At 39.9% G+C, this 144,179-nt stretch overlaps 1 protein-coding gene across 1 annotated transcript; it reads right to left on the bottom strand.

The window, feature by feature from the left end:
* Positions 1-31,797: 31,797 nt before the first annotated feature.
* Positions 31,798-109,436, bottom strand: spartin. Its single transcript, XM_067143646.2, has 8 exons — positions 109,042-109,436; positions 104,339-104,469; positions 88,839-89,131; positions 82,540-82,677; positions 82,282-82,452; positions 51,583-51,777; positions 40,491-40,743; positions 31,798-34,745 (listed from the first exon to the last, which is right to left on the bottom strand). The coding sequence occupies exons 1-8, from the start codon at positions 109,162-109,164 to the stop codon at positions 34,439-34,441; spliced, it is 1,611 nt and encodes a 536-aa protein (XP_066999747.1). The 5' UTR covers positions 109,165-109,436; the 3' UTR covers positions 31,798-34,438.
* Positions 109,437-144,179: the final 34,743 nt, after the last annotated feature.

The raw sequence follows: 144,179 nt of genomic DNA, 5'->3' as shown, positions 1-144,179 counted from the left end.
CAGCTAGGTTCAAAATGCTTTGAACAAAGTTTACTAAATTTTGATGGCTGAAAACCCTCTATCTTCATATTCATGACCCATTTCTTCAGCAATTTGGGGTCTGAATGGAAACTGAAATAAGTTAATAACATAATCAGTTATGCTTAGAGGGTGATATACAGCAATGTATCCCACAATAACCCACTGTTATTCCCCCTCCCCAAACATTTATATCTTACATTTAATAAATGATGATGTTACTTCATTTGAGTGGCTTGGGACATATTGGCCATCATCCCCTTATCCTCAGGTGTTTGTTGAATTTGTCTGATAACCTAGTGTGTGTGACTAGTTTTTAAGGTCTAGGATTCAGGTAGGTTGGGGGGGGGGGCTTTAAACAAGGTACCATCCTGGTATTTTCCTGGAAGGAGTATTGGAAAACCACTACTCTATGTATGGCCAGTCGACACCGGGATTCGAACTATCTCCGGACATCCGGCTCAGCCGCGTAGTCATGGTGCGCGACTTACGGCTGTGCTGTGAGGTCCAGAAATAAATTTAGGCTACCAGGTAAAACGATTATGTCAAAAAAGTTCAAAGTAAGATATGTCCACGATGTAGTTATAAGTCATAACTAAACTATATGTACCAAGGCCTAATATTTCATTTGGTCCCAACGGTACAAGTAAACGTGTTAATATCTATGTATGGGAGAAGAGTACAAGTCATTTTCTGACTTATACTCGTTTTCCCTGGCAGCCTAGATACTGTACGAAATCAAGACAGTGTCTTTTCAGTTACAGATTTTAATCTTTACCCGTGAAAAGATATCTTACTCCCCTTTTCAAATCTCTGACTGCTATTATAAGCAGAGCAAGAAGTGACTATTTTTGCTATATTCTTTCAGACTGGTGTAATTCACTTATCACATAAACGAAAATACGTGTTTTTTATGTTTGTAACACATCAAAATTGCATAGAAGAGGTCTGGTTTGTCGACAATGAATCCTTGAAATCTCCCCGCTTACGCCGATGGCCCGCGCAATTTACGATAGGTGCCCAACATCAGCTGATTTGTATCTTGGCGCCACGTTCTGCTGGCAGCGCCCCCTCTATCTATTTGTATGCTCGAAGATCCGCGCCCACGTGGTTACGACGTGTTAAGATGGCAGCTGTCATCTGGACAGCTGTTCAAATTCCGCGCCCATGTAATTAAGATATTAGCAGTGAGGTTAGGGTCTGTCAAGATGGCAGCAGTGAGGTTAGCGACGTTTACATGTTAAAAAACCCGCGCCAAACAAGTGCACGTAGTTAGGACCTGTCAAGATGGCAGCTGTAATCTTGACAGCTGTTTAAATTTCGCGTTCTCCACATGATTAAGTTGGCAACAGTGAGGTTAGCGACAATTTCTTGTCTAAAAAAAGTGTGGTTTGGGTCCGTCAAGATGACAGCTGTCAAAAGCTCGTGGCCATGATGTCATGGTGTCAATGACCGTGCTGACTCAGCAGAAAAAAAAAATGCTTACGCCAGTGATTTAGTACCCCTTGCTCTTCTACTAACCTTCTTCTTGTCTTACGACAGATTATACGAAAGTGGGATCCCTTGTTTCGCGAGAGCAATGCTTATATCAGATTCTCGAGATTCTCGCTGCCGCCCTCATGTCTTGGTCTATATTCTGCTTTCCGTATTACTCTGTATACATAACATTTCTTGTTTGAAACAGATTTCTATGTATGTCTTCTTTCCAAGATATTCCACAAGAATGTCGTCCTCCCTTAGATAAATCCCGTCTTTGACCCCGACGGTATCAGGTTTTTGAGGCCTAGGACATCTGCCTTTCGTGGCCCTTTCCTTTCTTTTGCAGATTTCCTAGATACCAGTACTTCATTCTTTGAAGTGTTGGACCTTTCTCTTTTAGCTTCTGGTTAGTGTTAAGGCAGTCAGGCTTTGTGGCTAACTGGTTAGTATTCTGGCCTTTGGCCCTGGGTTCGATTCTAAGCCAAGTCGAGACCTTGAATCTTCCTCTGGCATGGCGACTGGATGTGTATGTTTTTTTTTGTTTTTTTTACCATTTGCTTTAGGTTGCAGTGACACAGATAGGTCTTATGGCTATGCCATCTTCAGCATTATAATTCATCCCAAATAGCACCATATCCTCACAGACGTGCATAGTCACCTATTAGTGTCAACACGAAAGACCTGCATCAGGACACTCCGGCAGCCATACACCTAGTGATGACAGCATGGAAGAAGGTTAAGGGAGCAGAGACTGTTATCACCGAGCTCGATAGCTGCAAGAAGTAAGTATAAATAACCACCTAATCGATACTTGATTAAACATCGATACGGTCATGAAATGGACAACTTGTAATATCGATAGCTGCAGTCGCTTAAGTGCGGCCAGTATCCAGTATCCAGTATTCGGGAGATAGTAGGTTCGAACCCCACTGTCGGCAGCCCTGAAAATGGTTTTCCGTGGTTTCCCATTTTCACACCAGGCAAATGCTGGGGCCGTACCTTAATTAAGGCCATGGTTGCTTCCTTCCTTTTCCTAGCCCTCTCCCTTCCCATCGTCGCCATAAGACCTATCTGTGTCGGTGCGACATATAGCAAAAAAAAAAAATGAGGCTAAGGAGTGGATATGAGGGATAATGGGTGCACAGGACGTAGGGGTCTATGCTCAGATGACCTTCACTTGAACCGCAATAGTACATGTAAACTAGGGGGTTTGTTTAGAAGGGTAATAAAGAGTTAAGTTCAAGGAAACTGGGTGGACCAGGGAGCGGTGATGACATTATAGGAAGCATGAAGTTGAGTAAGGATGACAAACTTGTGTTAAACTGTAGAAGCATTGTAAAAAAAAAAAAAAAAAAAAAAAAAAATTATAATGAAGTAACTTAATAGATAAGCTCACTGGACGAAAAATTATTCATCCCCTCGAGGTATTATTACAAGCATCATTTAATACCATGTAACTCCATCTCTGGATTGATAACAACCTGGATTCAGTTAGGAAGTGAGTTCACAATTTTGTGCAGGTACATTGCATCCAGGTTAAGCTACTCGCTGAGGATTTGATACCGCAGTTCCACCAAATTGCACGGATGCTGATGTTGGCATTTTTACCACTGTTCCAACATGTCACAGATTTTCAATGAGGTTCAAGTCAGGTGATTTTTGCAGGCCAATCAAGATGTACTAGGGTGGGGGAGTTTTTGTAAAACCAGTCACATGTGTGTCCAGCCCGATGAACTTTGCTGTTGTCATCTTGAAAAATCGGAGTATCAATAGCATATTCATCATGCAAATAGACATGATATAGGCTTTTGGGCTTATGCCGTGTCAAGAAAATAAGGTGAAATTCTTTACGTTTCGAAGAGAACTTTGATCCACGCCTTCAGATGAAAATCCGACTGTTCACGAGAATGGCTTCTCAAACAATGAGGTTTGAATTTAGATGTTATAATAGAAGTGGAAGTGGTACGTTCATTTATCACCAGATGGCTCACCGGATCGGTACAGCGCTGGCATTCGAAGCGGAAGCTGATGGAACATCAGAATCAATCTTAGAGGGTCACATAACATAACAGGTGTACACACATACGAAAGTATGACATTGACACAAGCCTGGAATGAAACATCTGGCGATGAGGAACGTACGAATTTGGAAAACACCAACATATAAAATTAAAAGTTTAGTTTAACAGTTCCACCTTTTCAGTACAAAATTTTTGTAATGCAGGTTACATTACAAATGTAACATTTATTTGGTACTAGTTTCAACCTAAGGTGAGGTCATCATCAGCCAACAACACAAATTGCACAACATATTAAATAGTCCATAAACAATGTACATATATCGCAGAAACATTATGGTTTGACGCTATAAAGTTAAAATTTGAAGATGAAACAGTCACAGTGGAGATAAAAGTTTTAAATTATGCATAAATTGGATTAAAGTAAGGCTGAAGATTCTTGAAAATTTGTGTATACTTCGCTACAAAGTTCTGATGGCTGTAAGTCATCATATGGTAGCAGTTGCATTTAGAGAACAATGTAGAAACATGGTACGTTGATGTCCAAAGAGCTTCTAGTTTAATGTCCTTAAAAAACTGAAGGCAAAAGTTCCAAATTATGTCTGTGAAGAAGGTGGAGAAGATTTGCAGTTATGCAAAAACAAGTGAACTGATTAATAATAATAAAAGGCCAAATTAGTTCAAGGGCTGTTGGAAAAAGGGGGCCAATCAAATAGTAAAAATAAATAAAAAATAAGTAAAAATAAAATATGTGACTCACCTTGCGCTGCGATGTGTTGGACATATTGCATAACTGATATGAGGGGAAGGAAGATCAGGAAAGGAGGGGGAAAAAATGGGGTAGGGCAAATTGGAGAGAGCGGAGAAGGGAGAGGGAAGTGAGGAGGGGCTATTTTATGGTGCGGCTGAGGGGTGTGGGAATAGGGTAAAGGCTGCGGAAAGGTACCATGAATTGAATGGAAAATCAATTTTTGATTTGTGAAATTAAAATTTCTAAAAATAATAGAATGAATAGTTTCTCAAAATCAGGAGTTTACAGAATCAAGTGTAATAATTGTTGTTAACAACAGAACGTATCTCAATAAGACAGAATGGAAGAGGCTCGCCAACAATATCCGGAAAACTGGAACTGTAAAATGATGATGATTTCAATTCAAACCTTAATGACATTTCAGAGGAATTCAACATTCTGTTTGACCTTATTATTATTTTTATAAATTTTAATTTCACCAATCAAAAATTGATTTTCCATTCAATTCATGGTACATTTTCGCACCTTTTACCCTATTCCCACACCCCTCAGCTGTGCCATAAAATAGCCCTTCCTCACTTCCTCCTTCCTTTCCCATTCTCTCCAATTTGCCCTACCCCGTTTTTTCCCGCTCCCTTCCTGATCTTCCTTCCCTTCATATCAGTTATGCAATACGTCCAACACATAGCAGCGCGAGGTGAGTGACATATTTTATTTTTATTTACTTTTTATTAATTTTTACTATTCAATTGGCTCCTTTTTTTCAACAGCCTTGAACTAATTTGGCTTTTTATTATTATTATTATTTATCAGTTCACTTGTTTTCGCATTGAACTGCGAATCTTCTCCACCTACTTCACAGAAATAATTTGACTTTCAAGTGCAACTTTTCAGTTTTTTAAGTACATTAAACTCTAAATGCTACTGGTACCATATGACGACTTACAGCTGTCAGAACTTTGTAGCGAAGGATACACAAATTTTCAAGAATCTTCAGCCTTACTTTAATACAATTTATGCATAATTAAAACCTTTATCTCCATTGTGACTCTTTCATCTTCAACTTTTAACTTTAAAGCGTCAAACCGCAATGTTTCTGCGATAAATGTACGTTGTTTATGGACTATTTAATATGTTGTGTAATTCGTGTTGTTGGCTGATGATATCCTCACCTTAGGTCGAAACTAGTACCAAATAATTTTTACATTAGTAATGTAAGCCGCATTACAAAAATTTAGTATTGAAAAGGTGGAACTGTTAAACTAAACTTTTAATTTTATATGTAATCACAGTTCAATACGGACCATTCAACATGAAGTTTAGATCTCTTAAAAAAACACCAACATGAAATAACAATAGTGAAGGGACAGGGATGAGAACTACGTACGTAAATCCTTAATGGCTGGTAACCACGTATTACTTAATTGATAGCCAGTATCCCTGTTGAAATTGTTAGGATTTCTATGTATTTCCACAGCTTTTCATATAATCCTGCACCAGTAGTGTCTAGTGTGGGTAAGAGCTCGAGCATCTTGGAACACGACATCATGACCCGATGATAGAGCGTGCTCAGCTATTGCTGAATTTGTCTGGCTGGTTGAGACGAATATTTTGTTCATGTTCCTTGATATGAGTACCACTGAACCAGCATGTTTGGCCAATGTATACCTTACCGCAAGTACAGGGAATTTTGTATACCCCAGGATGTAAAAGTGGGGACAATTTTTTGATGGGCACCGAAGCAATAGCCTCCTCCTCAAAATGCTCCATAAAGAAATTAGCCACTACGGGGGAAAGTGGACTTACCATAGCCACTTCGTCCGTCTGTTCGTAAAAATTCCAATCCCACAAGAAATAGCTGGAAGTCAGGCAGTAGTAAAATAGCTTAGTAATGTCCTCAGGGAACAGATGTTCAATGAGAGACATGACTGAGTCAATCGGTACTTTGGTGATCAAGGACTACACATCAAAACTCACCAAAAGTGCATTAGGTTGAAGGGTTATGGTTGATGAAATACCGAGAGTCTCTAACGTATGATTCAGTATGTCCTATGTATGGCTGAAGCAATTTGCCTAGGTATTTAGCCAGAGAATACGTAAGAGAACCTATCGCACTAACAATAGATCTGAGAGGAACATTTTCTTATTATCTTGACACGGCATAAGCCTAAAAACCTATGTCATGTCTATAAGTACGGGCTGTGAAAGCATCAATGGCATCATTATTCAGATGCTGACTGAAAAGCAACACCTGAACATCCAGCCAGAATGTTTAAATAAACATGCTGGTTCAGGTTAGTGGTCACCTCAATGAGCAGGCCCAACCATGATATGAAACACACTCCCAAAACATCACAGACTCACCTCCAGCTTGAACCTGACTTTGCACCCATCAAGGATGAAATGTTTCATTTGGCCTTTGGTGCATTAGACGATGTGTCATTGGAATACAGGCAATAAACGTGACTCGTTAGGCTGTAGTAATATTTTCCGCCACTCAGCTACCGTCCACATTCGACGATTTCTAGCCCATTGAAGACACGCAGCTTTATGTGCCTATGTGAACAATGGCCTCTTGCTAGGTGACAGACTCTAAATGTTTATTGCATGCAGTTCCCGTCGCAATGTTCTCTCGCTAACAGGTTGGGATAGATCTTCATTCACTGACTGCAGCAGTTCCTATCGGGTTTGAAAGCGATTTTGATTCACAAGACGTGAAACGTGTTTCCGGTTCCTCTCTTTTTCAGACCATAATTCTGATGTCATGTTTCGTGGCCATGTGTAGCACACCACTGCTTGTAGACACGTTGAACAGCCGCCGTGAAACACCAACAAATCCAGCAACTTCACACACCATATGGCCATGGGCAAGGCCAAACACAATTGCCCCTTTTTGCCACTCTGTCATATCCTTACACTGTCCGTTGAATCATCATTGTCTTACTGATCGCTACTACCTTATACTCACGTAGATGCAGTACGCGTGTGGTTGAGCACGGGGCTATTTCGCTGTGCCACCTGTACATGCTTAAGCATCCATCTGTGCGTGCGCACTAGGGTGACTAATTTTTTGTCCAGTGGGCTTATACGTTTACCAGATATTATAATAGGTGTTGAATCATGGTTGAGAAGAGATACACTTAAGATAATGGAAATTGCAACACCATGAAGGCATTGGTCGTTTGTGTTGATTTTCAAGATATGGAACGATGCCATGTAGGTATGTAAACGATCAAAGTTTCAGACCCATTGGATTGTTGCTACAGGTCTCCCCACGTGATTGGTCGCAGAGGAATCAACTCCAGGATACGGACTCTGGTGTAGTGTATTTGACTTTCAGTCTGTGCAGTGAAGTGTTCCCCATCAAACATGCCTCGACGACAGAGAAGAGCACACTATCAACAACTGTCGCCGTTTGAGAGGGCTCGGATAATTGGGCTGTATGAGACTGGATTATCACTAAGGACTGTCACTGCACGTGTTGGCCGACAGGCATCTACGGTACAACGTGTATGACAGTAGTGGTCAAATGAAGGTACCCACACTCGTAGACCTGGCACAGGCCCAGCGCGACAGACAACTGTGAGAGAGTATCGCCGGATCATTCGGATGGCCCGGATGGAACCTCATACAACAGCAGCGCAAATTCGAGCAGCTGTTGCACCCCACGTTACACAACAAACAGTTGGTAATGGCCTGCGTGCAGCTGGCTTACGAGCCCGTGTCCCTGCAGAAGGTGTTCCATTGACCCCACAACAGCGACGTGTAAGGCTGGCCTGGTGTCGAGAAAGATCGACGTGGGTCGACGAATGGCATCGGGTTGTCTTTAGTGATGAATCACGCTTCTGTCTTGCCCGCAGTGATCGCCGGAATTGTGTGCGCCGACGTACCGGGGAGAGGGGCCACCCAGATCTTATTGTCGAAAAGCACACAGGGCCAACACCAAGCATTATGGTCTGGGGAGCTATTGGCTTTAATGTGAACTCACAATTAGTGCCTGTTGAGGGCACTATGACTGCTCGACAGTATGTTGATAGGGTACTCAATCCAGTGGTTGTCCCTATGATGACGAACATTGCTAATGGGATGTTTCAGCAGGACAATGCCCGGGTTCACACTGCACGCATCTCCAGAGAAGCTCTCCACGACATCACAACCTTAGAATGGCCCGCCAGATCCCCCGGACCTCAGTCCTATTGAGTATGTGCGGGACATGATGGGTCGACAACTGGCAAACCGTCCTCAGCCACCCACAACTCTGGAACAACTGACCTGTGCAGTGCAGCAAGCATGGGCCACAATTCCTCAGGATGCGATCCAGGGCCTTATTGACTCCTTGTCTCGACGAATTCATCAATTAGGCATAGATATCAAGGATAATTTAATAAAAAATCACCTATTCAATACTTTCCACGTTTAATGTGGTTATTATCTACATGATTTTATGTAGACTTATTTAGGTCAGGTACATGTTTCACCCATTATTTTGGGCATCTTCAGCCTGTATACAACCTTTAGGTCAAGGTTTGGGATCTTTTTAACCAATATAAACATACCAATATATACAATATATACAAACATTAATGAACTCTTAAGACGGGTAACATAAGTTAATATAGTTAAGTTTTTTGGTCCTAATCTATCTAATTTGAAAAATGTCCAAAACTAAAATGGATCTTCTTTTTGGTAAAGAGGATTACATACCGGGGTTTATGTGACCCCTATATCATATCATGTTCTTGACATACCGTGTCTGTTGACAGGATGTGTCGTCAACAATAAGTGAAGATTTGAACTGATTGTTGATTGTAGGTTGGTCAAGATTGAAAATATAAATGTAATTAAATGTGTTTTAACTTGGCAGTTCTATTCTGGTTAACTTAAAATGTTCAAAACTGAAATGAAATGTATCTTCTTTTTTATCATAAGTCTTGAGAAAGGGTGATATTAAAACTGGGGCTTATTTGACCCACGATTTTCATTTTCATGTTCTTGACGTAACTAATATTTAAATGTGTTGTCATGCACAAGTGGAGATTTAAAAAACTGATTGTTGTAGGTAGACTGGTCAAGAACGTTGTTGTGAATGAAACTGTTATCGTCTTGACTTTGGGTCTCATGTAACGTAAAGGAATTGACAAGAGTACAATATTAAGCTGTTTCTTAGTTTTAGGCTGCTGCTTAATTGAGAAGGAACATCCTAGACACTTGATACAGTCTTGTATGAATATTGTTCCCGTTGATGTGTTGCTTGGTCTTTGGGAGGGATCTTAAGAATATCTGTAATGAAGTAGAAAAGTAATATTGAATTAAAAATTTAGAGCACGCGTTGTGATAAAATGTATTAGACTAACACCTCTTAACTGTAAAATGACTTACTTGTTCAATTCATACTAGATGGACCTGTCTGTTCCGGCAGCGCCTGTCTTATCAACATTTCTACTCCTGGTGTTGTACTGGTGTGGTAATGGAGGGGCGGGGCGTAGAGGGAGAGTGGGGGTAGGCTGGTCTATGGGCGTATGTGCTATTGCTGGAGGGGAGTTTCTAGAAGCGATATAGGTGGGTTTAACTTTTGGCATGGTGGATGAAGCATTTGAGTGTGGAGGTTTAAAAAATTGAGGGATTTTGTTTTGATTTGAATTCACGATATTAATTAATCTAGGTGTTAATTCGTACAAAGGATTTTTAATTTCATTGACATTGTTGAGATTTTTATTTTTATTGTAGGTTTGGTCTAAAAAGATGTGTAGATTTTCCAGTTCATTCATTAATTTCCCTTTACCTATGCTTCTAATGATGGTAAGATCTTTCTCTATGGATGTAAAGTGATGGCCCGTTTCTCTCATATGTTGGCTCATCGCTGAGTACTTATTGTGTTTTTGAGCGTTATAATGTTCCAGATCCTGTATTCATTGTTGTCCAAACTTGCGGTCAGAGGGACCTGAAAGTCTAATCATAGAAGCACAACCGAGCACTTGTCCTGCGTGTTCAATTGCAGCAATGTAGCACCACTCCTTCTGGGTGTTGCAATTTCCATTTTCTTCAGTGTATAATGAATGTGGAAATTTTCTCGCAGACTTTGAGTATGTATCTTAGAGGGAGAATGGGAATGGTAAGAGTAGTATCACACTAGATGTAATTTGAAAATTTATGGATGAGAAACATAAAATTCTACGTGTAAGGCTCAAATCTAAAGGCAATAGGCAACTTGATGTTTTTGGTGTGTACAAACTTGGCAAGGGTGGGGTTGATCCCGATTTATTGGTAAGATAATCAACCATCTGGGAAATGACACAGAAGGTGACATTATTGTAGCAGGTGATCTGAATTCACCAAATGTTAAGTGAGAGAGACAGAAAGGACTATCAACAAATGGTGAATAAGTTAATTTGGGAAGAGCAGCTGAATCATGTGATGGAACTAACTAAAGGGGAAACTATTCTACATGTGGTGCTGATAAAACCAGAAGAGCTCTAGCAAGAAACTGAACTGGTAAATTGCATAAGTGATCACAACTCTGTGTTTGTTGTAGTTTAAAATAAAAGTGATAGAAAAAAATAAGATGGTTGATAAGTGGCATGCCAGCCCTGTGGTGTAGGGATAGCGTGCCTGCCTCTTACCTGGAGCCCCCAGGTTCAATTCCCAGCCACGCTAGGGATTTTTACCGGCATCTGAGGGCTGATTCGAGGTCCACTCAGCCTACATGGTTACAATTGAGGAGCTATCAGGTGGTGAGTGCGCCCCCAGTCTAGAAAGCCAAAAATAACGGCTGAGAGGATCCGTGGTGCTGACCACAGGACACCTCGTAATCTGTAGGCCTTGGCGCTGAGCAGCAGTCGTTTGGTAGGCAATGGCCCTTCAGGGCTGTTGTGCCATTGGGGGGAGGGGATAAGTGGCATGGGAGAGTTTGTAAAAAGCAATTATGATCAGTGGAAAATGGTAAATGAGAATATAAACAGCCTATTGGGTTGTAAAAACAGGTATGTAGGTACTGTTAAAGGTGATAAGGAATGGTAAAGGGGCTAATGATCGTCGCATGAAGTCCTACAACTACAACTCAGGACCATATACTGTATGCAGCAAAACAAACAACGACATTTTATTTAATGGTGCCGGTACAATATATGTGTTCAAGATTCATACTGTCAGTGTCACACATTGTTAATGTTTCTAAACATGTTGAATGAAGGTTATTGTAAAAAAAAAAAAAAAAAAAAAAAAACAACCATTATCTTCTTCGCGTAATTTGGGAATATTTGTAGGTGGGTCATCTGTCTTGAAAACATGGCCCATATACAGGCAACCGGGGCTGCAAGATCCAGTGAGCAGCAAGGGTACAGGAATGGAGTTCCACGAGAAATTAGGCTATCTCCAAACTGTCATTGTAGAATGGTAAGTGACTGGCGCAACAAAAACTGCGCAAATCAATCCCACACAAATGGGGGTAATAATGAAGTGTCTACAGACTACCTAGTCCACTGTGTTTCAGATTCTGTGCAGCATCTTCAAGTAAATAAGGGCCCAATATGCCATGCCCAGACATGGCGCACCAAATTGTAACTGTGCAATCTATAATGGTTTCTATATAACAACATCAGGCTGTTCGAACTCTAAAAAACTCAATGTATCTTAAAAGCTTTTCAGTCTGTTGAACACACAAGTTCACTACAACATACCTGTAAAAGAACACACTATTAAACAAAGAATGGCATGTTTCCATCTTAAAATAACATCATCAGATTCTATGAAGTCACACTTAATATTTGGAAATATTTATGTTTATTTATGTCCAAACATCTAGGAACTTGAAATTTGGAACTTATCTTAATGAAGTCCTGTTTTATCTCCACTTCAGGTGTTTGAAAAAACTGTGGCTCGAATCCAACCGGCTGCCAGTCCGCTGACCCTCCATTACGTCACACCCCTCACCCTGGTCAGGTCTGCGACACTCTGCACTTTTCCTTAGTATTATCATTGTTTTGTAGTTGCTATTATGATTTCTCATATTACAGTTCTTTTTAAAAGCTATAATAATAATAATAATAATAATAATAATAATAATAATAATAATAGGGAATTAACCAATAAAGGTTAAAATCCCCAACCCAGACAGGAATCGAACCCGGGACCCTCTGAACCGAAGACAAGTATGCTGACCATTCAGCCAACGAGTCGGACTTTAAAAGCTATGCAAGGGTTCTTAACCCGGGAGAGGCCGCGAGATGTTTGATTACACGAAAGGGCGCGCGCGGAACTTTTCTCCGCATCGGTATGGGCTCGCAATAAAGAAAGTAGCATTTGAGCTACGCCTTATTTATTCGTCTATAAGTAAAATAACACCATTTTGTACAATAGTTGTAATATTTAGCTACATCTGCGCATACATTAAAGTACAGTATGCTGATTGTTTGTGCATGATTTAGACAAAAAAAAATTCACCATATTTGCTGTTATAAACATCTCATATTTTATCACTATAGGCTGCACTACATAAACTGGTTCGTTATTAGAATATACCAAGTCAGTTTCTTAAATCAGACAACTTTTCTATCTTAGTTCTGTCAGTCATTTTCAAAATGTATTGCTTGTAATAACGTTTTTAACCTTTCCGGGAACCTCGTATTTTGAAACAGCTTCATTCCAGTTCCTCTGCATTCCGTAAATCTGAAAATCATGCAGTATATAAAAGTATAATATAGGCCTATTGCAATTCAATATAAAATCAATAAAAGGTGATTCGCTTACCGCGTGGTTTAGTAGTCTTCTTCTAAGTACATTTCATCATTATTAATCATGTATTAATCCTTTCCTCCTCGTTGATATCCATCATGATAGTACAAGATAAAGCACAACGAGTAAATCAAACCATACACTGAATCAAACACAGAAACACTCAGACGGAAACACAACAATGTACGTGTCAGCAAGAGTCGCGCGCGGAGAATACTTCCGCAACGATGACAATACCTAACAGTAACAATCGCCACAGCAACAGAGTTAGAGATAGAAATAAACTAACCTTGATAATTGGTTTCCAAAATCCCCGAGAACAATAAGACAAGCCCACATGCGACTTGGTCAAAGTCACATTCTCATACAAACAAAATAAGAAAAGTGCGGAGGTTTTCTCCGCGGCGCGCCCTCTCCCGGGTTAATGAGCATTTAATGGTCTACCTATTATACTGGTAATTTTTTTAGAATTCTAGTAAAATGTTATTTTTAGTGATAAATGATCACCTAAAAGATTGTCTTGAGTGGTGAAGACTGTGTGTAAATTCAGGAAACTCGATAATTAAAAGAAAAAATTACTGGTATAATAAATGCTAAATTAAATGCTAATTAAGAACCCTTGCATAGTTTTTAAAAAGAATTGTAATGCGAGAAATAATAATAGCAACAAAACAATTATAATACTAAGGGAACACGACCAAGAGGAGGACCAAGAGCGAGGTGGGTAAAAAGAGTGAAAGAGTAAAGAGGAAGAAGTGGTGGGAAGACAAGAGGAGATGGAGAGGCTTCTGTTCCAAGCAGACCTGGAAACTACATTTGATGATGATGATGATGACCATGATTATGATATTATGACGATAATGATGATACTAGGGAAACGTGGACAGCAGATGAACATTCATTTTTGTGTTTTTTGTTTTGCCCTATGCTTTACCAGTATTAAGGAGTGGAAGCATCCAGTTAGAAATGACCAATATAAAGTAAATATACATTTATTTTTATTTACAAACATATAAAGCCAGAAAAATAAACAATTTTTTTCTGTGAAACATTGTATGCAAATACAATAAATACTGTAAATTATGCATATGAAAGTTTACGTTACATTTGATAAAAAACACATTTTAATCATGCATAGTGGTTAGAAGATCAAGCTGAACAGCTTCCAGCATTCCCTGAGTTTGAAAGAAGCTGCTTCTGTTCAGAAAGGAATACATTTAAAAGTTTTATGAATATTCTGCAGTCTTAATTTTCAACATTATAAAATTAGTAGCTACTGGGGATGGACTGTAATGTTGATACTGAACATACATTTAATTACAAGCAGTTAATGTAAATGTAGAAGATATTCTGAATTTCAAGAAGCCACAAAAAGAATTTCAAATTTTTGAGTGGCATTTTTGTTAAAAAGTAAGAAGAATGTTTTTTTAAAAGTATATTCTTTCAATGTTGTACCTAGAGTACCAAGGGTTTTCAAGATGATCATTGCTTAACAAAGCTGAGAATGATTTCAGGTGAATGAACAAATTTAGAAGTATCTAAACATTTGTTAGAAATACAGTTAAAAAAAAAAAAAAAAAAAAAACTATTAACTGTCAAGATTTCCTGGTTAGTGACTTGCCAAGACTTAAAGAAATCGTTCATTGATAATTTAAAAAGAAACTGTTACAAATTTTTAACTCTCAGACAGATTACAAATATGTCAATATTTTGTTACTCGTAGCAGAGCCCTCACTCTCATTATTGCTATGGTCAACTCTTGTTCTCTTACAACCCTGACAGTATTAGGCTCTCTTCTTTTCTTTTTATTCTTCAAAGTACCATATCAGGTCCCCCTGATGTTGGCGATCACTGTGGTGAATGTTGTGCGATCGCTTGCTAGGTGGAAAAGTCTTTCAACACAGTGAATTCCAGTCCATTTTTTTATGTTTCCTTGCCCCGATGTTTGTCTCTTTCCGACACCTCTTTGACCCTGTATTTTGCTTTGTACAATCCGCTGCATGGTCGGGTAACAGTCATTTCTGAGGATGTGGCCAATGTAAGAGATCTTATGGTGCTTTATTGTCCAAATGAGTTCCCGACTTGCGCTTCTGAATACGTGTTACAAGGGCCATCAATCATTGTTAAGAAAACTTGAAACCAATTCATACACCATCCGAAAGAGCAAACAAATATATAAAACCATTGAATATTATGTCCTATCGTGCATGTATACACGAGTTACAGGGCAGTAAAGATGTGCGGCTGGGGGTCGTCAGTGTCCAATCGGAGTGAAGTTATCTGCTGGCGCAATGTAAGGAGAAGCAGGCGAGTGAGAGAGTGAGTAGTGGCCCGGGGGGGGGGGGGGGTGGTGGTTAGAGGGTAGAGAGGGAGACACCAATGTGAGTGCAGTGAGGAATCGTGTATGGGTCTTTCCGAAGTATGCTTCTACCTATAAAAATGAACCCTCTGAACGTAGTGAATGCCTTATATAATCACTTAAAAGAAAATAATTTCTAGCTCTCCGTTTTAACCAAAGAAGATGAGACAGTGTTTCAGTATTTAGTAGATACATTAGAGTCTGATGCAGAAATAATAAACATGAACCAGTATCTGAAACAGTGTTTGTGCCAGACGAATACGAATCTCCATCAGAAGAATCTACTTCACCTTCATCAAAACAGGAATCAACATCAGAAGGTCCACAGAGCCCAGAAAAACAGTAGAATGGTCATTGGAAGAAAAAAGAGAGATTATAAACACATGGTTGAGTGCAAAGAAGCAGAAGCCAAAGCAAACATTTCCTCACTTATCATGGAACTCTATGAAAAACAGATATCCACGATTGAAGCACAAGACGCAGTTGTACAGTTTTAACGAAGATATTGCACAAACGGATTCTATTGGCTAATCATCTTCTAGTTTAACAGTCAAAGATAAATATAAGCTGTTGTACGAGTTGGTGTTCGAACTTACAAAAATGGGCCCGTGAAGAAGCAAAATCACTTGATTCACTTTTATCAGAAAGTGCAACATGGGTATGGAATTTCAAGTAGCATTTTCACATAGGATCACGAAAAATTACGCAGTTTGTCACACTAAAAATAGAAGAAGAAGATGATGAAACTACTAGCAACATACTACATCCTGGAGAGAAGAGACAATGTTGCTTATAGGGCAGTATGGTGCTGACAATGTGTATAATGCAGATCAGTCTGGCATCAATAAAGAATTGCATTCCAGGAAAGCACTTGATCGCGCTGATAAGAAGATTGTGTGTGGTGTTTCACAATCACAAAGTGCACAGTCATATTCATTCACAATTATACCAATTATATCATCTGTTTATCGTACTGCAGGAATCAAAACCACCAAGTTAAGCTGTCCAGCATGGTATGTTTAAAGCTCCTAATTTAATTGTGCCGTGGTCGAAATCTGGAAAAATGACAAAGGACCTTTTCCGTATATTTCTGGAGTTGATATTTTTACCTCACACTGGTCCATCAAACCGTTTACTGTTGGATTCCTGGGTGCCTCACAAAGATATTTAATATGTGAAGTACTTTCATTAAATAACTATGAACCTGAGAAGTTAACAGTGCAAATCATTCCAGCAAAAAACAACTTCTGAATTACAGCCGTAAGACAGCCATTTTTTTCCAATGTTCAAAACAATGGACTGAGATATCTGATTTTGTTGTGTTAAATAATATCGATGTAAACTTGCAACAGCGTAACAATATTGTCAAACGTATATCTCATTGATCTGCAATCAAGAATGTTTTTGTCACATAGACATGGGTGGAAAATAGAGGGCCTAATTAGCACGAATGAAACTTTTGAAAATAGCACAGGCTATTGTATTAGAAAAGGAACTGGTACTAGTGAATTCCTTATGGAGGACAATGATAATTGTGATCAGCTGTCTTTACTCAAATGTAACTGGTGCAAGAAGTTCTTGTGTTTCGAACATTTTTTTCTTAATTTCCATTATCATTCACAGGATACTGAATATCTTGAAGGGGGTGAAACACGACTGCCACATTATTGGCGAGTATGTAAATGTTTATTCAGTACATACTTATACATACAGTGTTTAAATGTTTACCTTGAATATTTTTATCCCTCATGCGATTACAACACAACCGCAGGTTAGTGCTATATTTAATTGTGTCTTTAAATGGTGCATAAATTAATTCCAAGTTTTGTGATTAGTGCGTTACGATTTAAAAGAAATGAACATGTAGTTTAACAGGTGTACGGTGTATTGCACTCACAGTGCTGTCTCCCACCTCCCCCTCTCTCGGCCACTTCTCATTACATTGCGTAAAGTATGACTGTACCCTGAGTGGTCCCTTGGTCCCATTGAATAGGAGGCAAGGTGCAGTGAATGTAGACTAGTGCATTTTGGCTATTTATTGCCGAACAACCTAGCAGACAACTGAGGGAAGTTAGTCTTGTAACCAAGTATCAAATAACAAAAAACAACACTGTAGTAACAAATTTTGTTGGAAAAATAAGGAAGTTTATCAAATAATCCAAATATTATATTACAAGAAACATCAAAATTACATTTCAGAAGTAACAAACCTTGTTAATGCCACTCAACACTTTAAAAAAGAGATATATATGTATCAATGCCAATGAAGTGACAATTTTTAATGCATGTGGCAAAACACTGAAGAATTGTAACTTTAGACTTATAAGAGGGTACAAAATAATTTAAAAACAAAGAAATATTAAGACTATACAGTTTAACATCTTCAATTTGGTAACCAGTATCTTTTTATAAAAGCTCCTACTACTGATTAAATACTGAATGCAGTTAAGATCCATCATCACTGATGACCTAACTTTGTTAAATTTCAAGCTATAGTTTGGGCCATGAGAGTTGGAATCTGACATTTGAGCGGCAAAAGCAGTAACTACGAAGTATGCTGTGTAATCATAGTTACCTGCATCTACGGCAAACAGGCTGAGTGTTTAATAAAACATGGAGGCCTAATGCAATTCAATAAACTTTGACTCATTCCTAAGCTCGCGTTAATAATTCCAGCATTTAAGACAATATGCCATTGCCGATAAATGAGGTTTCACAATCACTAACAAAATCATCAGTTTCTGACAATAACCTCAACAAGTGCATATGTTAAATACAGAATAGAACTGTACACCTAGGCACTGATTAACTTCATCATCATCATCATCATCATTTTACAGTTCCAGTTTCCCAGGTATTGTTGGCAAGTCTCTTCCATTCTGTCTTATTGTGATACGTTCTGTTGTTAATGACGTCCTCCAGTGTCCTTCCCCGATCTGCAATGTCCATCTTTACGCTGTCCATCCAGTGGGTTCTTGGTCTTCCCACCATCTGTTTCCCTGCCACATGTCTCTCCAAGGTAGCATACGCTGTCCTTGTTCGCTCCATCCTCATTACATGCCCAAACCACCACAGTCTGGACATGTGATCCGATCTATCAGTGATGTAACAATTGCAGCTTCCTTGCTAACCACATCATTCCTTAACTTGTCCAGTTTGGTTTTTGAATTGTGGACCTAAGGAACTTCATCTCAGATGCTTGCAACCTTGATGAGTCGTTCTTAGTGAGGGTGCAGGTTTCAATACCATAGGTTAAGAATAGTATGAAGTACTGATTGAACATCACCAGCATTGATTTTGTTGGTACTTTGGGATCCCAGAAGAGTGTTCGTACTTGCTGGTAAAACTGAGAGCTCTTCTGCACTCCATTTGCCACCTCCTTTGTGGCTAGTGTATCTCAAGATATTACACTTTCTAGTGGATGGTTTCCTAGCATGATGTTCGCTGGTCATCCCTCTCTGTTTATTGCCATCACTACTATTTTGAGTTCGCTTATCTTGAGATTGAACTCCTGGAACTAAACCTTCCATTCATTGTGTCTCGACTGTACTTGTTCCTGTTTCTCCCCAGATCATAACATCATCAGCAATTAACTTACAAAAAACTAAACAATGAAAATAATATTCAGAAAACAAACACGTACACACATAAAGCAGCAAGAACTAACACAGTACCACTCCGAATAATATCACAAAAGTGACAGAGTAAGCCGATCCATGTGGCGATAGCTTCCTTAATGTGGAATCGCTGCTATCATTGCCATAGCAACAGACCATTTTCGAGCAGCATTAATGAAATTTTTGTCGCCGTTGGCACTAAACGTCAGACTAACTCTTATGGGCCTTAGTATAGTTTCTCGGCACTACCACTGTGTGAAGCTTTGCTGGCACAATTGGTTAATGCGCCAGACTAGCAAATAATTGGTTTAATAAATGTTAATGATGAGAATTCATAAAACACTTTACAGTTATAATTCTTCTGTTTTATTTTCTTTCTAGAATTTAAGGACAGATGGTTATGAACGTGCAGTGAAATGATGCTGAAACTGCCATATAATTTCTCACTGTATCTGCAAAAATATTTAAGATATACAAATTTTATTTAGTGAAGCCAAAGCATTACCGATTCTGGTGAGTTACATTTAGTCGTTTGCTCTAAGCACTTTTTAAAACTAATTTTTTATGGTCTCTATGAAATATGCCATTACATAGGTAGACACTCCTACTAAAGTATTGGTACCAATGCTTCAAAATTTTTACTATCCATTAAATAGAGAGGGGTCCAAAAAATGTACTCACTGTTTGTAATTCAACCATTTTGAAACAGACTTACAGTTACTAATCTCATGTGGAAATGTAGTGTAACTGTTACATTTGTCGTGGGTAGGTGGCACTGACAATTTGGGCTATGCATGAGCAAGTGTTGGAGCGAGCCTGCAAGTACAGTGGAAGACCGGGGAGTAGCAACAATGGCTGAGTTAAGGTTATCATTTGTGGAATGCAAGGCTGTATTGACGTGGTTCTGGAAATATAAGAGCAGTCACGAGGTTCAACAGCAGTGGCTAAAAGAGTTTGGAACACGGCCACCAACACGTCGAGCAATAGCCCGTATTAATGATGTGCACAAGGTAAGATCTGATCGACCACAAACAGTTACAAGTCAGGCATCCAGCGGCGTTACAACATTTCACACAATCACTGCAAAAATCAGTGAACCAGGAAGCGCGCGTAAGTGGGGTGAGCTGGTCAAGTGTAACACGCATTCTTAAAGGTGCAAAGTGGAAAGTGTTCATTCCCAGACTGCTACATGTGATGAATGAGGATGACCCATACTAAATAACTGTTAATGGTTTGAGCACATGGTTTGCAAGGATGAGGAATTTGCAGGGAAATCTGTATCGTCTAACGAGGCGAAATTCAAACTTACTGGTACTGTAAGCTGCCACAATTGTGTCTACTGATCAGTAAATTGTCACGTTCACGTGGAGAAGGCAGCGAATCTACAGGGACTTAATGTGTGGTGTAGCCTGTCATCGTGTGGTTTCAGTGGATTCTTCTTCTTCTTCTTCTTCTTCTTCTTCTTTGGGGGTACCGTAACTGGTCAAATGTATCTTGATATGCTTCAGACAAGGATTTTGCCTGTCATCCTAACCCTTTATGACGATGAAATGTTTTACCTGCAGCAAGATGGAGCGCCACCTCACTGCTATCGAGATGTCACGTTGTACCTGGATGAGACTCTACCCGGACAGAGAGTAGGTCGAAGAGGTACTATTGAGTACTCGCCTTGTTCTCCAGATTTGACACCACTGAACTTCTACCTGTTGGGGAACGACAAAAACCAGCAACAATTGACAAGCTACGTGAAAAAATCATAACGCAATATGCTGCCATTGTGCCCGATACACTGACAGCTGTAATTCAGTCCGCAGTTCTGTGCCATTGGCATTGTTTAGAAGCTGCTGGTGGTCACTTTGAACATGTAACTCTCTCTCAGTGTCAAAAATTGTTCCTGCAACTCAAATTTCCAGAAGATATGAACTGTCAGATAGTGAGTACATTTTTTTTTTTTTCCGTACCTATTCACAACTGCAGATTTTTTACTATTTTATTTAAAATGTAATTACAGAAATGAAAACTTTTAACATCATCTTAATGTTTGGAAAATAGCACAATTTAGAAGCTACCTAAAAAAAAAGTAGTTCTTTTAATGTCAAAGTACAATCATAAATGAGAGTGCAAAATTTCATATATCTACAAATTAAAGTTCACATGTTATGTGCACCTAAAAGTGAAAAAAGTAAGTTACTGGAAACCTGCAGTTTAAACTTGTTACAGACTCCCTGTTGTCTCAGAATGAGGCTTCATAATTTAATTTTTTAAATTTCTATGTGAATCTGCTTAAAAGTACATATATTCTTACTCTGTTCAAAATAATAGTTTTATCAAATATACAAAATTTTGGTCCAATTCACAAACATCTGCCCTTAAGAAAGGACTATATATTTTTACTTAATGCTAATCAGTAAGATAATTGCTTACAGCAATTACAGGATGGTTGCCTAGTTGTACTTCCTCTTAAAACAATAATCACCACTATGAAATACAGCAAAACAACAAAGCGACATTCCAGCTGGGTAGAGAAATATGAAGAGTTACATTTATTTAAAAATATATAGCTGTCTGCTTTGATTTAAAATCTGCAATGTAACAAAATAATATCAACGGGCCTTCAAAAACTAATAACAAACTTCTGTGATTATCTTATTCCACACAAACCAAAATTTGTATGATCCATGTATAACTGACAATCACTAACAAAAGTAATAACATTACTACAAAACATACTATCACAGAGCAACATTTGAATGACAAATTTGTAATTCTTTAGCAAAATAAAACTAATTCTTATTTTACAGAGTTACTTAAAAATAATACGATATGAGACATTGAAATAATGGCAAAATGAAATACAGATTGAAAAAGAAACTCATAAGTCAGCCTCAGCTAGAGACTCTAATCTTAGGAGTGAGGTTGTTCTCCAAAGCCATTACATTACTATCTATTAGTTATCTTGAGCAACTGACTCCCAGAACAGGTACACTTGCTCGTTTGTGTCCAGTACAATTGAGGGCATCAGTGCAACAGTGGTTTAAGCCATTTTTTAAAATGGAGAAACAGCAAATTAAAATTACACAGTTCCTGCCTAATGAAGGTGCACAATAAAATAGTGTACATGTTCTATTCATTAGCACTAGCTTGAAAACACATCAGACTTTAACAGAATACATTAAACTGATAACTTATCTTACCGGTAGAGTACTGTACTTTACTTTCTCCAGCAGTCAAACAGAGTTTTCTTAACCCTTCATTGCGTAACGATTCACGAAAACTTTGGCCTCGGAAATTACACCGAACATGTCCAAAACATTTTGTCATAGGATGAATTCCTGTAGGAGGATTGGAAATGGCTTCTGTTCCCTGGTTTGATAGCCTCCACTCAATCCGAGGTCATTTACATTACATTTTATGCCCAAGTCTGAAGAAATTTTCTACTTAAGGCAATTTTCCACTTAATAGAGTGTCTGTTTAAGACAGGTTTTACTGTATCATACAACAGATTATAAATGGGTTATGAATAAATTTAACAGAATTTATTGGCCTTATTTACATTTGCTGCCTTTCTGCCTCTTTTCCCAGTACATTCCTCTTCTAGGGTACTCGTGTTATATTCATAATTTTAAGCACTTGAGGTATCTGTAACAGTATGAAGGTAAGCAATCTTTGTTGTTACACATGAAGTTTATGCTGGCCTTTCATTCATTGTTCAGGATTAGACAAATGGTACACTGCAAACGGGATCATTTACTCTCACGGGAAGAAATCCGTCCCTTCAAAGCAAGGTAAATTAGGTGAATGAGTGTAACTCATTACAGAGGAGGGTAGGAAATGTCAAAAGGAACAGATGCAATCAATATCTCAGTTTGTGTGCTGGAGAAGGTAACACCACTGTTGCATTGATCCGACCCCTCAACTGAAAGTGCTCCAACAGATAATGTACTATCTTTGAAATATATAAAAATAAGACTCCTTTGGCCTCTGAAACCTAATATCACAAATATTGGAAGAGAGCGAGAGTAGACCAAAGGAGGTCAAATAGGAATGATCTTTTAAGGTGCACACACCACCTGGAAAAGATCTTTGAATTATTTACAAAAAAAAAAAACAAAGAGATAATTGTGAAGCCCATAGTAACAGTCTTATGTTTGAGTGCTGCTTAGAGTCAGTCAACATGTTAATGTAGAAAGGTGAAAACGTATGCAAAACACACTAATGGTGACGTAAACCTCAAACAAAGGTAGCTTTACAAATCAATCAATCAATCAATCAATCAATCAATCAATCAATCAATCAATCAATCACCACTGATCTGCGGTTAGGGCAGTCGCCCAGGTGGCAGATTTCCTATCAATCAGTTCACCTAATCTTTTAAAATAATTTCAGAGAACTCTGAACTTTATCAAACACCTCTCTTGGTAAATTATTTAAATTACTAACTCCTCTTCCTATAAATGAATATTTGCCCCAATTTGTCCTCTTGAATTCCAACTTTATCTTCATATTATGATCTTTCCTACTTGTAAAAATACCACTTAATCTTATTAGTTTACTAATGTCATTCCACGCCACCTCTCCACTGATAGCTCGGAAAATACTGCTTAGTCGAGCAGCTTGTCTCCTTTCTTTCAAGTCTTCCCAGCCCAAACTCTGCAAGATTTTTTGACGCTAAGCTTTTGTCGGAAATCATTCAGAACAAATCAAGCTGCTTTCCTTAGCATCTTTTCCAGTTCTGAATTAAGTCATCCTGGCGAGGGTCCCATATGCTGGAACCATACCCTAAAAGTGGTCTTACCACAGACTTTTATGCCCTTTCCTTTACATTCTTACTACAACCCCTAAATACCCTCATAACCATATGAAGAGATCAGTAACCTTTATTTACAATCACATTTATGTGATAACCCCAATTTCCTCAAATTAACTCCTAGGTACTTTCCATGATTCCTATGAGGAACTTCCACCCCGTCAACGCAGTAATTTAAACAGAGAGGATTCTTCCTCTTTGTGAAACTCACAACCTGACTTTTCATCCTGCTTACCATCATACTATTGCCTGCTGTCCATTTTACAACATTCTCAAAGTCTTTTCCCACTCACAAACTTTTATCTTATTTACAAATAATACTTTATATAGTAGAACATCACCCGCAAAGAGCCTTATCTATGATTCCGGTCCTTTACTCATATCATTTTTATATATAAGAAAATGTAAAGATCCAATAATACTGCCTTGAGGAATTCCCCTCTTAATGATTACAGGATCAGATAATGTTTCAGCTACTCTAAATCTCAGAGTTCTATTTTCTAGATATATAGCAACCCATTCAGTCACTTTCTGTCTAGTCAAACCGAACTCACTTTTGTCAGTATAGTCTCCCATGATCTACCCTATCAAAAGCCTTAGACAGGTTAATCGTGATACAGTGCATTTGACCTCTCAAATCTAAAATATCTGCTATATCTTGCTAGAATCCTACAAGTTGAGCTTCAGTGGAATAACTATTCCTAAACCCAAACTGCCTTCTATAAACCAGTTATTAATTTCACAAACACGTCTAATATAATCAGAAAAAAATCAATAAGTACTGGTCAGCTATGGCACTGGCACAATTTACATCTTCTTAAAACAATATACAAGTGAGATCAGCTAAAATGACACATTTATAAGGTGTTTCGGATATAACCATTGATTTCTTTTTTTTTTTAAGAAAAAAACCTTACTTGTTTTACATATTATTCTTTGAAATAGACAAAGAATGGGTGTTTACATAGGCTAGCTGATCACCATCTGAAGGTCATAGCGCAAGGGCAACTGTTTGTGAACATATCACTGTGTACCTTATTGCAGGTTCAGTCATCAGATGATATGAAGATAGGAAACAATTTGTTAGTTCCTTTTCAATACTGATATTATCCTGTTGGGATCCATTTCTCTTTTTGTGTTTATCCAGTGTCATATTTTACTGCCTGTATTATAAAGCATGTTTTTTAAGTTAAGTATTGTTTTTAAATATGGCCACTGCACTGTTTCAGAACATGCACGCTCAGAACGTACATCTGCAGGCTAGCAACAGATGCCATTACAGAAGCATTTTCCCGTGTTTGTGCATATTGAAAATGCGTCTGACATTTAACGGTCCCACCCAATGTGACTTACACGCTGCGATTCCTTTTCTAAATGGAAAAGACGTGGAAGTCGTTGAAATTCATCAGCAGGTTAGTGAAGAGTATGGAGAATACACTATAAGCGAAGGAATGGTAAGAAAATGGGTTAGAGCATTTAAGGAAGGCCATATTAATGTCCACGATGAGAAATGTAGTGGGTGACCGTCTGTCATTACTGAAGACCTGGTGCAAGAAGCTGATGTAAAGGTTCAAGAAAACAGATTCTTCACGATTTTGTCATTAACACGTGGGTGACGGGCCCCGAGGAATCTCGTAGTACACTCGCCAGCGGTAGGAGACGAGCCCTGAGAAATTTTGGTTTTATTCACGACATCGTTTTCAGTCTCCCTGTGACATCTCTTGACCATATATTGAACTATTTTGGACTCGCAAATTGAGTAGAATAAATCATAGATGTATATCTGCCACTTTTATTTTATTCACGGCCTTCTTTTATTCTTTGATTTAGTTTCAAAAAGTCGACTTTCTTTCTGCTGGTTCAGTCAATGATAAGATGGAGCACTCGCGTAATACAGTGTTAGCTGACGACGATATTTTAGAAGAATTGAATGCTGATGATCGTTCAAATCAATATAGTGCTTGTGAATTAGTGGAAACTGAATGTGAGAGTGATAGTGGAAGTGATACTCAAGCACCTACATGCCGTAATTTACACAGTATGCTCATTTATTCAAGTGACTGATGATGACAACAATGTAAACATTGATGATGTACTTAGGAATTGACGCTGAAGATGGTTTTATAAGGACAGATCCTGCGACATATTTACAACTTTAAAGATAAAATCTTGACTAGTTTAATATTTATGTACATTTTGATAATCATGTGCACTTTAGTTTGCTCAGTAGAAAAATGTCTGGTCCACAGGGTATGTGACAAGCTCAAGTATCTGGTCAGCAATGTGTTAAGTTATGAGCAGCCTGAAATTTCAAGGAGTGTTCTTTATGAAATTGTGTCAGAACCCTTAGATTTATCAGAAGTTGGGGTACCAAGGATTGTGACAGAGGTGCACAAAACCAAGCACGTAGGCAGTGCTTTGACTTCCCTTGAGCGGTACAGTAATGAAGGTGATGCAATCCTAAGCCGAATTGTCAATTTGATCATCCTCCGTATATTCCTGACCTAGCACCTAGTTACTACCAATTGTTCCTGCACTTGGAAAACCGCCATGATGATGACAACCTGAAAATGACTGTGCTGCAGTGGCTGGCACATCAGGTGGCAGATTTCTATGAGGATGGAATTCAGAAGCTGGTTTCACGATATGACGAGTGCCTTAACTCTTATAGTGCCAGGCGGCCGAACTATTGGCCATGCGAGTTGCTGAAAAAAATGCCGGGGGCCGATCTGTTGGCCAGGCTTTTCTTTTGCCTGTATCTTCAAATTCCTGCTGCACGATGGCAGCATAAGTGATACCGCTGGAAAGATTCAAGCTTTTACTCTGGAAATATCGATAAAATGTGTTATCGATATCAGTGAAGTTTTATGAAAGGTTTCTTTCTACGCATTGTAAGTTTCATGCATGGTAGCCCTGCACTCTGCCGCTTCGTGTCGCTTGTTATCTCCTTTGTTTATACATTTGTTTATTTACTCCCAATAGTATAAGAATGCATAAGTATACGAAAAATGATTAAAATATGCAATAATTTAACATTAAGTGATTCATTAGAGAATAATTTATCGACTGACTAATGTCTGAAGTAAAGAAGAGGTTATTGTGTATTTTACCTGTGCGTGCATAATTTTGTAAAAATTCATAATTCTCAAAAAGTACTATCAAGAATTGTATAAAACATTAGTATTTTATTCAAAATCAGCTGAATTCTCAAAAAGGCGTCATACCCATGATAAAAATACACTATAAATGTAAAAATTATGTCAAATTTTGAAATTACACTTTTTCAAAAAATACAAAATTTGTACACTTTTAAATGAAGAAAATGAAGCTCTACTGCAATTACAGTCACACTCACGTATTCTCTATTTAGCTGTGTGCTATGGAAAATAATAACAGGGATTTACCTCCAAAAATATAGGTAGGAGAATATTTTTCCTTAGTGTGGGCATTTTCATTAAAATTGTCTTGGGGTTCCTAGCGCAACCACATTACAGCCTGGCATAAAAAGGGTTAATATGCTTGGAACTTACGTTGAGAAGTAGTTTGTTGCTTGTTTTAAAGGGCCTAACATCAAAGGTCATCGGCCCGAGAAGTAGTTTAAGGTACAGGCTTACATGTAAAAAAAAAAAAAAGAATTGTTAAAAATTACATCACTTCTCTTTCTATATTGAAACTGTACATACAGTACTTAAAAAACATGCCTTGTATCTTTACTTATCCAGCTGTCTTCTTATCCTATGCATCTCACGTCAAGACATGTCAAGATGGCCCCTCAGCGAGTGTTGATGCCCACTCTCCTGATGAATCTGGGAAGCAGAAACGAGCTTGTCAGGGACCGTGAAGAGACGGAGGTAGAGGAACTGGGATTGTTGAGGAGAGAGCCTATCTACTCAAAGATGACAGTTTGTGAAGATGTAGAGATTGTCCTCGTCTTTTCGTGTTTCTATGTTTGTCCTCTTCTCCTATTTCTGTTGCTCCCTTTTTGCACCTGCTATTGTGTTTGTACTATCATAAGTTCTGTTAGTAAAATCTAAACGTGCTGTAGTATGGTAACTGAATGAAGAATTATGGCAATGCTGTATGTTATCGTTTACGTCACTCTCACGACTCTGCCAGTAATTGTCTTGCAGTGTACCAATAGCACGCAGCAGTGAAATAGGGAGTGTATGAGAATTGTATCCCTGTATTGGCGTTATTTTGTTGCGGAAAGCAATCTAAGAAAAAATTTTCCACGCTGAAATCTTTCAGTATCAATGAACGATTTGCATTTTGGACAATAACATGGTTTAAACAAACGGGAGAAACTGTTGATCATGTCGGATCGGGCCGTCCTAGGTGTGTACACAGAAAAGAAGTTGTGAATGCTGTTCGCGCACGGATTCAATGCAATTCTTTGTATAAGCAAACTATTCTGTCTCTTGAAATGAATGTATCTCCACATACTATGTCACGAATTTTGGAGGATGATTTAACCCTGGAACCGGCAATCGTCGCGATCGCGACTCATTTCCCTGTTACTCAACCGGCAGAGTCGCTATCGAGATGCATTACGCCACCACTGACTAATTTCGAGATGGCGCCTTGACACTCAACATCTTTAGGACATATCTTGCATCACATTGAAGAGGAAACTCTACTCTAAAAATACACCACAATTCTGAAGTAGTTTAGTGTGACAGAGTGTGCGGTATACACGTGGAAAAACGAGAACGCTTTGCAGACGCTCATTCTGTTGTGCTTGATGTGGTTGTCCGATGTGCATTAGCTTTCGTGGCGCAAAATGAGTGAATTGTCAGGGAAGTAGTGAAATTCGTAATTGTTTGTTTGATCTGGACGGCGAAGGTGATAGTGACGTACTTTTAGAAGGAGTTGACGATGATGTTGACAATAATTCGTCAGGTAGTGGCAAGTTATATGAGCCTAGGCTAAGTGATTTTGACACTGTTATTGACGATGATGTGGAACACAATGAACCAGCCACTGATGATAATAATGATAATGACGGTAATGCAGTTGACAAAACAGAACTGAAGTTGACAAGAGTTTATCGTCCAGAGCCAGAAATAAAAGTGGAAGAGAAGTTAAAGTTTCGAAATGCAGGTATATGAAATTCCCCTCAGAGGAGCAGTCCTCCTCTAACATATTTCTATTTGTTTTTCTCCAATGCTATCCGGAATCTTTTAGTGGCAAACTAATAAATACATAAGCACAGGAAATTATACAAAATAAAACGAATTCCGGAAATTTGGGTCCGTATTCACGTCTGCAAAGATGGGTTGACGTTACAGTATAAGAAATGAAAAAAAATCATTTCTCTAGTTATAAATATGGGTCTGAACACTAATAACAACATTGAAAAATAGTGGTACACTTCAAAATCGCAAATAACTTATTTCCATTTTTTCTAAAGTCATGTCACTCAAACCTTTCGACTGGAAAGAAATATTCTATAACCTGTTGGTAATGGTAATTTTTGAGGCCTACATACTCTATAGACTCAACACCGACAAACCCCTTGAACAGGAGGAATTTATGGTTAGTATTGTTGAAGGTCTTGTAGATGAAGAAACTCTTCAAAACATTCCACCTGGACCATCAGGAGAAAAGGGATATCAGCTGGTATGCCTCCCAGGAAAGAAACTGCGGTTGTGCCCTGTCTGTTTGAGTGCAGAAAAAAAGTCACGCACCCACTTCTTGTGCCCAGGATGTAATTGTAATGTCCATCAACAATACTACCATAAATTAGAACATTTTTGGAGGCCTATGAAAGCAGGAAGAAAGATGAGCCTCTTTGAAGGTAGCGAGGATGAATCTGACGAAGTAGACTCACGTCTTGGTGCGATGTGCCTGTGTTACTTCAGTTCTATTTTACTTTACAATACTTCAATGTAGTGAAACCTTTTGCACATATTTTTAATCAGCATAAAATTGTGCAAATTTTGTATATAGTAAAATCTTCATATAATGTTACTTTTTACGTACACGTTGCCCAGAACTTTCGGATTATTTTGGAATACTTAGCGTGTGTTGGATACTTCGTCCATACTGCTTCAGGATACTAAATAGGTAAGTTTAATTTCCTACTATAGTATTCTTGTTATACGTAAAAATAAATTGAAAAACAACATTTTTATGAATTTTTTAAAAGTTGCTTGCAAAACTCGCCTAAATGCTTGCCGCTTGAAGGTAAACTGCTTGCCGGTTCCAGGGTTAAGTGTTGGTGCACATAAAGATACACACAGCATTTACTAACTGAAAAATTACAAAAGATATGCCGGGTTCGACCCCAGGCTTTGTTAACGATGTACGGGCAAAGCCAGCGACACAATATCCTATTCACATATGAAAAAAATATTCAATGTAGAAGAGCTGTTTAACAACAAAATGATCATGTGTACGCAAAGTCCTCCAAGGAAGCAAGAGAGAAAGTTGAATGTGTGCAGCGTGGACATTACCCTGCTTCTGTCGTGGTATGGTGGGCGGTTGCCTGGCAGGGAGTATCGGAGGTGCATTTTTGCAAACGTGGAATAAAGACTTCTGCAACTGTATAACAGACAATATTGTGAAACCACGTATCAATTCGAAGCTGTATGAAGGGAAATCATGGATTTTTCAGCAGGATAGCGCTCCTGCACACAAAGCAAAAATGATGCAGCAGTGGTTGGCAATGAATGTCCCATGGTTCATCGCTACTGCTGACTGGCCTAGTGGAAGTCTGGACCTCAATCCATTGGATTATACCACAATATTGAGATGTTAAACAAATCAATCATGTCAGCTGTCAAAAAATTCCACTGGACATGATTTGTTCAGCTATTGATGAGTGTCCTCAACCTCTTTGCCGTTGTGTTGCCGCACATTGTGATCATTCCGAATAAGTATGTTCATTCTGTAACATTTTTTGTGTTTTTCCAGAATATATGTATATTAATGGGTTAGCATAGTTTTATTTAGTAGTTATATGCATTGAAAGTACTGACAGAACTTATGGCAGTACTGCGTATGTTTCTTTTTTGTTTCTCTCTCTATATATATGACTTGATAACATGAATAATAGAGCCTCCGTGGCTCAGGTGGCAGTGCGTCGGCCTCTCATCACTGGATACCGTGGTTCAAATCTCGGTCATTCCATGTGAGATTTGTGCTGGACAAAGCGGAGGCGGGACAGGTTTTTCTTCGGGTACTCCGGTTTTTCCTGTAATCTTACAATCCAGAAACACTCTCCATTATCATTTCATAGCATTTACAGTCATTAATAATCACCTTGGGAGTGGTGAACCCATTGTACTAATAGCCTATATATGGTTCATTCATTACATCCCTCACCCAGTCAAAGACTGGAAAACAGGTTGTAGGTTTTCATTTTCATCATGAAGAATATAGTTGTGCGAGAGAATGAGTGGATCAAAGTGCGTGCCTGCATTGCCAAGAAGACAACAGCAGATATCTATTGTGCAATTACGTGACTGTGCATGATGAATTGTAGGGGATGTGAGAGACTGGCTTGGCATTCCACAGAATTGCAACTTGCATATCAGTGGTGGAGATGATGGGAGGCAGGGGTTTCTTACAGCAGACATGCCCGCTAGTGCCATCTTGAAGCACTGGTGAGTGCCTAGACCAAAAGATCATTAGCATTGCCCTGACTGACAGGACAGTGACTGCCAATGAAATCAGAGGCATTCTCCCTCCCTACAAATGAGCTTTAAACGATTGTTGGCAACAAGTCTGTGCTCCTCTGGAACGATTATCCCCAGCACCTGCTCTTCGCTGAGTGTTGTCAACAGTGTGTGCATTGCAGAGGCACATAGAGAGTGGTGGCATTCAGCAAAGGGAGTCATTTCTATCTTGGACAAAGTGATGGCTGCATTCATACCTGTAGATGTGCAGGCGAGTAGGAGAATCCTGCCATTCAGGACCTACATCAGGAATGACAGGATGGAAGGGGGACATGTCTGGTATTCATTAAGGGAAAATAATGGGTACTTCGTACAGCTACGATTTCATCAATCCTGTATTCTGACCATATCTGGACACTTAAATGGAGTCACACTCCCAGTAAGATAAAGCCCATCCACATGCTGCAAGGGCAATACACCATATTTTACACAATGCAGTACATACCCTCTAACCTAGCCTGCTAGGGCTCTGGACCTCAATCTCATTAGGCTCAGCCTGGTAGTATTTGAAGGTGCTCTAATATGTCAGCCTCGCGATGGTAGATTTACTGGCACATTAAAATTCCAGCACCTTGTATCTCGGAAAACTTTGTAAAGTAGTTAATGGGATATAAAATGCCAACTCCGTGGCTGCCCGTGGCTGTTATTAAGGTGTCTCCTGTTTGTGTGAGTTTATAGTTTTCAAAAGCCTGACTGTTCACACAACCACCATTGATATTATCGTCCAGATGGCAGATTCCCTATCAATTCTGTACCTAGCCTGTTCTTAAATGATTTAAAAGAAGTTGAAATTTATAAAACATCTCCCTTGATAAATTATTCCAATCCCTAACTCCCCTTCCTATGAATTACTATTTGCCCCAATTTTTTCTCTTGAATTCCAACTTTATATTCATGTTATGATCTTTTCTACTCTTAAATGCTCCACTCAAGCTTATTTGTCTGCTAATGTCATTCCAAGCCATCTCTCTACCGACAGCTCGAAATATTCCACTTGCCTTTCTGAAAGAAAGATCGTGAGAGTCCATCTTTTCAATACATTATGTTTTTTTATTAATTTAATTAAATAATGTTACATCATTACTATGTCTTAAGTGGGGCATGTTTTGCCTATTTTTTAGGCATCTTCAGCTGCTGTTCCTAATAACTAAGATCAATTGCTAGGATCCTAGACCTTGTTTATGGTAAAATGCTTAAAATAGTTGGGCTAATATGAATTCATCATCACCATCATTTCCCCTTATCCAGCTCCTGCCGGGTCGGGGTATTTACGGCACTTCTCCATCTTCCTCTTTCCTTTCACCATTCCTCTTCCATTATCTTGTCCCAGTCTAAATTTCGTCGTCTTATGTCACTCTTGCCCTGGAACTTTGCCTCCAGCATCTGTCTTGGAATTCTATTCTCCTCTATGCTCTTTACATATCCAAACCACCTTAGTTTATTCTTTTCAATTCTCTCATTTAGCTTTTCTGTCCCAACTTCCTTCCTAACATCTTCATTTCTCATTCTGTCTTTCCTTGTCTTTCCTATCATACTTCTTGGGAATTTCATCTCACTGACTTGAATTCTACTCTCTTGCCTGCTAGTCAAAGTCCAAGTCTCCGCTGCCTAAGTCAGTATGGGTACATAATACATTTTGTACATTATCTCTTTACTTTTTCTTGGTACTTGTTTGCTCCAAACAAGTTTTCTTGGTGGAATGCATTACTCTGCTGTGCCCTCCTGCTAATCTCCATGTCCACCATAGAATTTTGCATTAATTCACTTCCTAGGTATTTAAAGCTGTCCACAAATCCAGACTCTGATTTCCACACTGCCCTTTCCTTGCCTTTCCCCTCTAGACATCACAAAAGTCTTCCTTTTCTCTGTACTGATTTTCATGCCATACTTCTGAATTTTTTCATTCAGTACATCTAGTTGTTGCACTTCTTTGCTGTCCTTTCTCTAGATCACATCATCATAAGCAAATAGCAGCGTCTTCATCTCTTTATCTCCGTAGGCTTCCTTTGTTTCCTTACCAATTTCATCCATGACCATAATAATCAAAAGAGGTGACAGCACACTCCCCTGTCTTAGTCCAGTCTTATTCCTAAACCATTCTGTCTTTCCAACTGGGGTCAATACTCTGCTAACACAGTTGTTGTTGTACATTGCTTGCACAATTTCTAACATTTCTCTTCCAAGTCTCTTTTTAACCATGGTTTACCAAACATTCTCTCTGGGGACACTATGGTACGGTACTAGGAAAAATTCAAATGCAATTACAGTTAATCTAAAAAATCTCCCTCTACAAATTTACACCAGCTTCCAAAAAAGGGTGTTTTCAAGATAATTATTTCCACCTCTACCTGAAGTCAAAACCTTTCATATCTGGAAAACAAATTCTCGGAGGAAAAAATACCATAGATCAGAGCCTGGCTTTCATTTCAGAAAATTAATACATTCATACGTAAGAATCTATACATTTTTAGCTGATTTTGAATATTTTTAATTAGATATAGCAAATAATTTCAAAGTTTTATAGTCAACTTAAGTATGTATAAAAATTTGTACACTCATTAGTAATGTATGCTTAAGTTTGCCAAACAAGGAACTTTTGCAATCATCCTATACATATGTAACCAAAAATATTTTTTAATGGTATAAAATCAAATAAAAATCAAGGACATTAAGTAGATTTCTTAAATAAAAAGATCCTATCAGCAGAAAATTAACACAACAAAACTTCAACTAATACAATAACAATGAGAGCTAAAGAATATCACAGATTAGGATTTCACAAAAGTCTTAGCAAATTTGCAATTTCTAAACTAAATCAGATCGTCTACATAATCTTTTACATCATCTTTTGAATTCCATAATATTATTTTGCTAATGAAAATAACTTTCATGGAGGGAATGAATATAGATTCCCTTATGGTATAGAAAAGTAATATGATCTGTTGTGCAGGTATGTTCCTGATCTTATAGTACAGTAACATTAATCTACTTCTGATGAAGGCCCAGGTTTAGTGCTTGAACCTGAACCTGAACTTCCAGGATGAATGCTTACACCAAAATTTCCAGATTGATAGAATACATTTGAATTTCCAAGTCCATGTAAATGAGGGTTTTCCCCCTGTTGTGAGGCTTTGTAATTCTCCAAAATGCCTCTTCCTGCTCCTGTTGCCGTCTTCTTAATAAGCCCTTTAGGAGTAGTAAGGAATTTCACAGTATGACCTGCCACAAGAACATTTCCTACTGCCTGGAATGTATCACCTGTAGCTGCACCAGCCTGGATTCCATACCTAGAAAGAAATACATTTTAAAATTAAACCAAATACACTGCCTGACAAAAAAAGTTAAGCACCCAGAAGGAGTGGTTGAAAGAATGAAACTACATACTGATTACAATATGGGAAGAAGGAGACAAGGCCGTTGGCAGTTACAGGTGGAATGTTGGTGCCAGGTCAGTGGGGTGTCACCCCCCTTCTCCCCAGCCGAAACGCATGCCCTTATGCGGTTCAAAGTGGTGTCAAGCAGCCTTTGGATTCTCTCCTGAGGCAAGTTAGTCCACAGTTGTTGCAGCTGTCCCGCCAGATCCCGCAGGTTGGTACTGTTATGGAGTCCCCTTTCAAAGTCATCCCACATGTGCTCAATGATGGAGGGGTCTGGGGATCTTGCTGGCCACAGGAGGACCTCAAAATGCTCTAAGCAGTCCGTAGACATACATGCTGTGTGTGGATGTGCATTATCTTGTTGGAAGACTGTCGCAGGGTGTTCTGCCATAAGGGGTAAGACGTCCAGACGCAGAATGCAAGTCTGCCGAAGCACTATTAGAGGTGACCTGAATGCATATCTTATGGCTCCCCACACCATGATGCCAGGGATTACACCTGTGTGTCCACAATATGGGCAGGATCTGCCCTCGACGCCGCCAATCCCACACAAGATGGTCATCGGAGGTTATGGAGCAGCGGAACTCATCACTGAAGACGATGCGATGCCAGTCGTCCTCTGTCCATACCTCCAGGGCAAGGCACCACTCCAAATGCAGGCGTCGGTATTCTAGTGTTAATGGCAACCAACACATGGGGTGGTAGGACCCCAATCCAGCGGATAAGAGTTGTCAACACACTATGTGGGAACTCGCAGGATGTTTTAGAGTCTCGAGTACATGTTCGTGGATGGCGAGTGCCTAAGTTATGGGATCCTGCAATCCTTGGCGCACCATACGACGAGCCTCCCTCGGGGTGGTGTTTCTTGGTCGACCCGAACCTGCACGACGTGATTGGGTGCCCTCTTGTACCCACTGAGTCCAACATCGGGCCACTATGACATCTGAATGGCCCACATGCCTGGCAATTGCACGATACGACCAACAAGCCTCATGCAGTCCCACAACGATGCCTCTGTCAAATGCTGTTAATTGGTGGATAGGCTGTCTAATGTGTCTGAGGCATCACGGGTGCTTCGTACTGTACATAATCCTCTCTGCATGTCTTGCATAACTGTCCGACTCACAGCAGTTGACTGGTAACAACTTATTAACAACAGGACGATGCCATCACAAATGAACTCTGGTGGCATTCTGCACATTACAGATCCTGGTAAATCTAACAATTTACTCACACATCAATGGTATGCACGTACACCGAAATGGGATAATATTGGACCACTACTTCTGGGTGCTTAACTTTTTTGTCAGGCAGTGTATATAAAACTAGGAACAAGGACAGGACTATACAGAACAACAGGTCAACAAGCATTAATTCTCTCTCATCCTCGCCCCACATCTGTGATCGTCTTGCAAAAATCCCACAGCCACATTCAGGCACCCACTAAACCTCAAGAAACCAAAAGATGAAAGATGCAAACATACATTGACAGACACTTTGTACGCGCACACGGACTACCTACAGAATCATATTTATGGTTACCGAGCTAGCGAGATTTGCTCTACAAGTTTCAATAACCAGCAGATGTCAGGAACTACCTGAACTTCATTTTTATATCATAAACGGTAACTCGCTCTTGAAATAAAAAAAACAAAACACACCTCACCGCGTGTTGTTTGTAAACAAACATGGCAGCAACCTGGAGTGGTGCAAATTATGTTATTCATGATTAGCTTGAGAATTATGATGTTGAGATTCACAATGAAAGTGTGCGAAATGAAAATAATTCATCTTCAAATTATACTGGTGAAGGTGAATCTGATTCCATTTCCGAAGAGCCAATGGCAACGGATAATTCATGATTTTCACAAGGTGCAAGGAGAGTCAGTAATGACTGGATTTGGGAACCTACTGATGTCACATTTGAAATTCACTCCATGCTAAAGAGAAGCTTAGGAGATAAACCAACAGAACTGTAAGTGCTCAATGAATTTTTAACCCCACAATTGTGGGATCATGTAACAAAAGAAACAAATGCACACCTGCCAACTTTCAAAAGGAGAAATCCGGAAGATCGTAAAGCAGAAAGTTTTTAACAACACGTGCATGCGTCGCAAAGTCATCAAAGACATCATGAAAAACGACGGCAAGGAGGGAGATTTTTTTTCTATTTGCTTTACATCGCACCGACACAGATATGTCTTATGGGGACTATGGGATAAGAAAGGCCTAGGAATGGGAAGGAAGTGGCCGTGGCCTTAATTAAGGTACTTGCCTGATGTGAAAAATGGGAAACCACGGAAAATCATCTTCAGGGCTGCCGACAGTGGGGTTCGAACCCACTATCTCCCGATTACTGGATACTGGCCGCACTTAAGCGACTGCAGCTATCGAGCTCGGTGCAAGGGGGGGGGAGATTATAAACAATACTAATACAAGTCAAATGTATGTTATGATCACCTCTAAAATTTACTTACATGAAGTTATATCTTGATGAGTGCTCATCTGTTTCCACTCTAACCGATCACCACCCTCTAGGACCCCGGTAACACCCTAGCGGTGATGAGGTTAATAACCTTACCCACCAGTTGAGGGAAAAGAAGGAGATAGGAAAAGAGAGAGAGAGAGGGAGAGAAAAAGAGAGAAAAAGAGAGAGAGAGAGACTGGTGAGAAGGTTGCTATTGTGTCCGCCCCATAAGGGTAGATTAAGCGAACACAAGAGAGAACAAGGGCGAAAAAGAAGCAACAAGTAACAGTACATCAAAAAATTCCAAGGATAAAAACGGCACCAGCCAACAACATGATACTAAAATTACCCAAAAGGAAGAAAAGAGAGACACTTACCCAAAACGTGGAGGAAATGCGACTTAAGGTCCGTGGACAACCAAACAAAGAAATAGTTGCAGCGCTGCACCAAATGTGGCGAATGAAAACCAACTTTCAAGTGATATGAAAGAAAACTTTAATAGACATTTAAATGAGAGGTAACATTTCAAGATAATATCAGGAGTGGAGCTAGGTTCATTATTAATTCAGATAACACCTTGAACCATATTGTTTAAAAGAAAGTAAATACTCGATTAACAATAATTGGATTAACCTGCAAGAAATTAATGTGATTAATAAATAAATACCCAATGAGGCAGCTTTAAATAAGAAAATGCAGACTTCATTTAACAAAATAAAGGAACTAAATCGTAAAAATCAACAAGAAAAAAAACAACAGTGACCTCCATACCGTCAAACAAGATAATTAAATATTGATTTAAATGTGATCGATCACGCGTTTAAGAGAAAAAACAAATACCATGTTTAGAAACAAACCGTAGTTCCATGACCTTTAGGCCGGTTGCCTTCTAACTTTACCACAATTCGTTCCAATTTCTACCAAGGGCAATTTCCAAGGGCACACGAAAATAAAGGAAGAAGTTACACTTTTCGCCCAGCCAAAAAACGAGACGAAACGACCAAAGGTAGGCCGAAATAAATCACTTTATATGAAAGAAATGCCAACGATACCAGGGAACAAAAATATATTCATCCCACAAGAACACACCAACCAACAACAATCACGGTAAAACAAAAGCCACCACCATTACCCAAACACACGTTGCCATAGTAACGGACAAGCAAGCACGGTCTACAAATGAGAAGTAAAACCAACGGTTTTAAGTCAAAAATAAAACAGAGATCCCAGAAACAATGCAAAAAGAACAAAAGGAGAAATAAATCCCAGAAGGCAAGGAACCCGAAGGAAAGCTAACCCCGCTGCCTTGGAAACTGCGCCTTGGTTCACACCTTATTGTACAATCAAGTGCAAAAAAAAACTTTTACAGAATTTTACGATAATCATACTAATTTTTTCCACCGTGCGAACTGCATTCTAAAATGATTAATTGCCGAAACCGTTTCCTAAGGTTCACAGACGCACACGATATCCAGCACAATTTTCGAAGAGGAAGTCTTAATCCAAATATTATTATTATTATTATCATCGTTACAGTTATCTTGAAGTACGCCGAAACACATAAATCTTCTTGCTTCCCCAGAATTACTTTAATCCAAAACAGTTACATACCTTTGAGTCCAGAAAAATTGAGAAGTTCAAACCTTGGCCATTGTTATTGAAGACCGGCAACCACGAGGCCGTGAACTAAAGTTGTTCACCAAGGATCCTGGAGGATTATCGTAGCAAAAACATAATCCAATGAAACAGTAGGAGGCCAGCAACTAATAGAATATGGGATAATCCCTCTTAAGTTGGTTTCATGGGGGTTTCAGCACTACCACCCGCCGCATAGCGGAACACTCACATACACGTCTATCCATGGCGGCTACAGCACGCCGACTCCCTCGGAAGTAGTTGCTAGGGGTCAAGACTAGACTCGCCTCACCACTCGCTCACGCGCAGTAGGCGCAGACCAAAACTCCGTTCAACAGCGCGCGGCATATCATAACAAAGGAGATATTGGCGAAAGCCGATTGACATAGAATTTCCAAATGGCAACACACATGCCAGTTCGAAAAGGTTATGGGGGGGGTCACAAACTACATAATACTGTCTCACCACTTAACACTGGGAACACTTTCCGTGATCGTATAAAACAAGGAAATTAAGCAGAATATGCCTCCCTAAGAGAATGATAATATACTTTCTTAGTTTAACTCATTACGAACACCACTAAAGATATTAAATCGCTTACAAATTCGTCACACAATTCTATGAGTTTCAGAACAACCGCCAATGTTACTCACACCCACACACAAACAAAGCCTTTCACAGCTGCTACGAAGCACGACACATTTAATAAAAAGTTGTTATATATAACAAGTTCACAGCCTGCTACTTTTCCACAGATTTCTTTTCTTCAAAATCACAGCCTGCTACTTGTTTGGGAACATCTCAGTGAATGAAGTAGTAGTAGTTGAGATTGAACAGGTGACAAAAGCACGGTGATAATAGATAATGTGATTATCGATACATTTACTGGTCGAATTTCAAACACTGCATCTCGTATTACCAGCTACTATCGAAAGTCAAACAAATCCGATTTGACCACAGAAAGCGAAAACAAGCGTAGATATTCAAAATCCGTACATTTTACTGTAAAACCGGAATACTTGGCAGGTATGCAAATCCTAATGTCTGTAATATCTTGTATCTTTGCCAAATTCCCCTTGCACTGGTAATATTCCCTTGGTGAATACTGCCCATCAAAAATGGTTCCATCTCAGAAGATATTGGAGCCATCCAGGTGATGCTGAGTGAGCACACGGACTCTGCAAGGAGTATCTCAAGTGAGAGGTTACTTTGCATGTGGACACCTGATTCTCTAGTGTTCCACACATAAGAGGACTTCTCCAAACCATAAATGTATGCTGGAGCGAAAAAAAAAAAAGTTGTTTATTTGCTTGTAAAATCCGTGTATACATTTGCCTGCATTTTGTAAAAGTAACTGAAAAATAAATAATTTGTAAGGGCACAACTTTTTCAAAAAAAAGAAAGAAAGAAAAAAAAAAAAGGTAGGTCAAAGGGTTAAATATGAAACAATCGTCAAATGTGGTTTGATGGAGCCGAGTGCCCACAACAGTAAGTACTGATATAGTAAGAATTTCTGTGACAAGGAGTCGTAGAATCAAAAACAGCTTACTTACTTATGCTCTACAACTTTAACTGTATTATTGGCCAAGCTCGAGGCCAAAATGCCTGCAGATCTCTCCAGTCCTTCGTAGATTGTTCCAAAACTTTCAGCTGCACCCGCAGCCACTTCTAACACACTTCCAACTTTCTTGGAAGCTTCTGGTTCACTCATATTCCATGTTTTGGTGAGAAGCCGAGTACCCTGTTTCTGAATGTGAGGTGCCAGGTAACGCCCTAGAGCAACTGTCGCACAACCTATGCGGGAGGCTGCAAGGAAAAATGTAACTTAAGATACCAGCATTTTCTATAGAACAAGATGTTACATAATACAAGATATAAAATCAAATATTTGATTTGTGAGGTATTATAGTGGGTTACAAAGAATTACTTTTGAAGAAGAGAAGACTTTTGAATTTTTTACTATGTCCCAAGGGTCAAACCGGCGGACTTTCAGATAAGCGGCAGCCAGGACTCGATCCCAGGGTATCGGGAAAGGAACAACCCAGTACAGGAATATTAAGTTGTAATAAGGTTTACCTTGTAATGGCATGCTATTATATTTAATGCTATTTTATATTTTATGAATTCAGCAATGAAGGAAAATATTCCAGTAAACCAGAGTAAGAAATGGTCTTAGCCAGGCGGCGAGCTTGTTCCACATGTTTATGAGCACGGATGTTTGTTACTGACAAACCAATGTTTAAGTAGACCATACAAGAGTACGCGGCTTCGGCTGACGAAGGGCTTAAGGACAGTATTCTCAGTGCAGGGATTTTCCAGTCAAGAAAGAGAAGCATGAGTGCAAAGTAAGGTGGAGATTTTAGTGTCCAGAGGACCATCAGAGGGAAGCACTTAGCAGGGTAAATGACTCTGAAACGCCCAAAACCCAGCCCTTAAGCTAGTGGGAAGGGACTGACCTTTGCTTTACTGTGGGTGGATTAAAACACAAATTCAGATGTCAGAGGGGGATGTTTGACAGCGAACTTGCATACAGATGTACATACAGTGCCGCAAGGCAGTGTTTGAAATGCATGGAGAGTTAGAGATTGGTGGGCAAGCTCCCGTCAGGACAATATAGTGATAATCTGTGTATATCGTATATAGCCTAGTTGTCATTATTCTTCTATAACAGGGGTTTCCAATTTGTAAGGGCTCGAGGGCCATTTTGGAAACCTTAGTCATGTTCGTGGGCCACACTTGACTAGGCCAATTTTCGTAAAATTCTACAAATAGTACAGAAGCATCATTATGAAATAATATGCATAGTTCAATTGAAATGTGGGTTTGATCATTTTAATTGCTTAAAACATTATTTTAAAATTGCATAAAAGAGTAAAGTTTGGAGCCGCGCTGAGTGGCTGAGACGGTTGAGGCGCCGGCCTTCTGACCCCAGCTTGGCAGGTTCGATTCTGGCTCAGTCCGGTGGTATTTGGAGGTGCTCAAATACGCCAGCCTCGTGACGGAAGATTTAATGGCACGTAAAAGAACTCCTGTGGGACAAAATTTTGACACCTCGGCGCCTCCCAAAAACCATCAAAAGTAGTCAGTGTGACGCAAAAATAATAACATTATTACTTGAAATTTGGATTTTAAATGTTCTAAAATCAAAAATAAATCTGTTGAGAAGAAGTGAATACTTGAAAAGAGGATCTAGTATTAAAGAATAATCAGTTCTGACTTGGGTCTATAAGGTGTATAAAAATTAATACGTTTTTGAAGGAGCTAATAAATATTTTTGTGACTTTCCTTTACATTATTTCGCTCTCGCGGGCCACAAAAATAGCTTCGCAGGCCACATGCGGCCTCCGGGCCGCCATTTGGAAACCCCTGTTCTATAATAAAGGGCAGTATTTTTGTATTTCGTGTTGTTAATTTGGGAGTTCCATGGCCAAGTATGTACCTCCCTACAGGACCACTCAGCAGGAAGGACAGTACATCAACTTATATCGGTCGGTGACAAATCACAAGAACGTCTCACAAGACAGGTAGGTCACGACAACTAGAGTAAATTATTTCATAAATACGAACACTCAACCGCACAAAAATTGGCAGTCGCAGAAGATGACTTTCTTTCAAATCGCCTTTGTTTGAAATATGACGAACATATTGTGCAGGTGATAGGATTCCAAGTATCATCTCTTTGGCCACCGGCTCTCCACAGTTTACAAACAACCCCACATTTTGAGAATGTACAAATAAAATTAAATATATTTCTTTGCTGGCCAATTTTTGTGTGGTATATATAATGGACAAAAGAGTAAAACAGGGAAATTACGTAACTTTCTGGCCATCAACAACACAGTCCTAATGGCTGGGTGAAGATAATTTTATCTTGACAGTTCTAAAATTTCCCAAACATCTTTCATTAATTCAACTTATTAACAGAGGAGATATCAGAAGATAGTAAGAAAAGCAACATCAATGCACAAATAAAAAGAATTAAATAAAGGGAAGACAATGCAGAAGTTGTGATATTCATCAGTATCAACTTAGGTTGAAGGAATAACACCAACTTCCAATACTTATTTGTTTTTCATATAATTATAAAACATATTCCAGCTTAAAATCTAGTTAAATGATTTAAAAAAGTACATGTTTCATTGCTGATGTGGAACATCTTCAGCTAAACAAGGATACAAAAATTGGCATAATAAAATAAAAACACTTATGATGATGATGAGATAAAATATTTTTTCATGTTGAGCTAAAACACTCAACAAGTCAATGTTCAAGTTTGGGATAAAATCTGTATGTAATGGATCTTCTTTCTTCAAAATGCTGGAGAAGTATATACATTAAATATCTTGTACATGAGGATAAACTTCAAATTTTTAACATGTGAAATTAAAAATACTATGACCGGGGGGGGGAACTCCTAACCAAAGTTGAGGTTAAGTTTATGATGTAAAGTTTTAAGATGTTGAAGAAAGTCTCCCGGCCGGTCCCGCTATGTTTACTTCTTCCCTTACGTCGTTTACAGGAATGTCGAATTTCATATGGGAAGATATAGTTTTCAGTGTTGAAGTCATGTTTTTCTGTGATCTGCGGGTGGGGGTGGTAGGATAACACCCACAGTATCCCCTGCCTGTTGTAAGAGGTGACCAAAAGGCTCCCCCCGGCAGCTCTCAACTTGGGAGCGTGGGTTGGCGACCATGGGGCCCTTAGCTGAGTCCTGAGATTGCTTCCTATCCAACCTCTCGTGGTGAACTCTTGTTCTTTTCCGACCCGATTGTATTATGTTTGCAAATCCTAGGGAGTCTCATTTTCACGCCCATCGTGGCCCCCGTCTTTCTTTAACCAATACCTTCATTTTTTGAAGTGTCTGGTCCCTTCCATATTTTCTCTCTGATTAGTGTTATATAGAGGATGGTTGCATAGTTGTACTTTCTCTTAAAATAATAATCACCACCACTCTGCGTATACCGTGAACCCAACACCAGGTATGATTTTAAATACGAACTGCTCAGTTCCATAAATTCCCAACCATTAACGTTACTGACTGGAGGTAAACAGCAGGCACATTCATTTCTGGAAAGAATGGAAAGACAAGTTGAAACTGATTTGGGAAAAGATCAATTTGGCTTCAGAAGAAATGTAGGAACACGTGAAGCAATCCTGACTTTACGTCTAATCTTAGAGGATCGAATTAAGAAGGGTAAGCCCACATACATGGCATTCGCAGATCTAGGAAAGGCATTTGATAATGCTGACTGGACCAAGTTATTTGAGATTCTGAAGGTGATTAGGATCAGGTACCAAGACAGAAGAATTATCTACAATCTATATAAAAATCTATCTGCAGTGATAAGTATCGAAGGCTATGGAAAAGAAGCAGCAATCCAGAAAGGGGTGAGGCAAGGCTGCCGTTTGCCCCCCTCCTTTTCAATGTTTATATAGAACAGGTAGTAAAGGAAATCAAAGAAGAATTTGGAAAGGGAATCACATTCCAAGGAGAAGAAATCAAAACCCTGAGATTTTCCGATGATACTGTTATTTTACCGAAACAAATGTATGATCTAAAACTGAAAGACAAAAGACCAAGAGGGCAACCAAGATTCAGGTACAAGGACATGGTGAAGATTGAAATTCAACAGCGAGGGCATACTTTGGAAAGCATTGAAGAAGGAGAGAAATTCAGAGATCGCAACTGGTGGAGAAGCTTCGATCGCCGACCCATCGCTTAAGGTGGAATGACGTGGGATATGTATGTATGTATTGTTATTTTATCTAAGACTTCAGAAGATCTGCAGAAGTTGCTGAATGGTATGGACAGAGTCTTGGGTGAGGAGTACAAGATGAAAATAAAAAAGTCCAAAAGAAAAGTAACGGAGTGCAGTCGTATGAAGTCAGGTAATGCAGGAAATATTGGATTAGGAAATTAAGTCTTAAAGGAAGTGGATTAATATTGTTACTTGGATTGTAAAATAGCTAACGATGGCAGAAGTAAGGAGGTCATAAAATACAGGCTAGCACAAGCAAGGAAGGCCTTTCTTAAGAAAAGAAGTTTGTTCACTTCGAATATTGATATAGAAATTAGAAAAATGTTCTTGAAAACTTTCGTTTAGAGCGTGGCATTGTATGGAAGTGAAACTTAGATTAAGATGGCGGCGTGTGCAGAAGTGACGCTGAGTGTTATGCGCAGTATTATTATATTTTTGGTGGTAAAGAGTGCAGTGCAATACTCCAAAAGTGCTACAATCACTTCAGATAACCCTCCTGGATACCTGGAAAACATAATTCTATTGGAAAAACTATTGGTGAGTGAAAAATGTACTCTTAACGGTTTGACGTGGTGCAGTGCTGAAAGTCTGGGGATGGCAGCCATAGGTCGGTCTCGGCGAAGGAGCGGTGTTGTCCGACTGCCTGTAGATAATCAGCCACTGCTGTGCTTGGCACTTGCCCTAAGTGGGGACATTGAACTAAACCCGGGTCCACAACAGTGCACAATTTGCAGAAATAGTGGTAGGAGGAACCAATTATTTGTCCACTGTAATAATTGCTCGCTAAAAGGCCATAGAACCTGCGCAAAAGTCTCGGTGTCTGAATTCAGAAAAATAAAGAACGGTTCCCCTACAGGGTTATGCTGGAAGTGTGAAATGCCGCTGTTATCAGACTCGTTCTTTACAGTTACCAGTGATACGCCCAGTGACTTAGTAAATCATTCTAAATGTACATATGTAAATAAAAATATATCACTTTTTGCCTTCAATGTGCACAGTATTATGCGACCTGGATGGTTACAAAATATCCACGCATTGCTTGAAAGCCTTGACCCGACCATCGTATGTGTCAATAAGACGTGGTTGTCCAGCAAAATTAATGACTCAGAAGTGTTCCCTGACTCGCTGATATTGTTCCGTAAGGACCGATCCCACCGCTCTGCAGGGGGAGTTCTAATTGTAGCCAAGCCAGAATGTAATCCAACTTGAGTTCATCACCTGGAGACAGCAGCCGAAGCACTGTGGGTGGAAGTGACGTGCAACAAACGCAAATTCCTTATTGGATCAATTTATCGCGCCCCTAACTCGTCGGCGGAAATGAACGATGAACTAATCCTCTCTCTCGAGCGTGTGCAACATGTACAACAAAATTACGATGCCATTTATATTGTCGGTGATTTCAACTTAGAAATTACGTGGTCCAGAAATGCTGCACCTGTTCCAAATAACCCCCTCACCAATAAATTCCTTTCCGCTTTCCATGATTTATTCCTTCATCAATTAATGTTCGAAGCCACGCGTATTATGCAAACAACACGCTCAACCCTTGATCTTTTCGTAAGTAATATACCACAGTCCGTCCAATCTCTTAATACTATTCCTGGATTCTGTGACCATCAGGCAATTCTCGCAACACTGACCCATATAAAACAATCCCCCAAACTCCATACCAGAACAGTTTATAATTTTTCCCGAACAAACTGGAACGATCTATCCACTTCACTATCCAACCGCCTCCCTGTTCTCACCTCAGATTTCACCGGCAGTAATGACATAAACAAGATATGGAACGACTGGAAGAAAATTTTCTTTCAATGCGTAGAAGAAACCACACCAACAGTAAATATAACCAGCAGACGGAAATCTCCATGGATTACCAAGGAGATAGTGCGAGAAATTCGAAGAAGGGACTGCCTGTACCAGAAATGGAAAAGAAATCCAACCGATTATGAGTGGGAGAAATACAGGCTGGCTAGGAACAAGGCTAAACAATCTATCAGATTCCTACGATTCTTACATCCACAGTATCAACACCAACTCCAAGGAACTCTGGGCTCTTCTCAGAAGTAAAGGATGCAACAGAGCTCCATCTGTATTGAAACATAACGGTACGGCAGTCTCCACACCACAAGAAATTGCAGACACCTTCAACAGGAAATTTAAAAGTAACTTCTCCGTACCTACTGAGGAAGAGAACATGCTATATTCAAGGACAATATCTACCCCTCTCTTTCCTCTAACCAACCTGTATTTCTCAGCGAATGAAGTAAAGGAGAGCCTTCTGAAAACAAGACCTCATGCCGCGACCGGGCCGGACCGAGTGCCAGCAAGAATTCTCAAGAATTGTGCAGTTGCCCTGGCGTTCTCGCTTTGCGCTCTCTTCAACTATTCCATTAATACCCGGTCTGTACCTTTGGAGTGGAAAGAAGCCAACGTAGTGCCAGTTTTCAAAGATGGAGATAAGGAAAACGTAGATGATTACCGCGCAGTTTCTATAACATCAGGGGTCTGTAAATGTACGGAACGTCTAGTTGCTAAATATATGTTGGATTTTCTCAAGGAGAGAAACCTGCTGAACTCAAACCAGCACGGCTTCATTCCAGGAAAATCCTGCACAACACTTCTAACAAAAGTCATTGATGACTGGCAGTTCTCTTTGGAGCAGACTGATGTCTCACAAATAGACTGCGTGACTCTGGACTGGAGCAAAGCTTTTGACCAGGTGTCACATCAAAGGCTTCTGTTAAAACTTAGCAACTACGGCATTCAGGGTAAACTGCTGTCATGGTTGAGGTCATTTTTGGTGGGTCAAACGCAATGTGTTGTGTACGGAGGAGCCAAATCAGACCAAACCACAATTACTTCTGGAGTAATTCAGGGCAGTGTGATAGGGCCCCTCCTGTACATGATTTATGCTCTCGACTTACCGGATTGTGTAAATTCGACTATGGCGCAGTATGCCGATGACACAGTCATTTACAGAGCTATGAAAAACAGTGATGATATTATAAAATTCCAATTGGATCTGGATAGTATAGATCCGTGGTGTGAGGTAAATAGAATATATATAAATATTAAGAAGTGTAAATATATAAGACTAAGCAGAGCTAAACAACCACTCCAGAACCAACCTACTCTATGTGGAATCCAACTGCCGACTTCTAGCTCCATCAGACTGTTCGGTATTCACATTATGGACAATCTGAAATGAAATAAACACGTGGAGGAAGTGAGGTGTAAGGCATACCGGGCGCTGGGTTTCGTCCGTAGATGTCTCTCGGGAGGAAGAAGTAAAACCCTAAGAACGGCTTATATTTCCCTTGTGCGGCCCATACTATTATATGGCCTTCCTTCCTGGCATCCAACTACAATGGAAAATATGAGGAAACTAGAAGGTATCCAGCGATGAGCAGAACATTTAATTAACAAACGCATCCCCTTAAACACAGCCAGGTCATTGCCACCAGTGAACTCGTTATGTACACAAATAGATGTAGCCTTCCTTAGGAAATCCCTGACAGATAACACACACCTCTCCCCTTTACACTGCCTGCAGCTCAATTACCGCTCTGTTAAAAGAGGCCAAGGAGTTACTCTTGTCCCTCCCTTTGCTAGAACAACCTCATATTTAAATGGGTTTTACTCAAGGGCTGCTCGTACCTGGAACCTTATACCATCTGAGGTAAAGCTACTTCCTCTTCCTCACTTCCTCCGCGAAGTAAAGAAAATGTATATGTAAATAGAAACCCATATGCGATGTATATAACTTGTATAAATTAGAATTGCAAGAAGGATGGGTGCAAGTACAGGTATATGTGGGCGAATGTGTATGCGTGTGGGAGTGGTTGTGAATGAGTGTGTATACAGGGGTCTGAGTGAGAGTATAAATGGCTGGGTGTTCTTACTCTAATATTTTCAGGATAAATCAAGATAATTATTATTCTAAGGGTACAGTGTTTGTAGTGTAAATATGTAAATTTAAAATTGTCTACATAAGTTTGTATCTAAATATTCAGTAGAGTTTATGTACACATGTGGAGATGGAGGCACTTCCGTGTATGTGGGGCTTGCCCTTTCTCCATCTACCACCCCTAAATTGTACATGTACAATTTAAGGAAAATAAATAATAATAAACATGGACGAAAACTCTCTTAGAAAGAAAGAGAATAGAAGCTTTTGAAATGCGGTGTTACAGAAGAATGTTGAAGGTGAGATGAATGCATCAAATCACGAATGAAGAGATACTAAATCGAATTGGTGAGTAGAGATCGTTGTGGCTCAATTTGACAAGAAGAAGGGATAGAATGATAGGACGCATCTTAAGATACCCAGGACTTGGGCAGTTGGTTTTTGAGGTGAGTGTAAGGGATAGGAACTGTATGGGTAGACCAAGGTATGAATATGACAAGCAGATTAGAGCAGATGTAGGATGCAGCAGTTATGTAGAAATTAAAAGATTAGCACATGATAGGGTGGCATGAAGAGCTGCAGCAAACCAGTCTATGGACTGATGACTCAAACAACAACAATGTTATTTCCTACCTCGTGTGTTTCATTGTCTGTCTATACTTAATATTATAAAGAGGAAAACTGTGTATGTATGTTTGTAAAGAATAGACTCAAAAACTACTGAACCAATTTTAAAAATTACTTCACCTATAGAAAGCTACATTGCCAGTGAGTAATATGGGCTGTATGTTATTTTCAAAACAATTCATGGTGGGGGGCATGGGGGGGATATAAAAATAATAGGCTAATATGGGCAAAATATTGAATTTGTCGTATAAGGACGAGACAAAGCTCAATTTAATCCTCTTGACGCAAAGAACAAAACTCGGTAAGCCCTATGGGCCCGAAAACCATGTTTTAAGGCCCTAAAACCAACTGTTATGGAGATATTGGTACTACATTACCCCTGCTTAGGAATCGGATAAAAGAAATAAACTGCCGTAACTATGGCAACGTCAGCTCCAGGATTCTAGAGCAGCGAGATTATGCATGTACGTTTGGGCATAGCTGCCAACCAAAATTGGTACACATAAGACTTACTATCTAGAAAAAATATACTGTTGTATAAGGCAATCATAGGACTCCTTTGGACATGGATGGAAAGGGGGTGAAGTATAAAAATCTTACTATATATAAAAATGGATGTATGTGTGTGTGTAAATGACACATCTCCTCCTAAACCACTGGAGCAATTTCAACCGAAGTGGTACACATATTACTTACTATCGGGAGATGAGCACGGTGGGGGTAAGCCATCCCTAGCGCCCTTAAGAGAGGGGGGTCAGGGGGTTAGTTATAAAAATAATCGAGAATAGTGTCGAATTCATAGTTTTCGGGGTCACTAAATTGAAAAGTAATACTCCAGAATTTTTTAAAGTCCAAGTTCAGCCCCCTTTTAGGTGGGGAGCGATGGTGGGGTGAGATATAGAAATAATTAAAAACAGTTTCGAATCCATAGATTTCAGGGTCTCTGGGATGAATAGTAATACTCCGGATTTTTTAGAAGTCCAAGTAGGGGGTGGAGGGAGTGAGATATAAAAATAATTGAAAAACTATATATAAAAATCTTTTCTTCTTCTTACTATATATAAAAATGGATGTGTGCGCGTGGGTGTATGTGTGTGTGGGTGTGTAAATGACATCTCCTAAACCACTGGAGCAATTTCACCAAACTTGGTACACTAATCAATTAGTATCAGGAGACAAACCGCGTGAGGGTAAGACACCCCTAGCACCCTTATGGGCAGTGGGCGTGGTATAAAATAATGTAAAATAGTATCGAATCCATAGTTTTTGTGGATGCTGAAATGAATAGTGATACTCCGAATTTTTGAAGTTCATGTTCAGCCCTCTTTGGGGTGAGGGGGGAGTGAGATATGAAGATAATGGAAAACAGTGTCGAATCTACAGTTTTTGGGGTCACTGAGATGAATGGTGACAATCCAGATTTTTTATCTCTTAGGGTGGGGGCGAGAGGGGGACAGTCTCATTGACAGTTGAAATCCTGTACATCGTATCTATAGTGCGACGGCTAAATACATTTAGTTATCACTTATTAATTTTTGACAGGATCAAATACTTCCCAGTCGATTCGAGTTTCCATAAGGACGAAGTTTTACTCTAAAATTAAATAATCTAAAACTTGAAATCAAACACATCTAAATAATTCTAAAACTACATAATAGATCATAACATATCAGTCTGCAAATCAAAAAGGAATTCTATAAAAATTCACTTTACACATAACTAACCGATAATGCAAATCTTAAAGGTAAATATTCAGAAACTATCCGGGCAACGCCGGGTACTACAGGTAGTAATGAAATATAATTCAAACTATACTGGTATAATTACTAATTAATAATAATGTTACTTTGCTTTACGTCCCACTAACTACTTTTACAGTCTTCGGAAACGCCGAGGTGCCGGAATTTAGTCCCGCAGGAGTTCTTTAACGTGCCAGTAAATCTACCGACACAAGGCTGTTGTGATTGAGCACCTTCAAACACCACCAGACCGAGCCAGGATTGAACCTGCCAAGTTGGGGTTAGAAGGCCAGCGCCTTAACCGTCTGAGCCACTCAGCCCGGCACTATAATTATTAAAACAGCATCAAGCATTCGGGAGATAGTGGGTTCGAACCCCACTGTCAGGAGTCCGGAACATTGTTTTTTATGGTTTCCCATTCTCCCACCAAGCAAATACTGGCCGCTTCCTTCCACTCCTAGCCCTTTCCTCTACCATAGTCACCATAAGACCTATCTGTGTCGGTGCAACGTAAAGCAACTTGTAAAAAAAACCCACTAAAATTTGTTATTTCTGAGTGGGAAAATTTTGTTCCCTCTTTTCTACAATACTTTATTACAAATAGACTTACCCACAAATCCTGTGATTTGTACAGCTGTTCCAGTTACATCCTTTGCAATTCTAAGTCCTCGCTGTACATTAGGATTGATGTTTGCTGGAGTACTTTCAGGAGTTATTTTACTAATTAGTTTTGGAGTGCCAATATTCATATACTGACCAGCTTTTTCCGCCCCTCGAACCAAGCCTGAAGAAATATACTGGGCACCTGTAAAAGAGATAATCTTACATTACACTGTCAAATTCAAATTCTCAGTTTCACAAAGCTCATGCATACGGAGTAAAACACTCACATAATATGCAGGAGGAGAAAGAGTGATGCAGTGGAAGGGGACACTCAGATTGTGACAGGTGATGTAAGCATGCATAAGAGTGTAAGCAAGGATGACACCATATTCAGCTAAAATACTGGAACTGCACTGGACTGGTATTTTTCATTTTTATTAATGAATATAACTGGGAGTCTTAGCTCATCCTTGTGAAAATGAATTCCTGGTGTTGTTAACCAGGACATCATATCTCTTCTTGTGGAGTTTGATGTGAGAGAACAAGTTAGCTGTTTGTTGTATTTATGTGTGTTTTCTACAACAAGGACAGTCATTAATAATGATATTTGATTTATGTCCCACTACCTGTTTACGGATTTCAGAGACACCGAGGTGCCGGAATTTAGTCCCGCAGGAGTTTTTTTACGTGCCAGTAAATCAACCGTCACAAGGCTGACGTACCTCAGCACTTTCAAATACCACCGGACTGAGCCAGGATTGAACCTTGAAAGTTGGGGTCAGAAGACCAGCACCTCAAGCGCCACTCAGCCCAGCTGGACAGTTATCCTCCTCCTTTCTCCTTATCCAGCCCCTGCCGGGTGGGGCCATTTATGGCACTTCTCCACCTTCCCCTCTCCTTCCACCATTGTGACCCTATCCAGGTTTCTTCTTATTCTTTTTGCACTCCTCCTTATTGGATCGATCCACCTTGTTCAAAGTCTCCCTCTCTCTTTCCCTTGAACTTCATCATCTGTTTTCATATTCTTTTCTCATCCATCTTCTTTATTCCTATCAATTCTCTCATTTAGATTTTCTATTCAGACTTCCTTTCTAACATCTTCATTTCTCGCTTTGTCTTTCCTATCATACTTCTTAGGTACAGTAGAAGTCCATTATAGCAAGAATTCATAATGGTGAAAAATTTACTCGCTATAGCGGATTTACTTTACAAATAAAAAGTCTTATAATATAATCCTCCTCCTCAATACAAAACCACCATCTAGATTAGATGGATCCTCAGTAGAAGTTCAAATATTACATTTATACAAACAAATAAAAACACTGATGAAGTGTGTGGAATTAAAATACAATGATCATGATTGACATAGACTCACCCACAAATCCTGTGATTTGTACAGCCGTTCCAGTTACATCCTTTGCAATTCCAAGTCCTTTCTGTACATTAGGATTGATGTTTGCTGGAGTACTTCCAGGAGTTATTTTACTAATTAGTTCTGGAGTGCCAATATTCATATACTGACCAGCTTTTACTGCCATGTTTTTACTATTACTATTACAAGAGCACAGCCAAAGGATGAAGAGATTTTGGGAAGAGAAGAGGAAGAACAGAAAGAAGTGAAAATTGTGTCATCATGAGATATTCAAGTTCGAACAATGTCCATAAGGGCAAAAATGATATGAATGAATGAAATAACATTTACTAAATGAATACCGGTTTTGATTCCTTCGGAATCATCATCTCTTGTCTGGCTCCATGGCTAAAGGGTTAATGTGCTGGCCTTTGGTCACAGGGGTCCTGGGTTCGATTCCCGGCAGGGTCGGGGATTTTAACCATCATTGGTTAATTCCACTGGCACAGGGGCTGGATGAATGTGTCGTCTTCATAATCATTTCATCCTCATTATGATGCGCAGGTCGCCTACGGGAGTCAAATCAAACGACCTGCACCTGGTGAGCCGAAGTCCTCAGACACATTCCGGCACTAAAAGCCATATGCTATTTTTTTTCTCATCATCAGTTCAAAGCAAATAAATTAATGAAGAGGGTATTAACACACATTCAACATGAAATCTGCCTTTAAACACACTGAATATGGTTGACACGGGTTATATGTCATAAAAACAGAACGTCCTAGGATCCAGGTCACAAATAATTGGAGTGCATTTGTACAACATTGAGCAGAGTTTTAAAATAATATATATTGAGCAGAAGTCCCCTTTTCATAATTTCAATAATTTGTAAGTCCTTGTCTATATCCGAACAATTGTTGTTGGATTCGTGCACATTCATTCCTACGGCAGAATTCCTGATATGTTTGACTGCATTAATATGTTCGATGTACCTAGTGTTAAAGCGTCTCCCAGTCTGTAGTCGGTAAATACCTGATCTGGAAAATTCTAATGGAAAATTCTAAATTCCCATGGAGGGAATTAGATTTTTTTTTTTTTTGCTTTATGTCACACTGACACAGATAGGTCTTATGACGACGATGGGATAGGAAAGGCCTAGGAGTTGGAAGGAAGCGGCCGTGGCCTTAATTATGGTACAGCCCTGGCATTTGCCTGGTGTGAAAATGGGAAACCACGGAAAAGCATCTTCAAGGCTGCCGACAGTGGGACTCGAACCCACGATCTCCCGATTACTGGATACTGGCCGCACTTAAGCGACTGCAGCTATCGAGCTCGGTAGGTATTTTTTTTCACTAATAGAGCATGTCAAAAATGTCAAAAAACATATCAGATGTAGGGCTTTTCAGGCATTTACTCTATTAATCACCGTTTCGTCTTAGGTCTGACACTAGACTCCCACTGGCGCTGGGGTGTATGCAGGTGAACTTATCAGAAGCCCTTATAAGAGGCACAGTCTGATAACTGCATACGGGAGATCCAAAATTGTCGGATTTATTGACGGTCCCCGGATTATGGAAGTGAGGAATTCTGTGTAACAAACGAATTGCCGGAATTTTAAGAATTTTATATTACAGTAATCAATAAATTGTAACATAATTTTTAACTTATCTCATGTATCATTACAGAAATGTATTTTAGAATGTGTTAAAATGTGTTTTAGATGTTTTAAGCATATGTATATAATTGTTTAATTTGTACTTAAGGCTGATGATGGCACATAGATGCCGAAATTAGTACCTTTTGACATGTGATTCAATCACAACAAAATGTCATTGTATTGAATACGTGGACCTTGAAATAATTTTAATTTACTGTCTGCGGCCTGGTCATTCCAACTCTGGAACTTTGGATTGTTAGACTGGCAGCGTAGTACTGTTCGTTAAAAGTGAGAAAATGTGTTTTTTTTTTCATTTTATCGAGTATTTCATGTGAAATCACTGCTTTTACTCGTACCATTCCTACTGACGTCATTGTAATGATCTATGTTCATTTCAGCTGGTGTAAAACGGCAGGTGGAGAGTGAGTGTATACCATTATAATGCAATTCCCCAACCTGATTGTGACTGATGGTAGGCAAGCGGGCCTACCATTACAATGAAAATTCCCTAACGCAGTCTTCATATGAGAAAATACGTTTGGTGATTTCTCCATCGCGTTTCTAGGGTAGTGTTAAGAGCTATGCAATTTAATACAGTCTTGCTCACAATGTGTACTCTACCTAACCTACAATTCTAAATACAATGTAGAACTCCGTAGTGAAGCATGGGTACATCAGCTAGCCTGTTAAATGATTTAGAGAGAGGGACGCAAAGGGTGATGGCAGTATTTTTTACGAAAAGAGGACCTATAGTGTCGGGACCAGTAGCTTTGTTGGTACGTAGAGTTTGAAGAAGGTTGTGAACTTCACTTGGTGTAGTAGTTATGCTTGATAGGGTTCTGTTTGAAACTGTAAGTAAAGGAGGGAGCGGTTGCTTTTGTAAGGGAGGGAAGAAGTTGGAGAAGAAATACCTGTTGAACAGTTCATTGCGACTGGCACTGTCTGTTGTTGCATCAGTGGTTCAAGCTGACAGGAATCCGCTCCATCCTTCTCCGTGTGTTGATGAGACTCCAGCAGCACTTGGGATTGCTGCGGACGTTAACAGCGACAGTGTACGTGTATTTTGTAGTCTCTTCTGACTATAAACCTCGCGTGGAGGCAGATTTTAACGAAGGTATTGTGAGTGCGTAGATTTCTCCTCGTCTTTGAACCACTGTTTTCTTTCGTTGCATGAGGTTATGTTTGCTAGCGAGTAAATGCGCCTTGTTGGATACATTTTGGAAATGGATTTTTGTTTTTTTCATGGCATTTGAAAGGTTTAAACTGTGAATCAATGTTAATTACTTACAGTAAAGAGTCTTAGAATATTTTGTGATGCAGCAAGGGTTGGCATTTCTGAATTACAAGTTGGCGGTTAATTCAAAGTCACATTTTTGCGTCCTTACAACTTCGTTAACAAGGTTTTACTGTATCGCAAAACTAAGAAATTAAGGTCAGTATAGGAAGGTCTGGTCACGCTACCACAATCCTTTGCGATGACGGCCATATTGGGTCTTAAGCATCGTATTTGCATTTTTAAGGGAAATGGGATACTGCGCTACACCAAATTCTCAGAATAAGTCGACTGGCGGGATTATAGTGTTTCGCTTTCCAGTGAAAAGCAACGGAGAGCGCAGTGGATACGGTAAAAAAATTACAGGTGTGATAAATGGAAACCCACTTATAATTCCGTCTTGTTTGAGGTTAGTAAGTTATTACAACGGAATTATTCCTGAAGAATCACAAGTTTATATGAACAATTTTTGGATTTGTAGGGTCTATTATGAATTTTCTTCTGATATCATTTTGATGAATCGCAATTTGAACAGACGAGTGTAGATGGACGGAAACACTCAAGTGGAATTCCATCCCAAAAATGTTTCTAATCCACCCAAGCATTTAAAATGTTATAGGAAAGTTTCCAAACAAATATGTTTTTTTAAGCAGCAAATGTAATAGGAACTGGATAATAATATTATTAGTGTTTTCTTTTTTTTGAGTTAACTACACAAGGGAGGTCATTTAGGAAAAATGAAGTATGGAGCCTGGTACAAGTAAGCTAAGTGACAGAAAAAAGACAGGACTCAGTTAAGGGCCTCGTAGTCGCCAATCCGGGCTTCCAAATTAAGAGAGTCACCACTTACGACAGGCACTGGGATAGCGTGGGTGTTATTCTATCACCCCCCCCCCCCCACAGGGGGGGATGATGATTACGAAAGCCTATACAAACAAGTTCACAGTTATACAGCGCAAGTATTATACTACTCCTACAACAGTGATACATGTGATTCGAATGATAAGTGTAACCTAATATTCATGTAATGCCCAAGTACTCTTCTTATTCGTTTTTTACAATATGGTTGACGTCGCACCGACACAGATAGGTCTTATGGTGATGGTGGGATAGGAAAGGGCTAGGAAGCGACCGTGGCCTCGTAATTAAGGAATAGCCTGGTGTGAAAATGGGGACCCCACGGAAAATCATCTTCAGAGTTGCCAACAGTGGAGTTCAAACCCACTATCTCTCGAATGCAAGTTGATAGCGACGTGACCGAAACCGCACAGCCACTTGCTCGGTCTTGGTCTTCTTCTTCTTCTTCTTCTTCTTCTTCTGATGATGATGATGATGATGATGAGTATTACCCTGATTTTTTTGCCAAAAGCTGGTTTCAAATTATGTTGACATAAACATAATACAGATGTGAGGTTTGAACCATTTTGTGGGGACAGTAGAATACATCCAGTGTATCCCCTTCCTGTCGTAAGAGGCGACTAAAGGGGGCCCCAGAGACTCTTAACTTGAGAACGTGGGTTGGCGACCACGGGGCCCTTAGCTGAGTCTTGCCATTCTTTCCACTTACTTGTGCCAGGCTCCTCACTTTTTCTATCATATCAGATCTTCCTTGGTCAACTCGTTCTTTTCCGGCTCCGGTGGTATTAGAGCAGTTGAAGCTTTGGGAGTCTTCCATTTTCACAAACTTCGTGGCCTTTGTGTTTCTTTGGCCAATACCACAATTTTTTGAAGTACTGGATCGTTTCAAAATTTCCCCTCTGAATAGTGTTAAAAATGGATGGTTGCTCAATAGTACTTCCTCTTAAAACAATAATCAGCACCACCACTTTGTACTATTATTAGAGTAGATAAGAACATCACTCTTGTAATATATGAGATTATTTTTGCCTCAGAACACAAAGAATTTACCACACCAATGGATAACAACAGCGTGCGGCCAGTATTCGGGAGATAGTTTGTTCGAACCCCACTGTCGGCAGCCTTGAAAATGGTTTTCGGTGGTTTTCCATTTCCACACCAGGCAAATGCTGGGGCTGTACCTTAATAAGGCCACGGCCGCTTCCTTCCCACTCCTAGCCCTTTCCTGTCCCATCGTTGCCATAAGACCTATCTGTGTCGGTGCAAGGTAAAGCAACTGTCAAAAAAGAAAAGAAAAAAAACAGCGAACATAATTTAATGCACTCATCTCAAGTGGGATTCAGTCTTTGTCAACATGCTGAAGTAACCTTTTAGAATCACAGTACCCGTTGCAACTTTCTTATTAAAGGAAATGCTCAAGGAAATTTACTACAACTGTTTTTAAATACTTTTAAGTTCAATATTTCATCTATTCATGATATAATAGAGGTAATGTACAGATTTCTATGTTTTTGTCAATGAGATTACATATTTTGACAGACGATATTGATTAGAAACACGGTAAGATCAAGTAATATAGACGTGAAATAGTATACATGAGCACTTTTCTCAAAAATATGAAATTTAGGTTCTATTTTTTTTTTGCTAGTTCCTTTACGTCGCACCGACATGGATAGGTCTTATGGCGACGATGGGACAGGAAAGGGCTAGGAGTGGGAAGGAAGCTGTGAATGCATTCATGTCATTTATGAGTTGTACAATTATATATACATGAACAATAGATGCCCAGTTAAATTCTGCATGAGAAATAGTTGTTCGTTTGCTTTTTGTTCAATATTTCGTGCCTAAATCCTTTAAATTCGAATACACTTGCCTTTGGTTACGTTCATTTAAAGACCCAATATGGCGGCTCCATAAGTAGTATTCGTGACTTGACCTCCCTAGACAGACTTTGTAAGAAATGAGTTTGCAGGTGTGTCTGTTTCAAGTGTTTACATTGCACGAAAAGAATTAACCACCACTGGTAGTGTTACTGTATGTATGTTCACTCCTCAGCTCTAAGGCTGGTTGGATCCTCAACAGGTCTGCTATCAACTGCTATATATGGCCTAGGCATCAATGAAAGGCGTACTAGGGAAATGAGGAGTGGGTTAGTTTCCCCGTTGCTTTCCTCACCTAGCCAGAAATTGCTATTACATATCAGTCTGCAGTCTGCCAAGCCCACTGAGATGCATGCCTCAACTGACCCTATGAGCAACATTTTCACACCATTCATAGCAGGGACTGGCTGCATAAGGAATGGTATTACTAGTATCGCTCATACCTCAGACACTTTTCACATTGTTAAAGTCAAGGATAAGACAGACAGGTCAATAAAAGTAACAAAAGCTAAAAGGAAGTTTTGAACATCAGTACGAATTATACCAGTGAAGAGCAGAGGCACACAGTGATCTTCATGTTGTGACTTTTGATTTGCAGCAGATTCTCCCAGTTCCTAAATTAAGTTGTGGAGAGGTGTATGTACGTTGGGTAGTCAGCCCGAAGGCTGGTTTGATCCTCTGCAGCTCCACCAACAGCTATCATAAATAGCCTAGGCATCACTGAAGAGCCGTACTAGGCATACAAGAGAAAAGTTTGGTTATATAACCTCAATATTCATGATTGCAGCAAAATCAAACTATCTGAGTAAAAAAAAAAAAAGAAAAAAAAAAAAAAAAAAGGCCGCATGTGAGAAGTGTTTTAGACCTGGAGTGTGACATATTTTTAAGTAATTTAGGAGAGGATTCTAGTGATGCATGAGACAAAGAATCTTCAGATCTACGTACAGCAAATCGAGCCTACTGCAAGTTCAGATTAATGAAATATCTGTCGCGTATGAAGTTCTACTTGCTAATTTTTATGGTAAATATAGCAGCAGTGATAATGCATTTATATCATATCAAATATGTTCAAGTAAAGTAGCTATATCCGTCATGTTCATATTTGCATAAATACCATGTGAAAGTCAAGGAGTGATATGAAATGTTTATGACTACGTTACTCTTTTGATGGAAAGAATTTTAGTTCATTTCATTTTTTCAAAATGGTCCTTCCTAAAATTTGGGTGCAGGGATTATTCGGCAGCGGGGATTACTCGCATAAATATGGTATGTAATATATGAAAACATATTTGAAGCACCAGTAGAGAAATGATAACCTTCTGGATATAAATTTACGTGGGATAGCCTTTCTGATTTTTTTTTTTTCTATTTGCTTTACGTCGCACTGACACAGGTAGGTCTTACAGTGATGATGGGATAGGGAAGGCCTAGGAACGGGATGGAAGCGACCGTGGCCTTAATTAAGGTACAGCCCAAGCATTTGCCTGGTGTGAAAATGGGAAACAATGGAAAACCATCTTGAGGGCTGCTGACAGTGGGGTTCGAACTCTATCTCCCGGATGCAAGCTCACAGCTGCGCACCCCTAAACGCACGGTCAACTCGCCTGGTTTTTCGAAATTTAACCAGATGCAAGAAAATATAAACCAACCTCTGAAATCGGTGATGTGCTCTGCCATATCTTGAGGTGTATTACATTCTTACTTAATTTCAGTGTACAGTATTAAAATTAAGCGATCGTTTACTTAGCGTTTATTTCTAACGAGTTGACAACTGCTATTGACCACATTATTTACGTATTTATTAAAAAAAATATGTTCTCCTCTTTCATTTCTGCAGCAGTTCATGGGCATTACTAATCATCGCTGACATCGCCTTTGAATTTCGAAGAGAGAGTTCGCAAGTGAACATTGCGAGGAAACGATACCGATGGTCGCATTTTGTGGCAAATGGTTCAGTTAACCGTACTATACTATGACCTTTCAATGGCATGTAATCGTATGTCAAGGAGTCATTGAAAGTCATAAGTTAAACAGATTCATGTGAACAGCATGGAAGTAATGTAAATCGTTGATGTATGGCTAATTTATTCGTTCATAATATACGAAAGCCGATACAACTCGCAAATTATGGTAGATCTTGTGGTTGGAAATCGGAAGAGCAAGCTCAGAACCCCGTGGTATACGGTAGTTCGAATGAAGAACAGTTTAGTTACAGGCAGATATGGATAAAGAATAATTACATCAACAGCTGAGAAGAGGAAGGGTCAGACATTGTATATAGTCCGGAAGACGTCGAAGGAGGCCATGGAATAACTTGGAATCATATACGGTTGATCATCTAGAAGGCATACGGTGTGACGTATTACATGTTCAGAAGAATAAACAATTGTAGGATGTGTTTCTTTGTGAATTTCGGTAGATAAGAAGGAGTGACTGTGGTGACAAGTTCCTCAAATGTCAAAATCAGGTGTAATGTTGTAATATGGTAGCTCTCTGGATCGTGAAAAGCGAATCATTTATTATTGCAAAATAATGAAGATAGAATTTTGTTTTTCGGACAATACTTGCATGAAGAAACCAGTTAGGAAGCAAAAATGTGCATAGCTCTGGTACACGCATAAAACCTGAGAGAATTTGCTAAATTGAAGGGTTAAATAGCATTAAATAAGCTTAATAATCATCAAATAGCATTGACTTATGCAGGCGAGTGTTAACCCATGAGAGTGGAATTATAAAATCTGTGTGAACTCTTTTTAATGATTCTCGTTCAAGTCTCAGGGTTGGAGCCAGTGATACTATCCATGGTTATGAATCAAGAAATAAATAAGGAGGAAATGTGTGCTTAAATTGGCAGGGTCCCTGATGGATCCGAGCTCTACTGGAATGTATGGGATGACATGAACAGATGACCTGACCACCACTACTTTCATGATGGAATGAAGACTGGATCTTCTAATGATGAGTAGACGTACATTTGTCCTTCCTTGCTTATCTGTAGTTGCTTATGGTAGATGTAGATGTTAATATCACTAAGGTGATTTTAAAGGAAATAACTTGAATAACCTAACGTGTTAATGGTGTTTATTTATGATGTGTTGTCCGACCGCGCATGCTCGCCGTCTGTAAATATTGGGGTTAGACGTGATCTTTTCCTGCGTTGTTCCTGTATTAGTGAATAATTGTGAAGGTGAATGTAATATATCTTGTGCGTTACAGGTAAGTTCTTCAGATGTCCGTATGTGTGATATAATTAATGTGGTGATCCTTAGTGTAAGGAGTTCCGCGGATTGTTGTGATATGCTCATTCAGTAGGAACTATGTAATGTTCATACGTATAATATTGAGGCTCTTTGATTGCCTTTGCTTGTTTATTCAGGAAATGATTTTCTTTTCTTATGCGATGCATATTGTGATGGTATAAGGTGAATGTAGGATTATCTGAAATTATAATTTGGTGTGAAATAATCAGTGAATGAGATTTATTGAATTGTTCATTACATTGGTAAGTTGATTCTTCGAGATGGTCAATATGATAGGATTTATTTATTTATTTATTTATTTATTTATATATCGTGTCAGAAGCATACATAAGTTTAAAATTAAAGATAAGGAAAAACATAAAACATAATATAAATACTCCAATGGCGAAGAGCCACATTAAACAATGTGAGCCCAAAACCTTGCAACATCAAGTGCATTTGGCTTCGCTTTAACCAGGTCTTCTGTTGTGCAGCTGAATGGGCATGAACTGCATTGCAGCAAATGGGCTGTGGTCTGCTCTTCTCCACATACACACAAGGTACTGTCCACTTCGAAACCCCATTTCTTCTGGTTTACCCTGCACCGCGTAACACCAGAGCGCAGTCTGTTCAGTGCTCTCCAATTCACCCAATCTGTAACATGGCCAGGAGGGAGTTCCTCTTTTGGGGTCATCCATTGACTGATCCTCGTATGTTGACTCCTGACGCGCCATTCTTGAATTCTTGCTTGCTGCGCTGTTCCTGCAAGTGTTTCGGTTACTCTCAAGAAGCTTTTCCTAGACTTAAGCCGCTGGCGTGGTGGCTCATATCCAAACAAAGGGTGGGCTTCCGATGTCAACACCTTTCTCTTTTCTTTCTTGGCTGCCACTTCACGGCGAATATCGGGAGGTGCTATCCCTGCAAGGCAATACACTTTTTCCAAAGGTGTAGGTCTCAAACATCCAGTAATAATGCGGCAGGTTTCGTTGAGTGCTACATCAACTGCTTTGGTATGGCAAGATTTGTACCACACCGGGCATGCATATTCAGCTGCGGAATAGCAGAGCGAAAGGGCAGATGTCCTCACTGTGTCTGGTTGTGCTCCCCAAGATGTTCCAGTTAGCTTCCGCACAATATTGTTTCTAGCAGCCACTTTCTGCTTGATGTTCAAACAATGTTTTCTGTAGGTTAAGGCACGATTCAGAGTGACTCCGAGGTACTTCGGGGTAGGATTGTGTTGTAATGCTATGCCTTGCCAAGTGACCTTCAGAGTTCGGGAAACTTCTCTGTTGTTTAGATGGAAAACACAGGTTTGCGTCTTAGTTGGGTTTGGTGTTAGTTGATTCTTCTTGTAATAGCCAGCAAGAGTGTCTAGAGCTGTGGACAATGTTTGTTCAATCGCCTCGAAGTTATCACCCTGAGATGTGATGACACAATCATCAGCATAGATGAAACTATTCGTCCCGGCAGGAAGAGGCTGATCATTTGTGTAAATATTGAAAAGCATTGGTGCCAACACGCTTCCCTGAGGTAGTCCGTTCTTCTGTATCCTCCACCTGCTTCTTTTTCCCTGGAACTCAACGAAGAAACTTCGATTTTGAAGTAGGTTTCTAATGGCACAAGTCAGATGGAAGTCCTTTGTCATGCTGTATACCTTTCCAAGGAGAATTTGGTGATTAACAGTATCATATGCTGCTGAGAGATCTATAAATGCAGCTCCTGTGATTTTCCGGCTTTCAAAGCCATCTTCTATGTGTTGACTTAATTTCAACACCTGCGATGTGCAGCTTTTCCCTCTCCTGAATCCAGCTTGCTGTGGAATCAGAAGTGGCTCGATTTTATTAGTCAACCTATTGAGGATTAGTCTCTCCAGAATCTTAAAAAGATGGCATAATAAGGAGATTGGCCTGTAGCTCCTAGGGTCATTTTTATCTTTGCCTGGTTTTAGAATGGCTATGACCCTAGCCTTCCTCCATATTTTAGGTATCATGGAAGACTGAATGCAGTTATTCATGAGTTCTAGCAACCAGCACTTCGCAGTAGGACCAAAGTTCTTAATTTGTTCCATTCGAAGGTCATCGAGTCCTGCTGACTTCCCAATCTTACACTTACTGAGAGCTAATTCCAGTTCAGTTAGTGTGAAATGCTTAGATAACTCATTGCTCTCGTCTGGTTGTCTGACTATAGGATGGTGTTATTGAACGGTATGTTCGCCGCGCATTCGAGTGATAGATAATGAGCGATGTATTTAATGCTGGGGTTGAAAGCATCTCGAAGAGATTTCTGTTGAGCATATGAATTGTTATGGTTTAAGTTCTGTTATAACATGAGTAGCGGAATAGTTGAGCGGACATGTAAGTAGGATCTTCTACAATTTATACTGGAATGGTGGACCGAAATTTGAGGTCGATGTCACCTGTAAGTGTGCGTTGATATTTGTAGCATTGCTTGAGGCAGTAATTTTGTGCAGTAGCATTATTTTCAGCATGATGGAGAGATGCAGACGCAGCTCAGATCTTCTGGCATTGGATCATTTAATATGTCAGTAGTTAGTGCTTAATTTTCAGATGCAGCTATGCGGAGCATCCAGATGGATGATGGCACGTGGTCATTCAATTATAATACCAATATAAATGGTCCGTTATTGGACATTATAAATTTTCCAGCTAGCTCATTCTTGGTTGCCAGCGTTTCGCCCTCGTGTGCTAGGGTGGGCTCATCAGTTGGTACCTAGCACACCTACCAATACGCTGGCTAGTGCATACCGTGGAGGTCACTGCGTAGGCTAACTGGAGCCACCGGCAGTGCCAATGCACTAAGAGACTTTGTCTCATCACTAAAAATTGATCCCTGCTTGGCCATCAGATGATATAGATGTTGATTCCCATAGGGAATCTGAAATATTTGTCCTGAATGAGCAAATTTATAATAATAATGGTATTATAAATAATAATAATAATGGTATTATAAATTTGCTCATTCAGGACAAATATTTCAGATTCCCTATGGGAATCAACATCTATACATTCAATTATGACGATAACATTATAATTATTTATTTGAAATGACTACGTTTGTTTATAAGATGAAACAGATAGAAACAGGTAGAGCAGGGAGGACAAGGTACGGATAATAAGTGAAATACAGTGAATGAACAAACAAGTTCAGAGGAGATAAAGGATTCAATTTACTGATTTTCCAATGTGTTTAATAACTACTTAAATGAAGTATCAAAGAAAGTAATGAGCGATGATAATGTTTGAATTTAATTGTGGATAACTTTCAAGAAAGATTTAATTTTAATAGAGCATGACAAGATGTTCATAAGAATGTTTTCTTTTTTTAAAGATATGTTTGCTTATTCAATTTATTAATTATAACCAATTAGTATTGTTTAATAAAGTTGATGTCCTTCCATATTTTTACTGCGGTTATCATTTCTTGCCTAGCTTATATAAGAACCTAGTATATTGGGATAAGATGTTGGATCATCATTTGATTAATTATTGAGAGGAATGACCGCTTTCTCGTCGAAGGGCCATGCCCTTGAGTGGAGGTTTTTGCAAACCACTGAATTCTAGTCGAGGCATATTAAAGAAGTTTATTATTTCGAACCATGCGTGTCCATGAACGGTCACAATACGTATGATGAAAACATACTTCAAGCGCCAGTAGAGAAATGATAACCTTCTTGGTATAAATTTACATCATAACAGTCTTACCAAAATTTAATCAGACGCGAGAAAATATGAACTAACCGCTGAAATCAATTATGCACTCTGCCATATCTTGAGGTGAATCCCGTTCTTACTTAACTGAAGTATTTAGCATTAAAATTAAGCGATCGTTTATTCAGCCTTTATTTTTAACAAGTTAACAACTGCTATCGGACACGTTATTTACGCATTTATTACAAAAACATGTTCTCCTCTTTCATTTTGAATTTTCTTTACAGAACAGCAGTTGACAGGTATTACTAATCGACTCCAACATTGCCTTCAAATGTTGAGGAGAGAGATCGCTAGTGAACATAGCGAGGAAACTGTTACGAGATCTTTTTTCTCTTACCTGATGATATTTTCTTCGCTCCGATTTGGTGCTCCTTATACTACGCGGCGATACGAACTGTCTGCTTGCCAACTTGTCTTGCTACTGCTGAGACTGTAGCCTCTCCTTGCGCATCCACCGTGACGTCATCGGCCTCTAGTAAGTTCTAGATAGCGATCCCCTCCCATATATATATACTGCTCGTTTACTTCTTTCGGCGATCAATAGGCAGTGGACCGTGTCGATTTTAACTTACTTCGTGCTTCAAAACTGACTGGGTGAGCAGATACCTTTTATTACTATCTCATTTCATAAAAGGCCTTATTTTCTTGCCTTGCCACAGGTGTGGATTCGAACATTAGTCCCTTCAGGACTTATCATAGCCTTGGTGCACTTAACTTTGCAATTAAGACATTATTATTTGGAATGTGGTGGCCAAAGTGCTCTGGACTGGCAATATAATAGTGCTCCCTGAACTTCATGTGTGGTGTGGTGAACTTTGTTTCGCGTCATTTCGTGCTGGGGACTTGGCAGCCTGATCCCTGCTCGATTTCCCATCCCTTTGTTGTTATTTCTTTTTTTTCTTTTCCTGCTTTCCTCTCCCCCCCCCCCCCTTCCCTTGTTAGTACAACTTAATCAGATTGTATGAGAAACACTGGTATTTTCTGGTCTGCTAAAACTGTTGTATATCTCTTGTTTACATTTCGAACTTTCTAGTAATTGCCCCTTCCCAGTGCGTGTGCTAATGCTTTGCAGGACAAGATGTTATGCTACCTGTTCGGTCGTTAGTCTAGGGAATGTTTCGTACTACTCATAAGAGATTGATTATCCATTTTTAAAAAAATTCTAGGTGTGTTGAGGTTGTAAATTTCATGTCCAAGTCTATTACAATAATAATAAGAAGAATTCGCGTGGTTCTTCCTTTCACGATCTGTGTTTACCAAAGATAAGGGTGATACCAAGAGTAGTTCCTCCTTTATTGTAATTGTAAATATCCTGTGTCAGAAAAAAAAAAAAAAAAATCTAACTGTGACTTCCATGGTTCCCTTTGTTCTCATTTTGATGTGTGATGTTAATAGACATTAGATGCTTACACCAAAAATAATAAGAAGCAACTGTGTAATTCTGCTTTTTCTCGTACCTGGATGTATCTGCGATAGATATAATTGCTTGAATGATTTGCATTAAACCTCAAGAGGTTTTATTTATCCATTTTTATGTAAATATTTGTCATCTCCTTTGAACTGTTACAATATATCTGTTATTGAAACCTGTTCTTTGGGCAGTTCTCTATATATGTTCCCTTCCTTATCGTATTCTTTCTGTACCTACCGCGGAATTCTCTTGGGTTATGGCCCGAAACTTATTTGTACGATGCATCGCTAGTGTTTAGGGAATTGGTTTGCGCTGCTTGTGGAAACTTGAACTGAGCAGAATTCTTATGCTACACGCTTCCCTGCGTTCTGCTGCTCGATGCTCCATCAAGGTTGAGTCATTCGCTTCCTGCTTGTTGAAGTGCTGTTGTTTATCTTTCGCCAAGAATCGCTAGTATTTGACAATAACTCTATTCTATCAAACTCTGATTATTGAGATACAACTCATACCACTCGACCGCCACCATATGGTAGCAGATTCCTCTCTATTTAGTCCCCTTATTTAGTTTTTTTTTCTATTATTCTTTGTATAATGGCTTGTTTTTCCGATAACTTCCCCCTAGGGGAAGACTCCTCTTTGCTATCTTCTCCGATACCGCAAAATTTATCTCTACCCGATCCCTCTGTACCCAATTTAATTTCGTTTTCTTCTTCCTCTTCTGTATACCCCCCCTCCACTAATCATACTCCTGATTTATCATCTGATGATAGTAAACCTGCTTATTTACAACATCCTATGGCTCCCCCCCCCCCTACTCTCATCCCCCTGTTTCTCCTACTACTTCTGTGGATAGTTCATTACATGTACAGATTATAAAACAATCACTACTTCAAGTCCCCCAATTATCAGCAACAGATTCTCTTAGTCTTACTATTTGGTTATTTTCAGTCCGGAAATTTTTAAATATTAAAGTAGCTTCTTTTCCTCAATTAATTGGTCTTCTTTCCACTAAGACCATTGGTTTTTTTTCTACCTTTTGGCTTGACAATATGTCCAACTTTTCCAACTGGTATGAATTGAGGCACGCCGTACATAATTATTTTCTACCCTTGGAAGTACGATATAAATTACGTACCGAATTTATCAGACGTCATCAGTTACAAAATGAACCTGCCCATGATTATCTTGATTCTATCATTACTTATAGTGATGTCTTAAATATTTCACATAACACTCCTGAATTAATTTCTATTATACAGTTTTATGCTTCTCCTTCATTTCGCATGCTTTTTAATGTCCTGGCTCCCCCTGTTTCTCTTTTGCAACTTTACAATTTAGCCCATCAACACACTATAAATTCTTTAGGTGATCATTCGTTTTATGCATCTGTTCCTCCCCAACTATTACTTCTACCTTTTCACTTTCTTCTTTGCCCGCACTTCCCGCCCCCCACTGTTCGCCTCACATAACTTGTTACCGTTGCAAACTGCCTGGTCACTTGGCTCGCCAATGTACTACTCAGCTTTCGGGAAACGCCTTCCACCCGCGTCGTTAGGCAGTAGACGTTCATGTGGGGAAAATCTGCCTCGTATTACCCACCCTACTTCTGTGACAGCATCTTTCCAATCCAGTCCGGATTTGGGCTCGTTTTTACCTCCTACTTGTCATGTTTTGGTAACTGCTAATAATTCTCCCTCTGTCGCTCTCCTTGACTCCGGGGCAGCTGTTTCTCTTCTTAGTTTCCAATTTTATAAATCATTAACCCAACTTGATTCTCATCTGCATTATCTTCCATCCTCCACTCGCTGTCTTTCTGTTTCCAACAAACCTTTGAATATAATTGGTACTGTCTCCTTGCATATTAAAATGAAACTCTTCTCTTGGCCTTTCTCTTTTCAGATTGCAGAGCACCTATCTTGCCCTATCATTTTGGGTTTTGATTTTTTTGCTTATACTGGTCTTCTTGATTCGGCGCATTCTAAAGTTTCTTTTCCCTTTTCTGAGAAGTCTGTTCCATTAATAAGTACCCATGATTACCCTTCTATTTTACATTCCTCTTTTCCTACTATTAACTCTACTCATTCTTATCAGATTTAAGCTTTGCTCACTGAATTTTCTGACGTCATCACTCCTAACTTAAGTACCGTCAAGCATTTTTTTGCACATATCGATCTTACCGATTCCACTCCTGTTCGCTCTTCCCCTTATTTTCTTAGTCCGCCCCGGATGAAGGTTTTGAATCAGTTAATTCAAAAAATGTTGCAAGATAATACTATTATTCCGTCATCTTCGGATTAGGCTTCTCCCGCTTTTGTAGTTGATAAGCCTGATGGTTCGGCGAGGTTTATTGACTATTGTAGACTTTCGTAAACTCAATGAGAAAATTGTTCATGATGCGTACCCTATGCCTAAATTAAACTCGGCATTTAAACATTTTTCCGGTTCAAATTTTTTTTCTATTTTTGACCTTAATACTGCCTATAATCAGCTTCCGTTGGATGACATTAGCTCTTGGTATACTGCATTTATTACTTCTAATGGCTGTTCGGTCTCGTTTTAGAGTTGCTTACTCGTGTTGAACGAGGCCTAACTCTTCCCACAGTCCACGAAATGTACTTCATTAAGTGCAAAGGGAAGGCCAACATAATGTACATTACATACTTCATTTATTCACAAAACTATTTATACTGTACAAAATATACATTAGGACGCTGTGGTCCATGTTGTAGCGCACAAACACAATACTGTTACCCACGCTCGTCCAAGTCTCTGAACTCACTGACGCCGGTGAGGCGCGTGACTCTGTCCCCCTTCCCCTGGGGCTGAAGCAGTCCGATTGTGCTGACCTCTGATGAAAGAAAACACATGGCGTTCAACATACCGCCCACCTAATTTATATATAAATTACAAACATAAATATTATTAAGAACAATAAAAATTAGCACTCACACTGAAAAAGTCAAATGAAAACACCAAAGTTTTAGCACATCAAAGATTACACCTTTTCACTAATTACACTTTTTCACTATATACAGTTTCAACCTCTTCTGGGAAGACACAAAGTTTTGCAATTGGCCGTTTGAAGGTCCCCTTGGGCGTGCGAATAGTGGCAACTCGCACCAAGCCGTCAGCACCTGCGTGCGTATCTACCACAATCCCTGTCTGCCACACGAGAGGTGGCAAGTTTTCTTCCTTGAGAAGAACCAGAGTTCCGGGTTGAAGGTTGACCCTTCCTGCTGACCACTTAGTCCGCTGCTGGAGTTGACATAGATAGTCCCTTGACCATCGCTTCCAGAAGTACTGTCTGCAACGCTGAAGTAGTTGCCACCTGGACAGACGAGAACCTGAAACTGTAAGTAAATCTGGCTCTGGGATGGTTGTGAAAGGTTCTCCAATCAGGAAGTGACCGGGAGTCAGGAATGAATAGTCATCAGGATTATCAGACAATTTGGTTATTGGTCTCGAATTCAGGCATGCCTCAATCTGAACTAACAACGTGGACATTTCTTCAAAAGTCAGTACAAGATTTCCTGCAACCTTCTTCAAATGGGACTTAGTAGACTTTATGCCAGCCTCCCACAGCCCACCAAAATGAGGGGCATGCGGTGGAATAAAATGCCACTGGATTCCACATTGAGATGCGAAGTCATACACCTTCCTCTGATGTACTTGAGATCTGAAAAGGGTGTGAAGCTCCCGTAGCTCGTTTCTTGCTCCCACGAAGGTACTTCCATTGTCGCTGTAGATATTCTGGCAGATACCCCGACGCGATGTAAATCTACGCAGAGCAGCTAGGAACGCATCAGTAGACAGGTCAGAGACAAGTTCAAGATGGATCACCTTGGTAGCCATGCAGATGAATAGAGCAATATAACATTTTAGCTTTGTTTTGCTCTTACGAGTCCCTTGCTTAATGTGAAGTGGACCCCCATAGTCAACTCCGCAGTTCAAAAATGGTCTGTTGGGTTCTACCCTGTGGTGTGGGAGCTGGCCCATGAGTTGAGTTGATGTACTTGCCTTCAACTTGTAGCAAGGGAGACACTTGTGTGTTATGTGCCTAATGACAGACTTACCATTAGGTATCCAATATCGTTGTCTAATGGTTGCAAGCAAAAGTTGGGGTCCAGCATGCAGAAGTCGCATGTGCTCACACATTACTAACAACCTAGTCACATGATGATTAGGTGGTAGGATGATGGGATGTTTCTGGCTGTACGGAGCTTGCGATTGTTCCAATCTGCCGCCCACCCTAAGCATCTGGTTTGCATCTACAAAGGGATGAAGAGACTTCAACTTGCTGTCCTTTGCGATCGGTCTGCCAAGTCGCAGATCTTGAAGCTCCTTACCATATTCTCGTTCTTGGGCAGTACGAATGATCCTGTGCGATGCCTCTTGAAGTTCTATTACAGTCAGACTTCCTACCTGTCTCCTTGAAGCAGCAAGCCTGAGGTTGTTTATGTATCTCAGTATGAAGGCCATGACTCTCACCACCCGTGACCAAGAAGAAAAGCGTTGGACTAAGTCTTCAAGGAAATGACTGACAACAAGTAAGCAAACAACTGGTTTCCGTTGCTCTGGTACATCAGTGAGTTCAGAAGTTTTCTTCATGTCGCTGACAGGCCAGGTTGACGGTGGCTGGTAGAGCCAGGATGGTCCCGCCCACCATAACAGATTGTCTTGAAGAAGATGTGGTTCAATCCCTCTCGAAATGATGTCAGCTGGATTGTCCTGTGACGTCACATGGTTCCACTGTTCTACAGATGAAAGTTGTTGTATCTCAGACACTCGGTTACCAACAAACGTTTTCCAAGATGCGGGCTCTCCTGCAAGCCAAGCTAGTACTATGGTAGAATCAGTCCAATAGTAGTTTTGTTCAATTTTGAGGTTAAGTGCAGTTTAAACCTTATCCATTAATTTTACAAGGAGTAATGCATCACATAGTTCAAGTCTAGGGAGGGAAATCTGTTTCAGTGGTGCTACTCTGGATTTGGAGCTTAACAGCACTACTGTTACATTATCCTTGACATCTATACTCCGTAGGTAAACAGATGCTCCAAAGGCCCTTTCTGAAGCATCAGAGAATCCGTGTAACTCATATTGTTTAATCTCTCCGTCTCCCGTCACTCTTCGAGGGATGCGAATGTCGTTGAGTGATGGCAAATATGCATGAAACTGTTCCCAAGTAGTTAATAGCTCAGGAGGCAAACTCTGATCCCAGTCCACTTTCGCCTGCCATAAATGTTGCAAGAAAATTTTACATTTTATTATTACTGGACCTAAGAGGCCCAAAGGATCAAAAATGGATGAAATGCAGGATAACACACTAAGTTTTGTCCAGGTTGTGGTCTTCTGGGTGTGACTGGTAGCTACAAACTGGAAGATGTCCTTTAGAGGATGCCACAGTAGTCCCAAAGGCCTTAATGGTACCCTCTTCCTTGTCATCCAGACTCCAGGACAGTTGTGATTCTTGGTGCTCAAGAGGTATGTGCTCTAAAAGAGTAGGATGGTTAGCACACCATTTACGAAGAGGAAAGGCTGCGCTATTGAGTAGTTCGATCAGCTCTTGTTGCAGACTGAGTGCATCTTCAATGGTATCTGCTCCACTCAGAACATCATCAACATAGAAGTCTCTTCGTAATGTCTCCGACGCTCTTGGGTATTGCAGTGCACCATCGTTGGCAAGTTGTACCAGGCATCTCGTGGCTAAAAAGGGCGCCGCTGAGGTACCATAAGTTACAGTGGAAAGTCGATAAATCTGGATAGGTTCATTCGGAGATGAACGCCATACAATGCGCTGCAGATCTTGGTCATCAGGATGAACTAGAATTTGCCTGTACATTTTTGTAACATCTGCAGTGAAGGCATACTTATGTGTTCTAAATCTCAAGATGATAGAATACAAGTCTTCTTGCACCGTAGGTCCAACCATCAAGATATCGTTCAGTGAGTAGTTACTAGTAGTTTTAGCAGAGGCGTTGAAGACGACTCTGACCTTAGTGGTAGTGCTGGACTGCTTAATTACAGCATGATGCGGCAGGTAATATGTTGGCTTATTGGTTTGCGTTGTCACAAGTTCCATGTGATGAAGATCAGCATATTCTGTCATGAACTCAACATAGTCCTTCTTCAAGTCTGGTTGGCGATGTAACCGCTGTTCAATTTGACTGAGGCAACGAGTGGCGTATTTAAATGAATCCCCAAGTTCCTCATGGTGTGGTTTAATAGGCAGTCTTACAACATATCTTCCGGTGCTGTCCCTAGTAGTGTTGTTCACAAAGTGTTCTTCGCACTGACTTTCTTCCTTAGAACACGGGGGAGACATCTTTACTTCCTCTTGTTGCCAAAATCGTTGGACCTGTACGTGCAGTTCATTGCCGCGCACAAGACAAGACATTACTTTCTTGCTGGTAGACTTGAGAGAGCGTGGTGGTATCTTGCCTGATAAGATCCAACCAAATTCAGTGTCCTGTAGTACAGGATGATTTTCTCTCGTGAGTTGACCACGACGCAGTATGTCAAAAAACACAGAAGCCCCCAGTAGTAAATCAACTTCACCTGGTGTACTAAATTGAGGATCCGCCAAGGAAATGTCCTGTGGTAGCTGCCAGTCAGACGTGTCAAGCTGTACTGTAGGGAGCTGACCAGTTATGCGAGGAAGTACAGCACAAACAATAGGGGTAGTGTAGTCTGTGACCCTAGATGTAACTTGGATTTGACAAATATGTGATGATTCAGTTGCCTTAGTATCACTAATTCCCCTTATAGGCATTGAGTGCTGACTCAGTTCAATCCCTAAGCGATCTGCCAAACGCCTGGACATGAAATGCATTTGAGACGCACTATCAAGTAGAGCTCGGCACTGATGTGCATTCCCACGTTTGTCTGTGACCACTACGAGAACTGTTGACAATAGAACTTCTCCATGAGTATAGTTGCTCTTCACAGCACAGTAGGTTTGCTGCTGAGTCTGGTTGGTTTCTGATGTAGTAGAAGCATTGTAGGATGTACTCTGCTCCTTGTGCAACAGAGTATGATGTCTATTATTGCAGATTCGACAATTTCCTGAACTACACTCCTTTAAAGTATGATTAGCACCCAGACAGTTAAAGCAAAGTTTACACTTCTTGGTGAAATCTATTCTATTTCCAACGCTGGCTTCACGAAACTTAGGGCATTTTGTTAGGGTGTGAGAAGCCTTACAAAACTCACAAGGAGTTGCTGTTGTGACAAAGGACTTCTTACTGCTCTTATCACCACCATGTTTGGATACGCCCTTTTGCTGGTCGCTTTGGTGTTTTTCAGGGTTGATTAGCTCCAGAGTTTGACAACTATTCTCCAAGAAAGCTACTAAATCCTTCAAGCGAGGGAACTTCTTATCTGAAGATTTAACTTCCCACTGTTTTCTTAGACCGAGGCTGATTCGATCTAGCACTAAGCAAGATAACAAAATTTCATGCAGAGGCACATCTATTTCCATTACTTCAATAGCACTCAGGTTGCTCAGCAGTTGATTTAGCAACACTCTTAAGTCCTTAGCTGACTCTGTTTTAACTGACGGAAGATCTAGCAGTTGCTTAACGTGTAGGTCTACAATCAATTTGGGGTTATTATATCTCTGAAAGATTAATTCCCAAGCTACCTTGAAATTGCTTTCAGTGACAGGCAAGCTTTCAATTAATTTATGAGGTTCTCCCGATAAGCATGATAGTAGGTAATAGTACCTCTGTATGTCTGTTAAGGCATGATTATTAATTACTAGGCTCTGGAAGGTATCTCGAAAATGAATAAATTCAGAAATAATTCCTGTAAATTTTAGCAGTGAAATTGTAGGGAGTCTTATTTCGTGTATGCTACTGGTATTTGAAGAACTAGATGTTGCGGGGGAAGTTGCATTCGAATTTGCATTCAACAGAGTTTCCATCTTAGATTCTATTTCTAGGATGAGTTCTTCAGTGGATTCCCTATCTGCATCATGAACTTCTTCGGTATCGCTAATTTCTAACTGGGTTTGAACATCGTTGTATTCCTCCTTACTTGAACATAGCAGCCTTTGCCTAACTCGAATATCATTCAGATTTGAGCCTTCATTAAATGTACTGACAAAACTAGCTATACGTTTTATACGAGACTTAATAACTGCTCTCTTTTTTATGAGACCTTTTCGCTGGACAGGATCCATGGTGAAGGATAACAAGAAATAATGGATATATTATAAAGGACTGGGAATGCCAGATTACTTACAGATCAGGAGAATGTATCCTTCCACAGCAGGGCTAAAAACCAAAGAGCACTGCGCAGCTGGGTTGCACTCTGGTGGTCACTTCTCGAACTACTGCTACGGATCTGGATTACTACTCCTTGGAATTTCCATCAATTGGGTTGGCAAGACTGTATTCGTCCGCGCAAGATGGCGGCAACACACGCTCCAATCTCGAAGTTTAAAATGAATGAGAACTGTATTAGAACTCAGTTAATCACATCACAAGTCACAGTGTTTCATGTAGAAAATGGTTGTGAATCACATACACGGCACGTTAGTCGAAGTCACTCATTTGTACCTTACTGCGCAGTACTTAGCACGTGGGTGGTTGTAAGTTTGGCGGTAAAACGAACACATTCGTACTTCACAAATGTAAACACTTGTAAATAAACTGTTATCACTAATAGACCTAAATGCGCAGATTATGAGATGTAATATTGTCACTGAATCACATCGGGCACTGGAGGACCAAAATGTTCGGTCTCGTTTTAGAGCTGCTTACTCGTGTTGAACGAGGCCTAGCTCTTCCCACAGTCCACGAAATGTACTTCATTAAGTGCAAAGGGAAGGCCAACATAATGTACATTACATACTTCATTTATTCACAAAACTATTTACACTGTACAAAATATACATTAGGATGCCGTGGTCCATGTTGTAGCGCACAAACACAATACTGTTACCCACGCTCGTCCAAGTCTCTGAACTCACTGACGCCGGTGAGGCGCGTGACTCTGTCCCCCTTCCACTGGGGCTGAAGCAGTCTGATTGTGCTGACCTCTGACGAAAGAAAACACATGGCGTTCAACAATGGCCTCTACCAAAAAGTCCCCTTTGGTTTGAATTTAGGTTCCCAGCTCATGCAACGTTTTGTGGATTCCCTCTTCTCTGATATCAAGTACAAGTATCTTTTTCCTTTTATTGATGACATTTTGATTTTTCACCCGATTTTGAATCTCATTTGTCCCACGTTCGCGAAGTCCTTACTCGCCTTCGCAACGTCGGTTTAACTGTTAATCCCTCTAAAGTTTTAATAGCTCAAACTTCCATTAAATTTCTTGGACACATTTTAAGTTCTGAAGGTATTTCCGTTGACCCTGAGCGAGTCTCTGCTATTAATAAAATTCCACCTCCCTCTAATTTAAAACACTTACAATCCTTTTTGGGAATGGTTGGGTTTTACGCCAAGTATATCCCTAATTTTTCTGCTATTGCGGAACCATTGAATGCTCTCAAACGCAAAGGTGTTAAATTCCATTGGTCCTCTCATCAACAAAGGGCATTTGATCTCTTAAAAGCTAAATTATCTCATGCCCCTCTTCTACAGATTCCCGACTTTGTCACCTTTGAATTGTCCACCGATGCTTCTGATATTGCTATTGGCGCCGTCCTCCAACAAACCGTTAATGATTGTACACTCCCCATTGCATATTTTAGTCGCCTCTTATCTCCCGTATAATGTAAATATTCCACCTACAAAAAAGAAGCTCTTGCTCTTATTCTTTCTATCGAACATTTTGCGGATCACCTCGACCATCGCGAATTCATTGTTAGTACCGATAACCAGGCTCTTTCTTGGCTTCTCCATAATGCCCCCAAAATTGGTCGCACGGGTCGCTGGTTACTCCGCTTATCACGTTTCAAGTTCTCTCTTAAATTCATTTCTGGGTACAATAATTCCATCGCCGATGCCCTCTCTCGTTTATTTGAAGACCATCAACTTCAAGCCTCAGAGCTCGATTCCCTCCCCCTCAACTCTGTCATTTCTGTTTCCTCATTAACTAATTTTCCCCTTTCTTTCCAATCGTGTGTACAACATCAGCAGCTTGACCCTTATTGCCAACAAATTTCTCGTGAGCTTGCCTCCCCAAATTATTCTGGCCCATTTCGTCTTCAGCAGCAACTTCTCATTTTTAAGCCCACCCCCAAGGCTACTCCTCGCCTCATTCTCCCTTCCAGTCTACGGTCTATGGTGTTCCAATATTTTCACGATTCTCCTGTTGGGGGCCATTTTGGGAGAGCTAAGACCTATGCCCGCCTTGCCTCCCAATTTTTTTTGGCCCCAAATGTGCAAGGATATTTTTTCATGGGTCCGTTCTTGTGCCCTCCTGTCAACGACATAAGCCATCGAACCATCTCCCTTATGGCGCTTATGCTGCTTCTCTGGCTACTTATTCTTGCGAAAAATTTTATGTTGACATTGTCGGCCCAATTGTGAAATCCTCTAAATCCAATTCTTATATCTTCACCTTATTAGATGGCTTTTCCAAGTTTCTCATTGTTCGGCCTTTGCGAAACATTTCTTCCCAAATTGTTATTAATCTTTTGTCTAATCACATCTTTCCACTTACGGGTCTTTCTAAGATTCTTGTTTCCGATAACGCATCCATTTTCACTTCCAAACAGTTTTACAATTTTTGCTTCTCATTGGGTATTAAAAAGATCTGTACCTCCCCTTATCATCCACAAGCCAACACTGTTGAACGTTACCATAGGAATCTGAAAACATTCTTATCTATCTTTCACTCCCAGAATCAGAAGCTATGGGATACTGAACTTCCCTCTTTTGTTCTTGCCCTAAACTCCACTGTAAATTCCTCTACGGGTTGTACCCCTGCTAAACTCTTTAGGTCGCGAATTGAATACCCCTCTTTCTCTCACATGGGATTTACCTTCCCTTTTGAATACCCCCTCTCATCGCCTCAGCCATTCCCAGTTGCAACTGGAATATCACAAGCTCCTTCAGGCTAGGGAGGCACACAAGAGGGCTTGTAACTCCTGTGTTGCTAAATCTAAATTTAAATTGTTTGACCTGGTTCTTCTTAAGAATCATCCCGTTAGTTCCGCCTCTCAAAATCTTTCTGCAAAACTTTCCCCACTTTGGCTAGGCCCTTATCGGATCCTTTCCTTTCCTTCCCCTAATACTGCTCAGCTTCAATCTCTAAATTCCCCTACGGACATTAAAAAGGCTCATTTTTCTTTATTAAAACCGTTCCATGCCTAGTTTCCCCCTTCCTTTTTCTTTTTTTCGTAGGGAGTGAGTTGGGTATTGATCAGGTTTGCTACCCTTTTTTTTATATAACTTGTGCTATTTCTTTTCCATTTTTCTATTTATTTGCTGTCCAGTGCTCTTTCTCCTCCTCATTGTTTTGGGTTTCTGCTCTCCCGGCCCAGCTCCCACTGCCTAATTCTTTCACGCCTGATCCCCCCTTATATTGATTTTGCTTGTTATCACCCCTTTTTGAAAACATTTTATGACTAATTTTATCTTTTGTAACATAATATTATCTGGCAGACCACTAATTATTGTAATTTATGGCTAATTGATCCGGATTGTTCCCTTCTCCTCTTCCTTTTCCCCTCCCCCTTTTTTTTTCATTGTTTGTTCCTTCATGTTATTTATTCTTTCTCTTTATTTTTTTCCCCTTTTGCTGCATCATCCTGCTGGCCCCGGAGATGGCGCCACTTCTGGACCTCGTTGAATCTGCATCGTTTCTTCTTTGCACCTTTAAGTTTCTTCTGGGTTTACCTCTTCTGCTCCCTTCGTTGTCTACTGTCGTGGGATCTGCGCCGCATCTGCACTGCTTGGATCATCTGTGCCACCTCCACCACCCTCTATTTGTCGTCGTGCTGCTTCATCATCCTTTGCACCAATCCTTCGGATTTTTCCTGGGTGGTGGGAGTATATGTTACGAGATCTTTTTTCTCTTACCTGATGATATTTTCTTCGCTCCGATTTGGTGCTCCTTATACTACGCGGCGATACGAACTGTCTGCTTGCCAACTTGTCTTACTACTGCTGAGACTGTAGCCTCTCCTTGCGCATCCACCGTGACGTCATCGGCCTCTAGTAAGTTCTAGATAGTGCTCCCCTCCCATATATATACTCCTCGTTTACTTTTTTCGGCGATCAGCTGTGATTCAACTTTGTAATAGGCAGTGGACCGTGTCGATTTTAACTTACTTCGTGCTTCAAAACTGACTGGGTGAGCAGATACCTTTTATTACTATCTCATTTCCATAAAAGGCCTTATTTTCTTGGCTTGTGCTATGCCACAGGTGTGGATTCAAACATTAGTCCCTTCACGACTTATCATAGCCTTGGTGCACTTAACTTTGCAATTAAGACATTATTATTTGGAATGTGGTGGCCAAAGTGCTCTGGACTGGCAATATAATAGTGCTCCCTGAACTTCACGTGTGGTGTGGTGAACTTTGTTTCGAGTCATTTCGTGCTGGGGACTCGGCAGCCTGATCCCTGCTCAATTTCCCATCCCTTTGTTGTTATTTCCTTTTTTTTCTTTTCCTGCTTTCCTCCCCCCTCCCCCACCTTTTCCCTTTCCCTTTTTAGTACAACTTAATCCGATTGTATGAGAAACACTGGTATTTTCTGGTCTGGTAAAACTGTTTTATGTCTCTTGTTTACATTTCGAACTTTCTAGTAATTGCCCCTTCCCAGTGAGTGTGTTAATGCTTTGCAGGACAAGATGTTATGCTACCGGTTCACTCGTTAGTCTAGGGAATGTTTCGTACTACTTATATGAGATTGATTATCCATTTAAAAAATTTTTCTAGGTGTGTTGAGGTTGTAAATTTCATGTCCAAGTCCATTACAATAATAATAGGAAGAATTCGCGTGGTTCTTCCTTTCACGATCTGTGTTTACCAAAGATAAGGGTGATACCAAGAGTAGTTCCTCCTTTATTGTAATTGTAAATATCTTGTGTCAGAAAAAAAAAGATATCTAACTGTGACTTCCATGGTTCCCTTTGTTCTCGTTTTGATGTGTGATGTTAATAGACATTAGATGCTTACACCAAAAATAATAAGAAGCAACTGTGTAATTCTGCTTTTTCTCGTACCTGGATGTATCTGCGATAGATATAATTGCTTGAATGATTTGCATTAAACCTCAAGAGGTTTTATTTATCTATCCATTTTTATGTAAATATTTGTCATCTCCTTTGAATTGTTACAATATATCTGTTATTGAAACCTGTTCTTTGGGCAGTTCTCTATATATGTTCCCTTCCTTATCATATTCTTTCTGTACCTACCGCGGAATTCTCTTGGGTTATGGCCCGAAACTTATTTGTACGATGCATCGCTAGTGTTTAGGGAACTGGTTTGCGCTGCTTGTGGAAACTTGAACTGAGCAGAATTCTTATACTACACGCTTCCCTGCGTTCTGCTGCTCGATGCTCCATCAAGGTTGAGTCATTCGCTTCCTGCTTGTTGAAGTGCTGTTGTTTATCTTTCGCCAAGAATCGCTAGTACTTGACAATAACACTATTCTATCGAACTCTGATTATTGAGATACAACTCATACCACTCGACCGCCACAAAACAATACCGAATATGATCAATCACATGCAACATTATCGCTGGGGTGCATAAATATTGGTAACGGATAAATTGTGCACGCTTAATCGCTCATAATAACGGATGCATCAGTAATAGAGATTTCACTGTAACCGAAAGATAATACACTGTTTAATATAGGCATTTTGAAGGTACAGACAAAACTGCCATCATAATGGGGCTCTCGTTATATGCCGTACTCGCTCTAGCGGACTTCTGTATTTCATTTTGCTAGCTTGCATTCTATTCTCATTCCTACTAGCCAATGTCCAGGTCTCAGTCACATAAGTCAATATGGGTGCATAATACATTTAGTACATCATCTCTTTACACTTTCTTGGCATGTCCTTATTCCCGGCAAAGTTTCTTACACTCTGGTAGAATCCACTGCCCCATTTTACCCTCTTTCTAATCTCTGCATTCATTCTTCTTTATTAATTCACTCCCTAAGTATTTGAAACTGTCCACAATTTCAAGACTTCAACAATTTTCACAATTCCTTTATCTTTCTTCTCTTGATATCACCATGGTTTTTCTTTTCTCTGCACTGATTTTCATATCATACTTTTCATTTTTCTCGTTCAGTACATCAAGTTGCTCTCGTACTACTTTCCTGTTCATTGCCCAGGCCTCTACATAGTCTGCAAATAGTAGTAACTTCATCTCCCTATTCCCACATGATTCCTTTGTCTCCTTTGCAATTTCATCCATAACCATTAGAAACAAAAGTGATGACAGCACACTCCCCAGTATGAGGCAGAAAAATAGGCATGGTATTAATCTTTGCCTGAGCCACTTTTCATAATTTGTGATAATCCTGTGTTTTCTAGCCAGACACAGATCTTACACAGGCACTCACTACAAAACAATCCTCCCCGACATTATGGTTTCGTTAAACAGACTAAACAGATTAAAAACACGCATCTTATTAAAACCCTATTTCTTCAGTGCTTCCAAAAATCTTGGTTTGTGAAGTTTCAATTTAACTCTTGGTCTCAATAAAACCAATTATTGTTTTGAAAAGGGAAATACTGAGACATATTTGTTTCATCAACTTAAACAAAGTTTGTTTTCTTTTGATCTGCTAGTGTTTTAATGTCACTCTAACTCAGAGAGGTTTCTGGCTATGATAGAAAAGGACTAAAACTGTAAAGGAAGCGACCATGGCTTTAATTAAGATATAGCCCCAGCATCTGCCTGGTGTGAAAGTAGGAAACCATGGAAAACCACCTTCAAGAGTTTGAACTAGGAATCTCCCGAATATAAGCTAACAACTACGCAGCCTGTGCTACGCAACCAACTCGCTCAGTCAAATACTCAACTGTTTCAGAAATAATGTCTCCTGCATATTGTAGCATATTTATTGGTTCTAAATTAACTTTTGAACCACCTTAAGTTGATAAGAATGTGATGAAGACAACGTACAGCCTTGCCTCTCCTCAATGAACTTCCACATAATCTCTCATATTTTTATACATCACCACCACCTTTTCTTTCTGAATTCCAAAATTTTTGACATTTCCATTCAATGCAATAACTTGAAGAGATTGTCATGTCCGACGTTGCCTACAAAGTCTCTGAAGCAGATATTTTGAATTATTTTCAGCAATAAAAAAAAGAGATGTAGAAGTACCCATCACAAAACCTGTATTCAGAATGTATCCGTGGATGCAGAAATCACTTACCTTTGACAAGGCCTTGAGCAAAAGCTGAACCAGACTCAACATCTCGTCTCCGCCGTCCTGCACGACCCTCTGGTTCAGGAACTCTCTGAACAACACCATGGAGTATATCATCGAGTAAGTCATACACTGATGCATCAGGTTCAGGAGGAAGAATAATGCCAACTGCTGAACCTAAGGATAAATAACCACAATATATCAAATCTCACCTAGAAGGAAAAGAAAGTTAAATATCCGTTTAATCCACCAAAAAATTATTACCTTCAACTGTAGAATGGACATCTGGTAAAATGAATGCTCCATACTGACTTCGAAAACAAGGCGATACTCCAGGAACAAGCGGATAGATCCAGTTTCCAACTTGGAGGTAAGCTCTAGGCTTATCACCTTCTCCTTCATCTGTTCAACATAGAGTACAACACTTCATAAATCCAAATATTTCAACTATAACTATCAAAATTTTAGTATGCAAAGTCACTCCGCTATAAGACACTTTAATGAATTACAAGGTGACTAAATAATTTAAAATAGGATGATGACTGGTAGAGGGAAAAACAATGGAGTTACGAGCCCTACTTTAACAGAAGGAAACAAATTAAAAACTCTGGCGAGGTAAACCTTCATTGGTTAATTCCAATTGCCCAGGGGCTGGGTGTTTGTGCTGTCCCCAACATCCCTGCAACTCACACACCACACATAACACTATCCTCCACCACAATAACACGCAGTTACCTACAGAGATGCCACCCACCCTCATCAGAGGGTCTGCCTTACAAGGTCTGCACTCAGCTAGAAATAGCCACACGAAATTATTATACCCTTTATAGAACCAAGTCAGAAGTAATTCATTAAAAAAATGAAAATCCAAACTTTGGCGGAAAATGAGCCCTTACAAATGCCATTGCTAGATCTTAACCATTATAAAAATGGCTACGGGATCCATACCAAATCTTGAAATCCATGACAAGCTCACTGTGGACATTTTATGCAACATTGCATGCAATGAATACCAAGAAATACTTTGTCACTGTTGTAAGAAGCAGTTTCAATTCAATTCTTTGTTCTTCTCTCATTGGCACGGTACACAGTGCTGCTCACTCCTGGAAGTACATTGCTGGGATTTTAGGCTTTTACAACCGTATATCATGGTTCCCTTCACACTACTCTCATTGAATTGTCCTCCTTTAAGTTTTGTTTAGACTACATTATTAATTTCAGTTCTTCTTTAGGTTGTTTTTCTTTCTTTTTGTCATTTGTCAAATATTAATTCAAATGAACAGACACTGCTGAGTGGTCTTCTTCCAAATTCAATTGTCCTTTCACTCTTTTATGCAATTATTGTAAAATAGTGGTTTAGGCAAATAAAATTATTAAACCTTCATTTCAAATGAACTATTCATATGACGTACCTATTACGTGCCAATCCTGACCTATTGTTGCGAAACATGGACCATGAGAAATAAAGATGTTCGTAGAATCCAGGCAGCAGAAATGAAATTTGTCCGTAGCATGATCGGTAAAACACGGGGGGACAGAGTCCGTGATGAGGAAATCCGCAAGCAGGCTCAAGTTGTAAGAGCAGGACAAAATAACAGTGCAGCGACTGAGATGGTATGGACATATGCGACGCATGGGTGACAACAGATTACAAAAAAATAAAAAAAAATTTAAAAAAAATTATGTACGATTTAAAACTTGAAGACAAAAGACCAAGAGGGCGACCAAGACTCAGGTACAAGGACATGGTGAAGATTGACATTCAACAGAGAGGTCATACTTTGGAAAGGATCGAAGAAGGAGAGAAGTTCAGAGACCACATCTGGTGGAGAAGCCTCGTTCGCCGACCCATCGCTTAAGATGGAACGACGTGCGATATGTATGTATGCATATTATGATATAGATGTTGATTTCCAAACTGAACCTGAAATATTTGTTCCGAATGAGTAAATTTATAATACCAATATAGTTGGTCTGTTATTGGACATTATAAATTTTCCAGCTAATTCATTCCTGGTTACCAGCGTTTTGACCCATTGTGTTAACTTGGGCTCATCATTTGGTAAACAGCACACCTACCAAGACACATGGCTAGTGCATAACGTGGAGGCCACTGTGTAGGCTACTTGGAGCCACTGGCAGTGCCAATGCCAGTGCCAGTGACAATGTCCAATAACAGACAAATTATAATGGTATTATAAATTTACTCATTCAGAACAAATATTTCAGGTTCCATTTGGGAATCAACATCTTTATCATCTGAAGGCCAGGCAGGCATCAATTTTTGAAAATTATGTTCAATTTACATAATTTTATGAAAATGAGCCTATTATAAAAGTGCGGCCCACAACCATGTCTAAAGTTTCCAATGTGACCCTCAAGCACTTACAAATTCGAAACCCTTGCTTTAGACAGTTTAATGGTAATGTACGTATGTACGTTGCCAGACATGCCGTAAGTTCCGTCTCTAGAGGTACTTGCAATATGTTAGGATGACACCACTGCAATGGTATTTACAGCAATGCAGCGATATCATCCAAGCTCCTTTTTTTTTTTCTTGCTAGGGGCTTTACGTCGCACCGACACAGATAGGTCTTATGGCGACGATGGGATAGGAAAGGCCTAGGAGTTGGAAGGAAGCGGCCGTGGCCTTAATTAAGGTACAGCCCCAGCATTTGCCTGGTGTGAAAATGGGAAACCACGGAAACATCCAAGCTCCAGGAATAGAAGAAGTTGAAGATGCTTGCCACACAATTAAAATGAAATGATCTTTCTTTCTAGCTTACTTCTTATCCGACGATTCGCACATCTGTTAAGATTGTTCCCCAGTGAGTGTAGAAGCCCTGGTGCGAATGCACGATACAAGCACTACAACACTCCAGTTGAGATTTTTGACTCATCACAACTACAGTAAATAACAAGCATATACGTATGTATATTAAATTTGTAAATGATACAAGACGACTTCTGATGAAAATAGTGCTGGAAGTGGTTTGCCATAGCGAATTAAGGACACCAGCAGCCATCATAGATGTCGCCGAGAGAATTCAAAGAAATTTGCTATGCAAGTAAATAAATTTGCTATGCAAGTAAATAATCATTGGATAAAAAATACAAAACCTGCCACTAATAAATGCTGCACATCATTAAAGACCTTAGATTCAGAGCATACTGAAGAATCATAAAACAGAGACTGACAATTTCTATTTATCAGATAAGAGGCCAGGAGTCAAGACAGTTGGAGATATGTATATGACAGTCGCCACCAAATTCTCTTCATGGACGAGAACATTTTCACCATGGAAGATGAACTGTACAACCACGATGATCACGTGTATTCTCGTAGCACTTGTGAAGCCGCTGTCAATTTCCCAAAAATGGAAAGTGATCCCACCACTCCTGATCAGATGGTTTGGTGGGATTTTGTGCAAGAACGACACATTATTGTCCTATGAAAGAGGGGTGAAAACACATGCCATCAACTACCAATGCAACATTCTGGAAAGGGTTGTCAAGCCCTCAAGCCTCACTCTGTGGGTAAGCAGTGGATATTCCAGAAGAATTCGGTGCAAGCCCAAGAGGCCATGTGAACATAATGGAGCACAATGAGCGAGAGTCCAATGCCGTTTGTTGAAGCTCTGACGTTAATCTACTGGACTATCGCTTGTGGAATACTTTTAAAGAGAAGGCCTGTTCTAGATCCTTAATAGCAGATATGGTGAAGGCAGGAACAGCAGTGGTAAGTGCAATGATCAGAGTGTATCACTGCAAAGAGTGGATAGTTGGTGTAATTTGTGTATAGTATACTGTGTGTGGTCAGTAATTAACATATATGCACATGTAATTGTCATTTCTCTACACACTAGCTATCTTTGAATAAGGGACAGAACTTACGGCATGACGTTGTACAGTATCTATGAAACTGTATTATAAAAATTGGTTTTAAATTTAAGTATCCTACTGTAAAGGTACAAACAAGTACAAATTAAGTCACATGTAACATCAGAAGGAACACAATGACAAGTCTGCGTGGGAAGAAATGAAACCCTTGTTAGTTCCTTTCCATTACTTATATTGACCTCTTGGGTACCAGTACCTTTTCTTATTTTGTTTTTGTCCAGTGTTCCTAATCTATTACCAACTGTATTTGTCTAACTTCTTGTCTGGTCCCTGTTTTTAAGCTTTTAATTAGTAACAAACAGCTTAACAATCAAGTTTCAAACCACAAAACAAAGTTTTTCAAAGGAAATAAAAAGTCATAATTCCAAAAGTAATTGCTCAAAGAATTTTTTTAATCAGTTAGACCATATTGCCACTTGCTTTACGTCGCACCGACACAGATAGGTCTTATGACGACGATAGGATAGGAAAGGGCTAGGATTGGGAAGGAAGCGGCCATGGCCTCAATTAAGGTACAGCATTTGCCTGGTGTGAAAATGGCAAACCACAGAAAACCATCTTCAAGGCTGCCGATAGTGGGGTTCGAACCAACTAGCTCCCGGATGCAAGCTCACAACTGCTCGCCCCTAACCGCACGGCCAACTCGCCCAGTAATGCTTGAATTTGATGCTTGTTTAAAGGGGCCTAACATCTAAGTCATCAGCCCAAGCTTGAATTTAGAGCAACTGATGCGAAATCGGGAGGTTGTGGGTTCGGATCCCACTGGTGCCCAGTTGGTCATTTTTGTTCTGTACTTAACATCTCTTCAACACATACTAAATGTACGTAACACGACCTAATAGGTTGAAAGTCGGTTTTGATTACAATGCGGTCGTGAAAATTCAATATTCATTGACTTGCCCCCCAACGGGCGACTTAAACGCACTCTACAGAGTGATGGCAGTAGTGACAGACCTGTAGCTTAGATCCTTTCCAACAGAACAAAGATGGCCTAGGCCACCATAGCTCAATTGGTAGAGCAACCGACGCAAAATCTGGAGGTTGTGGGTTCGGATCCCACTGGTGTCCGGTTGGCCATTTTTGTTCTGTACTTAACATCTCTTCAACACATACTAAATGTACGTAACACGACCTAATAGGTTGAAAGTCTGTTTTGATTACAATGCGGTCGTGAAAATTCAATATTCATTGACTTGCCCCCCAACGGGCGACTTAAACGCACTCTACAGAGTGATGGCAGTAGTGACAGACCTGTAGCTTAGATCCTTTCCAACAGAACAAAGATGGCCTAGGCCACCATAGCTCAATTGGTAGAGCAACCGACGCAAAATCTGGAGGTTGTGGGTTCGGATCCCACTGGTGTCCGGTTGGCCATTTTTGTTCTGTACTTAACATCTCTTCAACACGTACTAAATGTATGTAACACGACCTAATACGTTGAAAGTCGGTTTCAAAGATTAAAAATTAATTATAATTCCAGACAAAGTCCTGCACTGTCAGTTCAATTTATGGTGTGTGTGTCATTTCTTCAGGCATACACTACAACCGTAGACGTTACAATTAATTACACATGCAATCTTTACCCCTACACACAGAGTTCCTGGTGGAGATGATCAACTATGTCCTTAACTTTAGAAACAGATCTATAGTAGGGTATCTGTCAACAGTATTAGTGTGTCCACCCAAGAGAATGAACTCAGCCCACCTGTGTTTGATGGTTTATCATCATCATCATCTCCAGTCAAATCAGGAATAGTACCATTCCATCTTTGTCCAAACATGATTGCTGCTATAATATAATTGTTGTAGCCTTATCTTCTTGAAGTATGGCACCTTGTTCAAAAGGTGAAAATAAAGGGCTATTTCTGTTATGAATATAAACCCATCAAAGTAATATTATAGTAATTATGGAATGGAAATAAGAGTGATAAAAAAGCACGACAATGACACTGATCAGAGGAGAAACAGATGAGAACGGTACTGTAAAATTTGAGGAGACAAGATTTTGAGGGTATGGAAAGATTCAAGTACTTGGGAAGCGAACTAATGCAGGATTGGATACAACAGTAAAAGGATACAACAGGAAAATTTATTTTACCAGAGTGTGAGGAAGCAACAAGGAAATGTATACAGTGGATTACTGCCCCATACTGACATACACAGAAAAGAAGAGAACACTGATTAAAAGGCAGGAGAGTAAAATCCACACCAGTGAGATTACATTTTTAAAGAAGTACAATAGGACAGAAATAAGGATGTCAGGACGGAAATTGAAGTGGAACAGCTTTCAGACAGAATGGAGAGAAATAGACAGAGATTGTTTGGACACAAAGTGAAGATGCAAGAAGGAAGAATACTATGACTGAAGGAAGGAGAACAAGATGCACACTAAGGTGGCTGGATTCGAACATGAACAGTGTAACAAGAAGGATTCTGGACTGGAACACAGCTGAGGAGCAGCAATCATGGTTTGACAGAGGAAGATAGAAAGGAGCAATTAATGTCCTCATTTGCCTGAAATTGATGATTATGATTATCATCATCACCATCAAACTTAGGTGGGTTGATGTAGACTATCATTTTCCCTTGGGTGGACACACTAATATATGATACAAAGAGGGGCGATCTTACAGAGTTTTATAACAGAAATAAGTTTAGTGTACCTTCTAACTGAACAATGTACAACGTGTCAGGTTCCGAAGTAGAAAGAACATTTCCATCAGGTGATATGAAGTATACCCGTACGTTGTCATGTGCAAATAGGATGGTAGCAGATTGTGCACCAGTGTTTATTTTCAAATTTTGTAACGCTGCTCCCAAGTCACTGTATGTCTGCAGACTAGAAGGGCTTATAGAAGTGTGTGATCCCGAGGTGGCTTCTTCATACGTCGGCGGAGGTACAACGGCGAAATTCTGGTTAGTTTGAGCATCACAAATCCTGCTAAGTACTTCTTTCCTGAAATTATTGACAAAATGTTTATCAAACTACAATAAAGTCTGGTAAAAATGGAGTATTACATAATATAACAATCAAACACTATAGAGAATATCATGAGAGGTAGGATTTATGTTATATAGTCTATGTTTCCTGTTGAAGTAATGAAACTAGATGTTGGCTTTTCAGGCGTTTGCTCTATTAACCAGCGTTTCGTCTTAGGTCTGACACTAGACTCGTCAGAGTGGGATAACTGGCAGTTATCAGACTGTGCCTCATTAATAGGCTTCTGATAAGTTCACCTGCATACACCCCAGCGTCAGTGGGTAGGGCCTGACACATCCCACTCTGATGAGTCTAGTGTCAGACCTAAGACGAAACGCTGGTTAATAGAGCAAACACCTGAAAAGCCAACATCTAATTTTTTATCTGATTTTTTTATATGCTCTATTGGTGGAAAAATATCTAATTCCCTTCATGGGAACTTAGAATTTCCATTCGTAATGAAACTACTCAAAAGTTTTAAGAGGCATAATATAAAGGGTATGCATAAAATGCTTGGTATTTAATATTATTTGCATTTCTTGCCTAAGAAAAAGGAATGTACCAAAATCATTGATTAACAAGATAAAAGTATCATGAGAGTAAAAGCAGTGTGGTGACAAACATTTTATACAAAAAAAAAAGTCTCAAGCAAGGAAGTGCACTGTCACCATTATTGTTTATTATACTGATGGATGAAATCATAAAACGTGTAAAACAGAGTATCAGTAGTGATGAACTGAGTGCTTTAGCATTTGCAGATAATGTGGTGATTTGGGGAAAGGGAGAAAAGGAAGTACAAAGGAGACTGGACATTTGGAATGAAAATCTGAAGGAGTTTGGAATGGTAATTAGCAGGGAACAGATTTATATGTAAATACATATCTCCTTAGGAAGCTAAAATTAATTATATTTTGCATTATCCTTATGAATCATGACGTGCGGAGTTGAAAAATGGTGTATTCATTTTCCATATTTTTCCATATTTTGGAGTTTAGCATAAATGTTCCATATTCTTCATCATTAAAATCAGTAGCCTATAGACCATATTTTGGCTAAAAAGTATTAAATTATATTAAATTAACAGTCCTCTCAATAATGGAGAAATAAATTTAAAATCTATATTTGAAAACTTAATACTGTAGAAGTCCGCTATAGCGAGTACGGGATATAACGAGAACTCCGTTATAGCGACGACTTTTTATGTCCCTTTGAAATTCCTATATTAAACTGTGTATCGTCCTTCGGTTACAGCGAGAACCCTATCACTGGCGCATCCGTTATTACGAGCGATTAAGCGCGCGCGATTTTTTCCGTTACCGATATTTATTCACCCCAGCGATGATATTGCATGCGATCGATTACCTTCGGCATCGTTTCCTCGCTATGTGCACTAGCGATTTCTCTCGTCGACGTTCGAAGGCGATGTCGGAGTCGATTAGTAATATCCGTCGACAGCTGTTCCGTAAAGAAAATTCGAAATGAAAGAGAACATATTTTCGTAATAAATGCGTGAATAACGTGTCCGATAACGGTTGTTAACTCTTTAAAAATGAAGGCTGACTAAACGACCGTTTAATTTTGGGGCTAAATACTGCAATTAAGTAAGAATGGGATACACCTCGAGATATGGCATAGTGCTTAATTGATTTCATATGTTAGTTTGTATTTTGTCGCGTCTGGTTAAATTACGGAAAGGCTATTATGAAAATTTATAGCGAGAAAGGTATAATTTCTCCACCGGCGCTTGAAGTGTGTTTTCATCATACGTATAGTACGGTTAAGTTAGGATACGTGACGCTGTTTGAATAAGAAAACTGAAACGTTTGCAACAAAATGCGATCGATCATCTTTGGCACGGCATAGTTTTCTCACTCTGTGCATTTGCGAGCTCTCTCGTTTACATTCAGAGGCGATGTTGGAGTTGATTAGTAATACCCATCGACTGCTGTTCTCTGAAGAAAATTCGAAATGAAAGAGTAGGCCTATAACACGTTTTCGTAATAAATGCGTAAATTTCGTGGTCGATAGCAGTTGTTAACTCGTAAAAATAAAGACTGAATAAACGATATCTTAATTTTAGTGTTATATACGGAAATTAGGTAATAATGTCATACACCTCAAGATATGGCAGAGTACATCACTGATTTCAGAGGATATTTCATATCTTCTCGCGTCTAGTTACGGCTATTTACATGTAAATTTTTCGCGAGGAGGTTATTTCTCTACATGCGTTTCAAATATGTTTTCATGATAGGCTACATATACGGTTAGGTTAGGTGACGCTGTTTGAAGAAGAAAGCTGAGGTATTTGCCACAGAAATCTCTGGAGTGATACCGTATTTCTCCGAATCCAAGACTTTTTCCCCCTCAGAATCTCATGCGAAAACTCAAGGGTTGTTGCATTCGCGGCCTAACAATAAGTTAATGGATGCCACTGGCAACTACCGCGGTAACCACGCTGCTTCTTTTCACACGCGCACAGAACTCGTTGACAATAAACGACCACCTCTTTACTAGACACCGCTACCGCTTGTACAGTGTACAGTGCCTGTGTGTTTCTCAAATCTGCAGAATGGCATCAAAACATGCGACCCTTCGAATTCTTAGAAAAATCATGTCTACTCAGTGGCAGAGTCATAACGCGTCTATTGTACTTGACGCTTAGTAAAATTAAGGTTTATAGAGAGCAGGAATATTTTCGTGATGGATAGTCGTATTGTAAGGATACGTGGAACAGGTATTGCCGGCAAATTTTCAACGGGTTCTAGTCGATATTATGATGCCAAATTTAAGTTAATGTTTATTAAACACTCGGAAATTTAGAAAAATTGTGCAGCCGCAAGAAAATACGGCATAGGCCTAACTAAAGCCAATATTTGGAGTTAGCGTGAAGACAAAGAGCTAAAAAAAAAATGCGTACTGTACAAAAATGCATTCAGTGGTCCGCAACAAAGACGCTTTAAAGAAGCTGATGATGAAATTGTGAGGTATGTGCACGAAAAACGCAAGGGCGGTTGGCCATACGGTGGCGCAATAAACTCGTTCGTTGACTTTCAACGTTCGCGATTAGGCCTATACATCGCTAGCCGTTGAATGTGGCCGCACCTGACAAGCGAGACGTGCGTGTAGCGGTAGCCGGTTATATCTGACGCTGCGTAAAAGTAAGTTTTATAGACAGCAGGAATAATTTCCCGATGGATCGTTGTATTGTAGAGACGCATGGAATAGGTATTGCCGGAAAATTTTCGAGTTATCTTCGATATTATGATGCCAACGTTAAGTTAATGGTCCTTTAACCCGCGGAAATAAAGAATAATTGTGTAGCCGCAGAAAAAAGAAATACGGCGTGACGCAAGTCTATGTTCGGTGTCTAAAAATAGTCTAAAAATGCATAGGCCTGTATGATTTTACAAACTTCTTTTTGAGCCTGATTAAAAATTTTTGAAGGAAAAAGTGGGGTTCATCTTGGATTCGGAGAAATACGGAACTATAATTTTTTCAGAATGAAATTAAACATACACTTTCACGTAGTATCGGATTACGAAAAATAACAAACAAGTAAGCCACAGTGTGGATATCATCTGCGGAAACGCAAGTTTTGAACAAACGGATTACCGTTTCATACCGATTTTAAAATGCATGAAGTGTTTTCCGACTTTTATACAAAAATCGGATATAACGACAATCCGTTATAGCGAGTAAATGTTTCGCTGTTGTGAATTCTCGCTATAACGGACTTCTACTGTATATTAACTGGTGTGCAGGTCATTATCATGCCTGTCCACGTCTGGGCTGATAAAATAAGCTGATAAGCGGTGCAAAGATAGAGAGAGGTTGAGCCCGGAAGTGCTGGAGATCAGCCGGTCAGTACTGTGACTATCTGAATCACACTTACAGCACCGATAAGCTGCATTACATAACATAGACTGTGCCTGTGCCATAATTTTGTAACTAGGGAAATCTCATTCATCGACGATGTGCTAGTAGTTTCCGAATTAGTTTGTAATTCAGGCATTCCCTTTGATTGCTTCATAACTCCATCTAGTTCACTACCAGTCATTCACAGTTTGAATTAGCAGTGAGACGGATCACAGTGTTCTTGTATGTTCAGTGTGTGCAGTTGTATATTGATATTCATTGAAGACATTAACATTGTTACAATATGCCTAAAGCAGCTCAGTCAACCAGTTTAAAATTGAAAAGTTACGTATCAGAATTTAAAGAAGATGGTTTATCAACTGACAGTACGATATTATTTTGTTGTTTGTGTCATTGTACAGTGACATCTACTCAAAGCTTCCTTGTGCAACAGCACATTTCAACCAGTAAACACCAGGCTAACAAACAATGAGATACCAAGCAGAGACAGTTGTTTCTGACACAACCAGCAACTTCCAGTGTAACGCCCGAGTTCAACACCGATCTCTGCCATGCTCTCGTCTCTGCTGAAATACCTCTCTTCAAACTGAATAATCAGTGCTTCAGGGAATTCCTCGAGAAATATACTAAACGATCCATCCCAGGTGAGTCAACGTTCAGAAAAACGTACTGTTCAGCCATATACAATGAAACTGTTCGGAAGATAAGGCAAGAGATTAAAGACGGTCCAATTTGGGTTTCCACTGATGAGACAACAGACAAAGAAGGCAGGCTAATTGGCAACGTAATCAATGGTTTGTTAAGCGAAGATTATTGTAAACGGATTCTCTTACACTGTAATGTTCTAGAAAAGTGTGATAACAAAACTATAGCAAAACTGTTCAATGGGGCTATGGGTATCCTCTGGCCACAGGGCGTTAAGTATATTAAACTGTTACTTTTTATTAGCGATGCCGCACCTTATATGATAAAAGCCGGAGAAGCATTATGTGTTGTATATCCTAAGATGATTCATTTAACATGTGTAGCACATGCCTTTCATCATGTGGCAAAAGTGGTAAGAGGCAGTTACCCCAAAGTAGATTTATTGATTTCCTCAGTGAAAATTTTTTTTTTTCTCAAAGCCCACAGAAGAGTTCATCTTTTAAAAGAAATGTACCCAGAGATTCCATTGCCGCCTAAGCCAATATTAACTAGGTGGGGTACGTGGCTGCAAGCGGTTGAATATTATGTTGAATATATAGACTGTATTAAGAATGTTCTGCATGCCATGGACTCTGAAGATGCAGCCTCAACTGAAGCCGCGAAAACAGTTGTGTGTGATACAAGTGTGAGAAATGAGTTATGTTACATTCAGCATAATTTTTCATGCATCACAAAAACACTGAAAAGGTTCCAAAACTTGCATCTCTCAATTTCTGAAAGTTGTGAAATTGTGAATAAAACTGTGGAACAACTGAGCAGTTTCAGTCAATATAAATCTGTCCTTAAAGATAATAGAAGATTCACTTTCCAGCACTTAGAAGAACATTTTGTAATCCATTGTTCTGGTAACAGAGAATAAAAGATTGTGTGTTCTTCAAATATATTAAAATGAGAAGTGCAGCGTTATGTTGCATGTACATCTACTTTGTTTAGCTTCTTTGAACTCTGATATTAAATAGAAATTAATGTTATATGTGTAATTTTAAGACCATATATAACTCCATATTTCAGTAAAAAATAACTAAATATGTATGTACCTATTTCAATAATTATTTGTACATATAAATCCGTTCCCTGGTAATTAGTAAAAAGAAAACTGCAGTCATGCACTGTGGAAAAGAGAAAAAGAGAAGCCAAGTGAACATAGACGGAGAATGGTTAGAGATTGCAGAACAGTTTACATATCTGGGTAGCATTATTAATGGCAGTAATGAAATCAACCCTGAAATTAATAACAGACTAAGTAAAGGTACAACATTTTATCAAGTCAGAGAGCTTTTATGGGATGACAAAGTACCCAAGAGAACGAAATTAACATTATATAAAAACTATTTCATACCAATTAACGGCCGTAGCCGTGATGACACACCGGATCCTGTGAGATCTCCGAAGTTAAGCAACATTGGGTGTGGTCAAGAAGTGGATGGGTTGCCACGCGCTGTTTGTAGGGGTAAGGGAATGGAGGAGCGGAAAGGAACTGACCACCCTACTGTACGTAAACTCCGGCTCAGGCACGCCTCTGCAGAGGTTTGGACCTGCCTTCGGGCAGAATACACCCTTACCTTACCATACCAATCATAACATACGGACTAGAAATGCTGGTAACTAATAACAGATAAGATAGTAAGATCCAAGCAGTAGAAATGAAAATTTTAAGAATATTGGTTTAAAAGACAAGAAGAGATAGAATCCAAAATATTAAAATAAGAGAAGAGCTAAATATAGAACAATTAGTACAGAACATACAGAAAGCAAGACAGATGGTTCAGACATGTAAAAAGAATGGGTAGCAAGAAAGGAATTGGAAAGAGAAGTTAAGGGAAAGAGACCAGTTGGAGGACCGAGAAGAAGGTGGATGGATCAGATCTGGAAGGACATTAGAGAAGCTGGATTAGATGTGGCGGAAATAATGGAGCAGGAAAAGTGGAAGGACAGAAAGGAGTGGAGGAGGCTTGTTAACCACACCCGGGTGACTGGAGTGGGACACTGCTGATTGATGATGATGATTTGCATTTCTATCAAGTGTTGCATATTTATTACTTTCTTTAACTTATGGCTTTTAGATCCGGGAGTGTCAAAGGACATGTTCGGTCCATCTAGCGCAGGACAAATCACCATCAGTAGAGTCATATTCCCTTACTCCGTATGAACACTGCAGAGACGTTTGGAATTTAATCAGGCTTTTGGCAAGTAATCTAGTGATTCAACTGTCAAGTGAAAAGGTCCACCTATTCAACACTTTTTTATAGCATACATTTATTTTTGTATTATTTTTATGGAATACATGTTTTGTCACCTCTTCAGTTCCTTAAAATTCTTAGCACAGAGTCACAAGCATAACACTTAAAAATCACTTGTACAGATGTTGTTGTTTGAGTCATCAGTCCATAGACTGGTTTGATGCAGCTCTCCATGCCACCCTATCCTGTGCTAACCTTTTCATTTCTACGTAACTATTGCATCTTATATCAGCTCTAATCTGCTTGTCATATTCATACCTTGCTCTACCCCTACTGTTTTTACCACCTACACTTCCTTCAAAAACCAACTGAACAAGTCCTGGGTGTCTTAAGATGTGTCCTATCATTCTATCTCTTCTTCTCGTCAAATTTAGCCAAATCGATCTCCTCTCACCAATTCAATTCAGTATCTCTTCATTCGTGATTCGATCTATCCATCTCACCTTCAGCATTATTCTGTAACACCACATTTCAAATGCTTCTATTCTCTTTCTTTCTGAGCTAGTTATCGTCCATGTCTCACTTCCATACAATGCCACGCTCCACACGAAAGTCTTCAAAAACATCTTTCTAATTCCGATATCAATGTTTGAAGTGAGCAAATTTCTTTTCTTAAGAAAGCTCTTCGTTGCTTGTGCTAGTCTGCATTTTATGTCCTCCTTACTTCTGCCATCGTTAGTTATTTTACTACCCAAGTAACAATATTTATCTACTTCCTTTAAGACTTCATTTCCTAATCTAATATTTCCTACATCACCTGCCTTCGTTCAACTGCACTCCATTACTTTTGTTTTGGACTTATTTATTTTCATCTTGTACTCCTTACCCAAGACTTCATCCATACCATTCAGCAACTTCGAGATCTTCTGCAGTCTCAGATAAAATAACAATATCATCGGCAAATCTCAAGGTTTTGATTTCCTCTCCTTGGACTGTGATTCCCTTTCCAAATTTCTCTTTGATTTCCTTTACTGCCTGTTCTATGTAAACATTGAAAAGAAGAGGGGACAAACTGCAGCCTTGCCTCACTCCTTTCTGGATTGCTGCTTCTTTTTCAAAGCTCTCGATTCTTATCACTGCAGACTGATTTTTATACAGATTGTAGATAATTCTTCGTTCTCGGTATCTGATCCCTATCATCTTCAGAATCATAAATAGCTTGGTCCAATCAACATTATCGAATGCCTTTTCTAGATCTACGAATGCCATGTACGTGGGCTTGTCCTCCTTGATTCGATCCTCTAAGATCAGACGTAAAGTCAGGATTGCTTCACGTGTTCCTACATTTCTTCTGAAGCCAAATTGATCTTCTCCCAACTCAGCTGCAACTTGTTTTTCCATTCTTCTGTAAATAGTACGTGTTAAAATTTTGCAGGCATGAGATACTAAACTAATGGTGTGGTAGTTTTCACACCTGTCAGCACCAGCTTTCTTGGGAATAGGTATAACAACATTCTTCCGAAAATCGGATGGGACTTCTCCTGTCTCATACATCTTGCACACTAAATGAAATAACCTTGCCATCCTGGTTTCTCCTAAGGCAGTCAGTAATTCAGAGGGAATGTCATCAATTCCAGGTGCCTTGTTCCTATTGAGGTCACTCACAGCTCTGTCAAACTCCGACCTCAAAATTGAGTCACCCATTTCATCATCATCAATAGCCTCTTCATGTTCCAGAACCATGGCGCAACAACCTCGAAGAGCCTTGGCCTACCAAGCTGCTCAACCTGAAGGCCTGCAGAGTATGAGGTGTCATGTGGTCAGCACGACGAATTCTCTCGAGCGTTATTCTTGGTTTTCTAGACCACCTCACAGTTAGATAGCTTTTGAATTGTAATCACATAAGCGAATGAATCTTGAACCAGCCCTCAAATTCAGGTAAAAATCCCTGACCTGGCCAGGGATCAAACCCGGGAACGCAGGGCCAGCATACTAAAGGCAATGGTTTGGGATATAGTACCATATGTGAAGTACTTATTTGATTACTGTTTGCATAAAGGAATTATACCAAATGAATGGAGAGTTGCGATAGTAGCCCGTGTATAAAGGAAAGGGTGATAAACGAAGCTGAAAATTACAGGCCATCAGTTTGACATGTGTTACATGTAAGCTGTGGGAAAGCATTATTTCTGATTATATTAAGACATGTTTGCAAAATTAATAACTGGTTCGACAGCAGGCAGTTCGGGTTTAGGAAAGGTTATTCCACTGAAGCTCAACTTGTAGGACTCCAGCAAGATATAACAGATATCCTAGATTCGGGAGGTCAAATAGACTGTGTCGCGATTAACCTATCCACTGTATTTGACAGGGTAGATCATGGGAGACTAATGGCAAAGATGAGCGCAACTGGGCTAGACAAAAGAGTGACTGAATGGGTAGCTATATTTCTAGATAACAGAACGCAGAGAATTAGGTGAATTCATCACTGAACTGATACCAAAGTGTAATTATCTTTGGCTGGAATGGTTGTTCCTCTTGTTTCTTCCAAAACAAAGGTCTTTTTATAATACTTTGGCCACCATTTTTGGGAATTTATTATGTCCAGTGTACTCACTTCCTTGAGACAATGATTAATTCTGTCAACTGGTGCTCCTTTCTTACAGAATAATGCTGATCACAAGTGCGAGCTTACAGTGTCACCCTTATTATATTTTGATTTGATTTCACTTTTTATTACAGATGTGCACAAATGAACACTGGAGTCGCAAAAATCTTACTTCTGTTCGTATGCGATGAGTCTATTCTGAACAGCTGGCAATTCATTTGAAAGTGAGTGAACCGAGGGAGTTTGCTAAGCTACGAGGCATGGCCTGAACTAGTCTATGCATATATACGTGGCTGACTGACATGTAAGTTTAGACTGATACGAATTTAAGTTGAACGTTAATTATGTCATACAAAGATTATTCCTTTTTCCTGTAAATAAGAATGATTAGGGCCTACATCATGTGCAATAAACTGTTATATACAGGCAACCAGCACTTTAATTTTCCAATGTCCAGAGAGAATACCTAAATACAGTCGCATATGCCATATAAACAAACAAAAGTCATACCGTCATCAGATGTTTGCGATGCAAGTGCTGACTCATGGTACTAGTGTTGCGTTAACAAAGGATAACTTTTGCCATCCTCTAACTGCAACTAGCTCCATGGTCTCGTTTGGTTCTACACTTCTTGTCTTTAAATCACTTAACTTTTAGACGAGTGTGCACGGCATATGCCATGAATAATGCCGGCCGCATCCGAGTACGTATATGACCGGTAAACAACCTCCGGTGCACTTGTCAACAGGTTAAAACTGAATTTAATCACTGTCGTCATATCATAAACATGAAAGTCTGAGAAGCTAATGGCTACACCTGCGGTACTACACATATTCACTTGCCAACTGCCAAAAGGTATGCAGACTTATATTCAAAGGGTCTTTCCTTCTTAAATAATGGAGAATGGCACAAATCTTCAGACATATTGTATCCCATTACTTGTATTCTGAACATAGATCAACCTCCTAAAGTTTGAACGAGCTGAGCAATCCTCATGTCTGAAGCTATGCCCTCTCCTTGTTGGTGGCTTACAACTTCCTCATACACTCAAGTGATGGCTCTGCTTGGGCCTATTCCACAAAAGTATGGTCTTGTACATTACAAATAAATTCTCTAGTAACTAGTACAAATACCAGATTTTCTGTTCCACAAAAGAATTTTCTACAGTTGTACTTTACTACTCCATACTTACAAATTACCAGTGAATTTTTATGGGTGTGTTCCACGAAAGTACTAGTACTTGTAACTTACAAGTGAATTGGGAAGTATCCTCTACCAGTGAAAGGACATTAATACATAAATGTACTAGTGCTATTTAAATATGCTTATTTCAGATACATTTTGATAAATATGTGGTCTAGCAGTAGTGATAGTGATGAAAATGAAAACTACCGTCTGTACAGGGAAAGAATAAACTTCCAGTTTAACACTGTGTTTCAATACAAGGAACGTTTTAGGTTAAGCACAACACAAGTGGAAGAACTTTTGATAGATATTGGGCATAGGTTAAAACATCCTACGAACAGAAATAAATCTCTCTTTGCTAAACAACAGTTACTAACAACACTACATTGGCCAGGAAATGGTGGTCAGTACCATGGTATTGCAGATATTCATGGGATGGCAAAATCTTCGGTCTGTAGGTCAATACATTCTGTGGTAGCTGCAATAAATGATATAAAATTTCCTCAAATTGTTCGTTGGCCTGAAAATACTGAACAAACATGTTCCAAGAAGGACATTCCTGGAATCATTCATGAGCAGAATATCTCTAACATACGTCCAACATTTCTCCTCAAAAGCTCCATGACCTTTTCCCAAGTCAAATATTTCCATCCAACCATTTATTTCGTCTTGTTTTTTCAGACTCTCACTGAATGCACCGAAACGAATATCTTTCATTCTTTCTATTTCCTTCAAAATGAATAACTTTGTTTCTCTTGACATAATTTTAACAATTCCTGTAGAGTTTGCAATTTCATAACAATTAAGTTTGGTGGCCGAATATCGTTAGCGGCAACTGGTTCCTAATGGCAAACCAAGGTATATATGTCAGACTATCGTGGAACATATGCGAGGATCACGGAAGGACAGAATGGGTGATAACAGAGTAACTGAAAAATAACATAGTAGCATTAAGAAATTCACAGGAATATTATTTCTTTGAATCTTTGCTGCATAAGTTACCTTAAAATACGATATTACGATAAATGAGGCAAGCATAACCTAATTCAACGAATGGAATACGAAGATAAAAGCTGATTCATGCTATGACGTAGTATGTTTGATGATATGTCGTCACTTGTAAAACTTGTAACAATTCACAAGAGACTTTCAATCTTTTGTGGAACAGAAATGTACTACTCCATACATTACAAGAACCCACACTAGTAACTTGTAATGTACAAGACCATACTTTTGTGGAATAGGCCCCTTGTCTCCTTCCGCAGCCCATCTCTACTTATTAGGCCTATCTACTTGGAGATAAGTACTTGAAATGATTCATGTGTTCCAGTTTCATGTTGCAACCTGGTATTCAATCCACTACAATTCAAGCCATGACTTCCAGATCCGCACAAGTCCACAACCTTACTTCTACGAAAATGAATTATTTTTGTATATCTCTGAAACTATTTAGAGTATTATACTGATATTTTGTGTGCAGCTAACTAATATACTGTATGTATATACAACACTGTTTCATATCAGGGAAATCCAATGAATGGTGTAAGTGTGAAAAATTGTTAAATATCTTCTTTTTGTGCTGTTTTGGATGTCATTGTATTCCAGGTTGTGCAACTTCACAACAGAGAGCCCAAATTAAGTTAGAGAAATAGAAACAGTATTTATTTTGACTTAAATAGTGTGAATAATACATTCACACTTTTAATCCGAGTCCCAGTCTTCACCTTCTGAAACAGCATGTTTCTCCTTTTGCGATCCGTATTTCTGCATCAGCTCTTCGAAGTATCAGCGATGATGGGGATCAATGGTGCTACATACTGTATTTTCCATTGTCTTTTGCCTTATGAGCTTTTACTGGAATGTCATTTTCATAAGCACATTTGAGCAACCGATTATTAAGAATCCGCTTCTGACGGAACTGAAATGTATCGGCGACCAGACCACTTGCCGAATTGCTTACAGTCACAGTCATCACTTTCTGCTTCCCTTGATTATTTGTCAGAGGAACAGGTTCTTTCAAAATGGAGAAGAAGGGTTTGTAATCTATGATCATGGATTGCTCAACTCTCATATTAACAGCTCTTTTCTGGATTGTCTTAACCCACTGATTTGGTATGCTTTCTTTTGTTCAGCTCTATATGGACAAAATCACGGTCACAAGGCAGGTATGAGATGTCTTCGGTTGGGAATACATGGTGGATGTTGAACATGTGCCGTTTTGAAACTCAGCCACATAAAATGCATCACTTATACTGACGATCAGGAAAGCATAGACACAGATAGGTCTTATGGCGACGATGGGAGAGGAAAGGGCTAGGAGTGGGAAGGAAGCGGCCGTGGCCTTGATTAAGGTACAGCCCCAGCATTTGCCTGGTGTGAAAATGGAAAACCATCTTCAGGGCTGCCGACAGTGGGGTTCGAACCCACTATCTCCCGGTTGCAAGCTTACAGTTGCGCGCCCCTAACTGCACGGCCAACTCGCCCAGTCACAATAGTTCTTGGACCTCACTGCTTCTATAAAATACCCATTAGTTGAGAATTGTGTGCTGTTCTGACTGTCAATGATTTGCCAAGCATGGGATGAATACACTGTTACCAATACCGGTATCTCATATAGTGCTAAAAAGTGGACTTGTGCTGTTTTGAAAGTAATGGCTTCGAATTCTTCCCTACTGATCTCACTTCAGTCTGAGAAATGCTAATTTTAATATCATATTCGTTGCATCTCATTTCAGCAGTTTACTACATTTCCGTTTATCTAAAGAAAATCCTTCACTGCCATTTTATCTTCTTCAACTTGAGAGTTTTCCCGCAGGTGCAGAGTCTCCTCTTCAGATCCAGGAACACCAATTTAAGTGTAATTGTATTGAATAGGTGGACACAGTAAATTTATTCCTGAAATAATTTTACTTACCAATTTAAGTGATCAGATGCAGTGTTCAGTGTCAGCTGAGCAATCCTCATGTCTGAAGCAAGGGCGCATGTGCATCTCTATGGCGTGGAGAGGACGCTCTGTGCTTTTGGTGACTGGCCAACTCTCGGTCCCATACAATGCAGCTGAATGAACTATAGTGTGGTACACCATTGATCAGTAGCCCAGCGCATCCCTATTGCACAGTATTCCTGTGACTCCCTTCATTCTAAACCATGCACTTACTGATCAATGCCACCATCAATTTGCAGATGGTATCCTAAATATTGGAAGCAGTTAGTTTTTATCTGGCTGGGTTGAGTGGCTCAGACGGTTTAGGTGCTGGCTTTCTGAGCCTAACTTGGCAGGTTCGATCCTGGCTCAGTCTGGCGATATTTGAAGGTGCTCAAATAGGTCACCCCCCGTGTCAGTACATTTACTGGCACATAAAAGAACTCCCGCAGGATAAAATTCCGGCACCTTGGCGCCTCCAAAAAATGTGAAAGTAGTTAGCAGTTTTCATTAGGTCTTGAACATTAATTGTGACGGTGGATGTGCTTTGGTTAGTTTCCAGAGATAGTAGAGTCTTGTTAATCCAAATTAATTGGGACCGGAGTCTGTTCGGATTAAGAAATTTTCGGATTAACCGGAAAATATTTTCTAATAATAATGTTATTGTTTTTACGTCCTGCTAACTACTTTTATGGTTTCCGGAGATTCCTAGGTGCCGGGATTTTCTCCCATAGGAGTTCTTTTACGCAGGAGAGTGTCAGTGACCAGCTCATGACGAAAAGGTGGAAAAATTTTTGGGCAAAACTCTCATTCATCGAGAGTCCAGCGATAGCGTCTGCAAATGTCAATCTCCTGGAAACCGTTCAACAACTTCATGGGTGTGAGGAAGCCAATGAAAATGACATTAGCGAGTGGATGGAAGCTGACTGTCATCAATTAAAAACAGACCAAGAAATTGTAGCTATGGTGGAGAAAAAATCTGGAGTTGATGAGGAACAGAGTGATGAAGAAGACCACAATGAACAAACAACTAGTGTCACATTCAGATGCCGCAGCCGCCTTAGAACTTGCCATACGCTACGCCGAGCAACACTCCGCTGCTACGCCCACTGATGTGATGTTTATGAAACGCTGGCTTAACACTGCATCTTCGAGTAGGTTTCAGTCACCACGGCAAAATAAACTAACAGACTTTGTAAAGATAAACGAACAGTGATTGATGGTTTATGATGAGTAATTATGTTTACATTAAGTTATTCTAGTAAAATATGAGTAATAAAATGCAAGTAAATCTTCATTCTATAATATGTTCTTTCATTTCAATAAAGGAGAATTTAAAAAGAAATTGAATATTTCAGTTCGGATTAACTGGACTTTCGGATTAACAGGACTCTAATGTACTCTGTTTTCTTAATATTTAGACGGAGATGCTGCCATTTTATACCTTTCAGTAAACAATCCATGTAAACTATGAACAATATTTTTAATTATTTGTTAGTGAACTTTCTAATACATGATTGTATACATCAGTGCCTGTAATTCTGCACTGCCTCGGCATGCATTTATTGTCCTCTTAATGAATACAAATTCTGCAAGAGCTCCATCATTTTCTGAAACAGGTATTAAGTTAATGGGGAAAATCCAACATACAAATGAAAGAGATTTAACTAACTACAGTACTTGAAAAATAAGTGATAACCTACCTAGTCTTTTTCATCTTCTGAACCATGGCACCGGCTTTTTCCCATGTTATATCAGGGTTTGAGGGGCATTCGATGGGTATACTTAAGGCTCGATCCAGCGCAACAAGCCCTGCATCATATTGTAAAAGAGCCTGAAAAATTACAACAAAACGAAGAGATCAATAAATTAAAAACCCCAAGGAAGGTGACATTAGCAAGAATCAAATGTATTTTGAATTCTTATCCATTTTTACCAGGTAATTTTAATGTTAATTAATGAATGAGATAAAGTTGCATTGAGTAAGATATCTTGATGATATCGTAATAAGTACCGAGTACAAAGGAAATTAACAGAACACTATCAGTACTGGTGGATATCATCTCCTTCTTTACAACTGGCTTTACGTCACACTGATACAGGTAGGTTTTATGGCGATGATGGGATAGGAAAGTACTAGGAGTGGTAAGGAAGCGGCAGTGGCCTTAATTAAGGTGAGATTATTGTGGAAGTGGGAAACCACGGGAAACCATCTTCAGGGTTGCCGACAGTGGGGTTCGAACCCACTCTCTCCTGTATGAAAGCTTACAGCTGTGCACCCCTAACCGCACAGCCAACTTGCCCGGTGAAATCATCTCCAAGTGGAACCACAAAATTAATACTGAAACGACAAAGACGACAGTTATACGAGGGGCGTTCAATATATAGTGAAACACATATTTCTCAGCCAATTATGGTTTTAAAAAATTGGAATTTTGTTTGGGACATCTTTGAATATTCCCGCTTCATTAATTTCTTATAAGTGGCAGTACTATAACTACCCTTCAAAATGGACTCTGTAATGGAGGTGCATACCAAAGAGAGAGCAGTTATTGAGTTTATTTTAGCAGAAAACCAGGGCATTACAGATATTCATAGGCACTTGCAGAATGTGTACGGAGACCTGGCAGTGGACAAAAGCACGGTGAGCCGCTGGGCAAGGCACGTTTCATCATCACAACAAGGTCAATCAAACCTGTCCACTATCCCACGTGCCTGCCAGCCGGTCGCACACAGCTGTGACGCCTGCTAAGTTAGAACATGCAAACACCATTACTCAAGGTGATCGACAGATCACAGCCAAACACCTCACTGCTGAACTTTATGTCTCTGTTGGTAGTGTTGACACACTTATCCACCGGTTGGAGTATTCAAAGCTCAACACCTAATGGGAGACCATAAAAAACAAAGAAGAAACATCTGTGCAGAATTGCTTGCTTGTTATGAGGCTGCAGGTGACAATTTCTTGTCACACATTGTCATAGGCGGTGAAACATGGACTCATCAATTCGAACCGGAAACAAACCAGCAATCCATGGAGTGGCGCCACACCGGCTCATCCATGAAGAAAAAGTTCAAAACCGTACCCTCAGCTGGTAAAGTCGTGGCTACGGTCTTCTGGGACTCTGAGGGGGATATTCTGTTCGATGTCCTCCCTCATGGTGAAACGATAACTCTGAAGTGTACTGTGCTACTCCAAGGAAATTGAAGAAACAACTTCAGTGTGTTCGTAGCCACAAAAAATGCAAATGAACTTCTACCTGTCCATGGCAACGCAAGATCTGTGCACCCGACAGGAGCTTGCAAAACATGTGAACTCTTCCTCCTCATTCACCCTACAGCCCAAATCTCAGGCCTACCGATGCAGCACTGCGTTGGTTCTGATATCAACCAGTAAAGTTGTACCTTGCAGGCATACAGGCCCTCACATTACAGTGGCGTAAGACCGTAGCACTGAACGGAGATTATGTTGAAAAACAGGGTATTGTAGAAAAAGGATTGCGGAATAACATGGCATATTTTAATCCCCAATAAAAACAACCTGCTTTTAGAAAAATAAAGTGTTGCATTATATATTGAACTCCCTTAATAAGTAAGGCCACACAAAGACTTGAGAACAGCTGGCCATACACGGACAGATTTTTTTTGCAGGCCTCGCCTTTGGGGCCAGATCCGACAGACTGCCTGCCAGGCGTGACCTTCAGAGACCCGGCCTGCTGCTCGCCATCAACTGTGACACCAAGCCTGTCATGTTGTGCAACATAATCTGTCAACATTCCAGACCCTCTCGTTAATGGAATGATCCCCTTGTTTTCGGCAGGCCAAGCCTCATCCGCTGGCCTTTCAAACTAGTGTGAAATCCTTGCCGGTCGGGTCTGCCGTACTTAGAACTGTGCGATGGACATCAAAGCAGACAGTGCCCAGAGGAAAAAAAAAAAAAAAAAAAAAAAAGAATGTTGTTGCGGCTGTTGGAATGTGCATTTTGCTATGTGTTAAATCGTGCAAAAAAAAAAAAATTTTTATCGAAGTGGATGAAATCATGGATAGGAGAGCGAGACAGCTTTAGTCACACGAGTCTGATACAACACCCGAGAGAAAATGAACCGGACGATTACAAGAATTATTTGCGAATGGACCACAGCAATTATGATATGCTGTTAGGTAAGCACGTACCGGGCGAGTTGGCTGTACGGTCAGTGGCACGCGGCTGTGAGCTTCTGTCCGGGAGACAGCGGGTTCGAATCCCACTGTCGGCAGCCCTGAATATGGTTTTCCGTGGTTTCCCATTTTCACACCAGGCAAATGCTGGGGCTGTACCTTAATTAAGGCCACGGCCACTTCCTTCAAACTCCTACGCCTTTCCTATCCTATCGTCGCCATTAGACCTATCTGTGTCGGTGCGACGTGAAGCAACTAGCAAAAAAAAAAAAAAAGTAAGCATGAATGGATTTTTCTCATTATTACATTAAATGTTTGATCCTTCCCAGTCTTATCCTTGGCTTTGACAATATGAAAGTGACTGAGGTTTGAGCGATGCTAGTAATACCATTCCTTATGCAGCCAGTCCCTGTTAGGAATGGTATGAAAATATCACTCATAGGGTCAGCTGGTGCGTGCATTTCAGTGGGCTTGGCAGACTGATATGCGAGCAACTTCTGGCTCGGTGAGGAAAGCAACGGGAAGCTATCTCACTCCTCATTTTCCTAGTATGCTTCTTCAGTGATGCCTAGGCTATTTATGACAGCTGTTGGCATAACTGTGGAGGATCAAACCAGCCTTTGGACTGAATATACACAACACATACATAATGGACTTTTTTACCGGGCGAGTTGGCCGTGGGGTTAGGGGCGCGCAGCTGTGAGCTTGCATCCGGGAGATAGTGGGTTCGAATCCCACTGTCGACAGACCTGAAGATGGTTTTCCGTGGTTTCCCATTTTCACACCAGGCAAATGCTATGGGCTGTGCCTTAATTAAGGCCACGGCCACTTCCTTCCAACTCCTAGCCCTTCCCTATCCCACCCATCGTCGCTATAAGACCTATCTGTGTCGGTGCGACTAGTAAAAAATACTTGTTTAGCGTAGCTCTTATTGGAGAACAGTCTAGTTGAAAGCGTATTTACTGTGGATATTTTAGCTTCTAAGCTGAAGGAGGAGGAAAGGAGGATACTGAAGAACGCTTGATTGCGACACCTCATGTTTTAATTGTCAGAGACACAGCTGCTCTTTGTACATTTCAATAAATTTCCCTAGCAGTGCCTTTGTCCACTCCATGCTTTCCTTACAAGAGGCTTGATGTGTGAGGCAAGGTCTCTCCGTTGAGGCGCTGACAACAGGTCTCGCCTGTAGCAGATAACGCCTCGAACTGATCTCGCTCACTAACGAGCAGTCCTAGCCTGTCGGAACGCGTCACAAAAGCCCTTGTCTGCTACAATTCCTTTCCGTGTATGGCTAGCTAATGAAACATTCAAAAACAGAATAGGTGAGTGAATTTTGTTATCTTGTAAGCACTATCAACAGTGGTAACAGCAGTATACGTAAGGCGAAGAAAAAAATAGCCATGGCCAACGAAGTCTTCCAAAGCAAAAAAAAAAAAAAGTCTACTAAGCGGTAAGTACATAATTAAATAGAGAAACAAGGAATGCATTTGTAAAGAGCTTTGTATGGAGTGTACTGTGTACTGTGGATGTAAAAGCTGGACATGGGAAAATGTGTGAAAAATATTGGAAACAAAGGAGATTTGGCTGTGCAGAAAAATGACCCGAAGAACTTGGACACACAAGAAAAGAAACAGATGAGAAAAGAAGCCTTAAGAAGACTGAAGGTTAGCCAACAGCAAATGATGACTTCTGTGAAATATCTTCTATGGTAAATGGGAAGAGGATGATCCAGAAAATCCTATTTCAAAATCTTGACGAGAATGATCTGTGGCTGTTATTTAGAGCTAAAGGGAACTGTTTAAGACACGACTATGCTTATCGAGAATGAAAATTAAAAGAGAATTTTGCCCACAAAAGGGGCTTCTTTAATTAGTACTGGTGACTTGCATTTGAACATCATTAAATGCCAACCGACTGTGCTGGGATTAGGCCTACAATAATATAATTTGCTCTATGACATTGCTATAGATTGTAAGTGCCGGAGTAGTATCAGAATTTGTCATACAGCAGTTCTTCAATAAGAATGACACCAGTGAAACAAGAGTAATAGTGAAAACCATCAACCACTGCCACGATCGAACCGGCTAATTTCGGAATAAAAGGACGTCTAAACGGCAGGCCTACTGTACTAAGGTTGGCGCCTGGATACAATCTCGCAATTATCAATTAAAGCAACGGTCCAACCTCACGGAGCAGGACCAAAATATAACTAATGTCATCCCGCAACAGCTTTGACATTCATTCTTACCTCATTAAATTTCCCTTCTTGTTCCAATTTAATGCCATTTTCAAGTATAAGAAACGCTTGATCATGATACTTTTTTAATTCTTCGAACACTTCAGGCCAGGATCCTCGACCACTGCAATCCATTACGACGTTTTGTTACTATCAGTTCGATAAATCAACTATGTCTAAATTACAACATAGGCACTCCAGTGTCCGAGTGGTCCCACATCCAGTACAACTGACTGAACACTACTGCACTCAGTATTCAGACACAACACATGACCATACGAATAAGTGTTTTCATATGACATTGACTCAGCAATGACCTTGTTCAAATCCAAAGTCACTTTATGTATTGGCTTCGCGAAAAGGTCGTTTAAATTAACCTGACAGAAGCCTATTTCAGAACAACCTTCATGTTTACATTTTTGAGTAGGTTCCATTTGAAATAGAGCACACATGAGAGTAAAATCAAATTACTCTACCTACGGAACCTCCTGCTTTCCCCACTTTTATTTTGCGCTCATGAAATCCCTTGTGATTTAATATAGCCTACTAAAAGCTATTGAAAGGGTATTTTGCATATAATGTATGTAAGCCTACGACCAGGAGGTGATGTATTTTGATAAACTCCCAAGCGTTGTTGTTGATTCTTGTTTTTTGGCCTTGTTTGGTGTCATCAGTCCCTAGACTGGTGGTTTGATGCAGCCCTCCATGCCACATGATCGTGTGCTGATCATTTCATTTCTACATAATTACTACCTACATCGTACATCTACTCCAGTCTGCTTGTCGTATTTATACCTTTCTTACAACATATACTTCCCTCAACAACTAACTGAAGAAGTCCTGGATGCTTTAAGATGTATCCTATAAGTCTATCCATCCTTCTATTCAAATTTCGAAAAATCGTCCTCCTGACAACAATCCGCTTCAATATCCCTTCGTTCAGGATTTGATCTATCAGTACTCGTCTCACTTTCAGCATTTTTCTCTAATATTTCAAAAGCTTCTGTTCTCCTTCTTTCTGAGCTAGTTATTGTCCATATTTCACTTGCATGCAATGCCAAGCTCCACATGAAAGTCTTCAAAGGCATCCTTTAATTCCTATATCAATATTCGAAGTGAGCAAAGTTCTTTTGTTAAGGTAGACCTTCATTGCTTGCGCTAGGCTGCATTTTATGTTCTACTTACTACTTCAGTCACTAGTTATTCGACTACCCAAGTGACAATTTTCATCTACGTTTTTAATTTCTTAAATTAATATTTCCTTCAGCATCTAAGTTCGTTCTACAGTACTTCATTATTTTTATTTTGGAAGTATTTATTTTCTTCTTGTACTCCATTTCCAAGACTGTGTCCATACAAATCAGCCATGTTTCCATGTATTCTGCAAACTCAGATTAAAAAGAAAAAGAAAATAGTATCATCGGCAAAACTCATATTTTTTATTTTCTCTCCTTAGATGTGATTCCTTCTCCAATTTTTTTAATTTTCTTTTCCTGATTGTCCTTTATAAACACTGAACAGGAGAGGATCAAAATAACAGCTTTGCCTCACATCTTTTCCGGATTGCTGTTTCATTTTTCATAGCCTCCGATTCTTATCACTACAGACTTTTGGAAACACGTCGCGAATTAACCGACTTTAAACGTGGGATGATCATCGGCGCACGGCGCATGGATCATAGCATTGCGGAGTTAACACGCGAATTCGGATTTCGGAGGTCAACAGTGTCGAGGGCGGATCTTCAACATCGCAGAGAGAATGTTACCACCCGCGTAAACCACCACACCGGAAGACCACATGCGTTTGATGAACGGACATCACGTCGCCTCCGCAGAACCATACTGGGCGCTCGACAGGCTGCTCTTAGTCAGCTCACCACCCAGTTGGATGTTGGGAGTCACGAACCCATTCCTAACAGGACTGTAAGGAGGCAACTGCACCGTATAGGCTTCACCAGCCGACGACCAACTCGTGTCCCTTTTGCTGACACCTCGACACAGAACTCAACAACGTGCATGGGCTCGCAAACATCGGCAATGGACCATGGAACAGTGGCGGCGTGCGGTATGGTCTGATAAATCGAGGTTCCAGTTATATCAAGCTGATGGGCGCGTGAGAATGTGGCGTATGCCCCATGAAGCTATGGATCCTGCGTGCCAACAAGGTTGTGTCTAGGTGGGAGGTGGCTCAGTTCTGGTCTGGACAGCGTTCTCGCGTTCGCAATTACGCCCCGTTGCCCGGATGCAGGGAGTGCTGACAGGTGCACGTTATGTGGACATTCTTTCAGACCATCTGCATCCCTTTCTGGCCCTAGATTATCCTGACAGAGATACCATGTTTCAACAGGACAATGCGCCATGTCACCGCTCTGTGGCGGCACGCAGGTGGCTAGAGGAGCACATCGGTGAATTTATGACAAGAGAATGGAAATTCAAATACCACGATCTTAATCCATTCGAGCATTTGTGGAATGCTGTTGATGCTGGTGTACGCTCCATGAACACCGCACCAACCACACAAAACCATTTGTGGGAAACATGGCAAGAAGCGCGGGTCCAAATCCCTCCAGAACGATCCCAACTCCTTGTAGAGTCGATACCTAGTCGTATTGATGCCCTTTTGAGGGCTCTCCATGGAGCAAATCGTTATTAACACCACATTTAGTGTCTTCACATGACTTTCGGCCACTCAGTGTAGAACCTCAATTCTCTATTGGCCAGCTTGTCGTTTAGATGAAATGTACATAATTCCGTCTTGGCAGTACTTGGAGCAGAAAGATAACGGTGCTTCTGAGAGCCACGTGTCCAGAAAGTTGGAACTCAGCATTAGAATAAGTCAATTTGATAACGAAGGCATCATGTTGATGAAAGTGTCAAAAATTACATATCTAGTCGTTCTTCAGTAAACACATTCAGACGCAAGAAAACAGAAATGGATTCGTGCCATATCATGGAAAGATTAGTAATATTATTAATAATCATATGGCCTCAGCTACCATGTGCAAGCATTTTAAAATAACGCCATCTGGCTGCTTGCTCATGCATTTCGACGTTCCGTTTAACTCTAGGCCTACTAGATGGCAGAGAAAACCGAATCTCTGTTGAGCGGCGAGTATGGCGGAGTTAAATGATTTTGTCAGGTAAATACCAAATGTGTAACAAGATATCTTTTACTTGCAGTCTTCGTACGACATGGAGTGTCGAATGTGCTTCGTTTCGCGTTTCAGAAATACAGCTAGCTCTGCCAGGTTTGAACCCACTATCTTGAGATCCGGAGGTCACAAACTACCACTGATCTACAGAGGGAGCTGGAAAGTTTAGTATCAAACAACAGTTGTTGATGGGAGGGATACCATATTGACGAAAATTGGAAGCAAACCGATGGTAGATCAACTGTTATTTAATTGGCTCTGTGATTTCCTGCCTTGGCTGAAAACGCAGTGCCTTGCAAGTTCTTGAATTTGACATCATACCTCAGAGTTAGTCCGTGGCTATTTCTTTATGAATGCAGTATTTTTGCTACTCTTTCTTGGTCCAAGCTGGTATCACAGTCTCTTTCATCGCTGTGACTATATAGGAGCTACTGAGAAATAGGCGTGCAGAGTAATACACTTGGAGCAAATGAGTGCGATGGTTGTTATGAAGAGTTCTAATCGATGGGCTTATCATGATGCAAATCAGTTACTGGCCCAGTAAGGAAAGCGATAACAGACTTCCTCACTCCTCATCCCAACATCTTCAACTCATTATGGTGCCACCATAGGTTTACTCGATTTTGTTACAGCCGCATGAATTTAGTGGTGTGTTTTGGGATCCAACCATCCTCCCTGTTAGACATTTAACAGACACTGCTCTTCACCAACGAATGGACGAAGTCCTTAATCATTATTAGTCGGATTTGTAAGCAGTCCCTATGTTAGAATGCAAATTGTTTTGGCAAAATGTAGCATTTACACTGCACTATGTCTTCTGGTATGGGCTAGAACAAATTTGTTACTTTCATTGCCCTCTCTCAGTCTCATCCTTGGCTTTGACAAGGTGAAAGTGACTGAGGTATGAACGATTCTAGTAATACCATTCCTTATGCAGCCAGTCCCTGTTATGAATGGTGTAAAAATGTCACTCATAGAGTCTTTCGGTGCAAGCATTTCAGTGGGCTTGGCAGACTGATATGTAATAGCAACTGTAAGGAAAGCAACGGGAAACTACATCTCTCCTCATTTCCCTAGTATGCCTCTTCAGTGACGCCTAGGCTATCTCTGACAGCTGTTGGTGGAACTGAGGAGTATCAAACCAGCCTTCGGGCTAAATACACAACATACAGTAGCAAGTGTCGTCCAGCCCAATCATCCATAATGCTGAGAGAGTAACATAGTTTCTAGGGGTTCAGATGAGCCGCACCCTTAATGTTTATGCAAATCTCATAGCATAAGCTCTGCACAGACTAGAGGATATTGTACTCGCTTCAGTAAGCTTGCATTCTAATTAGTTGCTGCTTAAAAATTGGAGACCTATTAATCAGAGGGAAAGAATATTTCGAGATTTGTCGAAAAAATACTGGATCTCAAAAGAGGTTTTGATAAGACATGATAATGTCATTTTGGTGTATACCTTCTCTGCTAAAATGAACCAATCCCATTGGCAGTGCAAGATGGACGACTCATTAGCAGCAAGGAAACAAAAAATGCAGACGCACTGTTATTGAGTTGTGTGAATGTAAGGTCATCAGCCCTAAGGCTGGTAGGATCCTCAACAGCTCAGCCATCAGCTGTCATAGATGGCCTAGGCATCACTGAAGAAGCGTACTAGGGAAATGAGGAGTGAGGTAGTTTCCCGTTGCTTTCCCCGTCGAGCCAGGAATTGCTATTAGATATCAGTCTGACAAGCCCAATGAAATACATGAGTAGTATAATAAGCGGGTTCTGCCGCCGCCTCCGCCTCAGGGCTACCCAGGGGCCCCTCCGCCTTCGCCTCACGGGAGGCCCTCCCAGAGGCTTCCTCCGCCTCCGCCTCCCGAGGGGCCTTCCCAGAGGCCTCCTCCGCCTCGCGCGGGAAATTTGAATTTGTAAACAAAGTCACGTGCTTTTGGCAGCTGTCATCGACAACAACGAATCGCTAACCTCACTGCTGCCATCTTGACGGGCCTAAACCTCAGTGGTACCAACTTAACCTAACTAGCGCGAGGTAAACAAATCACGTGTTTTTGACAGCTACGTGCTTTTTGACAGACAACAACGCATCGCTAACCTCAGTACTGCCATCTTGACGGGCCTAAACCACAGTAGTACCAACTTAACCTAACTAGCGCGAGATTTGAATAGGTAAACAAATCCACGTGCTTTTTTGACAGCTGTATCCTTGACGAACCCTAGCCTCACTTTGGAGGACAATAGAGCGTCGCTAACCTCACTGCGGCCATCGTTACGGCGGTAAACCTCAAGGTTGCCACCTCATGCATGTTATAGCGCGGAATTTAAAATCCAACAACAGAACATTGCTAACCTCACTCTTGCCATCTTGAAAAGTTCAGTGTTCCAAACACTAGTTAGAAAAAAGTAACTCATCACACCTCGGGGATTTTATTAGGTAAGACGTAACCCCTAGGTTCCATTCCTTGTTCTGAACATAAATATAATTACATCCTCAATGTCATGACTCAGCGGCCTACACTGAACAACAGATATGTAATACGGGTTTTACTTGTGACAAACGAACCCTACAAATTATTTCGGTGGCTGCATTGCTCACCAAAAGGGTGAACAGCGTTAGGAAATCCAAAATAATGCACGGTCTACGAAATCTGGGGTTAAACTTGCCTGCAGGATCGAAATATTTCATCATGCCCTGATCTCCAAACTTTAAATTGGCGGGTCCCTGTCCACGATCGTACCTCTCTTTAACTTTCTCATAAGAAGCCTTAAGGTAACTTTTAGATTTCTTCCTCAGTTCCCTGATATTGTCGGGATTTAATATCACTGGCAAAATCTCATTGATGGACCATAGATTAGATAACGGCAAGTGTAAACTTCTGTGACTCGTGAACAGCCAAATTTAGCGCAAAAGATTACCAATGCAGAGAAGTATCCCACCTAGAATGGCCTTCACGATGAAAAGCGATCAAAGCTGATCGAAGATTGCGGTTAACTGCTCAGTCAGAGTTGGTTGTGGGTAATAAACAGATGTTGTGACAAGTGAGATGGACAAGTCAAAACAGAATTTGCGGAATAAATTAGAAGTGAATGCCTTGTCATTATCGGAAACTACGTATTGACAAGGACCAAAAAAGCGCAAATAGTATTAAGACAAGAAATTATAAACTGAGTGGTAGCTAGCTTAGTCGGAAATCAACATGAAGACCTGGTGAAACCATCTACACACACGAGGATGAATTTATTCCCGTTCCCCTTAGATTGAGGAAGGGTCCAAAGTAATCTATATACAATCGCTCCATAGGGCGAGATGTTTGATGACATTACAACAGTACTAGCTTAGTGGGCAAGGTGGGCTTAATAAGCAAGCAAGATTTACAGGCTTGAGCCATTTCCCTGATTTCACCGTCCATACTCTTCCAGATGAACATGTCACTAAACTTTTCTCTATTTTTGGAGGTGCCTAAATGTACTCCTATGGGGCCTTCATGATAATTCTTGAAGATCATGGGCACAAGAACAGCTGGAACTACAACATTCATCTTCTGATACTGCCTCGAAGGGCAACACAGAACCCCATTCCTCAGAACATAAGGGACAACACGTTCCCCAGAAGAAAGGATTTTCATTATAGGAGCCCGAACTGGACCTTCCCGTTGATATTTCTCGATATCACGGAATTACGTAGGGGCGTAAGTCAAAATCACACCAACACAAGAAGGTATGGAAATCGAAGGAGACGAACTTTCCTCTTGCTCAATATACTCAACGTCAACCGAAAACATGCGGCTTAACCTATCCGCGACCACATTCTCTGATCCCCTAATATGTCGCACGTCAAATTGGAAAGCCGAAATACGGATAGATCAACGGCCGATACGTACTGTACGACGCAAAATAGCTAAAACCCAACTTAGAACCTGATGGTCTGTTTCTAATTCGAATTTTATATGTTGCAGATGCATGCGGAACTTCTCCAAGGAAGAAAGGACTTTGAGTCCTTCTAATTCATAGATGGAGTACTTGGGGTACTTGGAGTACATGGATACTTGAGCCGATAAGGATCTAGACGCATAGGCGGTAGGTTGCCTTCCTTGTTCGGTCTCTTGAAGACGGACCGCAGCAACTGTAGATGATGAGGCGTCGATTTGAACGATGAATTTCTTAGAGAAGTCTAGCATAGCTAAGACTGGGGCGTTACAGAGCGCTAACTTATGGTCATCGAACGCAGCTTGCTGCGATGGTCCCCATTCGAACTTGACACCATTCCTACGAAGTTAGCCTAGGGGCGCCGCCCTATTAACGTAGTTGGGAATACATTTCCTGAAGAAATTCACCATGCCAATAAATCTAGCTATTCCTTTAACATCGTCAGGAGGCTTAAAGTCACGAATTGCTTGCGTACTAGATTGGCCGAGAGAATCTCCATCGTGTGACAAAATATGCCCTAAGAAGGTCATCGAAGGCTTAGAAAAAGTTAAATAATTAGATAATTTAGCCGTCTACCCAGCCTTACGAAGGCGATTTAGGACTTCCTTAAAATGATCTAAGTGTTCTTCAAAAGTTTAAGAAAACACCACGAGACCGTCAAGGTAATGGTAAAGATATTCAAACTTGATGTCGGAGAAGACCATATCCAGCAATCTAGTAAGAACAGCCGCGCATGTGGGGAGCCGGAAAGGCACGCAGTTGTATTCATACAAGTCCCAGTCTGTAGCGAAAGCCGTCAGATGTTTGGATTCTTCGGCCAGAGGAATCTGATTGTACCCTTGGTTAAGATCTAGGAGAGTGAAAAACTTATCCTTACGAAACCATGAGAAACATTAATGAAGATCAGGAAGGGGAACTGATTGTAATACGACCTTACAGTTTAGAGCCCTGTAATCAATGACAGGCCTGCAACCACCTTGGGGTTTCGGTACAAGAAAAAACGGACGACGAATACGCCAATTTTGAGTGTCGATTAATGCCATCCTTCAACATTGGATCTATAATATCCTTAAGGGCCTTCTGTTGTGTGTCCTTCGCAATCTCAGCTCTGCGCCTGATAGCTCCGCAACATGCCGCAGCCCGGATCTTTCCAGAATCTACGAGGTACTGCAGTGCGCTTGCTTGTGACGTCAGCCAACGCTATAAAAGGACGCTCCATTCCGCTTCTTACGAGGACTCCTCAGTGTCTAACGCCAGATTACACTGCAAGTCGAACACGGAGGCTATCCCTCTTAAACATGTGTATCGAACAGATGGACTGAAATTCTGGTTTGAGGTCTCACCTCTAGACACTGCCTCACCTCCCGCTTCCTGTAGCCACGTCGAGCCCCGATGCCAGTATTCTACTCATCCCACAGTCCTCACTTAGGCTCCAACATTAACATTAGTATTCTACTAATTGTGAATATTTATGTCAGCTCCTGACAAGCCTACGGCAACTACTAGCATTCTGTTAGTACGATCTTTCATTGCAAGTTACACTTGTAATTCTTAAAGGCAGATAGTTTTCGACTATCTTGAACTCTCTTAATTGGCAGACTATCTCCGCGAGATAGATGCGTGTGTACATAGACTCTCATGTATATAAAGTGTATATTTCCACAGACCCTCAGTCTACAGAGATACCATCATTAATTGCGCACAAGTTTATCCAGCTTCAAGAAAATTTAGTTGCATTTATGTACATATTGTGTAAAAACTGATTGAAACAATAAATTTATGTTGTGTTTTCTGTATACGGATTCCTTGTATACAACACCTTCATCTTAGGTGAAGATAGCCTATATGGAGGACCTTACCGGGATCGAACCCGTTACATCAATTTTGTACTCAGTTAGGTCAGTAACCCCAAGGTATTCCGAAAATACATCGGAGAAAACTGACATAACCTTCGAATACTCTCAGCACTGTCCTCAGGTAGATGTCTAAGATCTAACGACATCTCACTCTGGACATGCTAGGTCTGGCGAATGCAACTTTGGATAGATTCACGGTAAGTCCGGCCTTCTTTAGGCGTTGAAAGTCTTCGCTAACGTGGTCCATGTGTTCCTCAAAGGTATTGGAAAAAATTACAAATCGTCCAAATAGATGAATACATGTTTCAAATTTATGTCCGAGAGGATGGAATTTAACAGTCTAGTAAACACTGCGGCACCGCACGATACGACAAAGGGCAATCACAAGAACTCATACAGGTTCCAGTCAATTATGAAAGCAGTAAGGAGAATAGATTTCTTAGATGAAGGTACCTGGTAGTAGGCTTAGTTCAAGCCTAACACTGTGAAAACTTTTGCTCCCCAAAACCATACAAAACAAGTGTGCAGGTCCGGCAACGGGATAGATTGAAGCAAAGCCTTCCTGTTCAGGTCACGATAATTTGCAACAGCTCTGAAGCCGCCAGAGGGCTTAGGTAGCAAGAAAACTGGGGAAACATATGGTGAAGTAGAGGGTCTGATTACACCATCCTTCCCCTTTTTCGATAATCTTTTTCAATTCAAGTATTAAAGGTGGGAAAAAACAGTAAGGGGGAGATAGAACTGGCTGGTGGTCCGACAACTCAAATTAGTACACCAGAACGTCAGTCAAGCCTAATTTGCTAGTGAAAACTTCCGGAAACTCTGTGCACAGAGCGCGGATATGACTAGATTCAGCATTCCCTAAATGGTTTAGGTCAAGGCGACCAGTGTCGCTAGGATCTTCAGACTGAGGGTAACCCACACAAGAAGCAATAGGGACCTTCAATGGGACGTTAAGTCAAATTTTAGACTAGGTGAAAATTTGAAAAAGAAATTTCGACTTTGTAAATCCAAGACAAATCCAGCACTAGACAAAAAACTGGCACCTATAATCAAATTACAGGAAAGATTAGGTGTTACCAAGCACTTGATTTTCCGAGTAAAATTACCGATCTTTAACTTGACATTCACCGAACACAAGATTTTCAGAAACTGACAGTTGGCAGAAACACATATGACATTGGTATGTTCCAATTCAGGCAATTTACATGAGGTTTTCATCTGAACATATCAAGCAGAATTAATTAAACATATCACACTACCAGTATCAACCAGAGCATCCACCGGTTCATTATTAACGTCAACAAAAGAACTACTACCATGGGAGGGAACATGAGCCGAAATCTAGTTGCACATAGGCGGGTAGATAGTATTTTCGGAAGTTTCAGAATTTTCGGATTTAGGGCGGTCACACACCGCTTTGTTGGCTTGTAGTCATTGGCCACTATTTTTAATCGACAAGGGGCATTTCTTTTTGAGGTGCTGTTTCGAGCCAGGTGCAACAACCACTAGAATTACGCATGGAAGTAGGACAATTGTTCTTCAAATAATTCATGGACCCACAATTGAAGCATTTACGACTATTTGCATCTTTAGAGGTTGGAGAAGCAACAGGATAGGCCAGGATATCAGAAGGGGGAACACTGACAGATCCCGAAGCATCCCCGTGTTTCACGCCCTCTGCAAAAGAACACGCTTCTTCTAATGCTTGGAAATTGGTCGGGTACTGAGATAATGAAAGGTAGGAGCGGTATGAAGGAGCGATACCCTTTAGAATCCTAGGAACAGAGATTTTAAAAACTTTACAGTAGAACCTCAAATCCAGAACGTGAGCAAGCAAATATTCGTGCAGAAACTGAGTTCTAAAGCAGTGCTGCGGAATCAAACTCTGAAGAGGAAGAGAGGGGATGAATTTAGCTAAGACAAGTTCATGAAAGGCGTTAATAGACAAGTTTCTAGATAAGGCCTCCGAAATTTCCCTTTTATAAATCCCTTCGCAATGAGGGAACAGGGCATGGAAAATAGCTAAGTCATCAGCTGAATAGACGTTACCAGTGTTGGTTAGCTCCACAAGAAACCGGAGGAACCTAATGCTTTCGACAATGGAATTAACAGAAAAGCTTCTCACTCCACGAAAAACATATTTTAAACAGTTTGGATGGAAAACGGAATTTAAGCTGGACATCAGACTTTCTGAAAAGGGGGCTGTTACCCAGGATGAACCTTGGTTCAGAGGAGAGGACACAATGAGATTTGAGGGAATATTGGAGGTAGGTAAAGCAGGAATATGTCTCTCTGAAATCGACCAATTCTCCATATACCTGCCAACCAACAACAGGTCCAGACAAGCAGAAATTCTTGAAACCACAGTCAACAATCTAGCACATTCAGGAATTAGATCCGCATCGGACTGGATAGATTTCAACCAAATTTGGTACACTTATTACTTACTATCGGGAGACAAACTGCGTGGAAGTATGACAATCCAAGCATTCCCTAGGTGTGGGGGTGTGAGGGGTGAGATGTAAAAAGAATAGAAAATAGTGTCGAATTCATACATTTCGAGGTCGCTGAGATGAATAGTGACACTCCGGATTTTTAGAAGTGTGCGTATTCCTCCCAACATAGTCTCATACAGAATTGGTACAAAATTGGACTTACTATCTGAAAAAATGCTGTTGGGGTAAAACACCCCTAGAACTCCTAGGGGAGGTGGTAAAGTACCAAGTAAATGTAAATGACTGGTATTAGCCTTTAACAATCTACCTCCAAAAGTGAAACAAATCCATAAGTTGTACAGGTTTAAAAAAAGGAGCACCCAGGTACTTCCTTGAACAGTATGTTGCAGTAGCGTAGCCAGGATTTCAGTTTGGGGGGGGGGCATTTTTAGGTGACCAAACTTCCAGAGTTTAGGTGGTATAGAATACCTAAAAAGGAAATTAGTGTCCTTGGATCCAAGTAAGAGTGGCGGATTCGTGCGGATTCCGGAAGCTAATAGTAATCATCATCATCATCATCATCTTCTGCTTCTTCTTCTTCCGTTTTTCCTACATCTGTGGGGGTCACGGGTGCGAACTGTGTCATACATGTGAATTTGGCCCTGTTTTACGGCCAGATGCTTTTCTGTATTTATATCAATGACATACCATCCGTGACAGGAAATAACATATCGACACTGCAAGACAAGATATTAACAATGACCTCTGATGACTCAGTATATATGCACAACGAAATTCTCTTATACTAAACTCTACAAAATCTCAGGCAATCATAATTGGACCACGAAAAAAATTTTTTTTTTTGCTAGTTGCTTTACGTCGCACCGACACAGATAGGTCTTATGGCGACGATGGGACAGGGAAGGGCTAGGAGTTGGAAGGAAGCGGCCGTGGCCTTAATTAAGGTACAGCCCCAGCATTTGCCTGGTGTGAAAATGGGAAACCACGGAAAACCATTTTCAGGGCTGCCGACAGTGGGGTTCGAACCTACTATCTCCCGAATACTGGATACTGGCCGCACTTAAGCTACTGCAGCTATCGAGCTCGGTACCACGAAAATTACTGAGCTGCTCAAACAATGTCGCAATCCCGCCTATCCTACTGAATGGGAACATTATTCCCCACAGTAAACCGGTTAAAAATCTTGGCTTAATTATGAATGAAACACTTGATTGTTCTGGTACACGAAAGAAATACGTAAAAAAAAAGACCTTTGGAGTGCTTCACCCTCTTAAACGGCAGAGGGTTATATTTCCATTTGAGCTAAAGGCAAAACGAATACAGACACTCATTCCCCCTATTCTTGATTACTGTTACGTTGTATTAGTTGATATGACGAGAGAAGAAACACTTAAACTTCAACGAGCACTGAATTCCTGCCTGAGATTTATTTACAACATCGGGTACGATGTTCATACCACCCCATACTACGAGGCTGTCCCATGGCTGAAGCCTGATAAACGTCGGCAGCTACACACTTTAACGATGGTGTTTAGGAGTGTTAGCTGAAAGTCAGCCACTGTATATTTCTTCTAAATTCACCTTTTTATCATCATTTCACAACTTAAATACACGTTCTAGATCCTATCTTTCTATTCCATTGCACCGCACAAATACAATTAATAGATTATTTGTGGTGATCGGCGTCACATTATGGAATTCCCTGTCAGCTCAGGTCAGAGAAACTAGCTCTTTATTAAGATTTAAGGTCACCTGCCGAGACGTCCGACTCGTTGGCTGAATGGTCAGCGTACTGGCCTTCGGTTCAGAGGGTTCCGAGTTCGATTCCCGGCCGGGTCGGGGATTATAACCTTCTTTGGTTAATTCCAATGGCCCGGAGGCTGGGTGTTTGTGCTGTCCCCAACATCCCTGCAACTCACACACCACACATAACACTATCCTCCACCACAATAACACGCAGTTACCTACACATGGCAGATGCCGCCCACCCTCATCGTAGGGTCTGCCTTACAAGGGCTGCACTCGGCTAGAAATAGCCACACGAAATTAAATTAAACCTGCCGAGACTACCTGCTGAGGACAGCTGACTGAATGGTTGAAGTGTGAATGTGTGCGTGCCTGAGGATGTCATTTTTAAGAGTTTTTAATATTGAAATGAAATGGCGTTTGGGTTTTAGTGCCAGAAGTGTCCGAGGACATGTTAGGCTCGCGTCGGGATGAGAATGTAATGATGATGAAGACGACACATACACCCAGCCCCCGTGCTAGCGAAATTAACCAATGATGGTTAAAATTCCCGACCCTGCTGGGAATCGAATCCAGGACCCTTGTGACCAAAGGCCAACTCGCTAACCATTTAGCCATGCACTCGCACACTTTTCAATATTAATTAGTTTTAATATTAATTTAGTTAGTAATGTATTTACATTTATTTTTAAAACTATTAATTTATGTAGTTTTAACTGTTTTACGTATCTCAGTATTCTATTTAAGATTTTGATTAGTATGTGGTTAAGTATACGAGAGGGCCTCGAGCCCTAACTTCGCTACTGTACAAAAGGCACTAATAAATAAATAAATATAGAATGTAAGGGGTATGGTTATAGACATTTTGTTAGTTGATTAAGAAAAATATATGTCACACCATACGCTAGGGAGTGTTTACCTTGTCCTGTTTGTTTCCCTTGCGGTTAGGGCAGCGCAGTTGTGAGCTTGCATCCGGGAGCCAGTGGATTCGAACCCTTCTGTCGGCAGCCCTGAAAATGGTTTCCCGTGGTTTCCCATTTTCACACCAGGCAAATGCTGGGGCTGTACCTTAATTAAGGGAACGGCCGCTTCCATCCCACTCCTACGCCTTTCCTATCCCACCGTCACCATAAGGCCTATCAGTGTCGTTGCGACGTAGCCTAAAGCAAATTGTTAATTCGTTTCCCTCGCAAGCCTGGGGTGCAGAATATAGTAACATTAAGTTACAGTTTTGTGACGCTAATATTCGTATGTATAATTTTTATTAACGTGCCAGAAACCAACGACATGGAGCTGTTGCCATTTCAACACTGTTTTGAGGGCCACCGACCAAAGTCGGGATTTGAACCTGCGAACTCGGACTCAGAAGGACAGCGACTCAGCCAACTGAACCACATGAAAAGGAGGTGTTTGTGATTATTGTTATAAATAGATTCAGTTAGTATGTTTACACAGGTTTTATGAAGAGCATTTATTAAGGCGTACGTTTTCCAACTGTCCTAAATGCACACGAGACCGGACGGAAGAACTAGCTGGAAGCTAAAGAGCCTTGCAGGGGTGTCGCTTACTTCTCTGTACACTTTTCCAAACCAAACTCCATGGCGTAACAGCCCCGAAGGGCCATCGCCTACCAAGCGACCGCTGTTCAGCCCGAAGTCCTGCAAATTATGAGGTGTCCTGTGGTCATCACGACGAATCCTCTCCGCCGTTATTCTTGGCTTTCTAGACCGGGGCCGTTATCTCAACGTCAGATAGCTCCTCAATTATAAGCTCGTGGGCTGAGTGTACCTCGAACCAGTCCTCAGATCCAGGTAAAAAACCCTGACCTGGCCGGGAATGGAACCCGGGGCCTCCGGTAAGAGGCAGGCAAGCTACCCCTACACCGCGGGGTCGGCTTGTTACTTTCAGGTCACCTTATTTTAGAATTAGACTTAAGGCATCCTGCATTCGATGCCCGCCACTGACAGAGTTAAGAAAGGCATGGGATCGGGAAGATACAGCCTTGTTTCTGGGTGCAATAGAGTTGGCCATGAGTCTCCCGTGATCGAAATATCTACGACCTGGCAGGTAGTCACCTTCACGGGGCGTCGTACCAAAGTGGTTCTTTCTTTTAGAAAAAAAAAAAAATTAAATGAAGATTCTACTTCCTCACAAACGAAGAACGATATTATCAATTTTACGAACAGTTTCAATAATGCAGCCGGTTTAGAGTACAGAAGCTATGATTTCGATTGTTGGATATAATTACATGGCAACAATCAAAACCATCAATATCTACAGAAGATCCGTCACCGCACTCGGTAGGACCGGCTTTCTTTTCATATCCACCGGGCTAGTTGGCCGTGCGGTTAAAGGCGCACAGCTGTGTGCTTGCATCCGCTTCGAACCCCACCGTCGGCAGCCCTAAAGGTGGTTTTCCGTGGTTTCCCATTTTCACACCTTAATGACAGCTGATGGCGGAGCTGTTGAGGATCCAACCAGCCTTAGGGCTGAAGACTGAACATACAACATACAATTAAGGCTAGGGCCGCTTCCTTCCCACTCCTAACCCTTTACTTTCCCATCGTTGCCATAAGACCTACGGTGCGACGTAAAGCAAATTCTAAATACAAAATAAAACATCTTTTCACAACCCCTTCCATGGAAAAGTTGTATCTACGCTACTGGCCTAGACTTGGCCACTGAAATTATTTCGTGGGTACGCCACTGCATCCACTCACCATTTAAGGTACAAGGTAAGCGCGAAGAATGCTTGATACTCAAAATACACCATCATAAATGATGCGGTTATTACTCAAAAGTACTAAAGAAAGATAAGGCACGCGACCTAGTGTTTTAAGTAGAATCTGCATCAATAGAACGTGACTTCCTATTTTAAAAATGTTTCATGCATCGACTGCGACTCAAGCTTCGGCCGTCTTGATGAGAAGATAGAACCATTGGAACTGAGTTATCACGTCCGCTAATTACAAGATAGTTACATGCACTTTTGATGGTGCCATTTGAAGTTCTAATCAGTCCCCGGGCATTTGACAAAATATATAGACCTACCTATAGAACTAAGGCACGCATCTGCGATCTGTCTTGCTATTAGAATTTAAAAAAAATCATAACTTACCGAGGATGCACATTATTTTGCCCTTAGTGACAAATAAAGTTATTAGCCTATATGGCACAAAATGAGAAACTAACGTGCAGCTCACAATCCTGTCACAGTCTTCCGAACGCTGCAACTTAAACACAGCACATCTTTCAACCACGGTACAACCCCAGTTTACTGGAACTGATCTGCAGAAGTTGACACGATGTTGTTTAACTGTTTCTGGCTGTGGACCCCGTTATCTCGGTGGTCACGTTCCGGCCCCCTACTGAGTAATCCCTGGCTAATTGCCCCTTTCCTCATCTTTTGGCATTTGTCAACACATGCCCAATACTGAGGCCTCTACAGTGAAATACCCCGCGCATCACAAACCTAAGTGTCTTCCTTTCATTCAAGCAGTACAAATATGGAGAATTATGAATGGCCGTATTGAGCCCTGCTAGTAGATTCTTTGTCGCTACGTTAATTCGTCATTTCGGCGTAAGTTTTAAGTTGTTCGTATCGTACGTAAAACAACGACTGATCCTCGCTCTAGTTTCAGGAAACATTTGGGGGGGGGGGGGCGGCCCCAGTGGGCGGGGGGCCCTTGGCTACGCCAGTGGTATGTTGGAGAATAAATCGATAACAACTGTGTACCTATTTTTCCACCTAAGTTTAGTTTATTTTGAATATCTTCTTCTTTATGTAAAATGATGATATAATAACGTAAATCAATATTTGTAAAACATTCCTTTGAATATATCTTATCTGCTAACTGAAAATGAAAGCTGCCAAGCTGTGATTATAAAGGGCAGTCCCTCCTTGAGTCACTAGCTCACTGGGACATTCTATAACCAATAAATAAATAAATAAATAAATAAATAAATAAATAAATAAATAAATAAATAGATAAATAAATAAATAAATAAATAAATAAATAAATAAATAAATAAATAAATAAATAAATAAATAAATAAATAAATAAATAAATAAATAAATAAATAAATAAATAAATAAATAAATAAATAAATAAATAAATAAATAAATAAATAAATAAATAAATAAATAAATAAATAAATAAATAAATAAATAAATAAATAAATAAATAAATAAATAAATAAATAAATAAATAAATAAATAAATAAATAAATAAATAAATAAATAAATAAATAAATAAATAAATAAATAAATAAATAAATAAATAAATAAATAAATAAATAAATAAATAAATAAATAAATAAATAAATAAATAAATAAATAAATAAATAAATAAATAAATAAATAAATAAATAAATAAATAAATAAATAAATAAATAAATAAATAAATAAATAAATAAATAAATAAATAAATAAATAAATAAATAAATAAATAAATAAATAAATAAATAAATAAATAAATAAATAAATAAATAAATAAATAAATAAATAAATAAATAAATAAATAAATAAATAAATAAATAAATAAATAAATAAATAAATAAATAAATAATACATTGTTTACGAGATCGATGAATTGAACTGTGACACTCTGAATGGTTAAGTCACAATTCAGGTAATCACATTGGAGGTTTGAGAATGGGTGAAAATGAATACAAAATAACCGAAATTATAGATGTATGTGGGTATGTTCCATACTATCTCTCAACGAAACTCGCCACACGTATGGGAATGGGAGGGGATGAAATATAAAAAATAATGGAAAATAACCGACATTAGTTTCGAACCTATTGTTTACGTGTCGAGACGAATTTTGATGCTCTGGAAACCGTTTAAGTCCTCCATTGAGACCAGGGATACAGATAGAGAGGAACTAAAATTATTTAGTATAAAATGATCGAGATTAGTGTTGAATCCACTGCCTTTGAGGTCGCAAGGCTGATAGGTGACAGTCTCAATGACACTTGAAATAGTGCACATCATACCTACAGCGCGACAAATAAATACGTAGTTATTTTGCTATTTTTTTAAAGGACCCGATACTTCCTAGTCAATTCGAGCTTCCACAAAGAACCTATTTTTCCACCTAAGTTTAGTTTATTTTGAATATCTTCTTCTTTATGTAAAATGATGATATAATAACGTAAATCAATATAATAACATAAAACTTAAAATAAAACACATCTAAATAATTCTAAAGCTACATAATATATCGCAAAAGCAACATCTCAAAAAGGAATTTTATAAAAATTCACTTCACACATTACTGACTGGTAATACAAATCTTAAAGGTAAGCATTTAAAAACGATCCGGGCGAGGCAGTGTCCCACACCTAAATTACAATATCAATACATGAAGTGATCAATGGTAACAATATTATTACATAACGAATTCAAAATAGATCTATATTAAATGTTTAATAGTGCACGAGTAAAACTTGATCTTTTTGGCAGCTCGAATTGACTGGGAAGTATCGGGTCCTTTCAAAAAATAGCAAAATAACTACGTATTTATTTGTCGCGCTGTAGATATGATGTGCACTGGCGTTAACTAATTATTTAACAAATAACCATGTTTGATGTTTATTATTTCCAGTTCATGTCTTTGTACTGTAATTCATTGTATAGTTTTAAAAATTGTATATAATACTATTCGTGTGATCTTCTGCGGTGAAGGTGTTCTCTACCAGAGTATTTTTGTATTCTAGTTATGAACATCAGCATTACTTGTTAATTTAAACTGTATATAATTCTACATGTGTATCACTTCTAAATGAAGAGGATAGCATTATATTGTACGGTGTGATGAATTCGGAGCACGTTAGCATAATTAAAAATGGTATTGCTTCGAACATAATAGTCAAGGACGTAAAGTTTTCTTACTGCTCTATTTATAAAATGTGAAGTTGCTGAACGTGTTCTTGTTTTTTTGCACAATCTACAAATGATAGGCGTGTATTGAAATTGGCAATGGATCATTGGATGATAAACAATTCTGCTGTATACTAAGATGAGGCATAGTAGAGGTGAAAGTCGAGGCGTCGGTGGAGGCAGGAGAATAGGCAGAGAACTTAGCGTGGAGTCAACGTCTCAATCTTGATGCTGCATCGGTTAATGTGGGGTCCAGGTCAAAGATTTCAACTCAGATTTCATCTCAGGCTCTGGGACTGGGTTTTTGTACCATCTTCAACATTAGATTTCATAATTGGTAAAGCCACACCCTTACAAGCGTGCAGATTGCCCGAATGACCTGCAGAAGGCCCTATATGAAGGCTTCACGCCATTATTAGTCTCCAGTCATTAGTCTGTAATGATATCAAAACTAGAGGCTGGACATATATAAGATAGGTTACACGCTTTTGTAAGTTTTCTGTTATCCGCCAAGCATTTCACATCGTTGTAATAACTCTTGTCTTAAAGCTAGTGTAGGCTACCTTCCTACTCTACACAGCTTTGCATTACAGAACATGAGTAGACAGTTGTAGGGGTCTAATAGATTTTCCTTGTAATAATCTACAGAGGTAGCATACAGCGGTGTGTTTCTTTCTTCCCCAGATATGATCTTTTCCTGAAGAAGTGTCTGTTAGCAGAAAATTAAGTCTAACATGGAACAACCCTTTCCTAGCAATATTTGCAAAGATGTGATAAAACGTTCTTTGGGTCTATCACAAGAGACATCACGAGATATTTTGTAGGACAATGTTTCTATGAAAACGCTGTAGAAGACAGTTCAAGAATGTTTACAACGGTCAACCTCAATAAGACCTCTGTAGTGTAGCATCATCGAGAAGAAGATTTAAAGAGCTCAAAGGTATTCTGTCAAATACTGATTTATAAAAAAATTACTCTTCATGAGAGACTTTTAATTCTTCCCATTATCTAGCCCTGCTACAAGTCATGTTCCTATGCAAACACCACAAGATAAAGTGAAGCAGGGTGATGATGATAAGAATATGATCTCAATGATCCTTTAGGATCAGAGCTATTTAATTCTACGTCATTTTCTAAGCCTACCACATGCTCTCTCACCCTGATGATTTCAACGTTTCTTCGCCATCAGTGCAAGTTAAATTTGTGCATACAAACACACCTGTAGAAGCACGTACTAGATCAAAACAAGTACTACCGTTTCCTACATATCAACTGTCTGCTTTTAGACTCAATGTCAACAAAAGCCTCTGTTACCGTATGTAGACTTCATTTGCTGTAAAGACCCCAACCTATTCATAAAACAGACAATAACGCAGTTATTTTTAAAGTAGAGCAAGAATGACGTCTTGCCCTTATTTCTGAGTAATAGCTCTTTAAAGTGAATATCTCGCCAGCTAGCTATCTTTCGATAGACAGAAATCTAAACACCTTTCTACAACACCACCTACCACACTAACACTCGCCCAAGTCCACAGTCTGTGGCATAGGGTGGATCGAGTAACTATACTGGGTAGAAATTCTTTCTTAACCTCCCTCTCTTTAGGGTGTTAACGACGCCTCTAGCTGTAGAGCATGGCACAAGCCCGGTTAATGGAGAAGAGACACCCTAAATACGAGAGCAAGGTAAACGCAATACCCCTGCGTCACCTACCCAGATTTAGTTCTTTAAGACAAACATGCACTAGGTTACAAGTTGTGAGCCCCTTGGATAGCTCTGTATATGCATTAGCCCTTTCGCCACATCCCTAGTCTCATAAGAGCAATGCAACAGCTATCCAAGTGTAATTACCTTTTGCATCGTGCAGCAGGTATGTATTATTTTTAGAAATGTTATATTCTAGTCACTTGTCTCGGAAATGTTGTCAATATGTTAGACAAGTAGCGTGAACTATTTTCAATTCTGAACAGAAAGTTTTAATGTCTAAATGATGTAAAAATTCTGTCGGCTTCTAAAAGTCTCTAGAGTTCACCTCTGCAGGCTATAAAGTTAAAATCCGAATTTGAGTGTTTCAGACTTTAGCACACTTTAACACTTAATGTACTTAAGAGTTCTTTTGCCCTTTTGTAGTCGTTAGCCCTTTAGCGCCTTTAGCACTTTAGCGTCCTTTAGTGCTCTTCGGTCCTCATGCCGTTAGTGGCACTTTTATTCCGCTTAAGCCTTTTAATGCCCTTTTGATCTTTAGGGATCTTTACCTATTTAGAGTCCCTTATTGTCCTTTAGTGATTGAACAATTTAGTGCCATTTAGCCTTTTATTTCTTTAGTGTACCATAGTTGCATTCGGATATTTAGCTCTTTAGTGTTTAACTTTTTAGCCCTTTAGTCCCTTTTAGCACATTCGGGACCTTTAATCCTTTATCCCAGAGCCTCTCAGGGTGCATGCGCTTGGTGCATGCACTGTGCACGGTGCAAAGGACGACTTCGCTTGGTTGACCAGAGTGCGGACCCTCCACTCCTCTATTTGGAGCAATAGCGTTTACCCTCTTTTTCCTCACGCCTGTCTCGCTCGCTCTCCCTGTCTCCCTCTTCCGCACTTGCTTCGTAGCGCTCCAAATCCGAGCTGAGTTGCGCCAAGTAGACCCGAGCTGAGCCGAGCTTAGCCGAGTAGCCCAGAGACGAAGCGTTGATCCGAACCAAGCCGAGCGGCACCGATGCACAGTGCAAGGAGCTCTTGCGCCTCGATTTGCACGCGTGAGATTTTGGACGTTTGAGAGGCCCTGCTTTAGGCCCTTAGTCCTTTAGTGATCTTCAGCACTTTTACCATTCAGTGATCTTCGGCTCTTTAGCCTCTTAGTGCCTTTATGATCTTTAGCCCTTTAGTGCCCGTTAGACGTTTAGCCCTTTGGTGAATTTTTACCATTTTGGTATCTTTAGCCTTTTTGTGCCCTCTGGACCTTAAGCGCTTTAGTTGCCTTTAGTCCTTTAGCTCCTTAGTGACCTTTAGCCATTTAGTGTTCCTTAGTCCATTAGCATTTTAGTGCCCTTCATCTTTTTAGTTTTTGACTCTAAATGTAACTTCAGGTTTCATCCAAGACTTCTTTAACATTTGAGGTCATGTTTACTCCGAAATTTTGAGAAGAAACGCTTATGGCATTTTTGGTATATATCACCTGTTAGAGGATAATATTTGATACATTTTAAGCTCACATACACTTTTCTTAAAATATAGATTGGGGAGATAATGAATTTTTAAATTAAGGGAAGTTTTCTCCCAACAAAATTTTTACTCTAAAAGTCATTTAAAGTATCATCCGAGATTTTTTGAATGTTATAAGTCATTTTACCTCCCGAAACTTTGAAAAGAAACAGTTAGGGAAGAACTGATATATATCACATCTTAGAGAACAATTTTTCATTCATTTTAAGCTAATATCCGTTTTCTAAGAATACTGTTTGAGGAGATAATCTAAATATTAATGAGATCACTAAAGATAGATTTGCCTGTTCCGTCCGTCCGTTCTACTGGACCGATTTGCTTCACTTTTTTATTCTCTCCGGAATTACAGTACCTACCGGTGAATTATGAGATATTGATACCGATAGGTCTCTAATGTCAGCCAACTTTGTGTAGGCCTAACCATAAAACCAAATCATTAAATGATATCCCTAATAATAGCAGGCGAAGGCTTACCCTAACCCGCAATACATTCTGTGCTTAGCAGGTTACTAAGCGACTGAATCTTTCATTAATGTTCTGATATATATGATTTTCACCTGTAACGTTGATACCTTAAGTTAGAATTTCCTTGAACCATGTCCTCCGTTAGCAGAGGTACACATATCATTGTCTGTGTACTATATTATGCTGCACTCATTGTGTGTATGTTTTCCCATCCCCTCGTTTCCTATTACTAGCAAGAACGCCGGGGCCTTGACCTGTGTTGGGGAAGCCATCTTGTCAGTTTAACCACTGTCTGTACCAGACAGGCGTGCCATGTAAGCTCTTGTATTTTTGCAGGGTTTACCCTGGTTTCCACCCCTATTGGGTGGGAATTTGTGTAAGTTTCGTTTTATTTTAGTTATACCTAGTATCGGTTAACGTAAGTTGAGCTTGTGGTATTATTATCTCCGTTCTGGATTCTCTTACCGACCTGGCATTTTCGTTAGTACTAGGAACTCATTTGATCATTAGTTCATAACTGACCCCTTTCCTGAAACACATTTTTTTCTGGTTTCTGATTTTAGATTTTCTGATGGTCGGTAATATTAATTTAGACCTTCCGTTATGGATACTATCAAACTTGTTTTTAAAAACTTGTAATTCAGCGTCTGCAATAATTATAATGTACCCTATGAGTCAGATAAAGGGTGTAATATCATCCTGATCGAAAGTTATGATTTTTTCATAATTTCCATTTTAAACCTTGGCGGTAACCTAAATATGCCTAACCGTTCTGTAAGGTTAAATTTTATCACAAACCACTCTGAGTGGTAAATTGTTATTTAATTGTTTTTAAAAAAGGAGCTGAGTAAAGTGAATACCAATCCGTTCAACGGTGTTTTGTCACTCATTGACTGTCTGATATTAATTTTATTTGGTGGTCGTCTAGGTGACATTTATTGTGATAGATATTGTTTTTGTTCTTTGCGTTATTACAGGAGAGTCGGATTGAGATTGGTTCGGATGACGTTGGGAATTATTTTACTGGACCTTGTCTTGGAATTTTGGTGGTGATTATTACCGATATTACCTTAATTTCACCTAACTATCTGATTATTTATTGTGCGATCTGGTTTTATTCCCCCGGTGATTTAATCCGGGAATAATTGAATTAAGTAGTAACTTCTGGTTAACCTGAAATGTCCTTGAAGCGTTGCTGTTGATATTTACTGAATTACCTTATTTCACCACTTCACTGCATTCGTGGTGTTATTCAAAATCTATTCCCCTGTGATCTAATCCATAAATGATTGAATTAAGCAGTAACTTCTGCTTATCCTGCAATACTCTTGAAGTATTGCTGATGATATTTACTGAATTACTTTATTTCACCACTTCACTACTTTGGTGGTGTCATTCATGAACTAATTTCCTGCGATTTAATCCCTAAAAATTGGATTAAGCAGTTTCTTCGTGTTAATTAAATTGGTATTGAGCCAGTTGTATTAGTGGATTACCATATGATTGATGTATTTTGGATTTTACTTGATATCCTGTCCCTGTTATTTTATGCACCCTGTTCTGTATTAATACCGTGCTAAGGAGCGGATTCATTTCTCTCTATTCGTGCTTGAGAATTCATTTAATTAATTCACTTGGTGTAGTGTTCAAATTGCATTGTTATTAAATTCAACTATTTCGAAAAACCTAGTCTATCTCTTCATGATTAAGCTTACTATATTAATTTTAAAGAAAGAGGGATGATTGCAATGATCCATTGTAAAGGTACCTTCCACATTTACACCTTTGAGGTAAGTTGTCTTGTTTTTTTACTTGTATTAACTTATTCCATTTACTGCTTCTGTGTGTAATTTATTGTGGGTTTTCTGTGCACTGGGTTACTTACCATTATTGAATTGTTAACTGCCTGTCACCCGGTACGTTTTTGAGACTTGAGTACCACTGTGCCATTATATCTAATTTCTTTTATTTGGTGCCTCACGTTACTGCGGTACAGTGATTTTTATGTGTTTGATTTGCAACTCCGCTCTGGGTTACGTGGTATGTATTCTAACCTGGCACCTCGCAGTGTTAACATGGTTTTTCCATGTCATCCCACCCTACATATTAAAGTTTTATCACTAATCGAACGTCACACATCCTTAGTGATGTCATTGCATGCAGTCATGTTCGATTACTACAGATTATACACTTACTCAGTTCATGGAAAAAATATTAATCGCTGATAAATACTCTTTGCTTCTCTGATATTCATTTGCTTCTAAATACACTTTATAGATGGCAGAACGTTCCTAATAACTTACATGTCGCTAATAGAAAAGATCGAGGTATACACAGACGGGAAGGTAACACGTCTACTAGCCTTCTGTACGACCATTAATAAAGCGCAGAGACAATTTCTTGAAAAAGTGGGTAGTCTACTTACCGTAACCAGTATTCAGTCAAGACCAATTGTATGTTGCACTACCTTGGGCAAGATCGTTTGTGATAACATTAAGATATAGATACGCCCTTGATCGAAGCACAATGAATATTACACTAGTTAACAAATTTAAACTTTTATTGCATCTGGTTTGTAAATGGGTGGATTTACATAGTTTTGGGGTGCTGAATACACTGGCAAAATCAGTTTTTCTCTATGACGTCACATCCTAGATATACAGCAGAATAAAAAACGGCAATAGCGAAAATTGACACAATTAAGTCAAACAAAAATACACATTCAGAACGTTAGAAATCAATACCGTTTTGTATGTATATATGGGCATGATGCCAATAAAAGGTCTAAATTAGTTCAGAAGATATTTTTACCTTTAATCGTCTTTGGTTTTTGAAAAATGCGACGACGGAGCTCTACTTTTGTTTGCCGTTTCATCACTCTCCCTAACAAGACCCAGCAGTAGTCACCCATCATCGAAAGGTTCCAATGGTCTTGGTAACGGTGTTTCATGGTAATAATGTCTTGGTGAAAGCGTTCACCATGCTCATCGCTTACGGCTCCCAAATTTTCCGGGAAGCAATCAAGGTGAGAATGTAAAAAGTGAATTTTAAGCGACATTCTACACCCCATGTTCTTATAGTTGCCCAACAGATCATTCACAATGGTAACATACTTTTTGTCTTTCCTGTTACCCAAAAAGCCCTTCACAATTGCTTTAAAAGAAGACCAAGCAGCTAATGTGATATCTGTGAGTTTGGTATCAAAGTTTGTGTCTTTCAGCAATTTTCTTATTTGTGGTCCAACAAATACACCCTCTTTCAGCTTTGCCTCACATAATTTGGGAAACTTTTCTTTTAAGTGATTGAAGGCCTCACCATGTTTATCCAAAGCTTTTACAAAGTTCTTGATAAGGCCCAACTTGATATGAAGGGAAGGCAAAATGATTTTATCGGGCTCAACCAATGGGGTATTGTTCACATTTACGTTTCCAGGAACACATGACTTCCTTATAGGCCATTCCTTGACTGTATAGTGGTTCTTGGTGACACGGCTGTCCCAAAGGCACAAAAAGCAGCAGTATTTCGTGAATCCAGCCTGTAATCCTGTAAGGAGTGCAACAAATTTTAAATCACAACAAAGCTGCCATTCATGATCCTTATATTTGATTGCCTCTAGCAGCAAAGCCATGGCTTCATAAGATTCTTTCATGTCTACTGCGTAAACCAAAGGTACCGATGGAAATGCATTGCCATTATGGAGTAGTACTGCTTTCAAGCTGGTTTTACTGGAGTCAATAAATAGTCGCCACTCCTGTGGATTATGTTGTACACCTAGCTGCATCATCAGACCATTGACACCTCTAAATACACACATTGAATTGTGCATATCGAAATATTGAGCGACGGAAGCACCTCCTGATCTGAAACATGAAATTTTTGTCCCTGGAGCTAAAAGGTTTTGTTGCTGCAGTCTCGACCCCAAGAGTTCAGCTTGCTGTTTCGAAAGTTTTAGATCGCGAACCAAATCGTTCAATTCCTCTTGATTAAAGAGCTGAGGTGAAGTGTCATGATATTGAGGGCAGTACTCTTCTATATGTTCAGTACATTCTGATTCACTTGACATTGTGTCTGGTTCCGTGGCTTTCAAGTTACAGATAGGAACAAGCAACCCCTCATCATGGGGCAGGCAAATGCACTGAAGATATATTTGGATACTTTATTTTAAATCTAGTTTTGCTTGAATGTCCCGAAATATTTGTAAGACAGAAGTAAGTCTGAATAATGGTCCTTAGGCTCACACCACACCATCGGAACAGCGAATGGCATGGCTCGGCGTTTTCCGTTCAACCACTCGGTTAAGGTTGTAGTACAGGATATGCAGGCAATGAGAGGTGAAAATTTTTATCTTGATCACCAACAGGACAATCAAAATACAATTTATATGCCTTCTTAACCAAATCAGTGATTGGTTTTCTTTGGGCTTTTGGAGTGAATTTCCCACACACATAACAAAAGTTGTCGGGGTGGTTTAGACAGCAACGAGATTTACTAGTTGCCATTTTTCTTAGTGTAAGTTTTAAACACAAAAAGTTTGCACTATCTTTCACAGGAAACACTCACTGAGGATCCCTTTCACACCACTGGATTACCACACCAACCATTTACTGACGATTTGTAGATCTTCTCGCTCTCCTCTGCAAATCAATAAGAAACAATTAGACATCAAAAAAGAAGAACAGCTAAAAGCGAAATACTTAATACAAAAATTAAAACCTTAAAAAACTCTAAAAATGGTACGTGCTAGAACATTTTGAAAGGTATATTCGGATTCTACACACCAAAATACATACTAATTGATGTATCACATTCCAGATGCAAAATGGCCGTTGACTAGTGTTATATGGAAAGAAGTGTTATAAACTACATTACGAATGAATGAGTTACTGTGTACCTGTGTTAAATGTTCATAAAACTATTGGAAAGTGCAAGCATGTGAATACGAGAGGCAGATCAAGACGAGTTATATCACCTATTTACAACAAATGCTGCTGTGCAGCACGGGTCCACTAATGAAATTTTAATTTAAGGGATGTTTCATCCCAACATATTTTTTTCTCAAAAAGTATTTTTGCTGTATAATCAAAGACTGTTTTTTAACGTTCGAGGTTATAATTATCTCAAAGTTTGAATAGTAATGTTAAGTAGTTTTGCCATAATAAATACATTAGCTACGTTTAGGACCCTAGCAACGAAACAAATTATCTGGTAAACATTAAAGTTAGCAAATTATATCGGAAACATACCACTTTGATCTACAAGCAGGCATAAGTTACAAATTTACATCTCATGCTGAAAAGAAATAAGCACTGTCAGTTCCACCATAAGAAATAAATAGGTAGCTGGATTTAGGCAGATGATAACGAAACAAATTTTCAGATAAAAACGAGAATTGATTTTGGAACAGAAACATACGAGTTGTATCTCTTATTATAAGTTCTAAGATTATAGCTCATGCTGGAAAGAAAATGAGCATTGTCTTTCCTGTCATAAGAAATACATTGGCTTTCTTTAGGTCCCTAGTAAATAAACACATTATCGAGTAAACTTCAAAGTTAATAAATTGGATCGGAAATACACCAATTTAATCTGTAAGTATAAGTTCTAAGCTAGCTTATGCAGAAATTATGTAGGACCCTAGCAGTGAAACAAATTAACGGATAAACATATTTTACAAATTAGATCGGAAATATACCACTCTAATCTGTCTGCATAAGCTAAAAGCCTGCAGATCATGCACAAATCAAAACAAGCCGTGTCAGTTCTGCCGTAAGAAATACCTGAGCTACATTTAGGCACTTAGCAACGAAGCAAATCATATAATGATCATGAAAGTTAACAAATTCGATCGGAAGCAGACCATTTAATTCTGTAGGCCAAAGAAAATAAGCGATGTCATTTCTGCCATAAGAAATAGGTACTATAACTACATTTAGGAGCCTAGCACTTAAACAAATTATAGGATAAACTTAAAAGTTGATCAATTGGATCCGAAAAACTCCACTTGTATCTATAGGCATAAGTCTCAAGCTTGTAGCTCATGCACAAAATGAAATTAGCCGGGTCAATTCTGTAAGAAGATCCGTCAACCAACTGTCTTAGACATAATAAATTAACATTATTCTCATTGCAGTTGAAGGCTAAGTGAACCCCGGAGCCATATGACTCTCTGACTTCTTGACGGAAAATCAAATATACATCCTTTCAATGGTACCGAGCTGTTAAACTCCATACCTCGTTCATTCACATTATAACTTAAAGCCTTCATCCTAATATACTGTATATCCCCGCCTCTATTGAAATCGAACTTAGAATCTTTGTGTTAAGAGAGGGAGAGAGAGACTAGAACCCTCTAGGTAAGATGTGTATGTCTTCCTGTAATAATAATAATAATAATAATAATAATAATAATAATAATAATAATAATAATAATAATAATAATAATAATAATAATAATAATAATAATAATAATAATAATAATAATAATAATAATGTAGTAATATTAATAATACAGAATGCTAACGGTACGGAAATTAAGTATGTCCGCTGTGCTGTCTCCTCTATACTCGCGAGACTCTAAGTCAGCAGTTTTTTAAGGCTGGCGAGAACTATCTGCATCTGAGAAGAAGTTGCGGCAGCTAGTAGGTACGGCTCGAGTAACAAATACTACACTCTTAGCAACAAAGATCCGTCATGACAGGCAATGCGAGCTCTCTGAATCAATGTATATTCATTTTCAAACTGTTCGTTGTGCAGTACATACAGTAAATGTGCAACTAGGGCACAATTGCACATACACTTTGAAACTTCATGACAGCAAGAGTCACCGACGGACGGAACTGTTGTTTATTGTCAGGCCTGGAAACTTGAGGTAGGCGCATGCGCGACCACCATACTTACCCCTCACACGTCTTACCTCGCATCCACGTGACTTATATCTCGTTTCAAAGCGACCTTGCATTGCCTGCAATTATCCTCTTTACATGATCTATTCTCCTGAAACTAACTGATGCGCACTTCTTTTTGCATTACATTTCCAAAAATTCAAGCAGAACAGTATCTCCTCACCATAACACACTATAATAGAGAGAAGTGCCTAGTTCCCATGTACGCTATCTCTACTAGGGCAGGCAACGTGTGCTGTGTATAGAAAATCGAGTGTTATTGCTGTAGAAGTGTTCTCCAGTCATCAGTGTTAAAATACACGTAAGAAAATGGAAATTGCAACACCATGAATGCATTGGTGGTTTGTGTTGATTTTCAAGATATGGAACGAAGCCATGTAGGCATGTAACGATCAAAGTTTCAGACCCATTGGATTGTTGCTACAGGTCTCCCCGCGTGATTGGTCACGGAGGAATCAACTCTAGTATACGGACTATGGTGTATCGTAGTTGAATTACAGTCTGTGCAGTGAAGTGTTCCCCGTCAAACATGCCTCGACGACAGAGAAGAGCACGCTATCAACAACTGTCGCCGTTTGAGAGGGCTCGGATTATTGGGCTGTGTGAGGCTTGATTATCGCTAAGGGCTGTCGCTGCACGTGATGGCCGACAGGCATCTACGGTACAACGTGTATGGCAGCAGTGGTCTAATGAAGGTACCCACACTAGTAGACATGGCACAGGCCCAGCGCGACAGCCAACTGTGAGAGAGGATCGCCGCATCATTCAGATGGCCCGGATGGAACTCCATGCAACAGCAGCGCAAATTCGAGCAGCTGTTGCACCCCACGTTATACAACAAACAGTTAGTAATCGCCTGCGTGCAACTGGCTTACGCACCCGTGTCCCTGCAGAAGGTGTGCCATTGACCCCACAACAGCGACGTGTAAGGCTGGCCTGCTGTCGAGAAAGATCGACGTGGGTTGTCTTTAGTGATGAATCGCGCTTCTGTCTTGCCCGCAGTGATCGCCGGAACTGTGTGCGCCGACGTACCGGGGAGAGGGGCCGCCAAGATCTTATTGTCGAGAAGCACACAGGGCCAACACCAAGCATTATGGTCTGGGGGCTATTGACTTTAATGTGAAATCACAATTAGTGCCTGTTGAGGGCACTATGACTGCTCCACAGTATGTTGATAGGGTACTCAATCCAGTGGTTGTCCCTATGATACCGAACATTGTTAATGGGATGTTTCAGCAGGACAATGCCCGGGTTCACACTACACGAATCTCCAGAGAAGCTCTCCACTATATCACAACCTTAGAATGGCCCACCGGATCCCCGGACCGCAGTCCTATTGAGCATGTGTGTGACATGATGGGTCGACAACTGGCAAACCGTCCTCAGCCACCCACAACTCTGGAACAACTGACCCATGCAGTGCAGCAAGCATGGGCCATAATTCCTCAGGAAGCGATCCAGGGCCTTATTGAATCCATGCCTCGACGAAATCATCAATGTATTGCAGCTCGTGGTGAGCACATCCTGTATTGATTGTTGTCCAAACTTGCGGCCAGAGGGATCTGAAAGTATAATCATCGAAGCACAATCGAACACTCGTCCTGCAAGTTCAATTGCAGCAATGTAGCACCACTCCTTCTGAGTGTTGCAATTCCCATTTTCTTCAGTGTACATAACCCAGCGGAAGCCTCGTATCCCTATTCAAAGAAGGTTAAACAACTAATAAAATGCCGGACTCATCTACAGATCCTATAATCGTCAGCACACTCTCCCAAAGAGAAAGGGTCAAAGTACTCATTCTAGTCGTCTATTATAGTATTCCACCACCATCGCACCAACAGAGAAAAATGCTACAGTTATTTCATCACTTAAAGTGACCAAACGTCCCGGTATGAACGGGACAGTACCGTCTTCCTTCCTGATGTCCCGGTGTCCCGACAAATTTTGTCGGGATGCCTCTTTGTCCCGTTTTGTAAAAAATTGAATTTTAATTTCAGTCTGTATTTTCGTCAACGTTATATTTAAATTATTATAGATACTGAAATTCGTGTATGGCAAGGTAGCTGTTTTATGTCCATAACAACTAAGCTAGCTAAGAGTAAAGATGGAATATAGGAGGCTGTGACAATATTCGTTACAAGCAACAACAAATATGGCAACCCTGCTACTCTGCCTGCATTTTTTCCTTGCTTGAAGCGAGTCCCTGGATAATTCTCTCAACGACAGCAGTTGGAGTGTCGTATCATTCAGGATTAAAGATGCCGAAACGAAAATGTATGTTCACTACTGCGTTACAAGAAAGGTAAGTGCCTTATTCACGTAGAATTTTTAGCAGTAATTGTGTATAGATCGACAAATACGTATTTTTTATCATAGGTACACGTTCATAAAGAAAACACTGACCGATTGTGAATGTGATGTTCGTTGCACCATTTGTGACACCGAATTCTCTGTGTCCTAAGGAGGGTAAAGCGACATTGACAACATCTAAAATCAAGGAAGCATAAAAACGCAGAAATTGCGGCATCGTCATCCAAAAGTATAACTTCATTTTTTCGGCCAACTTCAGCAACAGACCGTGAACTGCACTTGGCTGCAATCGAAGGAGCCTGGACTTACCACATGGTTAAAGAAAATCATAGCTTTCGCTCAAATGAATGTGCTTCGAGACTAATAGGAAATAGGTTTGAACAGAAATTCTCTTGCGGTAGTACGAAGTGTGAAGCCATTGTTCTGAATATACTTGCACCCCATTCTTATAAAATAATGCAGAAAGAATTGAATGAATTCAGGTTTGTTACAGTGTTTACAGATGCTTCTAATCATGGGGAGAAACATATTTTTCCTGTTATGATTAGGTACTTTTTAACACCACAGGGTGTCCGTGTTCGAATTTTGGAAATTGATGAACGTCCTGACGAAACAGCAGATATTGTTACCGATTATGTGATAGACGTGTTTGCAAAAAACTATCTTAACAACAAGATAATTGCATTCTGTGGTGACAATACTAATAGTAATTTTGGTGAGGCAGCACGTAAGGGATCCAGAAATATTTTCCACAAACTTAGGGTGTTATTACATCGTGAAATACTTGGCGCATATAGTACACAACACAATTAAGACTGCTGCTGATTGTTTACCTATCGATGCAGAACATGTTATTCACAAAATATATTACCGTTTTCACTATTAGAGTAGAATCAATAAAAGATTTCTACATGTTTCTGAGATTGAGTACAATAAATTTTTAGGTTATAGTAACACCAGGTGGTTAAGGTTGAAGAGTTCTTGCAAGGACTGGGTCATATTTTCTGAGTTAGGAAAAATGTTCAATGATAATGAAAGGTTTTTTGAAAACCTATTGGCGAAAATTGTTCTTCTTTTTATGCACAACCAAGCTACAACTATCCACCAAGCAGTGAAAATGGGTCGCACGTGGCCGCCATCTTTGCACTAGCCTCCTCTACTTTACTCTACTTTCCCCAATTCAATATTATTCTTATACACTGCTCTCCAAAGGTTAAGGACGAAATTGATAACGCATCATAATATATCAACTACTCGGTGTAAATGAATGAATGTGCGGTAACATGTTGCCAGATGTCTCCCACACGTGCATAGAATCCTGGCGTGAGTTCTGCGCGACTATATCGCCAAATGGTCTGGCCCAACGAAACGAGGCAACTGAAGGAACAGTACAAAACGGTGTTAGTCAATCAGCGATCTGTTACGGTGCACTGTGGTGGTGTTATTCCTCACAACATGGCCCGGAGACAACATTTGAATACTTCACACTGGGAAGAATAATCGCGGGACTGGAAGAAGGACGAACAGTGACGAGTGTATCCAGGAGTATTGTTTTGCTCACAACATGCATAGAGAGCATTCTGAACCAGAGACACAGCTGCACGAAGGAGGGGAGAGAGTCGACCACGGTCAACTATAACAGCAGATGACCGCTACATTGTGCAACAGGCAAAAATATTCTTACGTCAAACATGTTACGACCGCTCTACAACGTCTTACCTTCTGCCTTCTGTCGCATTCATCTGCTTGCTCGCCCAGCTGTTCACTAACTGGTCTGCTCTCTGGCTCTGCTGCTGCTTCCTCGTTGTGACGTCACACCTACGTACTTTTCATCGAGTAACTTCTCGAATATGTTCACCACCTTTATAAGCAAGCTATTCCTTACTCTCGGCGGTCAGACATTCAGTTGGAAATCAACTCGAGTGGAGAGAGCGGAACTGTTCGCCAACGGCTGCTCCGTTGCGACGTTTTACCTACTTTTATTTGTGAATTGCTGCATTGATAGATCAACAGACTGGGTGAGCAAAAGTCACAACCTTTTATATCTTTCGCGCTCAATATCAGTATTTGAACTTTGAATGTTAAATTATTTAGGGGTTTCGTGGTTTCAATCCTAACTAAGTCCTTCAGACTGGAACCTACATCAACCTCATACGGCAGAATCAACTGTGCTTGGACAAGTGAGAGTAGTGTTGCCACACCTTGAACTTTTCACTGACCCGAGTGGTCGTTTACATTGCCATCGTGATAGCGTCTAAGCAGCCTGGAAGGATCGCCACTCCCTCTTCATTCCCTTTTTTCTCTTCTTCCCTCCTTACTCCGCTTCCTTTTTCTTTCCTTTTCTTCCTTTCGGATATTGAGTTCTAAAAATTCTTGTCCTCCGATGCGTTATAACTTTCCTGCCCTCCATTTGGGTGCAAAATCAAGATTGTAAGGGTGGCCTTAAATCATTGTTTATATTAAGATTTAGTGGCTTTGTTTCTTAATTAAGGTGTTTGTGTACTTATATAGGTGTTGATTCTAGTTTTCCCTGTCGAACCTTGCTCTTGGGCTTTTCTTGAAAGTCATAATAATAGTTCCCAAGAAATCTTAATGATTGTTATTCTTGACTGTGTCTTGGTTGTCAAACGGGCTGAGCCCTTGTCAAAAGTTTGTAATTCCCCTTCTTTGCTTGTTGTACCCTGCTTATTCTAGTCATTTAAAGTTTAAAATACAACTTGTTTTAAAACCATTCTCCTTTTCTTACATTTGGTCAGTTGTGCGTTCCCTCTCATTCTTTACCTTTCCCCTTTCCCTTCTTCCTTTTAAAACAAAAAAATTGTACTTACCACGGACACCCCTCTCGGGTAGCCCGCCGTGGCGTCCACTGGCTCTGCTGATTGGTGAATGATAAAATCTGATATACTAGGTTTCACCCAACGAGGCATTGACCGCAAGTCTTTCCGTGGTCTGACAAGTCACCACCAGTGAAATAACTTTGGTTTACCTTGAGCGTTGTGGTGTCCCAAAGATTATCTTTGGACGATCTTTGTTATTGTGGGTCGACCATCTCATTTTCTATGCTAAGGTTTTCTTTCCTTTTGCCACTGGTATGAATAAAATATTTATTGGCACCCCACATTGACTTATCACGCCACAAATGGTAGCAGACAATCTTTTCCATTAATTATACGCTCCGTTTTTCTTTTCCTTATCGTTATGGCATGTTTTTCGGATAACTTTCCTCTGGGT

The sequence above is a fragment of the Anabrus simplex genome, chromosome 3 (assembly GCF_040414725.1).
Source record: "Anabrus simplex isolate iqAnaSimp1 chromosome 3, ASM4041472v1, whole genome shotgun sequence".
Taxonomy (NCBI): domain Eukaryota; kingdom Metazoa; phylum Arthropoda; class Insecta; order Orthoptera; family Tettigoniidae; genus Anabrus; species Anabrus simplex.
Note: the sequence above shows the minus strand (reverse complement) of the source record. Positions and strands in the feature narration are given on the sequence as shown.

Excerpts from the sequence above, each read along its gene's own strand:
- spartin (XM_067143646.2), bottom strand. The coding sequence starts at position 109,164 with ATGGATTGCAGTGGTCGAGGATCCTGGCCTGAAGTGTTCGAAGAATTA. Across the intron at positions 51,778-82,281 it reads TGCTCAAGGCCTTGTCAAAG|GTGCCCAGTATATTTCTTCA; the intron begins GTAAGTGATTTC and ends TCTCTTTTACAG. Across the intron at positions 34,746-40,490 it reads GTTAAAGTTGTAGAGCATAA|GTATGGAATCCAGGCTGGTG; the intron begins GTAAGTAAGCTG and ends ATTTCTTTCTAG.